At 39.7% G+C, this 144,179-nt stretch overlaps 4 protein-coding genes and 1 non-coding gene across 13 annotated transcripts in view; 1 reads left to right on the top strand and 4 right to left on the bottom strand.

Moving 5' to 3' along the window:
• LOC131242958 (protein COFACTOR ASSEMBLY OF COMPLEX C SUBUNIT B CCB3, chloroplastic) overlaps nucleotides 1-761 on the bottom strand; it is a 3,748-nt gene extending 2,987 nt beyond the window's left edge. The window contains exons 1-2 of the mRNA XM_058241958.1: nucleotides 493-761; nucleotides 267-343 (exon numbers count right to left, since the gene is read on the bottom strand). Coding sequence (XP_058097941.1) covers nucleotides 267-343; nucleotides 493-553 — 138 coding nt within the window. The 5' untranslated portion in view covers nucleotides 554-761. The remainder of the gene's footprint in view (nucleotides 1-266; nucleotides 344-492) is intronic.
• Nucleotides 762-36,092: 35,331 nt separating this feature from the next.
• On the bottom strand, nucleotides 36,093-36,165 carry TRNAF-GAA (transfer RNA phenylalanine (anticodon GAA)). Its single transcript has one exon. It is a non-coding gene; the product is annotated as a tRNA-Phe (tRNA).
• A 76-nt stretch (nucleotides 36,166-36,241) lies between these two features.
• LOC131242957 (large ribosomal RNA subunit accumulation protein YCED homolog 2, chloroplastic) lies at nucleotides 36,242-45,422 on the top strand. Of its 2 annotated transcripts, none has more exons than XM_058241955.1 (8): nucleotides 36,242-36,434; nucleotides 38,128-38,319; nucleotides 38,671-38,760; nucleotides 40,478-40,567; nucleotides 40,676-40,759; nucleotides 41,388-41,433; nucleotides 44,594-44,688; nucleotides 44,782-45,422. In XM_058241955.1, the coding sequence occupies exons 1-7, from the start codon at nucleotides 36,285-36,287 to the stop codon at nucleotides 44,662-44,664; spliced, it is 723 nt and encodes a 240-aa protein (XP_058097938.1). In that variant the 5' UTR covers nucleotides 36,242-36,284; the 3' UTR covers nucleotides 44,665-44,688; nucleotides 44,782-45,422. The 2 variants fall into 2 exon arrangements, with proteins under 2 accessions (XP_058097938.1, XP_058097939.1); XM_058241956.1 differs by having other exon boundaries at nucleotides 36,243-36,434; nucleotides 40,676-40,756.
• On the bottom strand, nucleotides 43,362-100,248 carry LOC131242956 (uncharacterized). 7 transcript variants are annotated; one of them, XR_009169776.1, is made up of 9 exons: nucleotides 99,947-100,248; nucleotides 97,804-98,226; nucleotides 97,359-97,439; nucleotides 96,856-97,253; nucleotides 76,414-78,034; nucleotides 73,513-73,610; nucleotides 60,427-60,568; nucleotides 49,402-50,256; nucleotides 43,362-46,006 (listed from the first exon to the last, which is right to left on the bottom strand). XR_009169776.1 is itself a non-coding variant. In XM_058241954.1 (8 exons), exons 1-8 carry the CDS (start codon nucleotides 100,122-100,124, stop codon nucleotides 49,580-49,582), a joined length of 3,618 nt encoding a protein of 1,205 aa, XP_058097937.1. In that variant the 5' UTR covers nucleotides 100,125-100,248; the 3' UTR covers nucleotides 49,273-49,579. The 7 variants fall into 7 exon arrangements, 1 of the variants encoding a protein (XP_058097937.1); XR_009169777.1 differs by having other exon boundaries at nucleotides 43,362-43,872; XR_009169778.1 differs by having other exon boundaries at nucleotides 43,362-43,866.
• A 2,550-nt stretch (nucleotides 100,249-102,798) lies between these two features.
• On the bottom strand, nucleotides 102,799-114,565 carry LOC131242955 (eukaryotic initiation factor 4A-3-like). 2 transcript variants are annotated; one of them, XR_009169775.1, is made up of 9 exons: nucleotides 114,027-114,565; nucleotides 110,291-110,531; nucleotides 110,094-110,174; nucleotides 109,570-109,677; nucleotides 109,357-109,476; nucleotides 106,992-107,159; nucleotides 105,376-105,540; nucleotides 104,236-104,322; nucleotides 103,089-103,184 (listed from the first exon to the last, which is right to left on the bottom strand). XR_009169775.1 is itself a non-coding variant. In XM_058241953.1 (8 exons), the coding sequence occupies exons 1-8, from the start codon at nucleotides 114,350-114,352 to the stop codon at nucleotides 103,071-103,073; spliced, it is 1,245 nt and encodes a 414-aa protein (XP_058097936.1). In that variant the 5' UTR covers nucleotides 114,353-114,562; the 3' UTR covers nucleotides 102,799-103,070. The 2 variants fall into 2 exon arrangements, 1 of the variants encoding a protein (XP_058097936.1); XM_058241953.1 differs by lacking the exon at nucleotides 105,376-105,540 and having other exon boundaries at nucleotides 102,799-103,184; nucleotides 114,027-114,562.
• Between the last annotated feature and the right edge of the window lie 29,614 nt (nucleotides 114,566-144,179).

Raw genomic sequence — 144,179 nt, 5'->3', positions numbered from 1 at the left:
GGACACCTGAGTTTTGGATGAGACTGATTTCTTGATTGTTCTTTGATCCTGGTGAGGCGCACCAGATGAACGGGTAGAATGGCATACAGAGTTCCCAAGGTGTGCGTCCGCACATGGTGGGCCCCACAGAAGTATGGCATTCTCAATTCACTTGGTTGAGAATGCAAAAACGCAGTATGCTTGAAAAATCATCGTCTCCACATGCAATGGCACATTTGTAAATATAAAGAAGACACATAAGGCACATCCAGTATCTACTTACTTACAAAGATTTGGAAGAAACTGGGAGACGACGATTTTAGGAGGTAGGAATTTCCAGGTCTGGAAACCAAAGGAGCAAGGCCTACCACCAAAGCAAACAGATAAGAGAGTAAAAAAGAAAAAAGAAGAAGAAGATGAAGATGAAGAAGGGTATTTTTGAAATATTGAAAGAAATGGGGATATACATGAAAAAAAAAAAAAAAAAACAAAACAAAACAAGAGAGAACTTACCTTGCGAGGTTTGGAGGCGATTGTAAGTCGCAGGGAAGATGGGGGAGTACTGAAATGCCATGTTTGAGAGAGAGAGAGAGAGAGAGAGAGAGAGGTTTTATGCTTCGCCTCGCAAGAATATCTGCCCTTAGCCGTTTGCAGCCTCGCTTCTTTGCTTACATGTTTTTTTTTTTTCTTTTTAATTTAAGTTTTTGGGAGCTGATACTGTGGATGCAGAAGAACCGTTATATGGTAGAACCATCTAATCCACAAGACACGTGGCAGGGCGATCAGGTTAAAACTAACTCCTATTAGTCGATCCTATCCATCCGAATCTGATATGTGGCCATTTAAGTGATGGTGAAAAACAAAAATAGTTAACGGTCAATATTCACAGTGGGTATAACTGTATTTTATTTTTGAAACTTCGGCTATGTGTCCCGATGCTCGCATATTCCTCCAGCTGGGACAATGAGACAATTAAAAGATCCGATCCATAAGGTGGGCCCCTCCACGGACCATGGATGTGTTCTCTCTCTCTCCAAAGATGACCATAAGCCCTGACCGTTCAACAAATGAACTTGAACAACTTTATCCATCCATAAATCAAATGGTTGGGATTCTTTTTGGAAAACTCATGACTTTCTCGTTGCCCAGTCAATGAGGGGGCTTGCCTCTCCGACTGTTCCATTCACCCAACTGGTGGACCCAGAAATCACTGATAGTCGTAGTATGAACAGCTCGATGCGGAGGCGCAGGAAAGACAGATGCAACCGTTGAAATTTTGTGCCGGATCAGGTGGTTCAAACATGTGAACATGCAAAGTAAACAAATCTAACAATAAGTCAATCCAAATTTTACGTGAAAAAATTCTTACATAAAAAATTACTATACAAAGCGACGAATAATGCACTGAAAGCAATATTACAAGATACTGTATATTTTACCGATTCGAATAACCCTCAAATCTCCTTTGAAACCCTAGTTATGCCCTTGAATCATTTAAATAAACTATAAAGCCCTAATTCTTTCCCTAATTTCGATTACACCCGGTATATATACTACCCAACCGGAATATAAAATAAATTGTTCATTTATGCTAAACTATGCACGCCTTTGATGGGTCATTCAATGCCATCGACAAACACTGAGGACCAGTTGATGACATCAAAGATCCTTCGATGCCATCGAGTCGTAACCTCCAAAATTGTCTAGCAATCAACTAGAATTTTTTTATTTTTCAGATTTTCTAAATGGTATCGAGCAGTCTGTTGATGGCATCGACAGACATTGTTATAAACAGATTTAAGATATTAGACAATAATCTCCACTAGATTTAAAAGACAACATTGACTGCTTACCATATATAGAATACTCACATATACTAAAATCAATGCTTTTAAAAACTGAAATTAAATAACGGTCAGAAAGTACCTTCATGCCCCGTTCACTCATGTGGCCTAGGCACGCATGCCACATACGTGTAGACGTAAAATCCGTTATAGTTATTGCAGCTTCACTCGATGAAGTGCTTTTGATCAACCTGTAGATGTTATTGTTCATTTGTGCCTTCATGACTATGAGTGCCCCATTCAAAAATTTAAGGACACGATCGAACTTAGTGAATCTACATTTCCCTTGGATTTAGATCTCGATAATGAAGATCTACTATTCCGCTCAAAATTCCCCCTCGTAACCAGTCATTCTGTAAAGGCACCTATGTCACCGCTTTTCTTTCTCATCGCCTTCGATTGAAGAGTTGATATAACGATTTCAACGTTAATGGTTGTCTTACTTGTGCACAAATAGTCTTTAAATGACTCATACGATTATAAAAGAGAATTTAACAGAATATATGCTTGATATTCATCTTTCATCGTCTCATCCACATCCAACAATTTACAAATGAGCCCATTGAAATTACCGATGTGGGCCTTAACGTCAAACCCGTCCATCATCTTCAGATTGAACAATTGTAGCTTCAGATACAAGTGATTCTTAATAGACTTCTTCGCATAGATGTTCTCTACTTTTGCCCATTAAAAGATAAGTTATCGATGTCATAGGGGGGTAAATAGGACTATACCAATTCCTAATAAAAACTTGCGGAAATAATATTTTTAATCGCATAAAGTATTGGAACCTTAATTTTAATTAATTCGTAGGACAACCTTCACCTATTATTTTAGGCACGATAACTTTATTTCACAATGTCCTTGAAATCAATCTTTCAAAATAGTAAAAGGTAGAGAATCAAATAAATTGATCAGCACAAATGCATAAGGAGTTATAGTGGTTCTATGTTTAACACACACCTACTCCACTCCCAAAATTACTACCCTCATAATTTTGGCTTTCTACTATATCAAAGTTTTCACAGGTTCACCTTAACAATCTCTTACAGTTCTTGTGATTTTCATGGGCTTACCATAATAAAATCCCCTTAGTGATTTTCATGGGCTAACCACCAATCAACCGAATGAGATTTTCGAGATATCTCAACAAATCCAAATGAAATAATAAAACAGTAACAATACTTATCTTCAGAAGATAGAGCGTCGATTTGAAAATACTTGATGAAATCGAGGCTTCAATCAATGCAACAATTTTTATTTTTATTTAGTGTCGATGAAACAGTGTATGCTCAACCAGAAAGGATCCAGGGATCTAATATATCTCAAAGAATATAAACCCTAACAACTGTGGATTCAATTCTCTATTTTCCAAGTAAAGTATATATTACTTTCTAATTGCATTTAAAACTAACTTGAGAAAGGGAATTGAATAAGCTAAAACAAAATAAGAATTACCACTCAAATATCTTTGGGAGGACCTGAGCTTCTCTCTTTGCTTGAGGAAGATTTATCAAACTTTTTCGTTATGAAAACAACGAGAGAATGTCTCTATTTATAGCCAAAGGATTTGAAACTCTGGTCAGCCTAAGAAAAGTTTCGGCTAGCTGAATTTCAACAATACTACTCCAACGGCTATCGGATTTCGCGGGATAAGATTTATCAAAAATTCGGCTGGCCTGAGCAAAAATTTAGCTGGCTGAATTAGCTATTAGGATGGGTGAATCCCCTTAAATTTTGAATTAATCCATTGCTAGAAACTAGACCTAAGACACCTTCAGGCTGGCCCAAGCCAAGTTTGGCTAGCTGAACCCAAAATTGGGCCGACTGAACTTGCAACAAAATTTTTCGTTTAATGTTGTTGAATACTTGGCCGAGGCTGAGGTTGGGTTGGCCGAACCAAATTAGGCTGGCCGAATTAGAGGTTGGGCTGGCCAAACATTAGTGAATTTACATTGTAAATTTTATACTTTAAGCATATAAAGCCATGTTTAAAAACCACTAACCTAAGGTCTTTTCTAAGGTCATTTTACCTGATGGTTGGCATACACAATGATCTTTTACTTGTAATCCTTCTGAGGCTTCTAGTCTTGTGATGTTAAGCCATTCTTCATGAAGTGTCGTAGAGGATTGAAATGTACTAAGATCTAACCATCTTTTGTTTACAAAATTTGACAACTACATCTAAAGGTTATGACTAAGTAAAAATTTAGTCAAATTTTCATACTATGCTCTAGGGGCTTGTTTCAAACTATACAGTGTCTTTTTTTAGATGGTATAAATGATCACATGGACTCAACCATCAACTTGAAGTTTTGAATCAAAATTTGCACACCTACTGCTCCCCCTGAGAAATATATTCAAGTTATTTTACAAATGCCATACATAAGATATATCCATGCATTAAAAAAATATAAAAAAATTCAATTGTAATATCTATGCATCATCAAATCATATAGCAAAATTTCCACCCTTTTTGTCATAAGTTGACAAAAGAAGTTGTAATTTAAATGAAGCAATTTCACATGAGTAGATGAATGAAGCATATCAACTAGGATAAACTGTTTAAGCAATAAAACATTATAAATACCAAGTGAAAAGAAGTCAAGTGTATCAAGTTGAGTCACACCAAACCATAAATAAAGTTATTACAGACCAAAATTAGGAACGTTATCATTCAGACTCAAAGGATGATGGAGCAGGCATCTCAAGATCGTTTATCTTCAAACTCCTACTAAATCGATGGAAGTACTTCTTTATGTGCTTCAAGTTCAATTTTTGAGTTTGAGATAGGGACTCCTGGGATACATGCAGAGCATCCATCCTTTGCTCCAAAGCTGATAATCTCTCATCAAAATGCGAGGGTTGGTAGTCTGAATCTGTTGTGTCTTCTGATTCCTCCAACTCATCAAAAATGTTATCCATGTTTATGTCGCCTTCTTGCCTTTCCTCCTGACTGCCACGTTGCTCAAGAAGAGGTGATAGTCGCATCATATTAAGATTGGAAGAATTAAAAGGTAATTCGGCTTCTGGTGCCTCAATCAACAGTATTTGGACACGAAATTGCAATGCAAGCGATGTCATAAGATGAGAGAATGGAAGGGAACCATACTTAGGACGCATGCAATAATGAATAATGGAATAACATATTAGAGAAGGAAGATAGATTCTAACACTAGTAGCGACAACGTGAAGAGTCCGAACCATAAAGGGAATATGATTGGTTTTATTCCCCGCTCTTGGATAAACATTTGAAATAAAAATCCTATGTACAACTCGATACATTAGGAGCATTTGGTAATCTGGGAGGGCATTACCTAACTTCCATTCAACATTAAAGTGACACAATTTATGTGTTATAGTTTGCCTTTCAGTAAGGGTCATTTTGTCAGTTAAATTGGCAAGAGGAATGCCATCTTCTGCAACAACAATTTCAGTCAATGCCGACACAATGGCGGATGTTATAGTCACAGTTTCTTTCTAAAATTTAATTTTAAAAAATAATTCATTGTTGGCAAAAACTTTAGAAATTAAAGCATAAATCCATTGCACAATGGATCGGTAAGCTGTCTTGCTCCATTGTAGAATTTTCTCCCATCCTACCTCAGCTAGGAGTTCAAAAATACCATATTTAGCAATAGGACTTAGATTTACAGAGCACTCTATTATGATACCCCTTGTTCTAAAGTCCCAAACATTTTGGTGTCATCCTCCAGTGGCCGTATGGACCGCACATCACATGGATCGGATCGGGATGAGGAACCATCTTGTACTTTGCGCACAATATGTTTGATTCTAGGTTCAATGATTTTGAATAAGAAAAAAATAATAGAGGAAGAACAACAAGATCAAAATTTTCAAGGAAAACCTACTAAAAGGGTTTCTAGATTCAAGAAAACCAACTCAAACAAGATGTAAGTGTAAATAGGAACTCAAATCTATAATAAAAATGATTAAAATGCACCTACTAAGGAGTATAGGAAGATGGGTTGGTGGAATAGAGCACTGGTGAGCCAAACGAGTAGAATTTGGGGAAAATGTGATTTTTCCTCCTTTTAAGGGAATCCACGCACTACTCAGCTAGCCGAATTCATGGTGTGGTCTATATAAAGGAGGGTCATAGGTAGAAAGAGACACTTTATTCTATTGTATTCATCTTTTGGGGTATTTCTTGGTGTGAGATTCCTTGTACATGTTGGAGAGAGTTTTGGATTCCTTAAAGATAAAGAAAAAACTATTAGCAGTTAAATAAATTATTAAATGAAACAAAAGCTAATATTATGCCTTAAATTAGAAATTTTAATACTGTCGAGCGGTTTATTTAATATCTGTAAACTGCTTTTCAGTTTTAATGTATTCCAGCATAATCATCTTTTCTTAAACCAACTCTCATATATAATGATATCTGATTTCAATGTGTTTAGTACGATAGTGTTGGATATGATTTTTTGATATATTAATAGCACTTGTGTTATTGTAATATAAATTCATTGTATTTTGAACTATGTCATAATTAGCTAGCGTTCGTTTCATCCACATAAACTAAGTATAAGCATTCCGTGTAGTGATATATTCCGCTTTTATAGTGGATAAGGATACTGAATTTTGTTTTTTGCTCATCTAAGAGACTAGACAGTTTTCACATCTCAACACAATCCACCACTAGTGGATTTTCTATCATCAATATTTCTTGGCTAGTCTGCATCAATGTATCCTACTATTTGAATAGACGTATCATGTGGATACCATAAACCCATATTAACAGTACTCGCAACATATCTAATTATCTGTTTGACATGGGATAAATGTGATTCCTTAGGATCAAATTGATATTTATCAAAATGCCGACACTAAAAGAAATATCAGGTCTACTAGCAGTCAAGTAAAGTAAGCTACCAATCATGCTATAATAGAGACAAGAATCAACACTTTTACCTGATTCATATTCTTTAAATAATCTGAGTGTTGTACCCATATGAGTATTGAAATCCCTACCTCTTTCGAAACTAAACCTGTTTACCAAGTTCAGTGAGTACTTTATCTGAGATATGAAAAATTCCGTATTCAAGCTGTTTAACTTAAGGTCATTTTACCTGATGGTTGGCATACACAATGATCTTTTACTTGTAATCCTTCTGAGGCTTCTAGTCTTGTGATGTTAAGCCATTCTTCATGAAGTGTCGTAGAGGATTGAAATGTACTAAGATCTAACCATCTTTTGTTTACAAAATTTGACAACTACATCTAAAGGTTATGACTAAGTAAAAATTTAGTCAAATTTTCATACTATGCTCTAGGGGCTTGTTTCAAACTATACAGTGTCTTTTTTTAGATGGTATAAATGATCAGGAAGTTTGGGATCTTCAAAGCCCTTTGGTTGTTCAACATAAACTTCCTCATTAAGGTCGTCGTTTAGAAAAGCACTTTTAACATCCATTTGGTATATTTAAAATTTTTTGTAATAAGCAACAAAAATAAATAATCTGATACATTGCAACTAGTGTAAAGGTTTCATCGTAGTCAATTCCTTATATTTGAGTATAACCTTGCACAACAAGTCGTGCTTTGCTTCTGATAATGTTTCCAAGTTCATTAGATTTATTTTTAAAATTCCACTTGGTTCCAATCACATGTTTATTAAATGGTCTAGAAACAAAATATCATATATCATTTCTTACAAACTGATTCAATTTATCTTACATAGCCATGATCCAACTTTCATCAGTTAGTGCCTCATTTATATTAGTCAATTCTATCTAGGAAGTGAAACAAGCATGATTGCAAATATTTTCTAATTGTCTTCTAGTTTGAACACTAGTATGAGGGTTACCAAGTATTTGATCAGTCGAATAGTCTTTTACTAACCTTAACTCAGTAATATCTGATTTAGTAGATGGTTCAGATTGATTAACCAAAATAATATCATTATCACCATCATCTTAGTCAAGTCTGGGAATGATCGGTTGATCATCAATTACAACATTTATTGATTCTTGAATCACCCTAATTATTTTATTTAAAACATGATATTCTTGACTGTTTAAAGCATATCCTAAAAATATTCTCTCATCGCTTTTTGCATCAAACTTACCCAAAATTTCTCGGTCATGTAAAATATAATATTTACTTCCAAAAGTATGAAAATAGTTCATGGTAGGCTTCTTCTCAAACCATAATTCATATGCTGTTTTATTTTTTGCTGCTTTAATATAAATATAGTTAATTATATAGCATGCAGTATTTATAACTTCAGCCCATAAGTATTTAGACAATTTCATACTATTTAGCATTACACTAGCCATTTCTTGTAAAACTCTATTTTTTTTTTTCTTTCAGTAACTCCATTTTGTTGAGGTGTTTTGGAGTTGAGAAATCATGTAATATACTATTGTCATTGCAGTATTTCTCAAAATTATTATTCTCAAATTCAGTTCCATGATCACTTCTTATTCTGGTCACGGACAATTCTTTTTTAGTCTGGATGCTTTTAATAAGTTTTTTTTGACTTCGTTAAGAGCATCCGACTTTTCTCTTAAGAAGGTTACCCATGGTATCTAGTGTAGTCATCGACTACAACTAGGAAGTATTTCTTTCCTCCTCCACTCTCCATTCTAGTAGATCCAACTAAATCCATGTGGAGAAGTTTAAGAGGTCTTGTAGCGGCTAAGAGTTCACTTTCTTATGACTACTCCTAATTTGCTTGCCTACTTGATAGACACCACATACTTTATTTTCTTTCTTTTTCAGTTTGGGTAAGCCACACAAGTGATCTCTTTTGCTCAATTTATATAAATCTCTATAGTTTACATGTTCAAGACGTTGATGCCATAATTCAGTCTCATCTGCTTGGACCATGTAACAGGAATGATTTGTTGAGTAAGAGTCACCAATGATAGAGCAATTTTCAAACGTTCTACGACCATTTAATATCATGTCCTTTATTATTCATTATATCCATGATCATAAAATTTCATACTATGATTATTATCACATATTTGAGATATGCTAATAAGATTATATTTTAAACCTTCAACATATAAAACATTTTCAAAGATAGGTAAGTTGGAAAGTTGTATATTACCTTTAACGATGATCTTCCAATTGCTATCATCTCCAAATGTAACTAAGCCGCCATTGATTTGGCTAATATTTGAGATAATGGCTTTATGACCTGTCATATGTCTAGAACATTCACTATCCAAGGATCATCTTGAATGACCACTTGTTTTGAAAGCTATACGGATAATAAGACACTTTACCTTTGAAACCCATTTCATGAAGGTTCTAAGCTTAGGAGGATAATTTTGGGAGTTAGGATATTTCTTGTTTCTGTTTACTCAATTCTAACCAAATTTAGATTTTAACAGTTCTTTAAACAAATCCACAATTTATCAGCAAAATAAATATTTTTATTATCCCTCTTTTGATATTTGTAGTTGTTGGCACATGTTAACATTAAAGGCTTTTTGAAAGGGTTTTGTATTTTTAAAGTTATTCTTTTTACAGTTTAACTTATTTAGAGTTCCTGCTTTAGAGTTCAAGGATTCTCCTGTTAAAAAGGTAGGAGCAAAATTCTTAATTTATATTAATATAGCCAAGTCTAGATTTGTCACCAATCCGGTGAGATGAAGTTATTAGTTTTTCAAATTTTTTGTCTCCATGGGTATATTTCCAAGTATCATTTGAACTCTGAAGTGAAGAAACTTCAATTTTCAATTTCTCATTTTCAGATTTAAGATTTTGTAATTTAGAAAATTTTCAATTTAAATCTAATTTTCAATTTTCAAAATAATCAGAAAATTGAGATTTTTCCAAAACAACATTTTCAAGTTCTAATTGTAATTCTACACATTTTTCTTTTTGAATTTTCAATTTAGCTGCAATCTTGGAACTTTCTTTGTAGAGGGCATCATATGCTTCTTGAAGATCGTCTTCATTTTCAAAGTTACTTCCAGGAGTTTCACAATCAGAGGTTTCACAATCATCTGAAAAAGTGATTCTGGCTATAGTTATAAAGGCATTGTTCTTTTACAATTTCCTAATCTGATTCGTCAGTTTCTGAATTAGTTTAGATTCTGATGATTCTTCCCAATTAGCAATCATGCATTTTCTTCTCGATTTATCCTTCTTATGACTTTTTGAAGCAAGATGCCCAAATTCAGAACAGTTGAAGCATTGAGTGTCTTTAGATTTAGATTTCTAATAGTTTGAGTTTCCTTTTCTTTTATCAAACAGTTTTTGAAAATAATTTCTTTTCTTATTTTTGAAAATTTTATAAAACTTCTTTGCCAACATAGTCATATCATCCTCATTTTCCTCATCATCTGAATTTATATCTAAAACCTTTAATTTAGATTTAGAGGAATTGAGGGCAATGGACTTGATCTTAAGAGCTTTGAAATTCAATTCATAAGTTTGAAGAGATCCAACTAACTCCTCAACCTTTATAATGTCGGTATCCCTCAATTCCTATATAACAGTAACTTTGGAATTAAACCTATCAAGAAGTGATCACAGTACTTTTGCACAAACCTTGCTTTCAAGGATGCTTTCACCAAGACCCCACATAGAATTAACTATGTCATTTAATTTCATATAGAAGTATATAAATGACTCATTTTCTTCTACACATATTTCCTCAAATTTGGTTATGAGGATTTAGATCTTTAGACCATTTCACAATATTGTTTCTTTCATGTGTCATTTCAAGCATATCCCAAGTTTGTTTTATTGATTCTTTTGAAATCATTTGGTAATAGGGCACAAGTTATAGCATTCAAGGCTTTAACATTTGCACTACTTTCACTTTTTTTGAGTAGTCATCTAAAAACTATTAGAATTTCTTTCATGGACGTGGTTCCATTCTCAGTTACTACTTCCATCATAGGAGAGATCCATTGAGTCACAATGGTTTGCCACACACTTTCATCAATGGATTTGAGGAAAATCCTTATCCTGACTTTCTAATAAGAATAGTTTGAAACATCAAAGGGAGGTGGCCTCGAAATGGATAAATTCTCAAAATTTGACATCTTTGAGGTAAATTCCAAAAATATCAACATTGCTCTGATACCACTTGAAAGATGAGCTATCGATGTCTTACCTCATATTGATTGGAGAGTTGTGGTCTGGGTGGTAAACCCGAATACGAATCAAGGGACACCAGTAAGGAGCCGCTTCGGCCGCCCCAAGCCTAGTGATTTAGTTGAGACCACGTTAAAATAAGGGTACCCTATCTTCCCCAATATGCTGAATGAATGGAACCTAATAACTACTCAACTAACATGCACATTCACCACATTACATTAGATATGACTCGTGATTTGGTGTTGGGCCGCCTATAAGGAAGTGTTGGCATATGCAAAATAGGCATTGAAGTCACTTGGGAGGGAGTGTTGTTTGGAAAGAGCATGCATCATGTTATATCTTCATATGTACATTTAATAAGAGTATTGAGGAAGTAATTGATTTCTTTTTTTATCATTACGTACGCTGATTAGATTGATAACGTACGTAACTTAGAACTAATGAAACCACTGAGTTAGCTACCCACTCCTACATGAGACGATGTTTTAAAATACCAACCAGACATTGTTGTTAACACAGGTTCTATCGAGGCATCTAGCGAGTAGACTTGGGTTAGCTTGCACCTTCATCATGATGCCTTGCGAGTGTCGGGCGAAGATGGAAGACCTTACTTTTATTTTAGTGTTATGCATGTATATGTTGGATTCCCCGACTAGGTGTATTCCATATGTTTATTTTGTTGTATGTTCATTGTGGTTTGTATAATTCTAATTTTAGGCGATCATCACTATTAGAATTGTATTTTTGACTATTAGTCATATATTTTTAAATTTTTCATTATCTTTACCTTGCTTAGATTTGCTAGGTTAAATTACGTTACTCTGATTATTCGTGTGTGGAATGAATGTGAATATGAACAAGGTCACATGTGTATTTCATTTGGTTCACACCTAGGAACTTGGGACCCGGGTCTCTTTACTCGGTGCCGATTTTCAAGGCATCACATAACCCAATCGATTTTCGGGATATCTCAACAAACCCAAATGAAATAATAAAATAATAACAATACTTATCTTTAAAAGACAGAGCATTGATTTGAAAATATTTGATGAAGTCGAGGCTTCGCTCAATGCAGCGATCTTCTTTCTTAGATGTTGATGAAACAATGTATGCTCAACCAGAAAGGATAAAAAAATATAATATATTTTAAAAAATATAAACCCTTGCAAATTCTATTCTTTATTTTTTAAGTAGAGTATAGATTATACTCTAATTGCATTTAAAACTAATTTGAGAAAGAGAATTGAATAAGCTAAAACAAAATAAGAATTATCACACAAATAGCTTTGGGAGGACCTAAATTTCTCTCTTTACTTGAGGAAGATTTATCAAACTTTTTCGTATGAAAAGGATAAAATTGGTGAAAAAGATAAAAATAAAATTAAAAAGAAGAGAGCAAGTGTAATTTGAATCATAAATTGGGAAAAAATAGGCAGAAGTTTTCTAGCCCGTCAACTTCTAATATCATGGCACACTTATTAAATGGACCACCTTTATCTTTCTGAAGCAGGAATTGTGAGATCCACATGATGAATGGCTTGGATATATCACCTCTTTGCCACCGGCATATGTGGTGACATGACAAAAGTCATGGTCTAGAGCCACATACGACCTTGTCAAATCACCAATATCAATAGGTTTCACTGTACAAACAAGGGTTTGTGTGAATAAGAAGTGTGTGTGTGTGTGTGTGTGTGTGTGTGTGTGTGTGTGTGTGTGTGTGTGTGTGTGTTAGTTTTTAAAGAAAAAATCATCTTAATAAGTAGGGTGTTGAGTACCTTAATATTTGCTTAGTGAGATAGAGGAGTACCGAGACTTGCGTGTTCCAGTGCGAACACCCGTGCGCGCGGCATAGTCTTGGTGTAAGGGCATGGGCATGTGAGGTAGTGTAACATCCTGAATTTCACTGTTTTGAATTTCCAAAATCCATCAATTTTTATTTTTTTAAATTTTATTTAATTAACCTAAATATTACTTAATAACCATTAGCACTCAATGTCGGTGTATACAGGGGTGGTACCGGTAAAGAGTCGCACCAGTCTAATTAATCAGCCGTAGAAAGCCAATGAATTCGGCCGATCACTTGAACATCGGGTGTAGTGTAACGTCCCGCCCACCCAGAGTGTCCTGGGCGTCCACGTAGGATTTGCCACGGGGACCGTTCGTTTAAGCCACTCGTAGTGAGATATCACAAATAAATTAGACCAAGATTATCCCAATTGAATAGATCAGATGGGTCCTGATAGAACTTGGTGTGGGCCTCCAAGCCGGATGGTCGTTTACACTTAGCGCCGTGCGGGCTATACCGTGACACGGGAAGGTCGAAAATTATAAAAATTTAGGGAAGCATAGATTTCACTGGGCTTGGAGACCATCGCGGACCATGGACCCAGTGGACACCCAGAAGTCGCACTTGCCGATGCGCCCCACCAATGCCAGAATTGGAATATGACACGGGTAAATAAAGCGAGATTTCAGCATTTCAGCCGTCAATTTCTTCCAAATTTACGGAAAGGTCTAATATATTTTTCTACGCCCGCTCACAAAATCAGGTCCCGATCGTGGCATGGTGACCGTTGATCGCGAATCGGACCCGTGCGACCTAACCCCATATCCGATCATCCCTAAATTTTGTATGGCCCTTCATCGGGATATGGAGCACCTATCCTATAAGTTTCATGGCCATAGGGCCACCGAACTGCCCCGATTCTCCAAACAAGCTCTAAACCGCTCGTTGGTGGGCCACTAGTTAAACTATAGAATAATGTCCGTCTCATTGGGCTTGACGTCCATCAAGGGATATTGAGTTGAGATTGCGAATCGGTCAACTTGAGCTAAAGGACGAGTGCATGAGAAGTGCAAATACCCTAAAGGAAGAAGCTGAAACTTAAGTGAATTGGGTCATCCACTCTTATGCAAAGTTGAGAGTTTCGGACCGTCGGTTTTCGACCAAACTTCACACGTGGAGTAAGGATATTTCCTTGCTCATATCCGTATAACCGCGGCCCTGATCGACCATCGGTGACCGTTGAACAGATTTCTAATCATATCTGTCAATCGGCACACCCAAATGGCGGACCGATCATATCTATACGTAGATCATCATTAATGCTAACTATTCTGCGGTGTATATTGACTTGTACACCCCATAGTGGGCCCTAAAGGCTAGAAAAACTCTTCCATACGGTTAGTATAGTAAAAACCCAACACTTGGGGCTATTTCCACAAAATCTGGCATTATAAAAGGGCTTCATTTGGGGCACCCTTCTCCCCATACGAAATTGCCTTAGAGAAGGAAGGAGAGAAAAGAGAGAAAGGGAGAAGAGGAAGAGGAGAAAGGAGGAGAAAGAGAGAGGAAGAAGAAAGGAAAAGGGTGTGCGGTAGGAGGTAAGGCCCAAGGAAGCTTGGGGCCTTAGAGAAATACATTTTCTTTCCCATATCCACAACTACAAGCCACTTCTATCCGAATGGGGAGGTAAGCACCCATCATTTTTTGTAATCTTTGGGTTTGAGTTGGCATGGATTTCTAACATGCAAATATGTGCTTTAGGGGTTCCGGCCGATCGACCCCAAATCCACCCTCCTGGGTCGTTTCTAAGATCTCAACGATCCATAGGTGCGGACTATTATCCTTAGGTGGCCTAACACCAATTATACCATGATTTTAATGATTTTGTTTATTTGGGATGTTGTATGGAAGAATCTAGAGGAACCTAGGAATGGTATGTTGTTGGATTGTATGGAATGACATGTTTATTTTTCTTTGATGTTAATCTTGCTTCTCTCATGATCTAGTGTATGGATGATTACATGCTCATGTTTGGTTGATTTCTTTTTCTCATATGTGTTGCTTCATATTGTGTATGATTCATTTGCTCTTATATATTTGATCTCTTGAGGTGTAGGAAGTGCTTAACTTCCTCACCAACCCACACCACACACATACACCTTATTCATGATATTAATAGTTTGCTTGCTAGAGAAATTTGAATTGTATGTTGAGCAACATGAGAACATGATGTTGAATATGCTTGATGTTACATTGGTAGTTGGCATGCTATGAGTCTCTATTCCTACCCTTGGGTTGGTCAGGAACATGAGGAGAGCGAAGGTGGTTCCGTTGGTAAGACCACCTTGAGGCTAAACCCATGGGTTTGGGCGAGTACGTGTGGGCGCCGTGGTTAGGCTACATGGGTCGCTTGTATCCGATGTCGTTCCGTCACATACTTGCTTGGGCTCGTGCGGTTTAGTCCACTGGCTGACCCACCTGGTTTGTTAACCTTGTTTGCTCACATATGTATGGAAACTGAAACACCCTACCACCGTTGTAGCCCATCGATATCGGATGAAATATTGATCTACAGTCTCGTGAGCCGGGCATGGTGGAATGGGACACTGTGTTCGAGCTGTCGGCTTACGCTGGGGTGACGCGCCTCCCCGTAGTGACCGCGAGCGATCCCACATTCAGCACCCCCCATATGCTTGAAGTCGGGGATGGAGGAAACCTGATGGGGTCAAGGATCACAGGGTCTCGGCCTTACACATTGGGAGGCCTTGGCCTCGCAACTAGTTCAGGACATTTGATATATGGGGTGTATCAAATTCCCAAATCTGCTGGATGAATGGACTTAACTAAGAACCCGGTTAACATCATCATTGCACGGCATTAGCTAGGTTGGCGACTCGGCAGTCGAGGTCGCTCTGAGGGAGTGTTGACATATGCGATCGTTAGACGGAGTCGCTCGAGAGAGAGTTGTGGTGAGGGCATACATCATATCATCCACCATGCATGTGCATTAATAAGATTAGTTAGGTATTTGTGAATGATTACTTTTCATTAAATTCCTATTATAACTGATGCTTGTTGCAACTTAAGACTAATAGCACCCACTGAGTTGATCACTCACTCCCACTCTGGGACGGTGTTTTAAAACACCAACCAGACCTGCTCGTAGATGCAGGAGATACAGATTACGTGGAGCCTGGTGATGCGAGTCTCGAGGAGGAGGACGAGTTCCCTTACTTCCAGTTGATGAGCGGGACCCCGTCGGATCAGTAGATGGGTCGTTGGATCACCGAGCAGCGGCTCAGCTTTATTCTTTTGGGCATGCCATTCTTTTTGTGATTTTGTTGGGCGTCACCTTGTGCGCCCGTTTGTATTCTTTTGGACATGTATATATAGGTATAGTTGATTTTCTTCCATTTCAGTAGACTTGTGTGGTTGTGCCTCGTGTTCCAGAAAATTTCAGAATGCGCATTTAGACTGGATTAATTGCATATTACTGAAAACCGATTAGAAGTGACCCCGGGAACTCGGGAGTCGAGCGTATGCACGACCCCTGATTTCTAGAGCGTTATAGTAGTGTAGATGTAAAGGTGCTAGCCCAATAGTCGAAACGACTAGCCACCGTTTCTAAACAACTAGCATGCAACTAGTCTCCCACATGCAAGGTTAGAAACTATAAAATAACGGCTAGTTTCACGCAATAGCCAGAAACAGTCAATTGGAATTATGACCCTGGACCAAAATGTCCAGCTACCCTAGCCTATATAAACTGAGCTTGGTTGGATCATTTCAATATCACAAAGTACTCAACTCACTTTCTCAGATGAACATGTAAAACTCCAAGTGTTCTCTGATCAAGCCAATAAGGTTCAATACGAACCTAAGCCGGCGAGTCCACAAGAACTAGACCAGTGTAGTGGTCTAAGCTAACAATTTTGTTTTTATCATTCTCTTCAAGTTAGGAATTTTCCTTTAAGTTTTTATCTGCCAACAAATTGTGTTTAAAGAGTTCCACTAGTGCTTTCTTCATGCTTACTGAACGCAAAATCACACACAGGTTCATCGTATCCTATAAGCTATTTGCCTACAACTTGTCAATACACTCAATTACTTTGAGAATGGTTAAATAATGCTTTAAAGACAATGTGATCACATATGCTTCAGCATGTCCTTAATATTTTTGGTTTATTTCCTTTTTTTTTTTTAATTTTTTTATTTTTATTTATATATATACAGTAATTATAAATCTGTAATTTAAGAATATCAAATTCTCAACACTCTTAAAGCGTTATTGTAATGAAACCAAATGCATATCCTCCATCAAACTAATGAATCAGGACTTGATTCATCTCGATTGGTTCGACAGAATCAAATTTACAAGATGGCAAGACAAGATAAATTTTCTCCTAACATCATTAAATATTTACTAGACCTTGGATCCTAATCTTCAGTCGCTGCCTGAAGCAACCGATGATGACACGCCTGAACAAATTATTGCAAGCAACAAACGAGCTGAAGATGAACTACTATATCGTGGTCATATATTTGTAAAAAAAAACTTTTAACGTTTTCAGTGCAAAATTGATTTTCTGTTTCCATCTATTAAAATTCTATCTAACAAACGGTTCAATTTTGGACATATTAAATAAGATGTCTACTGTTTCTAACAATTAAATATTTAGTTTCAAGATTGTTGAAAATAATATATTAAAAAACATTAGATAATATTTAGAAAAATAAAAAATTAAATAATAAATAAAGTAAGAAAAGATGCATAACCGGGGTCACTTTTCTTGAAACTAAATCTATAGAGCACGATTAGTGCGAGTGTACTCTAAGTCTTCACATAGACTTAGACTCGACTCATGCATGCATGTTTCTTAAATCCTATATCTTTAAGGACATTTTTTTTCTAGTGTGGTTCAAATGTCCTTATCATATTCATAAGAAACATAAATGTCGTATAATTCATTGTACAATGTATTTAGAATGTGATGTTTACAATTATTGATATCTTTAAATTTATTTTCGTTATTTAGATTAACTCTAAATGAATATAAAAGAATATATATTTAAAAAAAACACTTTTAATGTTTCCAGTGCAAAACTAATTTTCTATTTCCATATTTTGAAAATTTATCCAACGAACGGTTCAATTTTGGTTAATTTAATCGTAAAGTTGATTGTGATGGTGACCATGGAATACAATGGAGATTTGGTTATAACTTAGTTTTTAACCAGTTAGAGAAATAGTCAAATACTGGTTACAGAAATGAAAAGAAGAATAAAACTTTTTCATTTCCAAATATCAAATAAGAAAAGATGACTTATGTAACGCCCTGAAAATCGGGGGTCGAGTAAAAGTCCAACTCCCGAGTTTCAACGCATCACTTATGCAACATACTTTATGAAGTTTTTAATGGTGGGGATTCAATCATGACTGTTTCCTACGGTGTGCTCCACCTAGATTTGGGTCTCCATTTTTTAGATTATTCCCCAAACTGAGGTGTCAAAAACAGTTGGACCGTGTGGTTTAATTAGGCACATACATCACTGTGAACCCCACGGTCAGGGGTAGGGGTGTACATCAAGTCGAACCGAGTCGAGCTGGCCTCAGCTTGACTCGGCTCGAACACTGGCTGACCTCAGCTTGAACTCGGCTCGGCTCGGTCCTCGAGCTTGACTGGCCAGCTCGGCTCGGTTCGGTCAGCAGCTCGGGCCGAGTTCGAGCCAAGATCGAGCCGAGTTCACCATTGAGGCATTTCCACAAACACCTGAACTGCAACTTCAAAATCCCACTGTTTTACAAACAGAAGCATGAGTTTTACAGGTATTTTATCAAACACCTTCTAAGCAACATAAAAATCAAGAAAAACAAAGAGAAAAAGGGTATTTGTTTCATGTACATACCTTCCTTGCCACTAGCCAAATTTCGTTGAGTCATTTTATCAAATAGTTGGTGAGCAACATCAATGGCAAAGTAACCGAGTCACCGAACTGGTTCGATCTGAGTTCAATTTGAGCTGGATTCGATCCGAATTGAGCCGATCGAGGTGTGACTGAGTAACTCGACTTTAAATCGAATTTGTCTTCCTTGATAGTGTCCCAAGTGGAACAAGAATCTCGAATAGTTGGCCTCCAGGATATAACGATTATGACCTAGTCCCACTAGTGCGCTCGTTGTATACGGGCCTGAACTAGCGTAGAGAACTTAAACCTGAAATGAGTTGACGTAGCGGTAAACTTAGTTGATAAAATACCGAGCCAGAAAGAAATTGTTGATTTTTTTATTAATTAATTTGAAAAAGAAATTCTTTATATATACCATGATTAGGTGCTTAAAGCACCATCTCAAATGGGTTAGGTCCACTGGGTTTGAAAGCAACTAGTGCGACCACTCAAACAAACACGTCCCTGGTTTGAAATTCGTGCAAAACTGATAGGTGTGAGTATACTCGCAAAGTGCGGAACAAAAACCGTTAGCACGAGTGTACTCTCACTCCTCACATAGACCCGGACCCGGACTTAACCCGACCCGACCCAACATGATCTTTAAAGGTGCGGATGCGTGTGGTCAATGGCATAGGTTCGGGCTAATGACATAACCCTCCATTGGACCAAATTCACATGTCCCATGAATGAGGCTCAAGCCTCACGCAAAACTTTTCTTTTATATACTTGAGTTTTTCTTTGGTCCTTTCTATTATGGGACAAGAGAGCTATACAAAAAACAAAACACTTTTCAAAACAAGAAATAATGGAGAATTTTGAATTTTTGAAATACTTTATTTTAAAATCCTTTTAAAATACAATAGAACTAACATTTCATGGTATGGATTAGAGAATCATGGTCCCCACCATTACTAACAATAACCCGCATTAGCGGTACAAGGCGTCTGTCAGGAGATATGTAATTTTTCCTGGCCAAAATTTTCTACTTATGATTTATCCTCTCTCAAAATTTTTAAGAAATCTTCTCTTCCACTTATTTTTTTCATATTCTTCTCTTTCAACACATGTTCTGTAAGGAAACAAAGGACTCTCTCTCTCTCTCTCTCTCTCTCTCTCTCTCTCTCTCTCTCCCTCCCTCCCCCAAAACCCATATCCTTTTGAGCTCATACTAAGATCGTCTCATGTCCATCCAAGTCCGCATCACAATCAAGATCATGATGGTTTTCGCTAGCAAAAACCACTCTAGGTAATCTCTTCCACTTATTTTCTTTTCTTCTTGTCGACTATACTGCCTTGATACTATGATTAACGCCGGGGAATTCCGATAAAGAAATGCAGCAGATTTCTTCTTCTCCTTCTTCTTCAATTCCTTCAGCTGAGATTTTCTTTCTCTCAGGATTCGATTCTTGCTCTGTCATAAGCTCATGGAGCTTCTGACTCTTCGCCATCAATGGAAACTGAGAAAGGAGAATCCAAGAAATCCAAGGAATTAGGAATTATATATTCATATATAAAGATGTAAGCCCCGTATCCTAGACCGTACCGTTCCTTAGGCTTCCGCGGTCTTTCCGGTCGAATTTCGGCAACCTTCGACCCTTAACCGGTATTTGCGCGCGACCTGGATTCTCGTGCCGTCAACCCGAGTCGACTCAACCCAGGGCTTGTACCTTAGCGACCGCGTCGTCGCCGCGGTTCCGATGCCGCGACTCGCGCGCTGATGCGATGCTCTGGTTGGGAGTTGTGGGCCACCGTTCGGTGTGAGGAAATATCGCACGTGCGAATTCTGAGGGAATCTCTACAAGGTGTCACATCAATCAATCAATCCCATCAATCCCATCATGTCAAGTACATATCAACTTTCACCATTTCCCAAGCAACCCCCAAAGTCAAAAAGCTCTTACACAACCCATGCTTTTCTTACACCTTTTGCCAAAAAAGTCATAAAGTCTCTTACACCCCATCCCTCTCTCCCATCCATCACTCCATCACCCATCACTCCCTTTCTCTCTCTCTCTCCCTTACAAGTCTCTCTCTCATTTCATACTTTTCCAAGCAACAAAAATTCATACGTATGAGCCTCTCCCATTTCCTCCCAAGCTACATGTGTGGCCCACCTTTCCTACCCCTTCATCTTTCATCTCAACCATCCATTTCTCATCTTCTTCCATCAAAGAGAAGCACAAGGAGCTAAGGAAGCCAAGGGAGTAAGAAGATCAAGCGGTGGGTACTTTGATAGGGTAGTTTGTGATGTTTTTAAGACGGGCCAAGTGAGGCCAACCGATCAATGGTTTGGATCTCACTTTGGACCCTAAGATGTGGCCGATGGCCCACTTGGATCACCATGATCATTCCATGATGGGGCCATTCTCCATGGACCCCATCATGATGTTTATTTCCTTACATGCTTAGGGTCATCTAGACCGTTTATTTAAGTGGAGAAGGGATCTCCACCGTTGGATTTCAATTCCATGGACCCACTTGATGTATGATTTAGTGCAAGGGAGGGCCCATAGTGCCGGTGTCCCTCCATCACACGGTCTCACTCTCTATTTCTCTCCCTTTTATTTTATTTTATTTTTTTTTCTTTTTATTGTGATGATAATGAGGTTGTGTGGCCCACTTGAATGGACCCCACCATAAGGTATGTATTCCATCCAAACCATGTTCAAGTGGAGCCCACCTTTTATGTATGGTACACACAACACTCAAGCATGTGGTGGCCCACCTAAGCAGGGCCCACCTCACTTGTGCTAGCCCCAAACCGTCCAGCGTCTCTGGACGCTGGACAAAAGGAAAAATGCAAAAATCAGCTTGTTCCCAAGCTTTGGGGTGGCCCACTCATGTAGGCCCCACCTTGATGTATGTATTAAATCCATGCCATCCATTCCTTTCCTAAGATTGTTTTAGGCGTTGAGCCGGAAGATGGGACCAATCAAACTTCCAGGCAGGCCATAACATGGCAAACAGTGGGCTTACCATTGAAACCTTCCCTAAAACTATTATACCCCAAAATATGTCCAATATTGGACTTGTTTTGCTCCTGGTGAGCCATGGAAGAACATTGGATGGAGTAGATTGTCCAAATATGGACCCCACCTGCAAAATCCATGAAAAAACACAAAAATAAAAAAAAATAAAAAAACACAACACAGCAACAACGCTGCTGTGTCAGGGACGGCAGCAGGCGCTGCCTGCGCCCAGCGTCCGGGCGGATGGGCGACGTACAGCCACCCACGGCTGTAGCCGTGGGCCCCTCTCTGAAGTGGGCCCACCCCAAAAAAATCAGCCTGATCCAAGACTCAAGCGGCCCACACCGTATGAAACAGTGGGATTAAACATTTACCTTTGAAACCCTTTTTGGGTCCACAGAAGTCTTGGATCAAGGTGAAATTTGTTTTCACCCTTCATCTTGGTCTGCTTGACCTTATCAACGGTTTGGATGAAGCATAAACATTATGGTGGGCCCCACATGGAGCCCACAGTGATGCAAGAGTTTTATTCCCATCGTCCAGGGACGGTGGGGCTGCTGTGTACGCGTGCGTGCTTGTGGGTGCGTGTGTGTGTTGGTGTGTGTATATATATTTATATATATAATATTATATTATATATAATATTATATATACATATATATATGTTATATATATATATATTATATTATATATAATTTATTGATGGTGGGAGGCCCATTTCAGTTCACTTGTGGGCCATGATCGAGGCCCATTAAGATGTAATGGGGCCAATGGGTCGAGGCCCACTTGATGTACATATGGGGCCCAATTGGTGTGGCCCATTTGATACTCATAAGGCCCATGAGATTAGGCCCATTTAATGCATTCTAAGGCCCACGGGTTATGGCCCATTGCAATGCACATAAGGCCCATGGGTTGAGGCCCATTTAATGTGCATATGGGGCCCAATTGGTATGGCTCATTTGATACACATAAGACCCATGAGATTATGCCCATTTAATGCATTCTAAGGCCCACGGGTTATGGCCCATTGCAATGCACATAAGGCCCATTGGTGTGGCCCATTGTTGTGGCTCACTTGATGAACATGAGGCCCATATGATACGGCCCATTTGATGTATTGAAGGCCCAATGAGATATACCTAAGGTTCATTGCAATTTGCAGCCCCAACATGATTTATGTAATGACGTTTACGTCAGGGCTATGCCTTGGGAGCAATGGTGGTTTGACGTCCACATTTCAAGTATAGTATGGTTAAATGTCCGCATTATGACTTTCCCTAGGGCCCATTGTTAGGCTCGTACGTCTGATGTGTAGGCCGTCTAGGCCCATCTTTGTTAGGCACATCATCATCCATCCTATATAACATGTTTAGTTCCATGATTCATGATCATACGCATCATATGTATGCTTGATATGAGAAATGACTGATCATAGCATATGCCCTCGGGCAGATTGTTTAGGGGCTCTCGTACAGGGGGTGTTGCCTTACATGAGTGCACGATACGCGCAGGATTGCTGTATGACTGGATAGTGTGATTCATGCATTCGCATTGTATGATATGGATACTGTACGCCCTAGCCACATCAGGGCCGTAGCCTCCACAGACGTATCGTGGTTGGCAGGATTGGATACCGGAAATACTGTTCTACATGTGGTGCGATAGATATCCCTGGGTGAAAGTCCCTAAACCCTTATGGTACCAGGAGGTTGCTCTAAAGTCTAGACCGAGTGGATGCATGAGCGCTGAGTGCCGATTACCAGACGGTTGCGCTTTCCACTGTGTCGTGGTCGGTTGGAAGGGGGTGCGGCCTTACCCGCCCGAGAGTAGGGGCAATGCTAGGCTGAGTCTGACCAGCTCGAGGAATGGGTCCGCTATTGACGAGCCGAGCCCGATATTGGCAGGCGGATAGTGAGGTCTTTTCCACGCACCTTATTGCGCGCGATGGGGCGGCAATCTGGCTTGGAGTGTACTAGACCCCGGTGATATTCCAGATTTTGAGCTGTATTGATATGTGGACTTAGATGAGGATTTGCATGCTTGAGTTGCATTTCGCATTGCATGGCCTTGGTATGGCCGACATCATTCTTTGCACCGCATGGCCTTGGTACGGCTAATGGTATTCTTGGCATTCATCAGCATGTTCCGCATTACTCTGATACTGCATAACTGCATTACCACCTTAAGCATACACTTTCACCACCCTCTAAGCTTTCCATAAGCTTATGCACGATCGTTGCGTGCAGGTGACGTAGGATCGCAGCAGCGCTGAGGCTTGGGCGCGTAGCTGATCTCTTTTTGGAGCTTTTGGTCTATCATCATTGTATTTCCCTTATGCTCATTGTACTTGTAAAGTTTTTTATTATAGTGGAAATGTGATGGAGTTTTTGGTTGTTGTTTGTGGGTTATGCCTTTGGTTATGCTTATTACGAATCAAACTGATGTTGAAAATCCTCCTTGTAGCATCCCAGGATCGGAACCTGGCGAATGGGCGCTGGGAGCCGAGAATGGGGTTCTACGGAGGCTGTTGGGGCCGGATGCGGCGATCGGGAATTTTGTGAGCCCGGTTTCCGAGTTTGGGGCGTGACAGAGGTAAATGGTTTCCCTTTTCATCTTTTGTACAAATTAAGAACATTCTTGATTTCAAAACATTCCTTCGCATCCATCTCAATGAACTACTCATTTACCATCCATTTGAGTATATATGGCCAACTTTTCATCTATCCACTACATATGGGCCTTTGAAAAGTAGGCCCTACCTTGAATATAATTGGGCAAAAAGATCGAGACACATCTACTCTTGGTAGGCTTCACCATAGATCATGATGGTTTACTCAATTTCATGTGTGGCCCACCTAATGAATGGATTTACCTAATTTTTGTGTACAATGGTCGTCAAGGTGCACAATTTAGTAGTACATTGACCGGGGTTGTCAACAAGTGGGTGTGGTCTTGGGGTCAAGTCTTGAAGCCTAGGCCCACCCTTGATTACCCATAAGCCATAAGTCTAGTATTTTAGCCCAAGAACCGAAGCAAGCCGGACCGAAAGCTACCCGGTCCATTGAGAGCCCTATATAAATTGGTCCATGGCATCTAATGATGGACCACGACTCCCATGGCGCTTGTGATGTGGGATCCACATTCTAGAAAACTTGTGAGAGTTTGGGCTCCAATTGTAATTACATTACTTTCAAATTGGATATTATTTTAATAGTTATTTCATGGTTGAGCTAGATGGATCAGACCATCCATCTAGTGGTACCAATTGTCAATGGCCCACGATTAAAAACCCAAAATAATCAAATTATTCTAGCCATCACTTCTTTAAACCTCTTCCCTTACTCGAATATCCAGAGTACGGTGCACACTTCTAAAATAGTTGGTGATTGAGAGGACCCTGGGATCCGTTCTAGTATCCAATCTATTCGTCTCTATGCAAACGTACCGACCAACTTAATCAATACCTTTGAGTTGAGTAAACTCTGACACGCTGCGACACACTCATTATCAGAGACTTATTAGCAAGAAAAGAAGAAGATCGGCCACAAGGGAAGGGTCTCCGCCTCATTGAGGCCCTTCCCCTCATCACACAAGCAACACCACATTCCTTTTAACAGTCAGGTACGTTTGTCTATAAAATCAAATAAATAAAATACAACCCTTGTAAAAAAAAAAACACAATACAGAGCACTTTGAATTAGTGTGACCGAATCCAATCCAAATCGTTTGTAGGATAAGATGTACATACAAATTGACATGTGAGTCCCACTGTAATATTTTATTAATATCTAACTCTAAATTGACACATTAGTTTAAGTAAGCAATTGTGCATTTTATTAGTAAAAATTTTATTTGGCCCTAATCACCCCCTATAATACATAGCCTTCATTTTATAGCTCCGCCAGCTGTGGTATCCTACACCACGTGCAATTTCATAAGCTTCTTCCAGCAGACACCTTTTATGATACCTGCATTGTTGACATCTGAGTGGTGTTTTGAAACATCATCCTAGAGGAAGTGAGTGATCAAATCAGTATTATCATCTTCCCTAAGATTCCCAAACCATCAACACAATCAAGTATAGGTAATGGAATCACAAGAAAACAAGCATTTCCCAATCTAGTTGATTAGATGCATGCATGACATGAGATGTGAATACATGCCTCGAGGATAACCGATAGTAACATGGCTCGTCACCAATATTACTCGCAATGCAATCGAATCGACAGTGATACTAAGGATATCCACTTGTGTGGCATAACTACAATAGACAGTGGGACCGTGTAACACCTGCAAATGCCATGATATTCATGCTTTAACCAAACCTTTATTATCCCAATTACAAACAACCATATTAAGGAAGCTAGAATACCATGATTATACCAAGAGTCAACATAGAAAGATTATGTGGGTCATAACTCGTATCCCTTAATCTGATTTAGGGTTCGTCGCCCAAGATTCAATAAAGATCGTTGGTTAAGGCATCAGGCTCGTCCCCCAAGATCAAATATAAACGTTCAACCCCAATGTATGAGGCTTACCGCCCAAAAAATCAATTAGATGGTAAGGGCTCATCACCAAATCACAAATAAAAAGGATGGTTGGCTTGTCACCTCCATTGTTGCTCAAAGGTCACTATGGGGGGCTCGTCACCAAGGATAGGCTAATGGCTTGAGCATACATAGTACGACAATAATAGATGCTGAAGATGTAATGCAATATGCAAATTCTGATGAGCCACGAATACCATCAACCTCATCTAAGGCCATACAAGTGCAAAAACATAGTAACCCAAAAATGTTAAGTATTGTGGATGTAATGTAATATGCGGTGCGAATGAAATGACCATGCTGAAATGTGAAGTCGGGATGATAGTACGTAGTATCGCAGGCTACGGGGTCCACCACAAGGGACTTCTATCCAAATCAGTCCCATACCTAAATTTGGATAGTCCGACTCAATGTGATAAACTCCTGATCTCAGGTTAGTCGCGCGCCCAACCGAAATCCTGGCCATGCGAAGGTACACGTAACAAATAGTTACACACCATCAGACTGAGTGGATAGTGAATGAATGAATAAATGGATATGTAATTCTTGCTCAATATGTCCACATATTAGTACGGTTGCTCCCTAGAGAAATCAGGGTTTATTATACTTGACACCGATTGCCTCGTCCCTATGCACCGAGCGGAATAGACCTCACTATCCGCCTAACCGATAAGTCTGTCAATACCTACCGGCTTGTCGATAGTGGACCCATTTACGAGCCGGTCATACTCGGCCTAGCTTATAGCCCCCTCACTCGGGCGGATAAGGCCACACCCCCTCCCAACCGACCACGACACGGTGGGAGATGCGGCCTCGGTATTCGACACTCGGGCGCTCATATTCCACTCGGTCTAGACGTTGGAGCATCTCTTGGTACCAAGGAGGTTCTGGAATTTTCATCCAAGGACATCCTACGTGCCCATAGTGCTAGAACCAAGTATTTTCGGTGTCCCATTTAACCATCCACGATGTGCCTGTGGAGGCCACAGCTTTAATGTCGCTAGGGCGTACAATGATCAAGTCACATATATGCGAGATGCATGAGTCACACTATCCGGTCATGCAGCAATCCTGCGCGTACGGCGCGATAATATGGGCACTCCGTCTCAAAGGTCACTATGGGGGGCTCGTCACCAAGGATAGGCTAATGGCTTGAGCATATTGTCTCATACCACCATGCCTACCTCATGAGACTTTAGAAATTAGGATTGCAATGCACTCTAATGGTTATAAGTAGTGATTGTAATAAAAGAGAATCATGATATTCTAGATTCAATGAAGTGTTTGACAGCAAATGATCAATCACAAAACATATGAATCATCAACTCTAAACGGAACCTACTCGATGGACCAAGTGAACTTTGGTACAACCGATATTGGGTGCTAGGACAACCCATATAGTGTAGATTACTGTCAGTCAACCGTGTTCTGCCTTGGTCAACTCAATAAGTCTATGAAGGCACATCTAATTGGTAGGTAGTTCATCGAACAATATGGTTTCAGAGCTTGATTTACATTTCTCCATGAGTAGTTCATCACGCACATGGTCATAATCAAATACTTCTCTAATACATCATCACAATATGTCACTTAGTTATAAGCACCTAATCATCAATCAAAAGTAGGCACATGTCTATATTCCACAACAAATAGCATGGATGAACTTTTATTATCATAATTTCACTCAAAATAGGAATTCAATCAGGCATGTTATCAAATTAGCATAGATCAATATAGAGATTATATTAATGAAGTAGTTTTAACACAATTAATGTAGGCAATTACAATGTAACTAAGGCATCAGTAACTGTAGCCATCATGGCTAATAAATGGAAGCTTAAAAGGAATAGTCCTCACCTCCAACTTAGATTTTGAGTTGCTTTGACAGAACATCCCCTTCTAGTTCTAAATCCCAACTCTCAAACTCTCCATCTCTACTCTCAAATGCTTACTCTCCCTATCTTACTCTCAAAATACTTAGTGAAATTCGTATGAAGAGAGGGACTGGCCATAAAAGAGTATTTATAGGGAATTCTAGAGGTTTGGTTGTTCTAGAAATGTGGCTAAGGGCCTATCTTCACAAGCGGGTAGCTGATTTTATCTTTTGGGGCCCTCTTTGTAACAAAATGATTGATCCAAGCCATGAAATGGTTACCCTTGATGATGATTTGCATAATATTGCGCTCGCCTCGCATTTTAGTCACACCGATCGATGAATACGATTAATGAACCAATTCAACGGTGTTCGATTGTCGATCGAGAATATGGCTTTAAGAATATCCGTAGGATGGTGGTTAAAGTTGATGCCTGCAGTTTGATCATGAACTGACAATCAAAAGTTCTCAACATTGAATACTTCTAAAATATCATAACTAAATTCTCTATCTGGAAAGATCTTGGAAGCTTCCATTCTCTACCCAGGGTTCTTCTCACATTCTCATGTGCCTCACTTGTAGCCTAATGTTGTGTAATTTGGCCAACCATCTTGACCATCCAATCCACATAGGATAACAAGCCCACTAAGATGAGTGCTTTTGTACAACTTTGTGATCAACGGCCCCCCCAACGAGCGGTCTAGAGTTTGTTTGGTTAATCCAACTATTTCTAGGGTGATTTGAGGAGTAGGTTTCTTGCTTATGGTAGATATGGCCTGGATGACTTATGTTTATCATTTGGTCGCCACGCGGTTAGCAAAAATGACTATTTGGCACTATCCATTCTAAACTATTGATTCTTAAGCCACAAAGGTAGTTTGATCAATTTGGCTTATGGACATAAGATATTCAAGATTTAAATCATTCTTTATGTTGGTCTTAGAAGTATCTTCATTAAGATTTAGTTATTTTGATTAATCGCCGGTGGGTCCATTAGATCTTAGCCCTTGATTCATAGATCCCATGATTAGGCATAAGATCCAAGTGATCAAGTTGATTTGTTAGTTTCCTAGAAGTATTCAGTTGAATTTGTATAGTTCTTCCTGAGTTATCGTTAGTATTTTATACTTATTTATCCTAACTTTAATGGTAACACTAGAGGTGTACATGAGTCGATCCGAGTCGACTCAGCTCGGCCACTTGCCAACCCCAGCGCGAACTCGGCTCGGCTCGGTCCTCGAGCCTGACTAGCCAGCTCGGCTCAATTCGGTCAGTATCTCAGGCCAATTCGAGCCAAGTTCGAGCCAAGATCGAGTCGAGTTCGCTTTCGTGGCATTTTCACAAACACATTAATGCATCTCAAATTCTCACTGTTTGTAAAACAGTGGCATCGGTTTTTATAGGTATTTCATCAAACACCTCGTAGGCAACATGAAAATCAAGAAAAAGGGGTATTTGTTTCACATACGTACCTTCCTTACCACCAGCCGACACTTGGTTGGGTCATTTCATCAAATAGTTGGTTTGGATTTGGGCGAACGGGTTAGGGTTGGGTAAACGGGTTAGGATTTGGGCGCTGGCTGCTGGGGTTAAGGTTGGGCAAACGGGTAAGGGTTTTTTTTTTTAGTTTTAAAAAAAAACTATATATACTTGACTCAAAAATCGATCCGAGCCTAACCGAGTCAAGTCGAGCTCAATACCAAGTCAAGTCGAGTCGAGTCGAGCTAGGTCCAGCTTAGACTCGACTCGAAGTGTTTCGAGCTCATTAAAACTGGCTCGACTTGGCTCGAACGCAGTTTCAATTGAGTCGATTCAAGCTTTTCTAAATCGATCTGAGCAAGCTAATGAGCTAACGAGCTAACTCGACTCATGTACACCTCTAGGTAACACTCGTGCTTACTAAGATCGATTATGGTAAAATATGATGGGTGTTACAGTAGTGGTGGTGAATGTCGACTTTGAGGTTCGATCTAGCTAGCTCTTGTCAGGAGCTCAGTCGACCGTTCTGTCTCCGTTCACTCGGGTGAGTGGGGGCAGATCGGATATCACTAGTCTCAAGTCTCAAAATGAAAATCTTTACCGTTCTCTCAAAATCATTAATTGTGCTTTAGATTTCCCTACGATTTACTGCAGGTATCCTTCCATTTGATAAAAAACTGTAGCAAAGTTATAGAAGATTGACTGAAAAGATGAACCTTCTTCAACATCGACTACGGGTTCATAATGTTGACCCAAGTCTTGTTACTCTTTCATTGCATTAGCAGTAGAACTAGATCTTTTTATTATTATTATTTAGGTACCCAACTCCCGAGTTCCAATGCATCACTTATGCAACATATATAATGATGATTTGATGTTGTTCATGTTAGTGCATAAAACATGAATGAGATTAAGCTAAATCAGTGAATCATACTCCAGGGACAGTTGAATTTACGCCAGTAGAAGACTATGATAAGTAGATAATATATATACCATTGTAGGTCCCCAAAGTATGAACACATTGCTAGGTTAAATAGTTACAAGCATTGTTTCAAAATATAAAATGTTCAAAAAGTGATGTTCCACTACAGGTATAAGCCCTGACGCCCCGTCTATCAGAACGGTCTATGTAAACCCACGTCGACAAAGTCTGCCTCCACCTCATCAGTCGGGTCTCCATCTGCAGTTAAGACAGGGTCTGGTTGGTGTGTACAACATCGTCCTGTAACGTGAGAATGAGTGATCAACTCAGTGAAACAATAAAGCAAAGGTTAACATGTTATCAATTCAGTCAAGCAGTAATGATAACGCAATACAAGCAAACATCCCTAAGTACCGTGATTAATGCAATGATGATATGAAATAATGATGCCTTCGCCTGTGCTCCCTTAGCGACTTCATCTTACGATCGCGCATGAAACACTTCTTCAGTGCTTGACCTAGTACGCCAAACGCACACGTAATGCGGTGCATGAGCGTGATTACCAAGTTCTTATTAGTCCTTTTCATACAACAGGATTGGGAAGCTAAGGTACGTCCCTTATATCAATTCTCAAACAATGATCCATTCTAAGGTCGCCAATCCTAGTAAATCTCATACGATGTTACGGTCCTAACTTGCTGCAAAGTGCTCGTCACCTTATCAGTGCAGGCCTAGTGTACTCCTGTTGCTACGTAAGGGCTCGTCGCCTCTACACAGTCTTAGTGTACGCTCGAGGTCACTACAAAGGGCTCGTCACCTTATCAGTGTAGGCCGACAGCTCGAATACAGTGTCCCATACCACCGTATTCGGCTCACGAGTTTGGGTTGCTCACTGGTCACTATGGGGAGGCTCGTCACCCCAGCATAGGCTGACAGCTCGACCACGGTGTCCCATACCACCATACTCGGCTCATGAGTCTTAGCGGATCGAGGTACCAAGGTTAAAGGGATTCTTCCACTGGTGAGTTTGGTACCTTAGATTTAAGCAGTAGCGTCCATACATGGTGAACATACATCGGGTCAATTGGGTTACTTGACGAGCTCAACTGGTATGAGTGCACCTCGAATTGATCGACATGAAGTGAACAAGCACTCCGTGTGGCCTAACCACTGTCGACAACCGAAGTACGGCTCGGACTCATCGAACACGTCCTGCGTGGCGAAACAACCTTAGCCACCAAAACAAAGCCTGTTACCGATTGCCTGGACTATACTATAGTCCCAAACACATTCGGATATGAGAAATATGTACATATGACAATCATACAGCATTTAACAATCAATGCAAACATGGAAAGCATTAAAATGTATAATAAAACACATATAACATGCCATTCTACATATACGTATTTTACACAAGCCATGCTATTTAGATTACAACAACTTGAAGGAATTTATGCATATAACTACGATAGTTGGGAATCCTATCCCAACAACCCTATTAAGTACAATTCATCTAAATACTTCACATACAGTCATTGTGCCATACACTTATACTGCACATATCAACATACACAACATATGTTGAGTATAACATATATGTGGACAAATCCTCGCAACAAGGAGTTGTCACGCACATAACAATTCATGTATTTGCATTTCATAGACATGGCTGACACAAATCATAATTCCATGTCCATTCAGACATTTCAACAACACATAGACTACACACTTTAACATACATGTATGAGACTAGTTAGAACATATATCCTAGTAAGCCCTTTTACAAAGGAGTTGCCACATACACAACGAGCATATATTCATGGTTAATAATCATTGTAAGCATAGATCCAAATTCCATATTCATTCAATCATATCAACAAACACATGAAATACACTATATTCAACATAATTCATATATGTGTGTAAAGAGCGGGAAACGTCGTATTTAAGCATGTGATAGCAATCAAGTCAGTTACAAATCGTTACTAACATTGAAAGCCTTGAAAATCATAACCTGAACGTTTATAGTCCGCACCTTTCGCCGTAAACAAGTATCGAACTCAGTTTGTATACCGAGTCTTTGTATACGACACAACGGCAACCTACAGTATGAAATAGGTTAGCTATTTCATCACTTACACGATTTGAAACCCTAAAACAGGTTAGGGCTAGGTTTTTCTCACCTAAGAATGGAATCGGAATCGCTCGTGTAGCGATACAAGAATTGTGGTTAAGCACGTGGAGCGTTAGGGAAAGATCTCAGCACCTAACTCCCACTCTCACTCATTTCTCATCCCTTTCTCCTTCTCTTTTCTCTCTCTTTTCTTCCTAGGGTTTAGAAATTCGTATGTGGTGAGAGAGAAGTGGGTTTAGGCCTTTATATAGGCCCAGGTCTGATGGAAATGGCCCTAGGGCCAAGGTATACTTAGGTTATATCCAAAGGGCGTATGTTTCAGCCCAACAGAGTATCGGTGTGCTCAGAGCAACCGGATTTAGGGATGGATTCTAGATTTTAGGGTAATGTAGCGTCGATGATTCCTGCACGGTTTGGGTCTTGCGGATCATATTTAAAGTGATTAGTGCTAATTTCATAAGTACTCTAGTTTAGCACTTGCTAATATTAATCTAATTTCTAAAGGTTTTAGTCGGGTGATTTCTGCCCGAGGTGGTACTCGGGTCTTTGCATTAGCAGTAGAACTAGATCTTTTTATTATTATTATTTAGGAGCCATGTTATTATATTGAGAAATAAAAATAGCTTATTGGGTTCCATCGGATGTTATATATTTGTGCAATTCAATCAAACACAAGGTCATAGGGGTGATCGAGGGCTTGTTCAGATTTCGTGTGTGGTAAAGAAGTTTGGGCGTGACAAAGTCATACTCAACTTAATATTTAATTGAACACTGGTGACCCCCGTGCTGAAAAGAACTACGTTGGACCAGATTCGAAAATCCTACTATCGAGTCAACTACCAATTGTGATAAACGATCAAGCGATTTGCGAAAGGGTGGGGGTTAGTCATCTCTGATGGATTCTTTTTACCTTATGTCTTAGGACTTGTTCTTTCACCTGTAATTACAATTTATGTTTCTTAAAGGAATAAAGATAAACACATAATTTTTTTGTTTTTTAAAAAGGCTAAAATAATGTCAATTTTATTAATATTTTGAATGGAGCTGATCACAATTGATAAAGTAAAAATAAATAGAAAAAAAAGAAGAAGATAAATACCTAATTCATCTGTGGGAATAGACGACTTAGTTGGATGATCAGCAAGATGCGATCAGAAAGATGATCACCCAAGTAAGGACTCACTTAATTGGGATAGTATGACTTAGGATTGCAGATGTTTAATCTAATCATACGGTACTGTAGCAATGACACCGGACAATAGCAATCTATGTTAAGATTAGGCTAAGCAAAGCTATGCTATGATAAACGTAAAGACAAATGTAAACGAGAGATAGATTATGTTTAGCGTGGACTTGAGCTCTTCATCACATGTTCCTTTTATAAGTTGTTGAGGCAGTAAAACTCTTGTTGGGTTTCCTTATTGATCATGTATCCTTTGCATTTATGGCACATTCTGAATAGGAAGATCCATGTGAATTTGAAACCGTTGGTTTTTAGATTTCTACTTTTATGTAGATGCTCTCCTATTAGACCCTACCACATCTAGATTTGCGGTCAATGGGGGAACCTCTTCAATTGATCTCAAACCTCAAATCAATTAGACCATTCATGCATCTAAATGACCCAATCATTGTTTTCCATCCTTCTATGATCCAAGTCGCTTTTGATTGTCGAACTAGTGGGATTGGATCTACTAAATCCTGATCTCCCGATATCTTGATTCAATCGATGCACGGATATGGATAAAATCCTTCATCGAGTTCTCCTATTCTTTTAACTCCGATTGTTCTACAGTCAGGGACTCGATCTGTTGGTGTCCGCACTCTCTTAATTTAGGTCCATATTACGACCAATATACTTGAATATCCAATATCAATCTGATCTTTAAATATTTAAAACATTTGTGATCACCACAAACCTTTCGAAAAAAACTTATAATTTAGAAGGATTGTAAGAGATGGATTTACAAGTGTATCATACCCAAATCTATAGTAGGGTTCTGTCCATGGGTTTTTATAAATGTGTGGAACACATTTTCTTATTAATTGACTTGTTAATCATGTTTACATGACATGGGATGTTTCCCTATCCTTAATGCATACTTATAATTATGTGCTGCACATTAATAATGAAATTCATGTAGCATAATGCCCAGTGAAGAAATAAAAGTATTTTCCAGTGGGAGGATTTTTCGAGTAACCATAGTAATGACACGTGGCAACTTGTCGTTCATCTCATTCATGGACGTCTGCGTAGAAAATGGGTGTAAACATAGATAAGTGACCGGTAAGTTTTGCCTGTGTCCGGACTCAGAAATGTCGAGGCGTATCGTCCCATTGGATTCCACTTGCTGAGATGATCTGATAATTTGAACCGTCAATTTATGAAGTTGAATGAGGGCAACTGAAAGTGTTCTTTTAAATGTTGAATCGTTAGTGATGGTTAAACCGTTCATCCTAAATTTCTTATGATGAACGAAAATAGAAGGTGGACCGTTCGGATCATCGGACCATCTCAGCACGTGAGCCCCAGTCGGACAACGCCAGCTGGTGATCCCTAGTCATGCGACGGAGAGAACTCTAATTTTTTGTCACTTCTACAAACGTTAGAAGATCTGGACCATCAATCTATTCGGTCTACCCTGGATGCGCCATTGTGGTTCTGAAGATCCAGACCATTGAGTGTTGACGACCGTTGGATTGACTTTTGGACTTTTTCCTAGCCATTCTTTCTGGGAGTCCTGAATAGTTGGGCCCAACAAATGAACAATCCAGATCCTGAACGCGTGTGCTAAGTAGCAGTCTAGCAGATTGGAAGGTGGATCAGGCCATCACAAGATCCTACCCATATGATCGGTGGACCATGGTTCCATTGCTACACCGATCATCCCATCCTGCCCATCTGATCAGTGGCTAGAGACGTGTATTGGACCCTTTATCTATTGGGTGATACGCCAAGCCACGTGGGTCAAAGATCCAGAACCGCACTAGTCAGACGATCCTGACCATCCAGTAGATGGCGTTCAGCCACACTGATCAGATAATGCTAACCATCCATTAGGCGGGCTTCAAATGTAATAGAAAATCCAATAAGAAAGTTTGGAAAAACACTCTGATCAGATGATCCTAACCATCCAATAGGCGGCCTTCGAATATCAGATAAAAGTACTGCAAAATACAAAAAATAATAAATAAAAAGAAAAAGAAAAAGAAAACAACCATTAAGATGTAATAGAAAATAAAAAGAACAAGGACAAAAACTAAATACAGCCCTTCAATGTAAGGTTTTAAAAAAGAAGATAAAATACGAAAATATATAATAAAAAAACTAATGTTACAAAACGGCGTTGATCAAATGATCCTAACCGTCCAGTAGATGGCTTTCAAATTTAGTAAGCTAAAATACTAAAGATAAAAATAAAAATGGCGTTGATAAAATGATCCTAACCGTCCAGTAGTTGGCTTTCAAATTTAGTAAGCTAAAACAGAAAAAATAAAAAATAAAAAAAATGCGGTGAGCGTGGATCGAACACGCGACCTTCAGATCTTCAGTCTGACGCTCTCCCAACTGAGCTATCCCCGCATGGATGATAATATCTTTTAATTAAATATTATAAAGTAATTTTAATCTTCATTGTAGATAAGATTTTTAGTGGCGGACATATCATCTCTTCAGAGGCTCGTCTTCTACTCTATAGAGAAATGGAAAAGGCATGCTATTCCTCCGTCTCAAGATTCATTCACCACCGTCAGATTCCCTCCTCTCCTAATAAACCAAAAGCCTTTGCAATTCCATTTCTTCCTTCAACTTCCAAAATCGAAGCTTCTTCAAGAAAAGATGACTTCTCTCTGGTAAATAACATTCTCTTTTCTTCTTTCTTTTCCTTTTTAGAATGTTTTTCCCTCCTTCCCCAGCATTTAAAAAACGGTGGTGACTCATTCACCGTGCAAATGGAAATAGATGTAGGCAATCTGGACCGTCCAAATCGCTGACCAGTTCTGGATGGAGCAGATCCACATATCACACTGAGCAGTATCTGATTTTTCCCGTCGAAGTTTGACGGCTTGCTGTAATCATTTGCTTGATGGCACAAATGGCATGGTTGGGATGGTTTGATAGTGTGATTTTTTACCCATGCTCTAGCCATACGATTTGGATGGTCCGGATTGCTCTATCCATATTGCGCCACACGATTTGGATGGTGTGGATGAGCCATCACCACCACTGTAGCCTGTCCACCTGGTACATTTTTCTTGCTGATAATGCTGCACAGAGGCATGCCCACATGGTGCACGTGACTGAGATCCAAGCCGCTCATCATGCAATTGTACGAGAAAAATGGAGGGTTAGAAAATAGGCCACGTTGTGCATTCCAAATACACATGCGGCCCAACTGATGAATGAATTGGCCTCCCCTGTTTTGGGGGCTAGGATACTTGGCATGCTAGAGTGGTACTGGTGAACAGCTTGGATCTCACACGTGTAGAATTTTAGCACGTGTGCATGCGTGACTGTAGCCAATTCATCTTTAGGCCGCCTTGGATGGATCACACCCAAAATGTCACAATGGGTGACCCTAAGATGATTTTGACCATTGAAATCTTGGAGCAGAACCTTTTTCTAACCGTTTATTATTAGGAGTCCTATTTATGAATAGGATTTTCCAACTAGTGCCATGTTTTGGATATATGCCATCCATAATAGGACCCATCAGATGAACGGTCCAGTTCCAATGTATGTGTTTCCCATATGCAAGATTGAGTGAAGGATTACTGGATTTTTTAAAATTTTTTATTTGTTTCAAATTAAGATGTCTCGTACGTGACGTGAGTGATAGAAAAACATATCGATTAAAGATGGGCTAAATGCATGATAACCTTGACGTGCACACAGTTTCATTTGGACTTAGCAGCGTCCACACCACTTAATCTAGACCGTCCATAAGGTATAATGATCTATTTATGGGCGGCTTTGAAAAAATCATACTGATCCAATGGTCCAAACCATTTAATTGTTCGTAAATGAATGCCACATGTGAGGAGAATATCTCACTTAAATGGCAGCCATAGTCTATGAGTTCGTTCTGCCTATGTTGCCTCTCAGGATTGCCAGAGATGGTCTGATGATTGTAACCATCCATCTTCTCTATTTCACCGTAACTGAGATGTGTTAATAATCACGAATTTAAGGAGCAGCTTCAACTTTGATTTTTGGAGTTGAATGTGAGGAATTGAAATTGCTCCTGTATAATCTACAAAAGGCGGGCCATATGGAATACCATCTAAAACGTGAATGGTTCTGATGCCATCTAAGAATGTGGAAATGTGCGTACATACAACCTTCATGGGTTTTTAACTGCATTTGGTTGTCCACCTAATATCAGGATTCCATGAATAAAATCATATTGGAATGCAAGCTTATCATGCAAGTATGCCAGCGTTTTAAAGTGTGTATGTAGCATTCATGCTGATGCTGCACTACAAGTGAAGCAAGATCTTCACGTCTGATTTCAAAATTGCATGAATTTTCTCATTTCCTTTCCAGTATACAAAGAAGAACACACGAAAGAGGCCGAGAACTCCCCGCCGTCTGATTACCATCTCAACGTCCGATGGGAAATGGCATGGACAGTGGACATACGATTACATTTTCTCACTCCGCGAGCTGCAGGTGGCCGATTTGGCGGAGGATGGACAGAAAGACGCGGAGGTTTCCATTAGCCTATCCATAGACAAGGTAGCAAATAGTTGAGGATGAGCTCTGTGGGGCCCACCGTGGTGTGTGTGGGACATCCAATCCCATTCGCCAAATGCATCTCCAGTGGTGAGCCATGGGCCCAAAAATCAGGCCAATCCATGAGTTGGGTGGGTCACTCCACAGGGAATAGTGGAGAGTAGATGTTCACCCATTAAAACCTTCCTGTTGGGACCTACTGAGATGTGGTGCACCTACTGTGAGTAGACCTAACTGGATGAAGGCACATTCCAAAACTAAGATGGGCCCCTTCAAATGATTTTAGATGTTTAAGCCATAATTTCACTTGGATGTAGTTACTTTGAAATGCTTTTTATTCTATTTTTTCCCCAGCATGCTGGCTTTGGTTTCTCTGTTGATGGGAGAATCATCACATCATTTACTAGAAAATGCTGTAATTGCTCTGCATCCTACTGCAGAGAGGTATTTCTTAGATCTCTTTCTTTTCGACTTAATTTATGCTCTCTCTCTCTCTCTCTCTCTCTCTCTCACACACACACACACACACACACACACACACACAACGGTTTTGGGCTGGGCCAAGGTCTGACAAGACAGGCCCACGCCTGGCCCGCAATGATTATGAATGACCATGGTCAGAGTCTAGCCCAAGCCTGGCCACCCTCTTTTGTGCAAGATCTAAGTTGTTAATTAGTCATGCAGATTTTTCTATTGTATTTAAAAAGTTCATTTGAAACATTAAACACCGGGCTAAGTCATATTTAAGCTGGGCTAATGGACTCTTGGACACAACCAAAGCCCACCTTTAATAAACGGGCTTTAACTTTAGGCCCATTCCAGCCCTCAGGCTTAATATTTCAGCCCAAGGCCAATCCAAATCGGACCAACCTGACCCAATGACACCCCTATCTGGAGATATGTACATGTATTGTTTATAGGATGCCACCATTGCCCACCGGCCTGACAAGTTTAAGAGACATCTGACCAACACATCCGATGCAGATTCAGTGGATCACGGATTGTTACTGTGGGATCCACTTTGAAGTTTTTAATGGTGGGTGTTCAATCACCAATGTTTCCAGTGGTGTGGTCTACCTGAGATTTGCATCTGCTTCACTTTTGGGCTTATGTCCTAAAATAAGCTAGCAAAATGGATATAAAACGAATACACTGACTGGGTTGTTCCAGCTGCCCTAAAACGAGCTGGCAAACGGATGTACGGCTTGGATATAAAACACATATATTACAGTGGGCACCAGAGTCACAGATTCATCGACCATGGTTAGAGCTGGGCATCGGTCGGACCGAGTTAGGGCTAACTCGACTCGATCTGACTCAATACCGAGTCCAACATGCCTGACTCGATCCGAGTCAAGTCTGGCTTGGACTGATCCAAACCAAGTCCGATCCGGTCAAAAGTACCGAGTCGGATTGGGAGATGAGGGAGGAAGAGACCGAGAGAGTGGAGAGGAGAGAGAGGAGGAGGAGGAGGAGGGTGATGGTGGTGGCCTGGTGGTTGGTTGCCGGGCTTGGAAGATGAGGAGGATGAGGGAGGGAGAGAGAGAGACCGGCCTTGGAAGATGAGGAGGATAAGGGAGGGAGAGAGATTTTGGGATCGGGTCGGGGTAGGGTGTGGCGGGTAGGGTTAGGGAGTCGGGTTTCGGATCAAGTCGGGTCTAACCAGATCGAGTTTCGGGTCGAGTCGGGTTGAGTTACTAGGTAACTCGAACTCGACTCAGTTTGAGTTCAAATTGGGCGAAGCCTACTCGGTTTGTATCGACTACCCATTCGGTTCAGGTCGAGTTGGATCAGAATGAGTCAGACGAGTCAAGTTAGCCGGATCGAGTCGTCCGGTGCCCACCTCTAACCGTGGTGTTCCCTTGATCCATGGAAAGCCGGCTGCACACGTAACATGGTCCCAATTGCAAAGATGAATTTATGCAAAAGATTAGGAAAATAAGAAGAAAAATGAGGTGTTCCATTCATTAGACGCATGTGTCCCAGCTGAGGCAATCATCCTCATTTTCTCTTACGTTCATCTTTGTGGTAGGGCCCACCTTGTGCACTTGGCAGATGTCACAAATACATGACTAGTTAGCGCTTGTGTTGCATGGAAAGGTGCTCGTGTATCGATTTTTCAAGAACTGACCATCACAACCATTTCCTTGTTATGTTTCAGATCGACACGACCTTTGACGTTTGGGTTCTACCATCAAGCAAGGACAACCGTGAACTTCAGCTGCCTGAAATTGGTGGCGATGATCCATCATTAAGTCCCTAACCCATCTCTCTCTCTCTCTCTCTCTCTCTCTCTCTCTCTCTCTCTCTCAGAGAAACTCAATGGTTATCAATGTTAACGTCGATGTGCGTTTTTCAGGTCATCTATGTGAAACCTGGGTCTGAAGCTGATCTAGATTCGCTAATCCAAGACACGATTCGACTTGCCATCTCCGTGAAGGCAGTAAATCTTTATTTTTATTTTTTTTCATTTTTGCAAAATTTTCCCTCAGCATTATGCAATGTGTAGAGGTGGGCACAGGACGACCCAATCTGGCTAACTCTACTCATCCGACTCGATCCGATCCGACTCGACCCAAACTGAATGGGTGAGTCAATCCGAACCGAGTAAGCTTCGCCCAATCCGAACTCAAACCAAGTCGAGTTTGAGTTACCTAGTAACTCGACTTGAAACTCGATCCAGTTAGACTCAATCCAACTCTCTAACCGTACTTTGACTTGATCCCAACCTCTCTCTCTCCCTCCCTCATCCTCCTCTTCCAATCCCGGCAAACACCCATCATCATCACCCTCCTACTCTCTCCTCTCCTCTCCACTCCCTCCCTCCCTCATCTCTGAATCTGACTCGGTACTTCTGACCAGATTGGACTCGGTCCAGATCAGTTCGGGCCACACCGAACTCGGATCGAGTCAGGCATGCTGGACTCGGTATCGAGTTTGGGTCAAGCCTATTTCAAAATCGGATCGAGTTGAGTCAGCCCTAACTCGGTCCGACCCGACTCGATGCCCAGCTCTAGCAATGTGCAATGATATGAAAGCAGTAGTACGCTAATACAGTGTCCGTTTTTCAGGATACTTGCTCAGAGTCATGCGAGAAATCTCCACCCAGTTGGCACTGTATGTGTTGAATTCTTCTACTCTTCAAGCAAGCACACGTGCATGGAAAATCAATCCTTATGGTGGCACCCCATGTGGGAGTTAAATACAATGGTGGATTTCCACCAGCGGACTGCATGCTATAGGGGCTGTTCGGGGTGAGGGATTTGGAGTTCGTGGATTTTCCAAATCCACATTCCTATAAATCATGGGTTTGGGGCAAAATAGAAGAAGAAGAAAAGAGATCGACTCTAAAATCCACAAAATGAGAGACTATTAAAAACAATAAAAGTTTCTCCGTTGCAATAAATGGTCACAAAAATCCAAGGATTTGTAGCTTGGATTCCAAAGAGTTGATTTTGAGATTAATCATATCCAAATCCAATGCAAACCAATGAATTTGACAAGTTCATGGATTTATCAGTTTCATCTCCCTCGCCCCAAACAGGCCCTGAAAATGCTTATGACATGGCGCCCGAAGTAGTAACCAGAGGATGCTGGTTACACTCCCTCAAATCTCTCAAACAGTGAAAATCAGGGGACAGCATTTTGGAACAAAGTTTCTACCATAATTCCAAGCCAGTTAGTTATATGATAGGTTGGCACCCATATTTCAATGATCCAAACTGATGATCTAACGAGATATATAGCTGATGGTGGCTGTCTCAGAAACCTTCAAGACTGAATGTCCTAAGCTTGGCCCACAGCAAGTAAAGGAGATGACCCACATCCGAAGGAGAAGATTTGAATGATAAGAGGCTATCCCCATTTGCAGTAAGGCCCGCCATATAAAATATCTGAATCGTTAAAACATTATCACTAGTCGAACGTCTATGGTTAAGACATCCTGTAAAGATATGTCGATGAGCTGTAGCAAGATCTTGTTTTCCTATCTTGCAACTCATTATCGTCAACATGCATCCCCTTTAAAAAAAATTGAAAAAAAAAAAGAAAAAGAAAAGAAGAAGAATAATTTATTGATAAAAGGTCAAGGCCAAAAAATACAGGAACCCAGGACCAAAAGAAAATTACAAAGCTATCTGGAAAATGGCTTCTTGACCCTTCCTATTCCTAAAACAACAATCATTTCTTTCAAAACGCATCAACCAAATTCCTACTAATAGACATTCGTCAAACCTTTTTTTTAAAACCTTCCCTACACCGTGCCACATCAAAAAGAAACTATCAGCATTACCCATGCTACTCCAAATAGATTGAAGAACCACTCCCACATCTTGTCGTTAGAGTCCATGTTCTGAGATAGCTCAGCGATTTGAACAATCCATGTTCTCATTACTACCACACCATGATATTATGACCATGCTTAAATGATCATCCGAATCTTTGATTCTTGGATTCGAATGCGAGTCATTAGGAAATTACTTTTCTGTGTTTCAAATTCATCTACATTTTTTTAAATATTCTTTTTCTTTTCTTTTCTTTTCTTTTTTACGCCACCACACCATGATATTATGATCATGCTTAAATGATGATCCAGATCTTTGATTCTTGGATTCGAATGCGAGTCATTAGGAATTTACTTTTCAGTGTTTCAAATTCATCTACATTTTTTTAAATACTCTTTTCTTTTCTTTTATTTTCTTTTTTACGCCCACACACTAGCACATACACACCCCACATGGGCACTCGAACCCATGACCTCAGTGTTGGAATGCACTCTTGTCTACCACTGAGCCATGGGTTGGATCCCCAATTTCAAATTTCAACTACACAAGAAATTATAAGATGGAGTAAGAATAAAAGGGAGGGAGACATATAGGTCTATATGTATAGTATTCTAGGATTCTTTTCTTAATTAAGAATAATTGGGTTTTTATAAATGTCCTTGTAAATACTATTTGGAGATGAGGTTGGAACAAAAAGTGTTGCTTTGGGAAATATTACTCCCTAAAAGAAATCAACCGTGTATGCAAAAATTTCTCCTCCTATTCTTTTTTTCCTTTTTATCCATCCCATGTCACACAATCATCTGTATGGTATATGTTTCTTAAGATAGCTCATGTAGCATAAAATCCAAAACATGAACAGCTCCAATCATTGTACCATCTCAGTCTATGCCCCAAATGGAGCAAAACATGCAGGATCCTCATTCTCGCTATGACTCTATATAGCAAATCAAACATTCTTAAGTAGCTTCTGCTTTGAGAAGGGAGAGAATTTCACCTGATTTTTCAGGGGTGCAAGAGGTTGAGGAAGCGTAACTAGCATCCTCCAATTACCACATCATCAGCACAATGCAATTCAACAGCGGAGACCTGCCCCCATACTGTAGCTATGATATGAGGCACCCATGTCCCATCAAACCCACATTGTTACATATACATACATGTATGTCAGAATGTATGTGCAAGAGGTTGAGGAAGCGTAACTAGCATCCTCCAGTTACCACGTCATCAGCACAATGCAATTCAACAGCGGAGACCTGCCCCCATACTGTAGCTATGATACGAGGCACCCATATCCCATCAAACCCACATTGTTACATATACATACATGTGTGTCAGAATGCATGCATAGGCATATGAACGAATGCGCACATGTGAGAATGAATATGCATGCATTGTTGATGCCCGCATGTATGTGTATGTGCACATCGAGTGCTTATGAATGCAGCTAATCATGTGAAAATGCATGCACGTATATATGCATATGCATTACGACTTTTGCCATTCATGACTCAAAACCAGTAGTCTTTCCCTTTATGGCAAGCACGTCCCTATATGCATGCTGGCATGTGCGGGTAATGTGTGCATGTAAGCAGGTGTGTGTAGATGCAGTTAAGTAGGCTTGCACACTACATAGATGAGTACATGCATGAACACATGCATATGTGCATGCCTATCAGTAAGCGTGTGCAAGCCAACATACCAATGTGTGCATACATGTAGGTACCTCATTATCTAAGCTTCACAAATATCCATGTAGTTGAGTATGTATTCACATGTGTATTAATCTACCTGGTAACTGTAACTAAACACACAGAATCGCATGCACATATGCAAATGTAAATTGTAGATGGATACATATGGTGAAAGCATATTCATGGGTTCATTCACGCAAGTTGACAAGTGAATGTATGTAGATTTGCATGTGCACTGGATTGCAGAATTCAGAAATTTTGCTCAAGATAAATATTTGGTTTATGCATGTATGTTTGCAGATATTGGTGGAAAGGAAGCTTATGTTGATAAGAGGTGGTCTAGACTAATGGAGTTAAGGAATGTGATCTAGAACAAGCATGTTATCAATTACAAAGTATACATACCTATTCTTGTAACATACCCACATGGACCAAAAGATATCTTTTTTATTTATTTATTTTTAATGGTAATAATGATTTTATTACAGACCAAACAAAAGAGCTACACGCCCAGTGGAATGCAAGTCAGATGATGAGAAATTACTCGGGACCGAAGAGGGTAGACACCGCCCCAGGAGCCACTCCTCTCTACTACATGGCCAGCACCCATTCTACTGTCTTCCCGTTTGCTCTTTGGAAAAACCGCTTCCAGAGAATCTGATTTTTTTTGTCAAAAGGTCTGCTCCCATGTTTGGGCAGCTATGAGCCAACAGAGCTCAACCATCAGAAGAGTAGGCCAAAGGTTCCATATTTGAGATTGAGGAAAGGGAAGGAGGACAATGGGAGAGGGAGGTGGAAGTCACAGTTCTAAGATCTTTATTTGCACATGACGCCTTGTACTGAAGTTTGATGGGTTTCAAGTAAAGCTTAAGAAGGGCAAGAGTGAGAGCAGACAAAAACATCCTCCGCTATCTAGACATAGTTGTACGGGAAATGGTATTTACAACTGACTGCTTTCACATAGAAAGAGGGTTGTGGCCATGAAAATAATTATATTGCCTGTTTGCATAACATGACCAAATAGATTGCAATCACTGACAATTTGCGACGGTATGCAGACATCTAGTCACTATCGACGTGTATACACCTTCAAAAACTTTTCAGTAATTGCAAACAGCGCCTTCAGTCATATCTCAATACATCTAGACAATTATTTATTTATTTTTGAATATTAACAATTTCATTAAAAATAGAGCAAGGCCAAAACAGCCACAAAAAAAATTACAAGACGGCCCAAGATACAGATGATAGGGGACAGTCATCAAGGGTCTTAACATTTGAGGCCTAATCCATTAGATCCAATTTTATCCTGCTTCGAAACTTAGTATAATTACAGAAACACTGGTTATTCCTATCCCCATAAGGCCCAAATGCCTATCAATAGGACAGTCGCCATAGCATTCTCCCTCTCTTTCCCAATTCTGCCCCCATGCCAGGATAGAAAGAGGCCCTTAGTAGATTCCGGCATCACTCACGACATACTGAAAATCTCCAAAAATCTATCCCAGAGCTCACTAGCAAAGGGATAGTGAATAAAGAGGCAGTCAACTGACTCCTCAATCTGCATACACAACATGTAGACATCGGTGATCAACATCTTCCTCTTCCGAAGATTATCAACTGTGGCCCTTATCCCATCCTGGAGATGTCCCAACGATCAAGTTGTAGGAGGAGCCGACTGAGGACCGACTGAAACCAACACATCTCTAACACCTGAAGAAGGACAATTACCATCTGGCTGCTCCAGCAAACTAATGAACTCAGCATCTCCCCCTTCTAGCAAGTTCCTCCAACTTGAAGGGGACCATACCACCCCATTATCAAAATTAATAGCACTGAGCGATGGTGATGTTCACTTTCGGGAAAATCTAGATAGTTATTAGTTGCACTTCATTAAGAGGGAAGTTAATGTGCATTATAAAAAGAACGGGTGTAAATAATCTCCCAGCTTTCATTTATTGACCTAGATCATCCATTCATTCCATACCACTATTGACAGGCCATGATGCACAAAACACATCAAGTGATCCTAACCATCCAATCAATAGCATGGAAAATGGACAGTCAACATCAAGTAAAGAAAAAACAGGGAGCATCATCATCTTGAAACATCTATTCAATAGACTCAGGACCCAATGTGGATGGTTCATGATTTCCAAATAAGCATGTTGGGATCGTCCAATCAACATGATTTTGCCTCATGGCTTGCCTATAGAGACAGACATGAATGGACAGTCCAGATCATTAATTGGATGTCCCATGTATCTTCTGAAAAGCTTTACAATATAAATAAATACATGTATGGGTGTGTAGCGGTAAATGAATGGATAATCCAGATTGATGACTGTCCCGTGTCAATTTAAAAGCTCTGGGGGCATTGGCAACTTCCCCACAAAGGTGGGAGATGTGTAGTGGATTCCGTGATGGTACTTTTGTGCAAATGGTTGACCATACGTGGCACATGTGTATGATTATCCGAATTTGCCATCTCACAGGATATAAGGATTTCAATGTTCCTCTGGCTTTTCTAGTCTTAACTAAATTTGTAAAAGGGCTTGTTAGCTTAAAGCACTTGGACATAATCCAACAGATCACAACAAAGTCCATGTTACATGGAAAAATGCACCTAGCAAACTGTAACTAAATTGATGTAATGTTTTTTGGTAAAATAAAAATAATCGTCACAATCTCGTAATTAAACAAGCAAATTTTTGCATTCCCCATCTAACTAGTTCTACTTCTAATTGGATGGTGTTGGCCGGCAACAACGCTACAAAATGACTTCTAAATAACATGATTAAAGGATTACATGACACAGTGGGTGTTTTTACAAAATCACCCCTGTGAGTTTTCATAGAAAAAAAATTTAACATGAGACTCATGTAACGGTATTTTGTATGTAACAAGAGCCGACATGAGAAGATATAGAATGGTTTTGCCGATCATACCCAAGGAGCTGAAAATTAACATACCCTATTTCTGAATTCTAATTGCAACAAAAAATCAATCTCTATTTCACTTGCATTTATTTTCTTCAACCCCTTCACATCCTAAACTTTCACTATTGTTTACCCCATCTTCACCAAGTTGTGCCTAATTAACCAATTTTAACTTAAAATAATTATAATACTTGTCGGGTAATACCTTAAAATTTGTTTGTTAAACATCTTAAAGTATAAGGCACGGTATTTTACTCAACCCCTCAATAATATATGATTATTTAGCAGCACACCAAATAATGTAATGTACTTGACTACGACAGATCTGGTTTCACGATTGGAGAAAAACTTTGATACTCTGGCAGATTGTGATAGATGATATGCAGGTACTTAGAAATTACCTAGAAATTGCATTCATGGCAAACAATTAGGTCAAGTTAAATTGTCCAAGTTATAGTTTAGATGCAACATGAACCAAAAGTTGCTCTTAATTAATGATCTGACTATTGGATTGGTGGACATTTATTTGAAGGTTGAAAATGAAAAACATCCAATGGTCCTATTTCAACAAACAAGTATCCATGAATCAGAGATCATGATTGTTCAGCCAATCTGATTTTGGGACTGTGACTCAGAGACAGTGGTTCCACAATTAGTCAGTTTAACTCGATTTTAATATATGCCACATGTACAATTTCTGAGGCCTGTGTATCATGTGTCATATGCTGCCTGAGTATATCATGTAACTCCCCTATATATGACACGAGAAGCTTTTGGATGTTTTTGCCCCAGCAATTAGTTTGGAAAGTCTGGATATTCAAAGGATATAAGAAGAACTTTTATTAAAGTTAGGGGTATTTCAGGAAAATGAAAATGTGGCTGCTGTCCAACAGACAGCTCAGATTTCAATGGCAAAAGTTAGCCAACGGCTAAAGTTTTACCCGCAACAAGCCCCTCTCCACCCTCCGACTTTCTCTTCCCATTCCCAAAATGCTGTGTGACTTTCCATATGGATACGGAGGCATTACTTTCAATAATATGGACAAAACGACTTCATATAGATGAGATCCACCCTATGAATCGGGCGCACCACCCCGTGTTTGGACCAAAATAAGTCCGATTTTGAGGTGGGCCACACCATGGGAAACAGTCAATATGGTAAGTCCCACCATTAAAATAGTCCAAATTGCATTTGGGGTCCACCATGGTGTGTATATCCCATTGATGCAGGACAATTAACCACTTGCTCTAAAAGCTCGAACTGATAGAGCATGGCAAATTAATCCCTTTATCTCATAGCCCAGGCCCCACATCCATATGTTCAGTCCTCGGCCGAACCCTCCTTGTGGGCCCCAAATCACATGGGTTCCACCTCACACAAGCCACCCGCTTCACACGGACTGCTCAACCCGAGTGTGCCCCCGCATCCCATAGGCCACCCCACTCAAGCCCGGTGTGAAAATGCCCCTGCATTACCCATTCAATCCACTCATTTGACATTCCAGGCCAGGATTAATGGATTCCCCAAAAATCAGGATATCCCAATATTCATGTTGGCCAAACCATGTGGACTTAAAGGTTTTGGGAATGATTTTACAGCATTCCCACTTGTGAGGCCTGTGTAAGTCTTGGATTTCACTGAATTTTTGGATCCATGATGAGAATGTGACAGCCCATCTGCTGGACAGGGTGGATCTGATGAACATGTCCAGCTGAGCGATTAGTTAGCAGTCAGGCCCTCCATGTTCCCACACAATTCAGGCTATCGCAGTCCCGATTTCTCTCTTCCTTCTTCTCACCATGTGTGTTGCACATGCCACATCCTTAGTGTGCCTAAATTGCAAATGTTAGTTATCATGCCTGAGAACCTAATGAAAGCCCATGAAAGAATGTGATATAATCATGTAAGCCTCACCATTAGTATGATATTTAAACTTCTTCACTTACAAGTCAAAGAATCTTAAGAGTATCTACTACTCACTTAGAATTTTTATTTATTTATTTATTTATTTTTTAAGGAACAAAAGAAGCAAAGAAATATCTAGCAACTCAGTGTCTTTCCCATACAATAGAAAACAGTTAAAATTTTTCTGTAATCTACACTTCTCAAGCTGATAATTTAGAAGTAGACATCTTACAATACATATCAAATGAGAAACAAACTCTAACCTCTTTGTTGTGATCTCCTTTGGTAATCCGCCGCCTTTAATAATTCCTGTTGAAGCTTCAATGCTCAATTTACTGAATAACATGTAATGCAGTATGGGTTGCTATGAAGAATGCAAGGAGAGAAATCGATCTGGTTTTTCCCTGAATCTACCAATAAATGCAATTGGCAGAGAAGGTGTCAAATTTCTGGCCAATATATCTGGTCCACCCGGTAATGATCGACGAGCCATGATCCTTCCGCTAGCTCAGCAGAGAGTTGGTCCCAACCCCAACCTGAGTAACCCAAGAAAAACCAAAAATCAACAGCAGATCGGTTCATTGACTTGATCCCTTCAATCACTTCACTAGTAGCTAACTGATCACCATAGTAAAAACTTGGAAAGATTTCCAAGTATCCTGCTTCATTAGCTCTTCGAGTGAAGCTAACAAGGGGCATGCCAGGCGCTATGACTGGCCCTCCAAAGGACAGACGGGCCTGTTTTAGTGGCGCAAACTCCTCCTCTAGATCTGGCAGCACATCCCACTTGATGCGCTTATTGATAATCAGACCCTGAAAGCCCTCATTTTGATCTGCCTTCACAATAATAACTTTGGATTTATCAAATGGAGATGCATTAAGAAGCTTGTCAGTGGCAGTAAGAACAGATCCAATGCCCACATGTTGGCTCCCCTCCTGAAAGCCATCTGATGTATGCAATCTGATTGAATGGTGTTTATCTCTTTGTTTTGGAGTACTGTTCAGTAGAACTTCATGGTAATCCCCCTTCACTGCAGTTGTCTCATGGATGGAACTAGAAGATGCATCATGCAATTCATCCATGTTCCCACCTCCTCGTGTTCCAGTCCATAAAATACCTACAAAATCCAGCAGCAAATGAGGTTGTCTTTTTATTTATTTATTTATTTATTTAAATCAATAGAAGAGGTAAGAATCGTTCTCTATAGATAGCAAAAGGATTCAAGAAAAAGGAAAAATAAACAAAACATCATACAGTCAGAAATCATAGCGTCATCAGAGAAGGGTAATTTGATGAATAAAATTACCAATAACAACAATGACACTCCAATTTTCCAAAAAAAAATAAAAATTGTCCCATATGACATACACCTTAGACAAGTCTTTTCTTACTACCTCCGCCCATCTCCTTTTGGGCCATCACCTTGCCCTTTTAAAGCCTTCAACTTGCACCACCTAACTCCTAATCGGCACATTTCTTGGTCTCCGTTGCACATAACAAAAGCATCTAAGTCTACTTTCCCTCGTCTTATTAACTATTGGTGCTACTCCTAAGTTCTATCAAATGCATTCATTTCTAGTTCTATCCTTCCTCATCTTGCCACTCATCCATCTCAGCATCCTCATTTCAGCTACACTCTTCTTATGAACATGTTGTTCCTTGACTACTCAACATTATATCCCATAAAGCATGGTTGGTCTACAACTATCCTATAAAATTACCCCTTTAGTTTGAGTGGTACACAATGATCACATAAACCTCCCAAGGCACATCCCCATTTCTTCCTCAAAACTTGGATTCTATAGCAACATCATTCTCAATCTCTCCATTCATGAATCATTGAGGGAAGATATAGAAAGTGATCATTTTCTAAGGCACTCCTCCATAACATGTAGTTACTAAAATTGCACCCCGTATACTCTATTTTAGCCTGACTAATTTTTAATTCTTTAGATTCTAAGGCACTCCTCCATAACTCTAGCTCTCTGTTTACCCCCTTCTCTTATCAATCAAAACTATGTCATTTGCAAACAACAAGTCATGGGATCTCTTCCTACAAATGGCACGTTAATACGTCCATAAACAATAAAAAGGTATGAGCTCAATGCCAAGCTCTGGTGCAAGCCTGCGGTAATTGGAAACTCACTTGTCATGGTGCTCACAATTGTTGCCACTACCCCCATACACATTCTTAATCATGTCAACATATCCTCTACAAAATCCTCTTTTCCTAACACCCACTAGGTTTACTCTCTAGGGACCCTACCATATGCTTTCTCTAAGTCAACAAAGACCATGTGGAGATCCTTCAACCTCTCCATATTTCTCCATCTATTGCCCAAGTAGGAAAATAATTTTAGTGGTAGACCTCCCTGGCATGAAACCAAACTAATTTTCTTATATATTCATCTTATACCTTAGTCTTTGCTCAATCATTCTCTCCCATAGTTTCATAGTATGGCTCATAAGTTTAATTCCATGATAGTTAATGTAGCCATGTCTCCTTTATTCTTATAAATAGGTAACACAGTACTCTTCCTTCGTCTAACATTTTCTTCAATCTTACAATCTTGTTGAAAAACTTAGTCAACCAAAATAACTCAGTATCTCCCATTCACTTCCAAATCTCTATTGGTGTACCATTTGGTCTAAGGGCCTTTCTTGTTTTCATCTTTCTCTATTGGTATAGCATTTGGTCCGAGGGTCAACCAAAATAACTCAGTATCTCCCATTCACTTCCAAAATAACTCAGTATTCATGGTTTCTAACGTCATTTTAGTTTATGGTTCCCTCCCTACTCTTAAAGTGGTTATCATTTAACAAATACTGAAAATAGCTTCTTGACCTTTCATTGATCTCAGTGTCCTTGACTAAGACCTTCTTGTCATCGCTCTTAAATCATCTAACATGGTCTAGGTTTCCACCCTTCGTCTCTCTCATTTTTGCAATTTTGAAGACATCTTTATCACCTTTCCTTGTCCCCAAATCTATTGTAAAGATCATCACAAGCTGTAAGCGGTGTTTTAAACAGCTATGCTATGCAGCGTGTAACCTATACTATGTAGCATAGCTTAGCCTTAACGCTACATAGCTCATGAAAATAACTCTAAATTGCACCAACTATCATGAAGTTTTGTTAAATTTCATTATTAATCAGTCTAATTTGGTGCAGAATATCACAAAATTGGTGCAACCAAGCCAACGTTGATTAAAAATCTAGAAGTAGCACGTGGCTTATGCTACACGCTATGTAGTTTATGCCTCACACTTCAAAGGGGTGAACAAAACGCCACACACTATTCATTGTTTAAAATATTAGCCTTAAGTTTAGCCTCACTACTTTCTTAGTGATCCTTTTAGCATTTCTATATTGTTCAAAGTATTCATTGCATCTAGTCTCTTATCATGCTTTGAAACATGAACATTTCTCACTAATAACTTTTTATACATTCCACCACTAGGGTTCCTTATACGTGTGGTTTTTCTCTAAATACTCCTAAAACATCTTTTGCCACTTTCCTAATGCACTCAACATCTCATTCCACATAACGTTAACTTCTTTGACATTCCACTTTCCTTCTTCCATCAAGTTATAATTGAATAACCTTCTCCTTTTAAATTCCATCACCTTGTTTTTGGACACTTATTCATTTCCCTCCCTTTCTTCTATCTCTTAATGTAAACATCCATAACTATTAACCTATGTCGCACACAAATGCTCTCCCAATATAACCTTGCAATCCTTACATATTGATATTTAAAGTCCTTTTAAATTCCATCACCTTGTTCTTTAATCCCGATATTCCTTCTCCAATTTTGTCAAATCGTATATGCTATCGTATGTAACCAGCATATTGCTATGTTTTTTTTTTTTTTTTTTTTTTTTTTTTGAAGAAATTAAAAAAAAAATTTGAAAAAAAATTTGAAAAAAAATCTAAAAAATTAGGAAAACATGCCTAATTACTACAAGTGATTGGATTGGATTGGATTCTTCTACCTATTTCATTGTAGTTTGAGTGTTTGATACTATTAGACCATCTATAAATTAAGTTATATATTTAATTATTTATATAAAATTTAACAAAGCAATATGCGATCGCATATGGAGTATGCCATCGCATACTCGCATATGCAATTGCATACTTATCGCACAAAAAAGTATGCCATCGCCACTTCTGGAAAAAAAAATAAAAATGGCATATGCAATCGCATATTTGCATATACGATTGCACGTGACAACAATGTTTCACTCCCTTTCTTCCATCTCTTAATGCAAACATCTATAACTATTAACTTAGGTTGCGCGCGTGCAGAAATGGTCTCCAAGCATAACCTTGCAGTCCTTAATATTAATCTTTATATCTTCCTATGTACAAAGAAATCTATTTGGCTTGTATATTATCCACTTTAAAAGTTATCCAATGTTCTTCTCTCTTTGCAAAGATTATATGCCATAGCGAAATAAAAAATAGCATTTCCCATCATTTATTCTCCCAAAACCAAAGTGTTCCATAATGTTAATGGTGGTCGTAACGGCCACCATTGTTACTGTTATGATACGGGCCATAACGGCCCTCGTACCGGCTTTTCTTCTTTTTCTTTTTTTTTTTTAATAAGGAAAAAGGAAAAAAAAAAAAAAAACTGTTACAAGACCATTACGGGGACGTTAGGGTCATTACAACCTATTTTTTCTATAATGGGCGTAACCCATAACGCGTACCAATAACACTATAAGTTGCAATTTTTCCAAGCAACGACGATATATTGCCTTGTATCGCCACTGTATCAATATTTAAAAATATCACAAGAGTATCGAGAATATAAATTCTAGAAGTATCGATGATATTATTGCTGATACAAGTCAACTTTCCATCCAGTGACAACGTCTGTGGGTTATGCCAAGAAATTCGAAATTGAAAAAAAAAAAAAAAAAAAAAGAGGATAAAATTAAAATATTTTGGAACTTTTTCTAGATCTAGGGGGGATGGAATTTTAACACCTCTTCTTTATTTCTTGTGGATCAAATCTCCCATTTAGGGGAGAAATCGTGAATAGGAAGCTCAGTGGGCTAAAATCAAGAAGGTACAAAATATTATGATATAATGGGTTTTTTCTTTTATTTTTCCATGGATTTCACTTTAAGCCTAAATTTTAACAAGATGATGGGGGGTGGCTAAAGGTATAAAATATTGTAATATAGTGTTTTTTCTCATGGATTTCACTTCAAGCATACACTTCAAGCATAGAGTGGCCTAATTTATAAATTCAAGTTGATCACTCGATTTTTTGAAAATTTTCTTTTAATTATTTATATTTTCGAAATTTTTAAAAAAAAAAAAAAACAATTTCAACCTTTTATTTTAGATTTTTGTTTTGTTTTAATGGTTTTTTTTAAAAAATAAAAATAAAAATTTATGGTCCATATTTATGATTAATGGGACAAAGATTGCATGGTGTGGCACACACCACCGACCTCGGTGGCGTTTGTAGAGGAAAGCGTCAATCCTCAAGCCCTGACTTGTACGAACAAGAGAATGAAATGGTGTTTCTCATAGTTAACAGCCGGGTAGGTCCTTGGCCCTAAATCGTAAGAGAAGAGAGATCATTTCTCCCTCTTTCATTCTCTACCTCCCATCTACGCTAAACACGCTTGCTAGATCTCGTTCACTACCTCTCAGCTACCCACACTCTCTCTCACTGGTCCTTGTGGTCGTCTCTCTCCCTCTCAGCCACCTGATCAACGCCTCAACAATTGAGATCTCTCTCTCTCTCATATTATGAGATCCCAGTAATTCAAAGTAAACTATCCAAATTTTTATGCATAGCTTAATGAGTGAGAGAGAGAGAGAGAGAGAGAGAGAGACAGAGAGAGAGTAATTCAAAGCAAACTATGCAAAATTTTTATGCATAATTCAATATGTGAGAGAGAGAGAACCTGATTGTTGAGGAGGTTGTTGATTAGGTGGTTGAGAGAGAGAGAGAGAGAGAGAGAGAGAGAGAGAGAGAGAGAGAGAGCTTGATTGTTGAGGAGGTTGTTGATCAGGCAACTGAGGAGGAGAGAGAAAGAGACAGAGAGAGAGAGAGAGAACTTGATTGTTGAGGAGGTTGTTGATCAGGCAACTGAGGGGAGAGAGAGAGAGAGAGAGAGAGAGAGAGAGAGAGAGAGAGAGAGAGAGAGAGAGAGAACTTGATTGTTGAGGAGGTTGTTGATCAGGCAACTGAGGGAGAGAGAGAGAGATGACAATGAGAACCAACGAGAGAGAGCATGGGTAGCTGAGAAGGAGAGAATGAGATCTAGCAAGTGTGGTCAACACAAATGGGAGGTAAAGAATGAAAGCAGGAGAAATGACCTCTTTCCCCTCTTACAATTTAGGGTCGAGGACCTACCTAGTCATTAACGGTGAGAAACATCGTTTCATTCTCTCATTCGTACAAGTCGGGGCTTAAGGACTGCCGCTTTCCTCGACGAACACCATGTACACACACCACTGAGGTTAATGGTGTGTGCCACACCACGCAAACTGTATCCGATCAATGAGTGACATTTGTTGGTGGAAAATCAGTTTTTTAAAATATTTAAAAATTTGATTATTTGAAAATTTCCATTTGAATATTTTTTTAATGGATGCATGGTTGTATGATGAGTTGCATGTATGTTCGTATTTGTATGCATGATGGTTGGTTGGTTGCATGGATCAATGGATGGATAATGCATGTGTATGCATGCATGCATACATGCATGGATGGATCATGCGTGTGTGTGTGTGTATCTGTCTCATTGTATGTATATGTCTATGCATGTATGGATGGATCGTGCATGTCTGTGTGTGTCTACGTGTCATTGTATCATTTGTATGTATGTACTTGTGTATGAATGCAAGGATGGTTGGATTGATGGTCACACATGTATCTATGTATGCATATATGCATGGATGGTTAGGCATGTATGTATGCATGCATGGATGGATGGTCAGGCATGTATGTATGCATGGATAGGTATGAGGGATGACTAGATAGGTATGTTTTTTAGTTCTTTTGGTTTTTCAACATCTTAGTTATTGTTTGGTACTTGCATTTGTATCATATGAACTCATTTGGTTAATGTTGCACTAATTTTTTTACGAGAACACATACTTTAAGCCCATATTTAATGGAAACTTATTACATATGGTTCTTTTTTGCATTTTTTTTTAATTCCTAAATATGTAAATATGTGTCTTTTAGCATCTCCTGAAGTTTCATTGAAAAACTCCACTGCTTTCCCCACTTTTCCTGAGTCAACAATACATTTCCTGGCATTCGCAATATCAATACATGCTTCAATATCCTTGGTCAATGATACATGTAACGATACCAATACACCAAACATTTCTTCCAACAGAGGTTTTATCAATATCCTTTAAAAGTTTATCTACCACTATCCTTACCCTATTTCTATTGTTGTCCTTTCCAATACTCCAAAGTTTATATCCATCAATTTCTTAAGTTTTGGCCTCTTTCCATTTGGTCTCTAATGCAGGCCATGTTAACTCTCCTCGTTTTATCATATCAACTAACTCCACACTCCTGCCTATTAATGCTCCTATATTCCATGTGGCAAGATGAATACTATTCTCCTAAACTAACTTCTCTACCCGTGCATGTCTAGAATGCTGTGAGAACCCTTGCTTACTTCTCACAACAACTAAGTGTTGTGGTGGTGCGTTGCTTCTAGGGGACACCCTAGCCAATCCTCATCCATTTCTCACTGCATTTGGGTTTCGATGCAACGTGTCACTCACAGAGAAAGCCATCACATGAGTTTGGAATGCCATATGACCAAGTATTTACAAAATAAAATATTTTTCAGATTATGATATAACTGTATGAACATGATGACATACTAGTTTTGCATGGTTTCCATCACCAATAAAACTGAGTTGCAGTCTCAGATAAAAAGACAATCTGGATGCATTGACAAACCAGCATCTTTTGCTGCAGGTTTAAAATTTGGGTAATCGACACCATTTCAAAGACGGGTTTGTGCTCGTAACATGTCATTTCACAAACCCATCAGTCATCACTACTCATTGGATGTTGCAACGAACATAATTTTTCAACAGATGAACAATAAGATGGCCAACCAACACTATTAGGAAGCATTATATGAAAGAGTGCCACACTGGAAAGATGTGTTAGTGAACATTGTGAGATGATTGGACACAAGGATCCTGGCCAAGATCTTCTCAAGGCCTCCTCTTATGATGATAAGTGGAAGGTGAAGCCAACAGTGAACAGGTGGAAGTAAGCACAGTTTTGAATATTAGATACATTGCAGACTGTATCGGCCACAAGTAAGCACGGTTTTGAATATTAGATACATTGCAGACTGTATCGGCCACCGCCGTCACGCAATACTGCAGCGAACTAGTCTGATTCAAAAAAAGAAAAGAGAAAAGAAAAGAAAAGGGCCATATGAGCCCATATGAGCCAACACAGTGATAAAAGCCCTCTTTTGAATTTGTTTTTCCATATTTTCCCACATTATGTTCTCACTTCTTCATTTGACCACTCACAAAGCTTAGAGACTCATTTTAGACTATATCTAATTCTATTTAGAGGATTAAAACACAAGCTCTGACTGGAGAAGTGAAATCGACCATTTCAGGAAAAATGGAAGCTGTGAAACATCACATTTTTCCCTTTTTTTCCATCCTGTTGTTGTATTCCAATGTAGTGGGCCCGAATGCACCAAATGGTGCTTGACTGTGTTCCATTATGACCTATTTTGTTGACTTTCGGCAGGTCAAGCCAATAGACATCATTCTTAATAAAGAATGGCATGACAACCATTTAATATATGATAAAATCCAAAGAAAAAGAAAAGAAAAGAAAAAAAAAAGACCACCACCCTCTCGAAGGAGTAAGTCATTAAGAAGGTCCAAGTAGGATAGGATGTTCTGTCAAATGTAACTAAAGGGAGAGATTCTGACAAGCAAGGGCAACAAATGGTTCCAAAAAGTAGATTGGGTATAGAAGGGCTTGCTAACATGGGCAAAGTAGCAAGATAAAGAAGGAACTAAAAATTTCATTCCATTGGAGAGGAACTAAAAACTCATTCTGCTCATATCCTTCTGGAATCTATTCATGAGTTGGTTTTGGGACCACTCTTGGAAAGATGTAGAATCCTTTGAAGAATGCTCCCTCTTGAGCTTTGTTGGGAGATATGGAAAGAAAGCAATGACCACAATCTCAATGAGGTATAGTCTCTGTCTGGAAGGATTTTTGAGCGCATGAAAAGCAATATGATTAGATGGTTGCTCATTAAGTGGTTGGGAGGTAGTGATCTATTCAAAGAAAAGTAAAGCCCTCATGGAAGGTAAACCTTTACAGATCTTCTGTCAGCAACCTGGGAAGTTGTGGGGTGGGGGTAATGGAGATGAAAGAGTCACCTGTATGTTTCGGCCCCTCATTCCCTGTGGTTGAGCAGAAGCATGTCAAGCCAAACCCAAGGCCTTTAGAGAAGCAATTAGATGTTTTTCCATGAATTTCCCCGGAAAGGTGGTCACAAAAAGAGATCCTTGAGATGTCATTTCCTACGGTGAAGTGCAAAATTGAGGCCTTGGAATTTGACCTCAGGGTCCGGGCCATTGCTTAAAGGTTAAGCATTTTGTTTAGCCATGTGGGTAAAGAAGCAAATGCCATTAACTTTTCAAACAAAACAAAACAAAACAAAACAAAAAAGTAAAGAGGCAAATGTGATTGCAGATGTATTAGCAAAGTAAGGTTTTCGCCATGGGGCTATTTGTATTTGGGATTTGCTTCTCTCTTTAGTCTTTAATAATGGTTATTTATCAAAAATAAAAAATAAAAAAATCAAGCTGCTATTAAGATTAATAAAATCAAGCTGGACTTAGAATTGTCAACTTGGTTATCTCCTGTAGTGACTTAACTCAGTTCAACGGTGCAGCTCAATTTGCTCATCTTTGGCAGCAGGATCTGCTCAACTTCATTAACAAGTTAAGCTTGTCATGCATCAGAGCACTACTGAAGATAATGGGAAAGCCTTTATACATCTTAACAACCAAAAGGTAGCTTCATATCAAGGATATTACTCCCTAGAGGAAACTAGTTCCGAGAGAAAGTTTTCAATATCTCCTTTGGACAATGAATATAATCATATTACTGGATAAGATACTTGGGGTTGTTTGGATTTTGGCAAAGTTGTGTCCCGACTAATAGTCATGGACAACCATACATGTCCATGGTTTGTCAACCCCCTTGTGAACAAGAAGAAATGCACTTTTGGACAAGGAGTCTTGGATATGTGACTCTTGGACCATGATTGGGTGTCTCTAGTGGACAGGTGGAACTACTTGCCAATGACACTTTATAGTTTTGGTGCATGAGGATCCTATTTATTTGTGCAAATGTGTGACATGTTTGAATGTGCCACGTGTGCGCTGTCCGAGTTCAAGCATCACACACATGTGCATGTGCCACCATAATCTTCAGGCTCTAAAAAATGTGGCACATGTCAATGTGCACGAGTCAAATGTGAACATGTAAGTGCAAGCATGCCACCAACCAATCTTTAATTTCCCACATGTGCCACAATCCATCTTGTCTGTGACCCAACGGAGTGTTTGGCAAACAAGAGATGGAGCAACTAGTCAGCAATAGCATGTCTGTGACCAGCTAGCCTTGACAGCATCCCATGGATTGCTAGCCACCCATAAATTTGCCCAAATCCAAACAGGCCCTTATAGTTCTTAGTTGCCAGAGACAGCAAAGTAGGATTAGGAGTGCAGGAAATAGAGAATACGTAGTGTTATGTCCCGAAGCATCTGGGAATAGAGAGATTATGAAGCAGGTGTGGCATCCTAACTAGAAGACTAATTGAAATATACTACGTAGTTTGTTACTTGGTTGACCTCAATTACCATACGTAACCCACTTCGAAGCTGGCAGCGGGTAAACTTCAAAAAAGAGGGCAGACAACCATTCATTCCAGATGAAAAATCAGAAAACTACCTGACAAGGTGAGGCAAAAAGCTTGAAAAATGTTTTTTAATTTCTGGAACTATTCCTCAAGTTTTTCTTCAACTTCCTAACACATGGATGTAACTGCATTAAGGACTGATTTCACCATAAACCAGCTTAATGGTTGAAACAATGCCAGTGCCAATTAAAACAAGATTGCACAAGAACAAACAATCCAAAAATACTCATTCAAAAACACTCATTCCTGAAAATGACAGAGTACCAGTCAAAAGGCCTAAGGAAGTCAACGGATCCAAGAAGTTACCTTTGTTTTGACTGAGATGGTGAGAATTGGTTCCATGAGCTGCTATAAACTCAATGATTTTAGCTACTGAGATATCTCCCTGATAAGATACAGCATCCTTCTTCTCTGCTGGAAATAGCATCAGTGCTGGATAAAGTTCTCTCTGTACATTTTGAATGTTGCAGAAAGTTAACACAATAAGCAACCAAATGTAACAAAATGAACAGTTCTAAATGAATAGTCACGTCATAGTTCAACAGTTGCAACCAACAATGGGTGAGTCAAGAGAGAGATGCATGGCTCAAGGCATGAGTTTAAGATTAACAGTCCTATTGAACTGTCCTACAACTAGCTGGTTAGTGTAGCATCTCAAAGCTATTATATTTAGCTACTTGAAAAGACCCGTATATTTTATTAAGCCTTTTGGATATTTTGGAAGTATTAGGTGGGTAGGATGGCAAATAGGCTGGGCTGGCACAGCCTGGACTGAGCCCAGCGAAGTTTGGGCCAAATCTTGAGGCTAGTAGGTTCAATCTGAACCTGAGTTTAGGCCCAATAACTGATTGGGCTGGACCTGGGCTTGCATCTGACTAAAGGCCTGAAAAGTGAGCCCTGCCTGCCCTGACTTAGCTGGCAATGGTGGGCTAAGCATTTGGATGGTGGACCTGGTCTGGTCTGGCCTGATCCTGACGTAGGCTGCGCCGGTCCTGGACTTGGGTCCTTGGCTGATGGGCTGGACTTAGTTATCCTTCAGCCAGGCCCAACCCAGCCTACTTGCCACCCTACATGTAGGCCACCAGTTTTCACACATTCAGGTTACACAGTTAGCTTTTCTAAGCTACATCAGACACTGTGATGTATTCCACTTCAGCATCAAAGTAACCATACCATGGGCCTTATTGTTTATTTATTTTTATTTTTTTGAAAGATGAGAATATTATTAAGAAAAAAGAAAGGCTACAAAAAAAAAAGAAAGAAAAAAGAAAAAGAACTATACAGGGGAAACACCTAAAAGAAAGAAAATTACAGCAACCAGACCCAAGTCTAGCAAAAACCCATGGGAATAGAAGCTAAGGAGCCCAGTCTCTAAAGAGAACAAGAAACCCTGAGAACACCCCCGCCGAGGACACACTCCTTAAATACCACAGCCCTAAGCCTTTAAGCAAGCACTTTAGAAAGAATTTTGTAGGGCCCGCCTATGACAGTGATAGGGTGCAAATCTTTAATATTTTGGGCTACTTCGATTTTGGGAATTAGAGCTAGAAAAGTGCTGCCCAACTCAGATGACAATCTGTTGTGATCGGATAATTCCATAACAAAAGCCTGTAAATCTATCTTAACAATTTCCCAAAACAATTGGAGGCAATAGGATAGCCGTCTGTGCCGGCCGGGAGCTTAATTCCTCCCCAATCCCCATACCATTTCTTTAATTTCTTCAAGATCTATGGGCCTTTCAAGGAGCATAGCTTCTTCTTCCGAAATCGATCTAAAGGGTAAATCATCAATCCTGGGACAACCCACATCATCAACAGTTTGTAACTCATCATCAACATTAAGGGAGGAGATGGAATTTATCTGCGCACGATCGTTAGCGATGTTGTGGAAGAATTTCTTACTACGATCTCCCTCATTCAACCAAGTAGCTCAAGACCACTGACACCATTTTATCTCCTCTTTCAATCTAACACAGTAATCAAAGGAGAGTCGAGATCTCACAGCATTGTCCTCGGATAATAAACTGGCCTCCTGAATATCGATTTCTTCAATGGCTTCGAGCAAGGAGGACATTTCTGTTTTCCTCATTCCAAAAACCTCCTGATGCCACAATTTGAGTTTGTATTTCAGCATCTGGAGTTTTTGAACAAAATGAAACCAGGGCGCCCCTCAATCTTGAAGGAGGCCCACCAATCAAAGATCAAATCCCTAAAACCTTCCACCTCCAACCAAGCCAATTAGAATCTAAATGGTTTTGGCCCCCAATTAAGTTCATCAAACTCTAACAACACAGGACAATGGTCAAAGATCGGTCTTGGCATGCATCTCTGGCGAGCAAACAAGAAATGTTGAATAAAATTTGGTGATACTAGAAACCTATCAAGAAGGGACATCACCGAGGGGGTTATGCCATTGGACCAAGTAAATTTAACACTACCCATTAGCAAATCTAGTATTCCGTGTTTCCTCACCCAATTCGCAAAGCCCTTCATGGAAGACGTGATACTCGACCCATTGGATCGTTCATATGAAGTGGATCACATTGAAATCTTCTCCAACCACCCAAGGAAGATTCCATCTATCAATGACAGAAGAGAGCTCATCCCAAAAAGAGGATTGAAGAGAAGATCTAGATGGGTCATAAATACCAAAGAAGATCCATAAAAACCTTGATATGGATTCACGAAGTAGGACGCTTATGGAAAAAAGACTCATCCAACTATCTTCCATCGATCTGCTAGAGGAATCCCACATAAGTAGGATATGAGTTAATTATACCTCTGTCGATTGAATGCAACTTGGTTTCCTGCAAGACTATGACCTTAGCCTTTGATCGCATGCACGTTTCCTTGACCTGGGACCATTTATGGGGACAGCCCAGCCCCTAATGTTCCATGAGAGGATCTTCATTGAGAAACTTTAACAACCCCTCTGCCCTTCCTCTCCTTACAGGATAGCTTCCAGTAATCCCGTTGGTGCAACACCCAGGTTCTGGAGCTCCCTATACAACTACATATGTCTCGGTGATCCCGAGTGAGATACCCCTTTGACAGTCACTCTCAATCCCCATTTTGCTACCAACTTGAATAGGGCTCTGTAATCTTCATCTCGGTCACCAAAGACAACTCCTAAGAGTCTTCCAACATGGCCGGCCGCTTCTCTCACCCATTGTTTCTTTTAATTGCCTCAACCAAGCCTTCCACCAAAATCGAGGGTGAAGGCAAGTCCTCCTACACCACCATAGGATTATCCAAAGCAAAGGAAGTCATGAGAGGGGAGATTTCCAAAGCTATTTCCAAGTTCTCTTGGTCTGAGTCAAAGGCACCTCTATTAGAATCGTTTACGATTGGAACCAAGGCTTTAAGAACCCACAGGCTCACAAGGATGGGAGGGAAAACATCATCGACAGAATGGACCGGAGGCGAGGAGGACGTTGAGCAATCAGTGAGGGAGTTTCCAATGAAGCCTGATTGCACCAGAGTCTTAATAGCAAGCGGAGGTGAAAGTTCTAGTGGGTCACCTTCATCTTCGCTTAACTCTAATACCTGCAATCGATTTCCACACATAAGAGGGCCTATACAAGGATCTCTTAATTTCCTATCCACCCTCTTGCAAACCAAACTTACAACTATTTCTCACCAAAAGCTCCTATCTTCGTCCCCAAGCGCCACAACCATTTATCGAGAAGAGCTACATTCTTGCTTCCCAAGTCCCGATTTATTAAATAGTGTACAGTCAAAATTGAATCACTCCAAAACATTTTCAGAACTTTCATGTTAAACAACAAAGCTCAAGCAACCCAATCAAGTATCGATTATTACAATCAGCGACACCATTTTATTGTGGATGTGTGTCCACATGAGGTTTCATGAATAATGCCATGAGATGAGATATATAAATTAGATTTATGAGATACATATTTCCTAGCATTATCTAAATATAGAATACACACATCAACATTGAATTGCGTTTGCACTTCCATATGAAATTCTTTAAAGCAGGAAACACTTGAGAGTGATCTTGCATTAAATATAACCAGGTCATGCGAGAATAATCATCCACAAAAACAATAAGGTACTTAGGTCAAATAAACTAGTACTACAAGTTGTGGACCTCACACATAAGAATGTACTAAAATGAAAGGACTATAACTCTGTTTATCTACACGAAGCGAAAACGAGACGCTATGATGCTTGCTTAATTCGCGAACTTCGCAATCTAACTCAAATACATTAAGATAAAGATAAAATAAGATTCATTAAACTACTCAATGAAAGGTAAACAAGCATGCAATGCCACTGATGAGGTGAGACAACTGTCCACAGTACAGCTCTAATTATTTTATTGTCAAGATAATAAAGAATATTTGCTTCATGTCCTCCACCAATCATCCTCTCCATCTTTCGATTCTCAAATTTACAATAGAATAATAGAATGTTACAGAACAGTTAAGGATCAAATAAGCTTACTTACTAATAATAGATTCAATAGGAGATTTAAGAATATGACACTGATGTCAGTGGAAGAGATGGTGTAAGATAAGCAATACCCAACCCACACACATGAGTTGAGGTACCATCAACTAATGTTACAAAGGAAATGGGAGTAAACTTGTCTAACTAAGACAAGACGTTATACTTATTATATGATTGTAGCTCCAAAATCAATAACCCAGGGAACATTTTCAGAAGGCGCAAGACGTCTTGATCAAGCAAGAGTAACAGTGGAAAAGGAAGCATGGTTGGAACAATCTTTTAGCACCTTGGCATATTCATCTATGGACAACATAACTATATCATCTGTCATACTTAATTCGGAATCAACTGAGATGGGCTTGACTACATAATCCTTGGAACCGTCATCAAAAGATCGAACTTAACTTGCTCAAGTTGGCTTGCCAGTGAGGTCCCAACACGTATCAACCATGTGGTTAGAAAGCCCACAATGAGAGCACTCCGAATTTCCATGACCACGACTGCCACCAATCTCTACTCCATGACCTCCCCAAGTATTCCTACCACCGAAGTGACCCCAACCTGAATCTCTACCCCCAAATCATCCACCACGACTTCTTCCATCTCCCCTACCAAAGGAAGAAGTAAATGTTGACCAATTAAATGAAGATAAACTTCAAGAATTTACACAAACAGCATGTTGAACATGAGCAAACACCTTTGTAGTAGATGGAAGGTTCAAACTCATGACAAAGACCGTGGTACACCAAAATGGTTACATAATAACCATAATAGTAATGGCGGTAACTGTTCCGTGTTATGGCGCCAACACAGACATAACAAAAAAAAAAAAAAAGAGGACCCATAACGGCCCTATAATGCCCCCATAACAAGGACGAAATAGATTTTTTTCAAAATAATAAAAAATGCAGTAACGTCATTACAGTCGTATCGTAACAGTCACGGTGGAAACTGTTACACCCACTGTGGCCGTTATGGGACACATTGACAAAGACCAAAAAGGTATTTGGTGACACGGAATTCCTCTCATTGCCGTGTCGTGGTCTTATAATTAGTGAACAAGGACTAATATATACATTTAGTTCTTCCCGCATACCCTGCAACACCATAATACTCACACTCTTATCCCTTTGTTGAAGTACAAAGATGTTTTGAAGCAACTAGTAAATACGGATCAAATTCTTCTCATCTGAATAAATCTCTTTTAAAATTTTCCAAACTTCTTTTATTGCTTTAAAGAAGATAACATTTGCACTAATAGGTGATTTTATATTATTCCATAAAAGATCCAAAATCCAAGCATCTTCTGCTACCCAATCTTCATAATCTTTTGAACTTTCATCAGGCTCAAGGAATGTTAGATGCTTCGATTTCCTTCTTCATGTAAGAAATACTTCCACAAATGTCACCCACTATAACGAATTTGCACCATTAGGTTTGGTCGATGTAATTTGAAGATTCATCAACTTGGATAAGGGAAGAAGACTACTCTTAGCATATTTCTTTTTTCTTTTTCTTTTTTTGAACAGTAATGATTTTATTGCAAAAAGGCTAAAAGCCTACATATTTACAAGAAAAAAGAAATGAGGAATTGAACTATAAATCTGCCCAACTTTGAGAGAACTGATCCGCCCCAAGTGCCTTTGATTCAAATGCCCCAAGGTATTCTATATCAGTAACGGTGGCTGTAACGGTCACCATCATTACCGATACGAGGGCGTAACGACTGCTACAACCCCTATAACAGTTGAAAATTTTCTTTTGCCCAAAAAATTCTGAAAAAATATCTAGAAAAATCATAATAATGTAAATATTCCAAATATGCATTCTTTTTTGTTTTGAACATGTTTATGGTAGTGTAATGGTCCACTCTTTGGTGAGAGTGTTGTATTGGGTTGTCTAGTGAATTTGTGAACATGATCATATGTCTCTAATGTTTGCACATCACAATCAAGCACTGAACTAGAAATCAACATTTACTTCTTGAAAACATTAGAAGAAGAAAAAAAAGGGCATAAATAACACTTCTCCAATTTTTTGAAAAATTGGCCCTTGGAGCTTCTATTCGCTCAAATCACTTCCACCTACAGTTTTAATCTTAAAATCTATAGTAAGAGTGGTCGAAATCTGTTGTGAAATGATCTAGGAGAGTTTTTGGAGTAAGAAAACTGAAAAAATGAGGAGAAAATTGATTTAAATAGAAAGGAAAAAAAAAAAAAGTGGTCGTTTTTCGACCGTTACCGAGGTAACGGTCGTTATGCCCTGTAATGGCCTTTACGGCTACCGTATAGGCCTATATGGTCCCAAAACACCAACTGCCCCATTTCACCCCTGTATCGCGTAACAATCATGGCCGTTACCTATACGTATCGGCCTTTATGAGCGTATAATAACAGATACAAAACACCTTGTAAGGCCCGTTCCAAAACCCATTCTTTTGCCATATTGCACACCTTCAAATAGGATTTTCTCCAATTTCTAAAGAGCGATTATTCCTTTCTAACCATAGAGCCGATATTCCAACTAGAAGATAGAGGTGCCATAATTTTTTTCCCAATCTTCCCAATACCCCCACCATGCCAGGATAAAAAGAAGCTCTCAATTGAGCCCAGCATGACCCACTAAATACCGAACTTGTCCAAAACCCCCTCCCACATCTTCTTCGCAAAATCGCATTGGATGAAAAGATGATTCATCAATTCTTCATGATGATAGCACACAAGACATATATTCAGAAGGATCATCCCTTTCTTGCATAAGTTATCCACACATCCATATTTAAGGAAATATGAGATCAAACAACAAGGGAAGAACCTGAACTCACCAAACACTTGCATTAAGAAAGCATGCATCAATGATCACCCCCACATACGTACAGACCAATTGATGACGAATACGAGGGATCCTTCACTTTCATTCATGATCTCTACACCCATACTTGATCTCTAAATCTGACCATTCACAAAGCCCACTCTAAACCATCAAAATGGTTGCATGCGAAAGCAGGCCTCAAACATGATCACAAGGCACAACTACACAATCCACCATATGTTGGTTGAACAACGAATGAAGAAGATTTGCATAGATAGGCCCCAAATGACTTTGGGTTTCACCTTGTGGAGAAGAAAGAGGAAGAGCCGAAGAGGAGAAAAAGTGAAAGAAAAGGGAAAGGAATGCGATACCAAATCTTTTAACGCTTTGATACCATGTTCCTTTAGTTAGATTGGGAGCAGGGTATCCCAAATCGGTTACGTATCGGCCGTAACGGCCGATACGTAACGGTAACGGTGGGACCCGTTACGCGATACGGGGTCGAAACGGCCGTTATGGAATTCTGTGACCGTAACGGCCGTAACAGCTGTTACGGGCCCTGGAAAAAAAAAAAAAACCTCACCTTTTTTTTCCTTTCTTTTCTTCTTCTTCTTCTTCTTCTTCTTCTTCTCGAGCAGCTGCGGCTGCGGCTTCCTCTTCTTCTTCTTCTTCTTCTTCCTCTCTCTCACACTCTCTCTCTGTCTCTCTCTCAATCTCTTCTTTCCCGTTTCCCTCTTTTTTTCTTTTCTTTCTTTCCCTCTTTTTTTCTTTTCGTTTCCCTCTCTCTCCGTTTTTTTTTTATTTGCCGCAGCTGACTGCGGTACGTGTCACGCAAAGACGAGCGCTGACACTCCTCGAGCTCCGAGTTGTACGAACGGTTCAAAGGAGATCAAAGTTATATGGGCTCCACGGTGATGTATTTATTACATCTACACCGTTCACCTATTTTCAGAGATCATTTTAGAGCACCAGCCAAAAAATGAATTATATCCAGAGATCATCTGGACCACACCAAAAATAGCAGCAGGGATAATGATTTTCACGGTTAAATAAATTTTAGGGCGCACGTAACGTTTATTTTCCATCCAATCATATCAGACCCGAGTGGGCCTCACCATAATGTATATATTTTATCCATATCATCCATCCATTTTGCAACGTCATTTTAAGTCAGGATTCAAAAAATTAATAATATCCAAATCTCAGGTGGACCACACCATAGGAAATAGTGGTTATAGAATGCTCACCATTAAAAATTTCCTAAAGTCCACTGTAATGTTTATTTTCAATCTAACCTGTTAATTGGGTCACATTGACGTGGATGAAGGGAAAACACCCATGTCAGCTTGATCTAAAACTTTTCTAGCCCTCAATAAATTTTTAATGGTGAACGTTTAATTATTATTGTTTCTTACGGTGCAATCCACCCGAGCTTTGGATGTGCCTCATTTTTGGGCTCATGCCCTAAAATTATTTGGCAAAATGGATGAATGGTGTAGATATAACACATTCATCACGGGTGAGGCCCAAAAAACTTTGACACGTGTGCTGCACTTTACATCCGAATCCCTCCTAATTCAAACCTTAAAAAATTGTACACGAGACATATTAACTTGAAATTTGACAATTAAATTATGGACTGCAATTGCTAACTCACAATGCCAAAATCAAATTATTTGAATAGTTTTAATTGTTAATTTGTGAACTTTTATTTTTTAAAATAGGGCCTTTTGATTTTTTATTTTTATTTTTATGATTCACTATCCAATAAATGTCCACCAATTTATAAGTGGGATAATGACAATAAATGGCATGAATTTGAGGCTGATTTGGAGAATAAATTGGTCCTCCAAGTCAGCCCCAAATTGGCAACGCCATCTACCTGAATTTAATTTTATTTTTTTAAAGAACTATTGGGAGAAATGATATCAAGATGTTAAGTATATAAATTACATATTTAAAAAATTAAATATATGAATTTTGTAGTCAAATTCAAGTTACCTGGTTAAAAAATTAATCAGACAGTCCGATACAACTTCTCACCAAAGAGTGGACCGTTACACCACCATAAACATGTTCCAATTTATAAATGAATGCATATTTGGAATGCTTAGAATATTCTGGATTTAATCCATATTTTTTTGGCCAAAAAAAAAAAAAATTGCGCCGTTACGGACCGTTACGCCCCCGTATCGCCGTTACACCCCCGTATCCGTATCGGTTTCTGAGGGCACCGTTACGCCAACCAATACCGATACAGGACACCTTGATTGGGAGGGAGAGAGAGGGAGAATGTGAGAAGAAGAGAGGAGGAGGAGGAGGAGGAGGAGGAGGGGAGAGAGAGAGAGAGAGAGAGAGAGAGAGAGCTTAGAAGTGGGTAACATCCCTAACCGCTTTAAGTTATTCCATACCCAAAACCTATATACATGAACTCTATGCCAACACATTACCTAAAGAACTAAACAAAAGGAATAATGAAATGAAGCAATTAAAATCATAATCTTCCCATGAAGTGGGCCACACGTGTGATCATCACCATCCATCATGGTCCGTCAACAAAGGGAATCAGGATAACTTGGCAAGATCCATAACTTTAATGATGTCCAAAACTGATTGCAAGAATAAAATGCCTTGTTGTTATGAAATATTGATCTTATGATTGTAAATTTAAAATCATACGATCAACCCTCAGGATATACAGTGCTCCTCCAGTCTTCATTCTATATAAGTGGGACATGGTTCCGTGATCTAGGGTCAATCCTGCTCAAAAAATTTACTCGACAGGGCAATCCTAACCCTTCAATTGCTGGCCTGCAAATAGAGGGTAACACAAGAATATGGTCTACATTCATCTAGAAAGGACCAAAGGTTTGGTGGATAGGATCTTACAATCTGGGAGTCTTAGAGCATGATCTATGATCACTGACTAAACCATGGGCATAGCACTAAATACAAGAATATGGTTTACATTAAACTGGAAATGACCGAAGACTAGAGGGCTAGGATCTTCTATTCATGGAAAGTTGTGGCATGATTTACCTAGGGTGGGGCCCATCAGATCAACATTTTCGATTAAAGAAACATGGGCACACCACTTGTGCAAACTGAAGACCAAAGAATACCATGCATAGGTAGGATTGAAGAATATATAATTCCCCTCTCCATACAACTAAAAACGAAAAAAGAAGAAAGGTCATTTGAGTTATGTAGCTAAGTTAATTTTAGCATTCTAAACTGATTATTATTTATTTTTTTTAGGTGAAATTTTATCAGGCCAACAGCAAAAGAGAAAACAAAGGAAATGAAAAAGTAAAAAAATGAACCTAAACTAACAAAAGAAAAAATATAATACAATAACAACAGCCCCCAAGCTACGAGAAAACCCAGAAAAAGGCCCTAAGATGCTCTAAACAACACGTCTCAGGGGCCCCAGTCCTGAAATAAAAGGATCGCGCTTTTTAAGGGGTGTACACGAACCGAGCTAGCTCAGTCAACTTGCTCGACTTGGCTCGAAAAAGCTTGAATCGGCTCGGTTCAAAGCTAAGTTCGATCCGAATCGAGCTGGTTTTTAAAGCTCGAAAATGAGTTCGAGCCGAGTTCGAGCTGGCCCCAGCTCGACTAGACTCGGTTCAATATATAGCTCGAACCCGGCTCAACTCAGATCGACTCGAGAATTCTCTGATGTTGCTCACCAAGTGTTTGATGAAATGACTCAACGAAGTGTCAGCTGGTGGCAAGGAAGGTATGTTTCATCAAACAAATCCCCTTTTTTCTTGATTTTGATGTTGCTTACAAGGTGTTTGATGAAATACCTATAAAACTGCTGCTAGTGTTTTAAATTCAGTGAAAATTTGAAGGTGCAGTCCATGTGTTTGTGAAAATGCTGCATAGGCAAACTCGGCTCGATCTTGGCTCGAACTCAGCTCAAATTGGCCCGAGCTACTGACCAAACCAAGCTGAGCTGGCCAGTCAGGCTCGAGGACTGAGCCGAGCCGAGTTCGAGCTGAGGTCAGCTAGTGACCGAGTTGAGGCCAACTCGACTCAGTTTGACTCGATGTACACCCCTACTCTTTTCAAACACGCCTAAAGCCGAAAGACTCCTATTGCGAAAACCCCGATTGTTTCCCTCCACAAATAGCCCAGAAAGCTGCAAGAAGGATTAACTTCTATCTCTTTCTACCTAGCGTCACTCCATTTGCTGCTAGATGAGCAGGAAATCACCCACGGAAGCAGGCACGGCCCATGAGACATTGCCTAGAGAGAGCACCCCAGACCAAATGATTGTTGTGAAAGAACAATGAAGAAGGCGTTGATCAATGGTCTCTGCATCTTGGTCGTGTAAGAAGCACATATTCATAAGGACCATTCCCCACTTTCGAAGGTTGTTAATAGTGAGAACACAACCTCTTACAACAAACCATGAGAAAGCCATAATTTTTGGAGGAGCGCCATATGACCATGGGAAACTGGATGGACTAGATGTTCCAGGATCACCAGCTTGTAGAGTAACTCATAGAAGGATCGAACTAAGAAGGTACCCAACACTTTTGGCTTCCACACCATAGAGTCATCCTTGTCTGAAGAGATATAGGTTCCCTGCAAGCGAAACAGTGAGTTTTTTTTTTTTTTTTTTACACACACACACACACCCCACACACGCACGCTGTGGGATTTCACCACCGTGGGTATTCGAACCCTTGACCTGGTGTTGAAACTCCTGGGAGTCTACCAACTGAATAAGAGTAAGGACCTTGAGAAGCATAGGGCCACTGGGATGTTGACATCTGTGCAAACAAAGGCCAGGTCCAGTAACTCATATATAAGAGGCTACTCCCCCAGCCAAGGGTCCAACCAAAAACTCATTATTTTTCCATTACCCACCAAAAATCCCAAGCCTTGGGAGATAGAAGAAACCACCTGATTTATGAGTAGGCTGAAAAAAGACATACAACCTTGGCAAGAATGACGTTCGGCGGAATATGACTCATGTTCCTTTAGGTTTTCCGTGGGTGGCGTAGCTACCGAGAACTAGGGATCTCCACAAGGCTAACACCTCTTTAGAAAACCTCCACACCCGCTTGCCCAAAAGCGCTGAATTAACCAAATCCAGGCCCTTAATACCCTCTCCTCCTTGCAAATAGGGAGTGCAATCCTCCTTCCAGTTCAGTAGGGGGAATTTTCTTGAAGAAACCCTCTGCCAAAGGAAATCTGTATGCAATTTATTAATTCTGGCAATAACGAATTTCAGGCATTGGAAGATAGACATTTGGTACACAAGGAGGTTAGCTAAAGAGTCCTTAATTAAGGTTAGTCAGCCAGCAAGAGAAAGGAGGCTACTCTTCCAAGAGGAGAGCTTCCTCTCCATTCTTCCAAGAACTCAATACCAGAGGTATATTGGAGGCTTTCCCACACAAAGAAGAAGACCCAAGTAAAAGGTGGGGAAGGATCCGACACTATATCCAAACACAGTCGCTAAAAAAGATGTATCTTCTGAAGAAAGGTGAATGTTGGATAATTCACACTTGGATTTATTAACATTCAACCTTGATATAGTCTCAAACCAACAGATTGCCATGCTAAGGAAGTCTACCATATAGTCTCCTGCTTCACAAAACAGGAGAGTATCATCGGCAAACTGAAGATGAGATATACAGAAAGGAAAGTTATCAACCAAGAAACCATTGAACAAACCTACTTCGTGGCCACAGAGCAACATTCTGCTTAACACTTCATAAACCAGGATGAATAGAAAAGGGGACAGGGGATCACCCTGAAGAAGGGCCCTTGTAGATTTAAAAAACCCAAAAAGAGATCCATTGATCAAGATGGATAATCAGGTTGAAGAGGTGCACGAACAGATCCATTAGCCAATAATAATATTCAATACTAAACTGTCTACTTCTGCTCATATTTCCAGCTAGGAAACTGTGTACTGTCTACTTTTCACTAACATTTGTAGTAAGTAAATTGTGTATTTGTGAATCCCTGCTTGTGTCACACGCACACATGCACGCAATGCAAATATTTATAAATTAATAGTTAGTTCAATAAAAAATAACTGGATCTAATATTTCGTATTATTAAATGCAAAGTCTACAGTAGTTACCTGACCCATTGATTTCAGTAGTGCACTGCAATCATTCAATGTGCAGTCCATAAAGAAAATTAGCGGCAGCTCATTAAGCATAACATCATCCACATTATCTGTCACATCACATATCCAACAAATGGTCAACAAACATAAATTGATTTCTTCATCATAGCCTTCCCCAGATACTTGGGGTTGGCTTAACAAACATAAATTGATTTATTTGACAAAAATCAGTCTAAAAAATGCTTGCTTCTTTTAACGTACAAAAATGCTTCATTTCAAGGAATACCAGTGAATAATATTATGGGCAAGCAGTTGCATAATTCACATATAAAGATTTAGCAATGCAACAAAACCCAAAAATCAATTATATTAGTAAATGTTGTCCGAAGAAATACACACACACACACACACAAAAAAGAAAAAAAAAAAAAAGGAAAAAAAGAAAAAGAAGAAATCCATGTCTGCAAATCATTCTGTGTATACCACTCAAACTGAAAAGGAAATTTTATAGGATGGCTGTAAGACCAGCAATGCTCTGTGGGAGAGAATGTTGGGCAGTCGAGGAACAACATGGACATACAATGTGTGTAGCTGAAATGAGGATGTGGAGATGGACAAGTGGCTAGACAAGGATAAAATTAGAAATGAACGCATTCAAAGGGAATTTAGGAGTAGCACCAATAGGTAACAAGAAGAGGGAAACTAGACTTCGACGATTTGGTCATGTGCAACAGAGACTAAGAACTGCACCAGTAAGATAGAATGAGTTCATACAAGTTCAAGGCTCTAAAACGCCAAGGGGAAGGCCCAAAAGGACATGGTGGAGGTAGTAAGAAAAAATTTGATATGTTCTAACGGAAGTTATGGCCCTTGGTAAGTGGAATGGTAGAAACTCATATAGCCAATCCCAAATAGTTAGGATAAGGCTTTGATGATGATGAATAATGATATAGATGATACAAGGTATATGAATAATAATACTGAAGAAAATAATACCCAGTAATAGGTGCTAAGAACTATAAGCTAACAGTTCAGACAAACAAGCCCATGGACTGTGATGGGTATAAATACACCTCTATACTTGCAATGCTGATCCTGGAGTATGAAACTGGGCCAACTGTCAGGCGAAGAGAGACTGAATGGCGGATCTTCAAGAAAAGGGGATTGGGAATATCCAAATAGGTAAAGGTGTTGGTTATCAAGGTCTTTTGAGGGCAAAGGAATAAAATGAATGGCCTTCAAGAGGAAGTGAGTCAGTACAGGAAGCTTACACGGTTCAATTCATGACTAAGCACTTTCCTCTTCATTAGCAACATAGCCAAGATGCAAACAACATGCAGCTTTAGGATGTAGAATCCTATAGTTTTCACATCCCAGTCAGTCAAAGCATCCTTTGCACATGGCAGCTCTAATATGATAGAGCGCACCATCTCTTTTAACAACACTGTATGTCATGTTTTCTAGTCTCTTACATTCACAGACTTCTAAAATGCATAGTTCACAGCATTTCTTTATGAGCTTCTTATAACATTTTTTCTGATGCAAATCTAAATGTGGAAAGTTGATGTCATGAAGAACATTATTTCCACTGGCTACTGTCATTTCAAGTGCATGCAGGTACTTTCCTCTGCCTCTCAATCTAAACATATCACACACTCCAAAAAGTTTTTACGTGACACATGGCATGGCCAATCATTGATTCGGATAGTCCATCCAATCAAACCAATGGTGGCAAGCCATGGTGCAAAGATCACGCCAATTGGATTATCATAACCCCTCGAATGCAGCCCACCTGTTTAGTTACTCCACATGAGATGAACATACCAGCCCATATAAACAAAACAAAAGCACCACTACACTAGAATCATAAATTATAACTCCACGGCATGTCCATTAAATAAACTCAACTTACCTTAATAGGATAGGATGAGATCTTTCATCATTAAAGAAATGGTTTTCAATTGATACCTAGGATGGCCAATCATCAATCCCGACTGTTCGTTCATTCGTACCATTTGGGGAAGCCCATGGTTCAAAAATCATGCCAATCAGATGATCTTAACCATCCAATCATAAATATGGACAGTCAAGATCAAGCAGAGACAAAATAGGTCAAATCATCATCTTGAAACATCTATCCAATAGGCCCCACCATGGATTACTTGCAACTCCCAAAGAAGCACTTTGGTTTTAGGATTATGGCTCGTAAAAAACTAACAGCGTTAACAAAATGGCAAATGTTAAAAGGGTCATGATCATCCGATCACCCTGATCTTTGTACCATGGCCTGCCCTAAGGGTATGGATGAAGTGGCAATTTGGATTGATGATTGGCTGTCCCATGTGCCAATTTAAGATTTTGGGGACGTAGCTAACGTCCCCGTTGAGAGAGAGAGAGAGAGAGAGAGAGAGAGAGATTTGCTAAGCCCTGAAGCATCCACAAGAGATACCATCGACAAGCCACAAGATGTGCCAGCATGGCCAACAGGTGCAATCGTCAAGCCATCCATCAAGTGGGACTCATCAGAAATGTTCTCACCCAAAAATAAATCTTGTCCATTTTGAAGGCAGGCCAGGATGTTAGAAACATTTGGACAGATAAACTTTCAGCCAAGTTGTAAATTTGTTTCATAAATTGCTGCCCATCTGATGAGTGGACCGACCTGATTCTTGGGTGACATGATCTACAAACTGGTACCCCCTCTGATAAATGGATTAGATCTCATACCAATGTGCCATGCTGGCACATGTGTGGAGTGTTTCTATCTCTCTCACTGTGTGTGTGTCACACAATCAACATTCATTGATGAACACTAGCCATAAATCATGTGTGACAAAGATTGTTGCTCCTAATAACTTCATTGTTTGAAAGAGTACAATGAAATGAATTGAATTGAACAACAAAACTTCGTACCTCGAATAAAGGTGGATTGCCTACTGTTTGATTCACTCTTCAACACATTCACATAACCCTTAAACGCTCGATATACTTCACGAACTACCAGTTCCATTCGTTGGCAAAATCCGCACCAAGTATTGCTAAAAAGCACCAAAACATCCTTCTTCCAGGCAGGGGCAAAATTTTGAGTGTCAGAACATGATACTGCATATCCTCCATTGCATTGGTCACCTAGAACCAACTCCGAAAACATCTTTACTGTTACTCGAGGGATTGAGTCAGCCTCACGGAAATCCAGATTTACAAATGGTGGCCGAGGGGTCTCCCTTGGACTACCAGGAAAAGGTTCTGATCGTTGGTAGGGAGGAAGACTTCCATTCAGAAATCCATCAACAAAATGCACTAGAGAAGAATGGCTAAACACTGTCTTTTCAGGAAAGACGAAATGTCGTTGCAAAACTGGATCAAGTATTACTGCTGATGGAATCTTTGAGTCTGCAGTCAACATCCTAAGCAATCGGTACCCACCATCAGAAAAGAAAAAGGAACCCTTGAAACCTTGATGCTCACTTTGATAATCCTCCATTTTGTCCCCTCTTGTTGAACTATCCTCCTTTGCCACATTTCCTATTATAGCTGTACCCGAGCAATCACCACTGCAAGTCAACTCTATTTCATTGGAAGACATGTCATTCAAGCCACCTTCTGCATGCAAGCCATGATCTTCATGAATGTGTTCGTCATGATAATGCTCCACATGTGGGTCCTGCTCCAAGGGAAAAGGCTGTTTGGCATGGTGCATTGATGGTCCCACATCCTTCTCTTTACAGCTATGGTTGTCACTAATGCCCATATTCTCAACAGTATCATGTTCACCTTTCTTAACCTCTTGAGTTGATTCTGTGGTAATTAGTGGTGCATTTTCTTCAAGTTGAGCTGTAGTTTCTTGGTTATCCTGAAGAGAAGTTTCCACCTCAATGACTTCAGGCTGTTCCCCATGCTCGACCAAAGGTATACTATTCAATAAATTATTGTCCTTCAAGTCAATGCTATTTTCAACAACATATTTTATGGGCTGTTCAGATATTTGAGACTCTGGATTTTCAGATTGATCATTTCCCTCTCGCAATGGCAACGCATCTACTATTTTCACCTTAAAATCATCAGACAGAAGCTGGAAACCGGCTTCCCTTGCCAAAACACTTATCTTTTCTTCCTTGATATGAAACAGAGGATTCTTCTGCTGAAGCAGGTATGCCAAAACGTCACGAACAGAGTTTCCCTGTGCATTACCGGTTCCACCATCATCAATAATATAAGCCATCTGATCCTTGAATTTCACCAACCTGGTTGCTGGTGAGAGTTTCATTGTCGCAAGGCCAGAAGGGTCTGAAATAGCTTTACTCCTCATCCCAGGGAAAGTTTGTGATGAGAACCCCTCAGTATTAATGCTGTCTTGTTCTGTTATCATCTGGTTAGAAAACTGATTTTCCCAGGCTAATTCCCTAAAATCTTCAAGAGCTGATTTGCTTGTTCTTCTTATCTTCGATGATTCTGATGATCTATCCACAAAAAGAACAATCGATGGTCTGTTTGCTGGTAATGCAGGCTCAAGACCGTCTCCCTCGCCTTCAAGCTACAGCAGAAGAAAGGAGAAGTCATTGAATCAAGATGGCAAAGAACAGTCATACCAGAAGGCATACTATATAAGAATGCAATTTTAAAACTGGGAGTAGCTAAAACAAAAGGTTTCTTTTTCTTTTCTTCCTTCTTTTTTTTTTTTTTTGAATGGCTAAAAGCAGAAGAAAAAAAAAAAGAAGATCAAATAGGATAGCCACTAACAACAAAGGCCAACAATGTAAGTCAAATTGTTAGGGTGCAAAATGTAGAGAGTTTCATGGCCAATAGCAGGCCATATACACAATTTCCAAACCTTAGTTGCATGAACCATCTACTCAGGTGCAACAGTTCAAATCATGCTTCAGACTCACACTCCCACTCCCACTTACGCTTTGGACAAGGCTACAGTTACATCTGGACCTTCCTCACTTATTAGGATGTATTGGCACAAATACCTTGGAAGAATTACATGATCCAAGATTTGAAGATATGCATAGTATCGATCCAAGTGCTCCAGTCTTTGGCTATCTTTACGGTTGAATGAGATCATTACTGTATTTCTTTCTCAACCGTTTATTTGCAAACCATCAATCAAAGAGTCAGGATATCCTATCAAGGAAAGTGTGAGGCATTAACATCCAATGGGGCTAATTATATCAATGGTGTAGACTATTGAACAATGGTCACAAACAGAAGATGGAGGACACCGTGTGTTTCCTCGCATCAAGGATCATATAGTTCCTCCGCTTTGGCACACGGATACTGAAATAAATCATGCAGATAATTCGAATACCTAGCAATGCTCATCAAATGTATTGCTTGGTATGACACATGCAACCCACATGGAGAAAGGAAGAGAGACATCGGGAGAGATATCATGCAATTGGGAGGGAAAGGCTGCAGGCCGCAAGCGGATAAAAATAGGGATGGTGCTACACGTGTGGGTCATGCTGCATAGAAAGAGGGTGTAGCTGCAGAGAGAGAGAGGGAGTGCGGGCTACACGCAGAGAAAGAAGACGGGTGCGATGAGAGGAGACGGTATGGGTGATGCGGACATCAGACCATTCAAAGTATATCAATGCAGGATGCGTGCATTACCCGTGTCAATGTGGTTAGATGACGGGTACGGGTCGAGTCTGTAGAGGTTGAAGACCTTACACATGTGCTCGTAGCGTATGTAAGTTGCATTAAGGAGATATTTTGACCGTTGGATTGCAAGGATGGTGTGATCAGATTGTTGGATCGCCGCAGCCCACTTCATTGCACTATCATCGGGCATCTTGGATTAAAATTTATTTATAAACATTTTATTTCTTTGAGTTTTAAGACAATGCGTAAACAATTTTTTTGGTAGATTTCTTTCTTCTTTTTTAACTTATTTTTAGCAAGGGTATTTTGATTATTTAATGTAATTCCGAAATTATAAGGGTGTTTTGCCCTAAACCTCAAGGAGAATGCCATGTAATGTTTATGGAAAAAAAAAAAAGAAAAAAAAGATAGCTATTGCTTCTTCAATGTCAGATGATTCCGTCTTCGACTTTCAGTGATTGGAAGAGAGCATAAGGCCCAGGGAAGTGATTTCTCATCTTCTCCTCTCTCATTCTTTCTTTTCTCAAGGTATTCTCTTCTTTAAACCTCTTTTCTTCCTTTTCTTCTAAATTCTCTATATCTAGAAGCCGATCCCTTTTCTTTTCAATCCAAATTATTGGATCTTGAAAGATCTTCATCCCCACATAGACATATTTTGGTGTTCTTCAAATCCCATCAACCAAGGCCCTATATTTGAACTATAATTAAACAACCATCAATTTTTCTAAATTTTTCAGATTTCCCAATCTCGAAAATTCCTATTTCCTGGATTAGAAATTCCATTTGCACCGTCAGACGGACCTATTGCAAGACGGAAGTTCTATCTTTCACCAGATCCGACTAAATTTAGATTTTAAGGTTCAATACAATGTGTTTGTGATGGATGGCCATGATCATTGCTTAATTTTCCTTAGTTCCTTCTTGTTTTATAATGTATAATACTGAATTTTTATTGTTAATGGTTGTATAAATATGTCACTTTTAAATACCGCATTCATTTAGGGTTGGATTAGGCTGTCCTACACCAATTTTTGGTATTGGATATTAGGATCTTGCAATGGGTCGTCTTAGATTGAGTTATCAAGGGTCTAGATTTTTATTTTTCCAGGATTTCATGCATAGCATATAGATCTATATCTAAAATTTTCATATTTGCATCATATTTAGAGTCTAGATCTGAAATTTTCATATTTACATCATACTAAGAGTCTAGATCTGAAAATTTCCACATTTGCATCATTCTAAATGTTAGGATCCTCAGTGTCCATAGTCTTGTGACAAAACAGTCTCCTAGAGTCGTGTTTTAGGAAACCTAAGTTGAGTCTTATAGTGTATGCCCACTTGGGCTGGTAGGGAGTTTGGCCTACACCCGATCTTAAACATGGAGCAGTTGACTGAGATAATGAATACGATCAACCAACGTTTGGCCGCCATTGAGGCGCAATCTAGGAACACGAATACCCATATGGATCAGATAGAAGCGTCCCTAAGAGAAATCTCTGACATTGGAGGGGATGATCAATCTCAAGTAGGAGTAGTCGAGGAACGGGTAAGAAATCGTGGCAAAGGTCGTGGAGCACATGGCTAATAGGTAGACCATTAAGGGGCGGTAAATCCACAGCTCGCAGTCGAGTATTAAGACCGTTACGATGCCGATGAAAGGATCTTAAAGAGTGTCAAAGCAGATGCTCCTAGTTTTGATGGGTGCCTTGACCGAAAGACATTCCTTGATTGGTTAGCAGACATGTACTATTATTTCGAATGGTATGAGATGTCTGAGAACCGATAAGTGCAGTTTGCAAAGATAAAGCTTGTGGATCAAGCTAAATTGTTTTAGACAAATACGGAGCATAGGATCAAGAGATCAGGAGGTGTCCAGGTCGCACATTGGGTAGAGATGGAGCTATTAAAGGAAAAATATCTTCCTCTCTCTTACTTTCAAAAGCTCTTAAATCAGTGGCAAGCATTACGCTAAGGACCTATGTTGGTTGCAGATTACATCGCAAAATTTGAGTACATGATGCAGTGTTATATTCAAGAGGATTCCTTAGTGACACTGCGCGTTTCAAGATGGGTCTTCGCATGGATTTGCAGCGTGAGCTTATGACCCGTGCAGTGAGTGACTTGGATCAGGCATACCAAGTTATACAGGAGTTAGAGCATTATCTAAAGTCTCTTATCACGAGACGCTTTGAGTCCTGAGACCTAATGTTCGATGTGGTTTTCGAGGAAAACCTAATGTTGGAAGTCGACCTAGGGCGTAGGCTAGTACACCGCCTAAGCCTAAGGATGATAAGGGCAAAGGTGTCCTTAGTGCCAATCCTGACAATGGTAGTCACTTGAGATATTATTAGTGCGGAGGTACAGGTCATTTCACATAGCAGTGCACGAAAAAGACTCGCAGGAAAGCCTTAGTCATAGGCGAGTCAAATGAAAATGCAGATGACGTGGGTGATTATGAAGTTGAGGAATATCACCCAGATATAGGTGTTAGTGATTATGAAGAAGAAGAACTAGAGGCTACACCACTAGCCGTAGTTAGATGTGCTTTAGCGCAAGTCAAGGAGAGTGATGATTGGCGCAAAAGCACAATTTTCTACACATTTATCAAGAGCAGTGACAAAAATTGTGAAGTCATCGTAGATGATGGTAGTTGCACCAACGTGATCTCAGCTAACACTGTCACTCGTTTGGGTTTGAAGCCCGTCCCACACCCTCAACTCTACAAGGTTTCTTGGGTTGACACGTCTTCTATGCCCATATCCCAACAGTGTTTAGTCCCCGTCTAGATCGGTTCATATAAAGAAATATTGTGGTATGATGTTTTGACTATAGATGTAGGCCACATCATTCTAAGGAGGCCGTGGTTATACAAAAGAGATGTCACAATTTTTGGTCGCTCGAATGTGTGTACATTCACGCATGAGGGCAAGAAAATTAAGATTAATCCGTAGTCATCTAAGAGCCCCACGGACAAGACTAGGGATGTGAAAACGAGTAAGTCAAGGAAAGAAGAAAGGAAATCCAATCTGAAGTCTCTGCATATCATAAATGCAAAAGAGTTTGAGAAATAGACTGAGGATGATTCGACGGTGTACGCCCAAATGGATAGAGAAGTTACATCCGAGGTTCATGTAGAGTTACCCGCTGAGGTGACCCAGGTTCTAAAGGAGTGCAATGATGTATTCCTTGAAGATTTATCAGATGAGTTTCCACCTATGCAGAACATCCAGCATGCCATTGATCTCGTCCCAGGGTCTACTTTACCGAACCCTCCTCATTACATGATGAACCCTACAGAGCATGCAGAGTTGAAGAGGTGAGTAAATGAGCTCTTGCGAAAGGAAAGCATGAGTCCCTGTGCAGTACCAGCGCTATTAATGCCTAAGGGCCTGTTTGGATTCGCGTATTAAGGTGTATTGTATTGTATCCGGGTACTGTTCATGTATACGTTGGATGGTTTTCAGAATACATCCAAATCAACATGCCATTAATCAATGTTTGGATAGGAGGTATTGTTCGGGTAAGTAAACAATTTCTTATATAGATCAATGTTCGGATACGACGTATTAGGCCTGCATATTGTACAATCGTACAACATACAATAGCATTTGTACTGATGGAAAATCTGATAGAAAAATTTGAACCGTCCATTGCATCTAGGAGGCAAATCCTACCAAACCCATGCCGTCCATAAGCATCCATGCACACACAAGCGGTCACAGCACAGGTGAAAGCAACACTACGATTGATTTTGGTGTGGTCCACCCAAGACGCGGATTCAATTCACATTTGGACTTATGGCGTAACTCGATCCTGCAAAACCAATAAATGACCCTGATCCATCGTAAGATGATCGTGAGTGGACCCCACCGACTACAACAGGGAGACTGACACCGTTTATTCCGCAAACGACAGAGAAACCGAAAGCAATCCACTTCCAGAATGATTGGACCTCCGATCTTGAGGCCCATAACACACCAACAAGGAAATCCCAACCATCCAACGAAACTATCTTGAAAGACGAGTGACCATATCGAAACCTGCCATTGATGTGCACCACCTTCCTCATCAGGAAGATGACTACCCAAGAAGACCGCGCGGCTTCCATAGGCTAATCTTAGTCGTCCACTGATAGGCCTGTCCAAAACCGACCTTGGCCATCAAAAAAGAAGGGAGAAGGGATGGTGGAATGTGTCCAAACGGCCTTCCGCACTCCCGCTAACGCAGCCGTGTAACAAAAGACGTGTTCCGCATGGAAAATACGCTCGAACAATCTGGAGGTTTTGGAACAACATAAAACCCCATGTCCGACCACTCGAAAATGCAAACAAGGAAAGAAAAGAGAGAGAAACGAGAGAGAGAAAGAGAAAGAAACTCTCTGCATTTCTCAGAATCCTCTCACACGCGAATACAGTGCATTGAATAGAGAGTACTGATGGCAACAGAGCCGTTTGACAATCCTCTACCGTCGCTTCGAATTTTTGGATAGAGGATGTATTCGGGCACATGGTTTTCCATGCATCTCAACTCCAAACCAAACACCGTAAATGTCAAATCAAGCCCTCTAATACCATACAATGCAGTCTAATACGCAAATCCAAACAAGCCCTAAGAAAGAAAGTATGCGGTGGATGTGTGTGGACAGTAAGGCCATTAATAAGATCACAATCAAGTATCAGTTTCCGTTACTGAAGCTTGATGATATGTTAGACATAAGGCCAGGTCCACCATTTTTTCCAAGATGTACCTCAAGAGCGGGTATCACCAGATACGCATATGCCCAGGAGATGAGTGGAAGACAACCTTCAAGATGAAAGATGGGTTGTACGAGTGGTTGGTCATGCTCTTTGGCTTGACTAATGCACCCAATACTTTTATGCGTGTGATAACCCAGGTTTTGAGACCCTTCTTGGGGAAGTTCTTAGTGGTTTATTTTGATGGCATACTCATGTATAATACCACTAAAGAGCTGCATCTCGACCAATTGAGGTAGCTATATAGTATCCTTAGGGCAGAGAGGTTATGTGCGAACCTTAAGAAATGTTCGTTCATGTCTGATAGGGTTGTCTTCTTAGAATTCATAATGTTGTCTGTTGGGATACGAGTAGATCCAAAAAAAGTCAAGGCCATAGTTAACTGGCCTGAACCGCAAAACATACATGATGTGAGAGACTTTCATGGCTTAGCAACATTTTATCGTCAGTTCATTCGAGGATTTAGCACTATTATGCCTCCTATTACTGATTGCATTAAAAAGGGGGAGTTCATATGGTTTAAGGCCGCAGCAAAGCCTTTCAAAGATATTAAGGGCAAGATGATAGAGGCTCCCGTCATGCGTCTTCCATATTTTTCTAAAGTCTTTAAAGTAGCGTATGATGCTTCAGGCGTAGGTATAGGAGGAGTACTAAGCCAAGAGGGTCATTCAATTGCCTATTTCAGTGAGAAACTGAATGAGGCAAAACAAAAGTATTCCACCTTTGACAAAGAATTTTATGTGATAGTGCAGTCGCGACGTCATTGGCGCCATTATCTTCTACTGCAAGAATTTGTCTTGTTTTCTGATCACAAGGCTTTGAGATATTTGAATTCCCGAAAGAAGCTCAACCCAAGGCATGCCAAGTGGGTAGCGTTTCTTCAGGAATATTCATTTGTCCTAATACATAAAGCCGGTATCGAGAACAAAACAACCGATGCCCTTTGTAGGAGAGTGACATTGCTCAACTCCTTAATTGTAGAAGAAGTTGGGTTTTGAGTAATTAAAATACGAGTATCCCATATATCCAGATTTTGGGAGAATATACATGTCACTCTTAAGTGACCAGCATAGTCCGGGTGAGTTCGTGCTCAAAGATGGCTTCCTTTTCAAAGGAGACCGACTTTGTATTTCCCGCACTTCCTTCCAAGATTTCCTTATTTGGGAGCTTCATGCTGGAGATATAGCTGGCTATTTTGGTCGAGAGAAGACCATCGTCCTAGTGGAGGATAGATTTTATTGGCCAAGTCTCAAGCAAGATATAGCCAAAATTTTAGGGCAATGTCGAACATAACAACTGGCAAAACAAAAGAAGCAGAATACTGGATTGTATATGCCATTGCCAGTGCCACATGCATCGTGGCAAGACATCAATATGGATTTGGTTCTTAGGCTTCCCAACACAATTAAAAAGCATAATTCCATTTTTGTGGTCGTGGACTGTTTATCCAAAATGGTCCACTTTCTCCCGTGTTTGAAAACCTCAGATGCATCTTTCTTTAAGGGGGTGGTTCGATTACATGGTTTGCCTAGGACCATAGCGTCTGACGGGGATGTTCGATTTACTAGTTATTTTTGGAAGACATCATAGCACATGATGGACACGAGACTCCAGTTCTCGTCTGCCTACCATCCTCAAACTGATGACCAAACTGAGGTTGTGAATCGAAGTCTCGGAAATCTACTACGATGTTTAGTGGGTGAACACATTAAAACTTGGGACTTAGTCTTACCTATCGCCGAGTTTGCATATAACAGTTTTGTTAACAGGTTTACGGGTATGAGTCCATTCGAGATTGTTAATAGTTACAAACCTAGACTTACAAACCTAGACTCTCGGAGTCAACCCATAAATGTGTTACCTATGTCAGTCACCCAGAGGCTCTCGGAGTCAGCCGATGCATTTTCCCATCACATTCATGAGTTGCATGCAAAGATTAAGGGGTAGATAAACGTTAGTAATGAACAATACAAAATTTCAGCTGACTTACATTGTAGAATTTAAGAGTTTAATGAGGGTGATTATGTAATGGCTATGATGAGGCTAGAACAGTTCACACAAGGTACCGTTAAGAAGTTACAAGCACATGGTGCTTGACCATTTAAGATTCTGAAAAAAGATTGGATCCAACGCATATGTGATAGATCTTCCACCTCGCATGGGGATTAGTTCAACATTCAATGTAGAGGATATAATGCCTTTTTCAAGCCATCCCATAGACCCTAATTTTATTCCAAACCATTGGCCAATTTCTAAATTTTCTTCCCGACCTACACCACCTATGCCCATTATGCCTGAGAAAATAGAAGAAATTGAAGGAATTGTGGATGAGCAAATTGTTTCCACTCGAGAAAGTGGATTTCAGAGGTACTTGGTGAAGTGGAAGAACGGACCATCATCCGATTGTACATGGTTGACGGAAGCGGAGTTGCAGAGGCTAGATCCAGATTTGTTAGAAATGCACATGAGTTTTATCTCGCCGGAGTCGAGCTCTTTTCAGCCAAGCAGAGTTGATACGGTGATGCGGACATCAGTGGTGCACCCTTCAGAGTGTACCAGAGAGGGAGGCGTCGCTGACAGAGTACCGGAGCGGAAGAGTTGATGTGGATGGACGTTGGGTCCATCGGACCCATTTTCTAACGCGCTACGAGTGCAGGAGCGGCATGACCGCACCCTGACCATAGATGCATGGATCGGATTTCACACCCTACCACACATGTGTTTTAGTTTTAGGCATTTTTGTTCTTTTCTCTTATTTCAGGGGCTTTATTGCACTTTCTTTATTTTTTTCGTCTCTTTTGTTATTTTTCTTGTTTTCATGGCCTTTAGTGTACTTTTATTTTTTCAATAGCTTATATATACGTTCTGAGAAATCCTATTTTCATTATTATTGAATGAATAGAAATTCGTCTATTTTCTTTCTCTTCATTTAAGAGATTAGGGTTTCAGGATTGACCCTTGGGTGTTGAGGATTCCACCCTGATTTCAGGTTTCCTTCTTTCTAGATCTTCAAGGTGCAGAAAAAGGTAAGAATCACCCTCCTTTTCTTTTAACGACAAAAGGACCTGTACTTTCTTCATCTCAAACCCTTCATTCTTCACCCCTTTCGTTCCTCTCTGGATCTCCTTTCTAGTTCGAACGGAAAAGAGGGATGGTTAGTCAGTAGAATCAGATCCAAACTTGACTGTGGACTGACTTATGCTAGATCTGGGATATCCTCATATCCCTACGTCCTCCCTTTTTACTGTTTACATGATTTTATGCTAAGGGGCATGATCCTAACGGAATGACATCATCTTTGTGTTGAAATTTACCTAATCTCTTCGATTGGAAACGGTTAGTTGATTCATGTATTTACTTGAACAATCTTTAACCTGATTATACATGCATTTAAGATTAGGTTATCGCATGTCCCTGCATCAAATTTGGTCTCGGAGACCAGTTTTAGCGTAGCTCGACCCGCGTGACCGGCTCTGCATAGGGGATATTTTGTTGAGTTTAGTTAACCCTTTTTCCTAAGTTTTGTTAAGTCCCCATATAGATTTAGGCCATATAAGGTAGTTGTATTGCATTAGTATCATCGTCTTTACCCTTTCTCGCACATAGATCTAGGACCATTCACTCGTCATTCATGGTTTATGCCCACACGCACTAGTCGTGAGTTCGGTCTCCATTACACCATGGACTCCAATTAGCAGTTTCGAACCATGAGGGATGATATCGCGCAGCAGTTTGCGCATCAGGATGGTAGGTTCAAGCATTTAGAGGAGAGAGTTGTGTGTCTAGAGGCTAGTATTCCAACCGCCACTATATGTGGAACCCAGGCGACCCCCGACACTGGGGTTGTCGATCAGTCCCAAGTTGTGGGCCTTGATCCGCCTAGGGATGGTTTGGGCATAGACCAGGCCTGTGGGCCTGGCAACAGTTACGACGGGGTATATCCATTACCACCCACACACAATCGTGATCCTGTTCTTCCCGCCCAATTGGAGGACCATGATAGGGTGCGTCGTCAGCACCCCCAGAGATATCATGAGCACGAGGACCCTGTTTCTAGGGTCATGAAGGACATCTAGGTTGACGCCCCCAATTTTGATGGGAGATTGGACCCCAAAGTTTTTTCTGACTGGTTAGCAGACATGAACCACTTCTTTGAGTGACACGGTCTGCCAGACCCACAACGAGTCGAGTTCGCCAAGATGAAATTGGTGGGCCAAGCAAAACTATATTGGGGGAATGTGGAGCGTCACTGTGAGCGATCAGGAGAGGGGCCAGTTCTCTTTTGGATTGAGATGAAAGAGTTATTGCGAGAGAAGTATGTTCCCCTTTCTTACGGGCAGAGGCTGTTGGATCAATGACACATTTTGCACCAAGGATCCATGACAGTGATAGAATACATCACCAAGTTCGATGAATATATGATGATGTGCGATGTGGATGAGGACCCTGCTGTGGTTCTCTCCTGTTTCCGTATGGGCCTCAAGCGTAAGCTTCAGCGGGAGCTCACGCTTAACATGGTCACCAATCTGGATGATTTACAGTCCTTGAGATGATTTACATTCGTGGCCCATTCTATGATAAATTGTTTAACTCTCCGAGCTAAGGACTCCACCGATTTGGATTCGTTTCTGAAGGTTCTTCCATTTCTTTCTTCCCAAACAGCCCACCAAACAACCAAGAGGGCTATTCTTCAGATTGGGGTATTTTGTTTGTCAAGACTAACCCCATGCCACGCCTTTAATAAAAGACCTATTGAGTTCGGAAACGTCCATTTGAGGTCGAATGGGCTGAATATAAGAGGCCAGATTTGGTTTATAAAGGAACAACGAATAAACAAGTGGTCAACCGTCTCTTCATTCGCCATGCAACAAAGACAAATGTTTGGGAGAATCATCCCCCTTTTCCTCAAATTGTCTATTGTGGGGACCTTTTTCTTTCCTACCAGCCATCCAAAGAACGCTATTTTGGGAGGGACGTTGTAGCTCCATATCTGATTTGTCATAATTTCTTTTGAATTGGGGGGGGGGGGGGGGGGGGTTGTTTTCCAGACATTTGAAAAATGATTTTACCGAGAATTCGCCTGATTTATCAGTCTTCCAAACTATTCTATCTTCACCCAAATGATTCGGTTTGCTTTTGGAAATACAATCTAGGATGGCTACATACTCAGCAATCTCCCAATATTCGGGCATACAAATAATCGTGTACTTAGCATGAGGGAAAGAAGCTTGTCTTGAGCCTGCTCTCTCCAAATCGTTAACATGAGCGAAAGATGTTGCATCCCCAGGCGGTCCTAAGAGTCAAAGGGCACCTTAGTTGAAGTCTCTCCATATCATAGATGCTAAGGAGTTTGAGAGAGAGACCAAGGCGGGAATTATGGTGTACGGCGTACTGGCTAGGGCGAGTATACTTGAGGTTGCTATGGGGATACCCCAGGAGGCTCGTCCGGTCCTAGAGGAGTTTCGGGATGTCTTCCCTGAGGACTTTCCAGATGAGCTTCCACCGATGTGAGACATTCAGCATGCGATAGATCTCGTCTCAAGGGCGACCCTACCAAACCTCCCTCACTACAGAATGAACCCCACCGAGCATGTCGAGTTGAAGAGGCAGGTAAATGAATTGCTTAAAAAGGAATTCATTCGTGAGAGTCTGAGCTTGTGCGCCATGCCCGCGCTTCTTACGCCCAAGAAATAGGGCACGTGGCGCATGTGTTGATAGAAGAGTCATAAACAAGATTACTATCAAGTATCGGTTTCCCATCCCGAGGCTTGATGACATCCTTGACATGATGGCCACCTCTACTATATTTTCGAAAATTGACCTCAAGAGTGGTTATCACCAAATTCATGTTCGCTCTGGAGATGAATGGAAAACTGCCTTCAAAACGAAGGACGGGTTGTACGAGTGGCTGGTTATGCCCTTCGGGTTAATCAATGCCCAAGTACGTTTATGAGGGTGATGACCTAGGTATTGCGACCCTTTATGGGCAAGTTTTTAGTTGTGTACTTCGATGATATCCTCATCTATAGTACGTCCCCTAGCCAGCACATCGAGCAATTAAGGCAGGTCTGCAATGCCTTGCGCACAGAAAAGCTTTATGCGAACCTCAAGAAGTGTTCCTTCTTGACCTCCCGTGTTATCTTCCTGGGGTTCATTGTATCGTCAGAGAGCATGTTTGCAGACACTGAGAAAGTCAAGGCCATTGTCAATTGGCCTGAGCCGCATACCATACACGACGTGCGAAGCTTTCATGGCCTAACTACGTTCTATTGGCGGTTCATCCGTGGATTTAGCTCGATTATGGCTCCCATCACAGATTGCATACGAAAAGGGAAGTTTCGATGGACTAAAGTCGCAGAATGAGATTTCTCGAAAATTAAAAAGAAGATGACGAAAGCGCCAGTCATGCATCTACCTGACTTTACCAAAGCCTTTGAGGTAGCGTGTAACGCGTCAGAAATTTCCATAGGCGAAGTGTTAAGCCAAGATGGACATCATAAGTCCTTTTTTAGTGAGAAGCTGAACGAGGCTAAACAACGCTACGCCACTTATGACAAGGAGTTCTACACGGTTGTGCAATCATTGCGCTATTGGCGGCATTATTTATTACCGCAAGAATTCGCCCTATTCTCTGATCATGAGGCCTTGAAATATTTCTGCTCTCAAAAGAAGTTGAGCACTAGGCATGCCAAGTGGGCACAATTTCTTCAAGAGTACACATTTGTGCTTAAGCACAAGGCTAGAAAAGATAATAAGGTTGCAGACGTGCCTAGCCGTCGTATCATGACACTGCGGTCCATGAGTATTGAAATTATAGGCTTTGAGCATCTCAAGGGTGAGTACTCAAACTGTCCTGATTTTGGAACCATTTATGCGTCATTATCTAGTAACCCGCCCTCGAGGAGTGCGGAGTTCATCCTTACAGATGGATATCTTTTTAGAGGGGACAAGCTCTGTATCCCACGAACATCCCTCCGTGATTTTCTAGTTTGGGAGTTACATGCTGGAGGGATGGTAGGTCACTTTGGTCGAGATAAAATAGTTGCCCTTGTGACTGATCGTTTCTATTGGCCTAATCTCTAGCGAGATGTGGCTAAGATTGTAGGGCAGTGTCAGACATGTCAACTGGTGAAATAGAGGAAGCAAAATACAGGTTTATATACTCCTTTACCAGTTCCACATGCCCCGTGGCAAGATGTCAGTATAGACTTCGTGCTTAGACTTCCCAAGACTATTCATAAGCACAACTCCATACTTGTGGTTGTTGATCGATTTTCTAAGATGGCCCATTTTCTACCCTGTTATAAGACCTTAGATGCCTCCCACGTTGCTAAGTTATTCTTTCAGGAGGTTGTGCAACTTCATGAAGTACTTAGATCCATCGTGTTTGACAGAGATACTAGGTTCACTAGTTATTTTTGAAAGACTCTCTGGCATCTTTTGAGTACGAGGCTCCAGTTTTCTCCAACATATCATCCCTAGTTAGATGGTCAAACAGAGGTAATGAACCGTAGCATAGAGAATTTGTTAAGATGTCTGGTTGGAGACCACCACAGGACCTGGGACACTGTTCTTCCCACAACAGAGTTTGCGTATAATTCTTCAGTGAACACGTCCATAGAAATGAGCCCATTTGAAATTGTTTCAAGTCTTAGACCCCGAGCCCCCCTAGATTTGATCCCCATGGCTACCCCACAGCGTCCTTCAGAGTTAGGAGAGTCCTTCGCCCAGCATATACATGCATTGCATAGTGCGATCAGGAGGAAGATTAATTCAAGTAATGAACATTATAAACTTTCTACTGACAATCACAGAAGATCTAGGGAATTTCAACAAGAGATGACGTCATGGTTCGTATTAGGTCTGATCGGTTTCCACCTGGATCCATGAAGAAGCTTCATGCCCGTAGCATAGGCCCACATAAAATTGTGAAAAGGGTTGGGGTCTAATGCTTATGTTGTTGATATCCCTACTACCATGGGCATCAATTCCACATTTAATGTGGAAGATCTAGTTCCCTTTCACGAGCCATTATCTCTATCCACTGGTTCCCCTATTTCTTCCAAGACCCCCTATATATGGACCTTGGCCAGAGCCTGATCTTCCTGTACCCATCTTACCTTCTCTTCTACCTGTACCGAGAAGAGACGAGATAGAGGAAATTTTGGACTCCGAAGTGGTTTCCAGCCGCTCCGGGGGTTTCCAGAAATTCCTAGTCAAATGGAGGAACAAACCCATTATAGATAACTCTTGGATAACAGAGGCAGAGCTGCAACGCATCAACCCCAATTTGCTTAAGAGATACAGGAGTTCACTTCCACCAGTGGCGAATTCTTCCTACTTGGGGAGAATTGATGCGGATATCAATGGTGCACCCTTTAGAGTGTACCAAAGGAGAAGGCGCTGCCGACAGAGTACCGCAGCGGAGGAGTTGATGTGAATAGACGCTAGGTCCAGCGGACCTATTTTCTAACACGCTACGAGTGCAGGAGCAGCATGACCGCACCCTGACCATAGATGCATGGGTCGGATTTCACACCCTACCACACGGGTGTTTTAGTTTTAGGCGTTTTTGTTCTTTTTCCTTATTTCAGGGGCTTTATTGTACTTTCTTCAATTTTTTGTCTCTTTTGTTATTTTTCTTGTTTTCGGGGGCTTTAGTGCACTTTTACTTTTTCCACAGCTTATATATAAGTTGTGATAAACCCTATTTTCATTATTATTGAATTAATAGAAATTCGTCTATTTTCTTCCTTTTTATTGAAGATATTAGGGTTTCAAGATTGGCCCTTGGGTGTCGAGGATTCCACTTCGATTTCAGGTTTCCTTCTTTCTAGATCCTTGAGGTGCAGGAAAAGGTAAGAATCACCCTCCTCTTCTTTTGACGACAAAAGGACCTGTACTTTCATCTCGAACCCATTCTTCACCCATTTTGTTCCTCTCTGGATATCCCTTTTCTAGTTCAAACGGAAAAGAATGATGGTTAGTCAGTAGAATCAAATCCAAACTTGACTATGGACTGACTTATGCTAGATCTGGGATATCCTCATATCCCTAGGTCCTCTCTTTTTACTGTTTACACGATTTTATGCGAAGGGGCATGATCATGACGGAATGACCTCATCTTTGTGTTGAAATTTATATAATCCCTTTGCTTGGAAACGGTTAGTTGATTCGTGTATTTACTTGAACAATCTTTAACATGATTATACATGCATCTAAGATTAGGTCATCGCATGTCCCTGCATCATACAGATATCAAACCATTTAAATTATATCAACGCAAGAGCGTGCGTTACCCATGTCAATGTGGTGAGATGACGAGTACGAGTCGGGTCTCTAGAGGTTAAAGACCTTACACATGTGTTCGTGACGTGTGTAAGTTGCTTGAAGGAGATATTTGGACCATTGGAGTGCGATGATGGTGTAATCAAACCGTTGAATCATCGCGGCCCACCTTCATTACGCTATCATCAGGGCCCATTGGGCATCTTGGATTTGAATTTATTTTATGAACATTTTAGTTTTTTGAGTTTTGAGACTGTGCACACAATTTTTGTGCGGATTTCTTTTTTAAACTTTTTTAGTAGGGGTATTTTGGTCATTTAATGTAATTCCTAATTTATTAAGGTGTTTTGCCCTAAACCTCAAGGGGAATGTTATGTTATGTTTATGAAAAAAAGAGAGTTCTTGCTTCTTCAAGGTCGGATGATTCCATCTTCGACTTCCAATGATAGGAAGAGGGCGTGAGGCTCAGGGAAGTGATTTCCCATCTTCTCCTTCTATCTCATTCTTTCTTTTTTCTCCAGGTATTCTCTCCTTTAAACCTCTTTTCTTCATTTTTCTTCTAAATTCTCTAGGTCTAGAAGTCGATCCCTTTTCTTTTCAATCCAAATCATTAAATATTGGAACATCTTGACCCCCACATATACATATTTTTTCTTCAAATCCCATCACCCAAGGCCCTATATTTGAACTATAATCAAATAACCATCAAATTTTCAGATTTCCCGATCCAAAAAACTCCTATTTTCTGGATTAGAAAATCCACTTGCATCGTCAGATGGGCCTATTGCAAGACGGAAGTCCTATCTTTCACTGGATCTGACTAAATTCAAATTTTTAAGTTCAAAACAACGTGTTTGTGATGGATGGCCATGATCATTGCTGAATTTTCCTAAGTTCCTTCTTGGTTTATGATGTATAATGCTGAATTTTATTGTTAATGCTTGCATAAATCTCCCCTTTTAAATACAGCATTCATTTAGGGTTGGATTAGGCCGTCCATACAACCTACACCATTTGTTGATAAGCATGTAGAAACTAGTGTTTTAAATAGCTACGCTATGTAGCATTTAGCTTGATAGCGTAGCTATTTTGATCACTTCTCTTCAGGTGTTTGAAATGAAATTTCGAATTTGAGGGAGAAATCACAGCTCATAATTGAAACAGACCAGAACTCCAAGCTGAGAAAAAGATAAGAATAATTCTAGGGGGAAATATCTCTTCCTAGGATAATTTCGATCACTTCTCTTCAGGTGTTTGAAATGAAATTTCAAATTTGTGGAAGAAATCACAACTCATTATTGAAATAGATCAGAACTCCAAGGTAAGAAAAAGATAAGAACGATTCTAAAATTTTAAACATGCTAGCATAGATTGCAAAACAGAATGGAAATCCAAGGTGAGAAAAAAGGTAAGAACAATTCTAAGATTTTAGACATGCTAGCATGGATTGCACTAGACATACATGCCTATGCATATGATTCTCATGCATTGACATGGATTTGGGGCGAAAAGGTAAATTTTGGGTGGTGAAAAATGGAGGAAATCTTAATCATGTTTCCATTGTTATTCGTAGGGCGAAATCTTTTATAGCCGAGTGGGCTTCCTGCATTTCTATTTTGAAAGATTGTCTAGCTTTTTGCTTGAAAGGGTTGTAAGCTTTTGGATGCCAGCGCCCTCTTGATAAAATTTCCTTCTATCTTTAAAAAAAATGGAGGAAATTGCAAAAATCCTATTTTTGTCCACTTTTACACCTTAAAATGAGATTGCAAGCATGGAAATTTGATACATTCATGAGTAGTGGCCAACCTATCAATTGGCCACAAGTTTCCTTTTTCGAAAAATTATTTTTTAATTATTTAAAAAAATAATAATCATCATCTAAGCCTTGTCCCAAAATTAATTAGGGTTGGTTGCATGAATCTTGTTCCACCATTCCGCAATTTTTATTTAAAAATAAAATTGCTGACTGCAATTAGTTGAGATAACGCTTAGAAGATTTTTATTTTTTTTTAAGAGATAACTGAATTTTATCATAATGCACCGCAAAAGGCAGGAAAAGAATACAACACAGTACTAACACTCAAAAAGAGAAGAAAAGGAAGTAACTTTAGCTGCATTAACATGAGGAGCCCAACCCATTACAAGACCTTTAACTATACTTATCACCCCATCCACTGAGGACCTCTCATTTTTGAAACACCGCTCATTCCGCTCCTTCCAAATAGCCCAAAAAAGTGCCAAAATGAGAAGATAAGGCTTAAATGATGATGATATAAAATTTAAAAACATGTTTATTTTGAAAATAGATGATAATTGTTGATTGATATGTAAATTTTATTTATTCATGAATTTTGTCTAATCTATCAATTGACCACAAATTTCCCTTTTTTTGAAAATTACTTTAAAAAATATAAGAAAAAATGCTTGTTCTTAAAGAAATAATTAAGTTGTTTCACAACTTATTTTCTACATGGATGGATGAATGGATGATTTATGTACGTGTGGATGTATGCATGGATGATGTATGTACAGAGTTGGCTGGATGAATGGATGGACATATGTATCTGTATGAATGGATGATGGATGGATGGACGGATCATTGTTGTCTCTAACTAGAAAAACTTTTAAATGATGTTCATAACTAGATCGTTGCACTGCTTGTCTGAAAGTGTATGGTTTAGGCCCCTACAAAATGGCAACCTATTATGTGTAGTTGTTTTTTATAATATTTTGAATCCTCTTCTAACATCTCCAGAAGTTTCATTGAAAATTCCACCATTTTTTCAATGTCTCTCAAACAGCAATATTTTACCATGTATTTGCAATATAAACAATATCTATAAGTTTTTACGCATTCCAAGTCATCAATAACTATAATCGTACTAATACCTAAGCACATGCTAAAATAAAACTCTCGAAGCACTAGCAATGCAAGGGCATTCTCACACCAGGCTTGAGTGGGATGGCCTGTGGGATCCGGAGGCACACTCGAGGTGGGCGATTCGTGTGAGGCAGCCAGGCAGGTGACTCATGTGAGGCAAGCAAGACCCATGTGATGTGGGGCCCCCGGGGGGGGGGTTCGGCCAAGGACCTAACCCATGAGAAGTGGGGCTTGAGTCATGAGATAAAGGGATTGATTTGTCAGGCTCTATCAGTTCGAGCTTTTAGAGCAAGTGGTTAGTTGTCCTGCGTCAAAGTGGTATCAGAGCAGTAAGTCTCGTGTTTGAAACTCCTCACCAGGGGTGATTAATGTGGGGGCATTCTCACACCAAGCTCGAGGGTGGGAGGACCGTGTGAGGTGGGTGACTCGTGTGAGGCGAGACCCATGTGGTGTGGGGCCCACGAGGGGGTTCGGCTGAGGACCTAACCCATGGGAAAGTGAGGCCTGAGCTATGAGATAAAGGGATTGATTCACCACATTCTATCAGTTCGAGCTTTTAGATCAAGTGGTTAGTTGTCCTGCGTCAACAAGTCCTTAGACAATGCCCAAAAGAAGGGGGGGAAAGACATGCATCAAGAAGATCATGCATGCACTTCCATTATTGAAAACATTTTGGGCAGAGGAGATTCTAGGCAACATAGTTTGAACCAACATAGCACAAAATATTATAGCATAAATATGCATAACCATATTCCATGTTTAAATTGAAAGCTTAACTGTATTGGAGGAGATGAGCTCTGTGAGCAAGAATGGTGAGCTTACCTCTGTGACAAGGGGATGGTGCATCAGCATGGCATTCTTAAGGTCATCTCTTTCTTTGAGTATCTTTGAACAATTAGGGCATCCAATGAACTGGAGCATGAGCAACCATGTATCTGGTTCTCTGATACCCAGAAATGATAGCAAAGATCTTTCAGAAACCAGACCAAACCTTTGCCTTTCAGGAGGCAGGAAATACTCTCTTGCAATTGTTGAAAAGTTTGAGAAGAAAGATTCAAATCGCTGAAACTCTTCAAATGTACAAGACATCCCCATACCAACTCTATTTTCAACTCTGAGTGAAGCATTTTGATTTGCAAACATAATGTCTCCAAGCCATGGAATTCCGCCAAGCCCAGTTTCAACCCCACAGATCGGCTCTTCATTTTGTAAACCCTGTGCTTGAGTCAAAAGAAAATCCGGATCAGGATTTTTTATTATGTGCTGCATTCTCTTCTATTTCTGTTCTACAATCAACCTGAGTGTGATGTGCATATAGAAATTACCAGCCACCTTCTGGTTTTCTTTCCTGCTGATTGGAACTGTTCTACTTGCTTCTCCATTGAAATTTTCTCCAAAGATGCTTTCTGCAGTACAAAGCTCCAGTGAGTATCTCATAGGAACAAAATAACCATGAGAAAATATTTTGCATGTCACCAACAACATTGTTGATGGAATTAGATAAATCAAACATAAGGTAGACTGACAATTAAGCATGTCAACAACGAGAGGCATGCCTCACTCAGTTGTTTCTTCATATCATCAACCCATACATTTGGTTTTTTCCAGTCATGGAGCTTCAGCATTTTGCACTCTATTCAGTTTATACCTTATGGTTATCAAAACAATTTGAAGTTTTGATGTGAACCGAATAATAACTAAGAACTGAGGAGGTGGAATATATGTTGGGTCAGATTGGGTTAAGAAAATTTGTTGGCTGAGGTGACCCACCGTTCTGTGATGCATCTCTTACATGCAAAACACGTTCTCTTCCATCATCTTTACTTTTCTGCAACAGTCTTGGTGTCCAGCCACAAAATTCTAGGAGAAGTACAGCTTTATCTGTTGAACGAAGAAATGCTTTCAGATCTTCAGGGGTGTTTAGATGTTTCAGAGGGAGTTCTTCAGATTGAAGTGACATGAGATGATAAGCTGAGGATAGAATATTCCGTGCCCGAAGTCTCCCTTGATACTTATATGCCGTGGTGTGATGATAACAAAATATTGTTATTCCCTCAGTAGCACCAAGGACATCAGCTAGCATCTTCTCAGCATTTCTATATACAACCATTAGTCTTAGATGGTTGAGTTTCTCTCGTTTGGAAGCAGCCTGATGTGCGACATCCTTCATAAGAGATCGAGACTCACCAGACCCTGCAAATTGATAAAAGCATTTATCAGAACTAAACCCGAGAATTTACTAAAGAAAATAGTACAAGAAACTGTCGTCTGTAATTGATTAACATGCCGAGTTCCACACAATACATAAAAATGGATAAGCCCTTCTAGAAGAACTGATTTTCAGCATAAAACATTTTAAATTGCACAAAACAGTCAGAAGAACTCAATCGTTCAAGTCTTAAATGTTTGAACAAAACTGTTAAAAAAGAAAAAAGTTCAATGCTTGAAAATATATATCAGATTCTATGTTTGAAATAGAATCATGCATGGCATTCAGGCAATGTCATCCCATGGTGCAAAGCAACATGAATGATGTGGTAATTATAACTTGGGGCACACTCCAATGGAACCAGGCAGATGCGGGGCCCAGTGATGTGTTCACAGAATCGAACCTGTCCATCAGATGCTTCACCTCTATATATATATATATATAGAGAGAGAGAGAGAGAGAGAGAGAGAGAGAGAACCAGCCCCCACTAATCAGCCTGATCCAAAACTAAGGTGGGCCATACCACATGGAATATGCTGACAGGAAACAGCTTTAATAAGAGTCGGGGGCCTGCCGTGTTGTATATATAGAAGCCAGTCTGTTCAGACACTTCATCCAGGCCAGAAGAAGCATCGGTCCAAAAATCAGGATGCTTTACCATTCAGGTGTGCCCCCTCCCAGCTCATTTCCTTTGTTGTAGCCTACTTCAATTATGGATCTGGATAAGTATTAAGCCTTAGGGGTTTGTTAAGGTGATGCATCTGATGGACAGGTTGGATTTCATGAACACATCACTGGGCCCCACATCTGGTGGGACCACCATATGCTATAGTGGTATCGGAACCACAGGATCGCCCCATTATCAATAATGCAGATATAACCGACAATATCGATAATATTGGCCAATATTTCAGTATTTTCAGGTCAGCCAATATTTCGTGATATTTCAAACATTGCAAGATATAGGCTAAGGTCCTTCAGTATAAATGAATTGTATGGGCGATGATATTGATATTATGACACAAGTTGCATCCACTATATGATGCAACAGACCAGTGGTCTGGATTCGGAAGCATGGGCCCCACTTGTTATGTATACTGCACAAAGCCTCCATTCATGTATCCTATAATGAGGAATTATCATATGATAAGTGACCGGCATCTGTTTTCAGTTCTAACATGTCAAGCTCATGGTTTGGTAATCCAGACCATTGGCCAGTTTCCTCTCACCATGTGTGGACTACACATCAAACATCTCAATACAACAATCTTCACCTTTCAATTCGTGGCCTACAGACAGACAGACAGAAAGATACAACAAGGTCTATTTAACTGAAAAAAGATCTAACATTGGTCCCTGCGGTCATCCAATCTGAGAGATTTTTGGGCATTCTCCATCCACAGTGGGACGCAACAGACCAATGTTCAGGATTACCAAACCATGGGGCCCAGTCCCTATATATACCGAAGAACAATGTATCCTCTTACACTTCTTCCTTGTGCATGAAACCCCGCCACTACTTACACCCATAGTGTCTACCTTTAACAATACAACAGGACAGAACTCTACTATTGTCTTTACAAAAAACGTAGAAAAGGGTGTATTTATCACTCCGAATGGGTGTTGATATCAATTCCCTAATTATAACCATAGCAAGCAAGATTATCATCTATTGAGAGAGAGAGAGAGAGATGAGACACGAACAAGGAACAGTGACGACGAGCAGGATGTGAGGGTGGATTCGGATCTGAGAAGAGAAGTTCTTCTTCGTGAGGATCTCCCATTCCAAGCTGCCGCCGCTGCGATTCTCTTTCGGATCGACAAGACCTTCTACATGAAAGAGGAGAAAAAAGAGGGAAAAGATTGAGATCTTCAACCCCATGGAGCGAACTAGCTTTGGGGCTGAATCAACAGAGAGTTTTAACTAGAAAAGGCCTCCCTCACAATCGCAGCTATATTCGCTTTTGAAGAGGCGGGCTCTACGACTACAACGCCTCTCCTGCTCCGTCCAAGCAAGGGAAAGAGACAAGAAGCCGGAAGCGGATTGCGTGCTGAGTAACTTAATTAGTACGCTTTACCGTACTGAGTAAACTCGGTTGGGCCCACCGTAAAAATGTACGTAGCTTATCCACGCCGTCCATCCGTTTTTGTTTTTTTTTTTTTTCAGCTTATTTCAGGGGTTGTGTCCAAATTTGAGGCATATCCAAAGCTCAAGAGGACCTACCGCAGGACACGGTGGGGATGATGATGCCTACCATTTAAACCCTTTTAAGCCTACGATTATGTTTATTTGTCGTCCAACTTGATCATAACGTCACGAAGGGATGAATGAAAGGGAAAACACAAATATCAGCCTGATCCAAAACCTCTGTCGCTCCCATTAAGATTTCAACGGTGGATGTTCAAGTCACACTCTCATGTGTAGAACACTTGAGCTTTGGATATACTTCGATTTTGATGTCCTACCTAAAATAAACTCGTAAAACAGATGGACGGGGTGGATAAGACACATGACTAATGGTAAGCCCACAGAATTTACTCAATACGCTATGGCGTACCGAATTACCATATGCCAGTACGCAATCCAATTTCCAAGAAGCCTACGTAATTACGGAGCTTCCACGAGTTACATATTTTAGAGACTAAAATACCCTTCTGGGTAAAATTATGTCCCGGGTAGTTTAATCCGGGATAGCCTATCCTTGAACTGTATCCTGCATGTTGTTTCTCAGACACATTCGGACATTGGAACATTTTCACATGTGTGAGGCAGTGCAGGGCATATCGGCTGCTTGTAAAGTTATGGCGGCACGTGTAAAGTGCTTAAAGATAGACCACGGCACATGTAACACGTGAGACATTCAACAGGTTACATGTTACACGTGCAGGACAGTAGATGTTATCAGTTGCATGTGAATAAAACATTTTAAACTGGGGTGCAGCTCAATAAATGATGTAGTGTGATTTGACTGCGCCATACTACAGAGAAAATTGGAGAGAATTTCCCACCGTTGAAATCTTCCTAATCTCCGTCTCGATATTTATATGCCATCCAAATAAACTGAAAACACAAAAACTTACCTGACACGAGACTTTTGTCGCTATACGAATGTTACTGTATCTCCCCTATTTCCTCTCATGCGGCCCACTTGAGTTTTGGATCCACCTGATTTTTAGTCTCATGTCCTAAATTGACCTGAAAAATTAGATGGACGGGTTGGATTTTTCAAAAAGATTATGGTAGGCCCCATCCAGCATCCCAGGCAATTCCTTTGCAACATGTGGGGGGAACATGTGTGTATATGTGGCACCTGTTTGGTTCTAATTGCCCCCACCGTGAAAGTTAGATTCGTCAAAAATCAAGCCGATCCGAGCATGATGGACCTAACAAATGAATTTTGAAGTTATTTGTGTCCATCCATCGTTTCTTATGCTGCGGCCCACTTAATAATTGTATAAGCATGTTTATACACATCATAGGTTGAATGGTATATACGTAACATGGCGAGCTATCTAACAAAACCCGTTTAACAACCATCTATTGACACTTGGGCCACCCAACTTTCCTCTTGGTGACCTTGCTTGACAAAGTTGGATGTCACACATGCACCGGTGAAGGCCCTACCATCACAATTTGGAGAATAAACTGAACCGCTCCTTTATATCTTCACTTTTTGAAACAGGCCATCCTCTGTTTTGGAAGCGGAGCATGTAAGGTCCAGTCCAAGGACTGCATACAAACTGACTTTAGGACACTCAACTGGATGGATGCCCCTGTGTTAAGACCTAGCCCAAGCTGGATTAGTTTCATGGGCCATCCCATCTACTTTATAAATGGATCGCATAACCAATTGAGACCGTCCAATCATATGATCCATCCGCAACCCAAAACTTACTCTGACATCTTTATTGCATGAGATGTCCTTCAGGTATGCCATCCCATGTTTGAGGTAGATCCAAAAACATCAAGCCCATCCAAAACTGAGCAAGGCCTTACCATAGGGAACGGTATTCATGCATAAAACCTCTCACTTCCATGGTGTGACCCAGATGCGATTCGGAATATCATGATTATAAAGCATCCCGTCATCCTATTGAGTCCGTAGGATAAGTAGATAGGATGGCATATAAAAATCATGATGGCCCCACACTCAACTAATGGTGGCGTTCCCATCCCAACTCTTCCTTACGGTATGGGCAACCTGAGTTCTAGATCGGCTTGGGTAAAAGGGTGAAAATGAGGCAACACACCTGATAAACAGGTGGATGTTGCACGTAATCCACAAGCAGTAGGCACACACCTGTTTGCCTACACAAGTCAGGCTAGTGTAGGCCATGCTCACCGTGCAAGGTTATATAATTTCAACTGTGAATCATTGTGATTTTCAAGCCACCACTCCATAGTGGAAAACACTAGCAGGTTGACTGGATGACACAAGGGGAGCATCATCTCACAAAAATCAAATTTCCACCTGCTATTCAAACAGGACCCCCCAAAAAATGGAATCCATGTCTCATAAAAATCAGTTTTCCAGCTACTATTCAAACAAGACCCCAAAAATGGAATCCACAGTTGTGGGAATCCATCATTGGATAATCACTATGCTCTTTTCCTTTTGTTTTACACACCAGAGAAAGATATTAGTACAACCAAAACCATCAACCTGGCTAAAGCATCAAATCAAAAGCCCAATTCTGTTCTTGCCTATCTCCATCACCAAATTCACAAACCCCTAGTCAATAAAAGCACAAAAAAGACAAGCCTTCCACACTATCCATGGCAGTAAATAGGAGCCAGGCCCTTGTTTAATTGCAAACCAGCTGGATCTCATATCAGGTCAGCCACGTTCATAGGCATCTCATCAATTTGAGTGCTGTAATACTGCTCTATGTCCCTTAGAATCCTAATGTCATCACTCCGCACAAAGTTAATAGCCACACCCTGCAACCATGTTATCAAACATTAGATTTGGGCTATCTGCAGAAACAGAACAGACAGGATCATGTCGGGGCCCCTCTTCAGATGTAACCAAATTTTCTGTGTGGTATCCGAACTTTGTCTCATCATCTAACTGTGAGGTGTGACTGTTTGATCAGACCATAAAAAGAGGTGATCCCAAATGGCTGGGACTAGGCTTTGATGATGATATAGATAAGAGTTGATCCAATGCCTCTGGAGGCATGGGAGTCTGAACCGCTTCTCAATGTCATCGCCAAACATGGACAAGATCAGAACTGTTCATTTATTTGTCCAAAAATGAATTGGCCAGACAAAGATCACACTGTTCGGATCACCCTCCCCCAGTAATAGGTAGGGCTCAAATGTACACTAAAAGATAAGAACAGTTATAGTCACGTTCGGTGAAAAAAGGTTCATCTATTAGATGATTGGGGTTTTCTTATCAAGGATTGGGCAATCTTTTATTAGTAGCCAATCAACTGCAGAGCCTCACGAAACATGGTTTCAATCAAACATTTTCGCCATAATTACGATGAAAACATCTTCACCAAATCATTTTCAGGCCCCACTGTGATGTACTGGTGACATCCAATTCGACATCAGATGTGTTGCCCCTCGTGTGGGCCCAAAATCATGCCAACTTGTGACTCAAGAACAAGGAAATGGTTGGGGGGATGCCCACCCTTGATTTCACAGAGGAACCACCATGTTGTGTACATGCCATCCAACACATTCAACTGAAGTGCACCGGACGAAGGGAATCCAAGACCAGCATGGTGTTTTGACAATCCAGGTGCACCCCATTGGAGATAAATGGGGGGCATCCCCCCAAAATGTTTCCAACCTTGCAGCCCACCTCTCAGACTTATCTTTGGGCCCCTGGCCAAATAAGCCAGGACACACATCTAATGGACAGGTTGGATGTTGTGGGAACCACAGAATATTACACACGCGCAAGCACACAGGTGCACGCACGCAAACAGAGAGAGAGAGAGAGAGAGAGAGAGAGAGAGAGAGAGAGAGAGGAAAACACCTTGCGCCCAAAACGGCCAGAGCGACCTATACGGTGGATGTAAAGCTCTCGGTTGTTTGGAAGGTCATAATTGATCACCAACGAAACCTGAAGCAGCAGGAACAAGGGAAGCACATTATCAGAAATGGGTGATGGCAAAGACACATAAAACTGAAATGGAAGTTTTGCTCAAGGCTATCAAACAAATAGCCTAGTTTGCATATGATGCAATCAGTGTTCGAAGTATCGGTATCGCTACAAGTTTCGCTGGCCAAGGATATGGAAACAATATCGATATCGCTGATAACCAGAAATGCGGGGAAACATGGGGAAAACGGTGGAATTTTCAGCGAAACTTCAAGAGTTGCTAAAATGTACATATTTGCATATTTGGAAATAAAAAAATTGCAAAAAGAATGCATACATAATAAGTTTCCATTTATCTAATAGGGCCTTAAAAGCATGTGTTGTTGTAAGAAATCAGTCCAACTATCCCATCCAGCCTATTTAACCATCCAACATTCCATCCAAGCATCCATTAATATCGCAAAATATCAACAACACATGATATTTCATCCAAAAATCATCAACAATTGGAAAGGAAATGAAAGATTGTGGTCTCAATATCATGCATGTTACGATATCGATAATATCGAGATATTATCAATATTATCAATAAGAAATTGAACACTACATACAACCATGTGCCCATGAAAAAAATATGAAATAAATTTTTTTCTAATAAACAAAATTTTGATGATATCTACACGTTGGCGATATTATTGAAATATCGTCGATACACTTATGATACAAGCATAACCTAGAATTTACATAGTCGAAAATATTGGCGATACATTAGCGATATTGATGCATTGGCAAGACAAGCGGCACCTAGAATTTACATAGTTGAAAATATTGACGATTACATTAGTGATATTGATCCGTTGGCGATACTTAGCAATACATTGCTAATACCTGGAATTTCTGATACTATCAACGTTATCAATATTGCTACCAGTGTTATCGGTATCGCTGAGCTGGAGATAAAGATAATATCAGAGATATTTCGATAATATTGGAGATAATTCGAACACTGGATGCAATGCATAAGTGGAAAATAAAAAATAAAAAAGCGCCTGCTGAGAATTGGGTTCTCTTCACTTCTCCTAGCAGTTTATGTAGCATCATAAAGCAGGCCAAAACTACATCATGATCCCAGCCACAGACAGGTAAAATGGCCACAGTCAATGTTCTTCCCGCCCTGCTGAATATGCACAGCTATTTCTTCCATATTGTCAAAGACCACATCTCTCACGAGCTGACTACCTGAATAGCAGCAATGGCAATAATGCCAAAGGCAAAAACAGCATCAACACCTAAACGTCCATATTGGAACAACAAAAAGAGACATGCTGAAAGGAAATGTGCAAAGGTCGCAATTTGGTCATTTCAAAAGAAAATCATATATTGAGAATTTTATCCATCAGAGGATCAAGTTCACAACTGCCGGATACCACCCAAATCTGGATGGTTATATGATTTTAGCAGCCTAATGAAAAATAATCTGCAATTTGGGTTGTAACTTCCTTCGTGCAGTTTGGATCATGGTTCTGAATATCGGTATCAGGGGCCGTATCAGCCCGCCCAAAAAATGATCCGATAAGGGCGTCGCGTATCGGTATTGGCCCATATCAGACCATGTCGGCCCATATTGGTTGATTTTTTAAGCCAAAGAATTATGGAAAATATCAGCCAAAACAAAACACACACACACACACACACACACAGAGAGAGAGAGAGAGAGAGAGAGAGAGAGAGAGAGAGAGAGAGAGAGAGAGAGAGAGAGAGAGAGAGAGAGAGAGAGATATTCAAAAATCCATCTTTTTTTTTCTTTTTCTTTTTTTTTGTATTTTAGACATGCATATAGTAGTGTATATAATAGTTGAAAAGAATGTTGTCCGTCAGTTTAATTTGTCGAAAGTCAACTAAATGAATCCTAATTGAACACATATCAAGCAGGATTTGGTGAATTAAGGCCCATTACATTGAAATACAATAAAAAGTGAAAACACAAGAATCCATCTTTCTTTCTTTCTTTTGTATTTTGGACATGCATATAATGGTATATCAAACAATTTTTCATAAGAATGTTGTCTATCAGTTTGACCTATTGAAAGTCGACCAAATGAGTCCTAATTGAACCCAAATCAAGCACAATTCGGTGAATTAAGGCCTATGACATTGACATACAACAGAAAGAGATGAAAAAGAAGGTGAATTAGGGCCTATTACATTACCCTTCTTTCTTATTTTTCGCATAATCCTCCATGGTTTAAATGAAAAACAAAGGGGAAACATTATTGAAATTTGGAAAGGAAACAAATAAAAAAATTAATTGGGTCTTTATGGGTGTATCAGCCAATATCAGTCCATATCTTACATGTATCGATGCCGATACACCTCGTATCGGTCGATACGGCCCTCTTTTAAGGCTAAGCCGATTCAGTCCCGTATCACATATTGTATCAGGCCAATACGGATACAATACAGCCATACCAGCCAATGGCCCGATACTATTCCGATATTGAAAACTATGGTTTGTATACTCTTTCACCAAAATCCAAGCAATAATATATATATATATATATATAGAGAGAGAGAGAGAGAGAGAGAGAGAGAGATGGCAACTCATTAAGAAACCATGGGTTCATCAAATATTGAATTCCAAGGCAGGAAACAAGAAGCAACCAAATGGTCCAAAGAATTAAAATTCTTACCTGCTGAACATCAAGCCCCCGTGCCCACACATCTGTTGTTATGAGGACACGGGTTGTTCCCGAACGGAACTCTGCCATTATTGCATCTCGCTCCTTCTGAGGCATGTCACCATGCATTGACGAGACTGTAAAGTTACAGCTACGCATTTTTTCAGTCAACCAGTCCACCTGCCCAAAGTACACAACTAAGTTAACGGTTTTGAGTTAATATAATGAAGACTCAAGGTCAAGGGATGTTCTGTTCATATGTACCATGGAATATGAACAGCCCCGAACATGTATTTGAAGATCATCGTGTTCCAGGCACAACGGTTTTACCTGTGGGCTTCACTACTTTTATACATCTACATAATGAAGCCGGTAGCTGTGCATAGTGGAAGGGTGTAGAAAGTTCTGGAGTAAGCTAAAAATTGTAGCAGTGTTCAGAAATCTCTAGAAGATTGTAGAGTTCTCTAGTAAATTTTGTAGCTAGATATATGCAGAACGGTCTAGAATCATGGTGTGCTGTAAAGGCCGTTACGTAAAGGTAACGGTGGCAACCGTTACACATTATGGGGTCGTAAAGGTTGTAACGGCAGTAACGAATAAAATGACCCGTAAAGGCCATTACAGCCCCTGTAACGGCCCGTTATGTCCCTTGTAAAGGCTGTAATGGCCTCGTAACGGCCTGTTACGGGGCCGATATAGGTTTTTCGGGTTTTTTTCAATAGAAAAGAGAGAGAGAGAGAGACTGTAACGGCCGTTACAGCCCATATCATAAAGGTAACAATGGTGGCCGTTACGGCCACCATTACTGTTACGGAATACCTTGTCTAGAATGTAACTGGACCATCGGATGAATGCCAAGTGGCATAGTCCTGAGCACACCTCATTTGGGACTCACTCAGAATTGCAATATTACCAATGCAATATAAGTGCTTACCCACTCACTCAAGTTTTCTAAGCATCCCAACCAACTTCTAATGCATAGCTTCATATTACACGCAAATATAACAAAGTTTACTTGAGCTGCCTCAAAGTGTTACATGGTGACACATGCATGAGGGCAAACAAATTAGCAAATCCATGACAGTCAACATTTCTGGGTAGGGTTGCAACTTGGATTCTGGTCAACCCAACCCGAGTTGGGTTGGGTTAGGTCAGGTTGTCAAGATCCTCTAGTTGGGTTCAGGTTGGAAATGCGAACCTGATTTGAATTCAAGCTGAGCAAATTAGGGTCGGGTTAGGTCGGGTTGGGAATAATCACGTATTTGGGTTGAGTTGAGTTGAGCATAGAGGACTTTGGGTTTGGGTTCAGGTTGGACTCCGGATCAGGTCAGGTTACAGGTTGGGTCCCCTTGAGGTCAGGTTGAGCAACTCCAGGTTGGGTTTGGATTGAACAAATTTGGGTTGTGTTAGGTCAGGTCGGGAATAAATACGTATTTGGGTCAGGTTGAGTATAGAGGACTTTGGGTTGGACTCTAAGTTGGGTCGAGTTGCAAGTTGGGTCCTCTTGAGGTCAGGTTGGGCTTGCATTAACCCTCAACCCAACCCAACCCACTCGAGTTGCACCCCTATGTCGGGGAAGGGGACTCGTTAGGTCAAGTTAGGAATAATCACGTATTTGGGTCGGGTTGAGTCGAGCATATAGGACTTTGGGTTTGGGTTCAGGTTGGGCACTTACGGTTGGACTCCGGCTCAGGTCAGGTTGCAGGTGGGGTCCCCTTGAGGTCATGTTGAGCAACTCCGGGTTGGGTTTGGATTGAGCAAATTTGGGTTGTGTTAGGTCAGGTCGGGAATAATCACGTATTTGGGTCGGGTTGAGCATAGAGGACTTTGGGTTGGGCACCTTGGGTTAGACTCCAAGTTTGGTCGAGTCGCAGGTTGGGTCCTCTTGAGGTCAGGTAGGGCTTGGGTTGACCCTCCACCCAACCCACTCGAGTTGCACCCCTATGTCGGGGAAGGGGACTCGTTTGGTGTCTCCTTTAAACTCTGGATGGTAAACACTCCTGCCCACAAGAACCAACCCAAAATAAATGAGATGCCAACGAGCATCATCCCATTCTCATTCTATGTGGCAGAAGTGATCCTGTCCACATTTTGAAGTACATCCAAACTACATCTAAGCAATTGAACAAGCCTGAAATGAAATATGGATTATTATTTTTTAAAGACCTGACTAGAAAATAATAGTTTTCTTTCTTAAATTCCAACAAAGAACCCCAAACACTCAAGTGACTTTGCTCAAGAACTCCGATCTCCATGGACAGTGATTAACAGAGGAAACCAAATCAACCAAGTTCAAAAACCAGTTTTATCAGTTATACATTGAAACAAGACTGGAGTGGCATGCAAATGAAACAGCAAGGGAGGAGATGAAAGTCACCTTTCTCTTTGTGTTGCAGAAAATAACGGCTTGTGTGATTGTAAGGGTATCATAGAGATCACAGAGAGTATCGAATTTCCACTCTTCTCTTTCGACAGCAACAAAGAACTGTTTGATGCCCTGCAATGTGAAAAGACAAGAGAGAGAGAGAGGGATCATATATAGACCTGTTCTGGTGGGCATAGTTGAGAGAAACCAATAAATTACACTTACTTCCAAGGTCAATTCATCACGCTTAACAAGTATCCTAACAGGATCTGTCATAAACTTGTTTGTCATCTCCAAAATTTCATGAGGCAAGGTTGCAGATATCAATATGACCTACAAAAGCAATCCATATATTTTCAAACTGGCTGTACAGCAACACTGACTGCATATCATGCTTCCTTTTCTGGAGAAGCAGCGGTAAAAATGTGTGACAGATTTTTGGGTGTGTGTGTGTGTGTGTGGGGGGGGGGGGGGGGGGGGGGTGTTTTCAGCAACGATGAGGTAGGTACCACTTGGATATATCCTAAATTGCAGGAAAAGTGGCCACCCCATGTGAACGGACAAATATCCATTTCTTGTGAGTTCGGAGCAACTTCAATTTCAGATGTGGATCAGGGCAGAAATCAAGCCCTCATGAAGGAACATGGGTACTTCCAGGGATATGTAACAAGATTATCTTTCATGGACTTATCAGCAATGAAGCCAATGAACAACACCAGCTAGATAAGTTGGAGTATGCTGAGGCATACCTGAAGCTCAGGTGGAAGATATCTGTAAACATCATATATCTGATCCTTGAATCCTCGGCTCAACATCTCATCAGATTCATCCTGTTCCAATATCACAAAGTCAGACCAAGAAAGACCAGCTCAAAATATAAATGTCGAATTTTTCTTTTACCAACAAAAGAAATTTCGAATGTTAGCAAGATAAGTTATGAACTAACGAGGACTAGTAGTTTGATAGCTCTGGTACGTAAAGTTCTTCTCTTGATCATGTCACAGACTCTGCCGGGCGTTCCAGACACCACATGAACTCCATATTCCAGCTTCCTTATATCCTCTCCTATACTCTTGCCTCCAATGCATGCGTAGGCTTGTATATTTATGTAGTCGCCAATAGCCAAAATTACTTTCTCAGTTTGTGAGGCGAGTTCTCTTGTGGGAGACACAATTAATGCCTGCACCCTGCAAAAGATGGTCACACAATAGATAAAAAGCTGGGACCCGTAGATGTGCCATGTGGTCAATGAGATTCAACTTGTACCACATGCTGGCAAGGATACCATGGAACGAGTGGGAGAATGAGGAGGAATAAGAAAAATAGGGACAATAGAAAATTATATTTTTTGCCATTTATAAAATCATGGGTATATTCATCAGTTTGTTAAGAGCATCAGCAAGTTTTTGTAACCTGTTTGAACTTTGAATGGATACAAAATCCATGTTCGAAGCTAAAATCATTGATATGTTTTCGGGTTATACCAATAAGGTATATCTTTTAATTGTCTACTGAGAAAACTGCCTCGGTCAAAGTCGTAATAGTTTTCAAATTGAAGACGATTAATGGTATATGTTTGTGATAGTACAGATTCAAGCATGCACACATACCAACAAACAAAGGCCAGAACTTCCCTTGAACCAACAAACATTTAAAGAACCACAAAATACTATAATCCACATCAATGTCCTGAACATTGAAATAGGATTGTAAGATCAAGTGGTGATCAAAATTCAATAGCAAATCTAATTGTAGGTATTACTCGAATGACTAACACCCCATCTCATCTCTCAAGAAAACTAAAACCCCACCTCCAATTCTTGATCTTCAAGCCTCATCGCAAGCCTCCCAATTGGCAACGTTTAATGGTAGATTCATTCTAAAGAAACTAAATTTTCTAATTTTTCAGCCTAAACAATAGAAACTACTTTTCTAGATATTCAACCAAGCAATATTCCTGGGCATAAAATACTCCAAATGGAAAAAGAATAAAATGAAAATTGGCGACAGCAAAAATCATTCCAAAATTTGAACCTGGGAACCCTTTCTAAAGCCAAAATAAATACATTAAGAGCTAGTTTGACACCATTCTATCTCTCCAAAAAAAAAAAAAAAAGTTCACCACCATTCTGAAAATACTTGTGACTCGTCCATCTCACATGGGCCATTTTTTTCTTTTTTTCTTTTTTTTTTTTTTGAAAGATGACAAAAAAATTATTAGGAAACTCGCAAAAGCAAGAAAAGAATGATAGCTATCGAGCAAAGGTGAGTGGATGGTTGTTTATCCTTCAAAAAAAAGGTGAGTGGATGGTTATATGTATAGTACCCAGACATCGATACTCCGTGGAACATTGTTGATGAAGCATATCTCTTAAACCACACTGATCAAGCAATCCAAACTATCCAATTGATGGCTATCAAATGGATAGTTAAACTAAAATGGGAGTGGTCAAAAGTCCATCAGATGGGGTGTTCTTGTTGCATTCATTCTTTAAGGTATTGGAAGAAGATCCTAGCTTCGTTTCCTTTCCAATTGTGCATATTTGGTCCACGATGATTCTTCATCATCATCGTCATCGTTGTCATCATATAAACCTCATCCTAGCCAACTGGAGTCAACTTCATGAATTTGTTCCACCATTCCACTCTATTATGGACCATATCCTCAATAAAACAATAAGTCTCAAGTCTTTTCTTACCTCCACCCATGTCTTTTGTGGCCTTTCCCTTGCCCTTTTAGAACCTTCAATTTGAACCAACTCTTTCGAAGTCTGGTGGGTCATTCCTATTTTAGGGAGGATCTTCTTGGATGTTGGACCAGTGGTGGGTTGGCACCCAATGCCACCATCCTATGGAAAATGGCCTTTTACAAGCTGACTTGTGGTTGTTAAGGTTAGAGAATGGGGAAAACACCAAATGCCTTGAAGATCTTTTAGAAGGCTCGCAATCTAATATTAGATTGGAGTAGAACAAAAAGAAAATATTTTGAGATATCATCGCAGCTTCTCAAATCAAATTGGTTGGAGGCCTCCCAATTTGTTCCAGGGGATCTTAAAGCAAGAGCTAGATGGGAAGTGTCCTAGAGGGTTGGATTAAACTAAATTTCAATAAGATCTCTCTAGGTAACCCCGGCCCTATGGGCATTGGTTAGCTTTTTATGAACCATGCAATCCTCTGTCTCCCAGCCATTTTAATGTTGCGGAGGCAGCAACTTTGCTTCTAGGTGCTAGAAGTGCTCAAGACCATAGTCTCTGGCCCCTTATCATTGAAGCAATTTCTTCTAATGTTGTTATGTGGGTAAAATCTAGTCTTCATGGGTGGGAAGTGGCAAACCTTAGGGCATGTTTGGTAGACACCTAAAAATGAGTTCACTCATTCTCGTTGACTGTAATCATGTATTAGAGATTATATTTCTTTTGGCTAAGGATTAAAAATAATCTTGATAACCAACAATCATGATCTCTAATACATAATCCTTCAAAAGAAAAATGATCTATAATACATTATTATGACTAACAAAAATGAGATGAATTCATTTCTCTGTGTCTGCCAAACAGGCCATTATGGAAGAATCTGACGACATTTGCAAAAACCATATCATATACTCTCACACCAGTGGAGAGGCAAAGTGAGAATCCCAAAGAAATGATCTTCTTAGTGGGGTTGTTGCCCGACTTGGGGTTGCTGGTTGTTGCTTCTTGGTGATGTTTGTGCAGGTCAGTAGGCTGGCCTGTTGTATGCTGTTTTACTTTTTCTTTCAATAAAATTTCAAAGCCATCCATAAAAAATAAATCAGATGGTTACTATCATCTTCTCGATCTAAGTTTGGAGGGTTATGCTCCATTCATAATTTTGGTTGGCAATTTGGTCGGTCCGGATTGTCGTCCAACTATGCTACACAAAGGGTTGAATAGTCACCACCATTTTAAAAATGGTAGTGAACTGTCACAAGAGTCTAGCCCATACATCAATATCAAACAGCATAATATCACTGTAATGTAATTAACATCGCAAGCTATAGCATTGTTGACATCTATGAGTCAAACACCTGAATCTATTCACATCTATCTGGTTCAATGCCATTATGCATCGAACCACACTCCTAAAGGTAGTTTAGTAAATGGGAGGTTTCGTTGGGCCCTGATTTTGACATAAAGCTCCTGCAGTTCAGTTGATTCAGTTGCCAATCTGATCAGCCCTACCATGGAGGACTTTAAAAAAAAAAAACCATACTAGAAGGTCATAGCCATGTTTGGCATTGTTGTTGATGTTTTTTTTTATTTTAAATTTTTAGTTTGTTTTGTTCCTGGCTATCTACTTATGAGCCACCAATCCAAGTTTCAGGATCATCCCATCCAGGAGATTTCTGAGCCACCGTCCATACACAGCAGGGCCCATTAGGTCAGAGATCCCGATCAACCGGCCATGGGCCCCAGTTGCACGAAACCAAGGCCCGATGATACTATGCACATCACATAACATTGGGATCATACTACACACATCACAGAACATTCAGATGATGATCATCTAACAAGAGAGAGAGCACATCGAAAAGATTCAAAGATTCATAATTCACATCCAAACCGCAACACCAGGATTTGCAATCGGCGCCCAGACAAGGAAAATTGAAAAATCCAAAAATAATGGAGAGAGAGAAAGAGAGGGAGGGAGGGGGATCGTACTCTCGGGTAGCAGTATCGACCATCTGGCAGACAGTGAGGGCGATCATGGAAGTCTTGCCGGTCCCAGACTGGGCCTGGGCGATGACATCCCTGCCGTTGATGATGGGCATCACGGCCCGCTGCTGAATCGCAGAAGGTTTCTCGAATCCGTAGGCGTAGATGCCGCGGAGGAGATCGTCTCGGATCCCCATCTGGTCGAAGCTGCTGACAACCTCAACCCCAGGGCTCGTCTCGAACACCAAGTTGTCATCGTCCGCCGCGCCGCTACGACCCGGTCCGTTCCGGTTCCGCGGGACCACCGACGCTGAGGCAGTTGCAGCTGCCATGTTATCGTACTCACTGAGAGAGAGAGAGAGAGAGAGAGAGCGAAACCCTTGGTTCGTTTCTTCCAAACGGGAGGGAGCTTGGATGGGAGATGTCGCGCGGGATATCGAAACGAAGCACTAGCTGTAGTTGATCTTTTATGGACGAACATGCCCTTAGATAGGAATTTATATGGCGGTCATGCTGTTTATCGGACCACCTGTATGTATCCGAGGAATGTCGCTCGGCAGGGGCGCGGATGGCGTAAGGCGGGGTTACAGCTTAGTAGGTGACTGTGGGGCCCACATCGACGCAGGTTTGTATATCCAAACCATCCTTTGGGCAGGGGCGCGGATGGCGTGAGGCGGGGGTGACAGCTCAGTAGGTGACTGTGGGGCCCACATCGACGTAGGTTTGTATATCCACGCCATCCTTCTTTTATATATATATATATATATATATATATATATATATATATATATGGTCCCAAAAATAAGGTGATCTAAATCTCAGGTGAACCTATTGATGTCCGGAGGAGAGTGTGGTTACCTTAGCATATGGGATATTTACTCTTTTCTTTTCAGTGGTTGCCTCGTCCGAAATCTTTTTAAAAAAATGAATAAATGACGTGATATTTAACAAGAGTCGCCGTTAATTTATTATTACGATTCTATAGTTGGTTAGATCTCATAAAAAAGCTTAAATTGAGAACCCAAAGATTCCTAACCCTAAGATAACTCGTAAGTTTGCGCTCCAGAAATTCTGAATAAGAGACAGCAGTTACAGAGGAAGAAGGTATTAGGCACCCACTCTACCCATATGGACGTACTATCTTTACTTCACAAGATCTGACTAATTTTTTAAGAATACGAGTAGCTCTCACGTGCTATAAATATAATGCGATGCATAAAATGTAAAACAGTGTTGTTGTAAAGGTGTTTGATCAATCTGAATTTCTGATGGGCAAAATCAGACTATATCGGCACGCCGCAGAGCATACATTCAAAATGATGAAATGCAGGATGCGAAGGATGCTTGATGATATATATATATATATATATATATATATATATATATGTTTATGGTAAAACAACGGCCAACCAGCTAAGGTTTCTAGTAGACCTGCTGCGATTATATCGACAGGTCTCAAAGCATATGCCGCCAGTCAAATATAGTGAAAACGATGGGATGTAATATATATGCTAAAACGACGGCTAATTGGTTAAAATTTCTGATAGACAAGATCCGATTATATTGGCAAGCCATAGAGCATACGCCTGCCAGTCAGATGCGATGAAAACGAAGCAAATACACTATGATACTTAGGTATACGAGGAGCAGGGGGTTGAGAGGAGAATGAATGTTGCACAATGCTAATGCGTTGGTTCGATGAAACGGACAAAGGTTTGGATAATATGACGAACAGTTGTGTCGCTGTAACATCCCGGATCCCGAAACCCGAGTACACTACTCGTTCTCCGAAAACCCGAGTGTTAACCTTTAGAGATGGCTCAAATTTCATGTACATTTTTTTCTTTTCTTTATTAGAGTTAGTAATCTGGTGGAATAGAAATAAATCAAGTATAAGAGGGAGTCCAAATATACATAACTAAATTGTAAGTGGTTGCCCGAAAGCTTATACAAACCAATGTACTAAGTCTTTACAAAACATAAAAATATAAATTTAGCATAAAAGAAATCTACAATCTAGAGTCGCAAGGTCAAAAAATGCGCATTGGCTATGTCTCCCACACACGGAATCTGGTTTGACAGCGTCAATGACTATCGTAATGAGGTATAACCCTTAAGATTTATCAAAGCATCAAGATATTAAGCATAGTTTATCAGGAATCCATAATGAATATTTCGCTATAGCCATCATAATAATGACGTAGTCCATCAAATGCGCAAACATAAAATAGATTTCACAATGGTATTGTTGTTTAAATGCATGAATGCATGCACATGCTGACAGACCTGGGGATGCCCATCCAGCTGGCAAAAGGTCGTCTACGGAGAACTAGCCACCCGAAAAAATACTTGAGGTACGTCCAAGGGATACTAGTCACCTGGAAAAGGCCATGCAACAATGACACCCAAGGTGAACTAACCTCCAGGAAGAGTACTTTATGATACACCCAAGGAGAACTAGGCACCCAGAATAGTTTATGCAAAAAGGATAACCCATGGCAGTTGAATGCACGTGCTGAAAACTTAATATTACTAGGTAAAATATTCTTTGGTACAACCTGTAGTGACCTAAGAAAACCCCGCGTCTTATATCGACCATTCGATAAAGTCCGCATGCCATGAGATGCATGATTAGTCCCAACCATTATTATTCTAATTGCATGCAGTTAATTTATGAAAACTTAGAGCCTGTTTGGATTGACGTATAGTATTGTTTTGTATTACTCTTCTGTACGGACATAGTATTCATGCCACTGTAGTTCATATCCGTACATATAGTCATTAATAAACAGACTGTTTGGTTTATAGTTAATTTGGATATGTATATAATACGGATTTGTAAGTCGCTGTTTGGGAAATGAATATCATTAGCTATGGTGAACGGCTTGTAACCGTATGAAGCCTGACAACCCTGACCATGAAGTGAACGATCACATGCTACCATTCTTCATTCATCTCTATTCAAAATCTATTCTCGAAATGTTAATAAAACACGTTGAATTGGATTAAAACTTATCCCATATGGAAAAAGATGCAGGAAACCATGAGTGAAGGTGGGTAGATGGGTTACCCACTATCCAGTGGAAAATCCTCACCGCCAACCACATTACGACATAGCCATATCATCTTTTTCTAAATCTTGGTATCATTAAAAGTATGAAATCAACAACATACTAAAATTAGGATACGTGCATTATGTAGAAAATATCTGACAAAGTTTTGAGAAAATATAAGTTTGAAAAGTCTACAGGTCTACAATAAACTCCATCAACAAAACTACCGAGAGACATCTCCAACCACTAGTTCACTGCGTCCCTCAACTGGCGTTACGTATCATCTCTTCCTTATGATATGATAGCTGAAACAATCCAACTAACTACTATATATGTAAGCAACACCTTGATGACAAACCTAAAGAAAGCATTCATCATCCTTGACGAATCAAAATCTCCATCCACGTTGGACCTCGAGGCTTTGGAAGCATGCACCCCATCTTGGTCTTCTTCAACAATAGCCGAAGGATGATCTTGACCAACTCCAGACTTGAGTCTCCTGAAAGTCATTCTTGCCGAAATACCAAGACCCTGTTGTTAATTGCAGGGATGTTGCCAGATGATGAATTCTTTATCCATCAGTAGATAAGTTATGTGGATTTCTGAAATACTCTATTAAATTTTGGGATAGAATTTAAACATCCCTTTAATCTTCCTAAATTATGAAACTTTTTCCATACCTGAAAATTTTCCCATGTTGTCGCAGCCTCATCGTATGACTTATACGATTTGTGTTTACATCCACTATAGCGATCTACTTGTGCTCTAGCATCCTCCCACCTTTTATATAGGCCAGGAACTCTGCCTACAAACACCACATAATATTTTCTCATTCTTACCTGGAAAATAGATCAATACAAGACCTACATTATATTTAGTGACTATAGGATTGCCACATCTAGCATTTACATTTACTGATAGCAAATAAAAGAAAATTGGAACAGAAGTTAACAAAGATAAAAAGGAAATTATTCTAACAATATACATTCGTAGTCTCACCTCATCAATATGTTCCAATCATTCCCAAAGTGACATTCAATATCATGAGATCATGGAATCTGATCTTCTCTATTGTGACTAGAATTATATCTACACTATTTAAGTGGAGTATGCTTCATACAAGTTCAACGATCAGCAGATGGAATTAAGGATCAGATGATAAAACAGTTATTAAGCAACATATAACATCATAAGCTTAACATGAATTCTATATAGCACCCTGGAGTGATATCATATGATGAAGATTCAAACAGTCACAACGTCAGACCAATCAAATAACTACAACTTTTGAGTTGTATCAGACGTCTGTGCATCAGTTTCAAGCGCTAATACCTTGATGTACCTGCAATAATTCAACAAATTAAATTGTATCAGATGTGTGTGCATCAGTTTCAGATGCTGATACCCTGTTGTACTTGTAATAATTCAACAAATAACAAGGATAGTTAAACTAGATAAGAGAGAAAGCAGAACACAAGCAACATATATGCGAATGGTGCGACCATCAGCATAAATAGTATCCAGAACAACCTTAAACGATAGCAATAGGTACTCATGAAGCACCCAAAATATCCCATCCAAACCACTTTAAAATTTATACCATGAAAAAAGAAGAAGAGTTGAGTTGTTTAAAAGTCTCATAATTGTGCATCCAAGGCAGTGACATTCAGACAGGGCCAGTGCGGTCGAGGAGTTTCTGTAGCCACTCCTTCCTCTTCTCATGCCGCATTTTCATGAAGAAATCAACACTTACAATATCATCCTATAACACCCGAGTAGCTCAAAGTTGGTCCTCATGGCTGAGACCATCAACCTCCTCTAGTATGCCCAACATCTTTTAGAGTCGGCTCATACTCTTGCCATGTGTCATAGTAATGTTTAGGGTCTTTACTGCATCAGCCATTTTGCCCATCTTATTACCAATGTGGTTACTCAGCTTATCCCTTCTTTGTCAGGTCATGTCACTAGTGGTGCTTTGACTGTTTCTAAACCCCCTCAAGGTCTTCATAGGGCCTTTGTTAACCCTCTTTGACCGCTGGTGAACCCTCATTGAAACAACAGGCCGAACCACTGTCGTAGTCTTCCTCATTGTCGGAGGAAAGATGAATACTTTCAGAACCATCTTCATCAGACTCATCATCGACCGAAAAGTGGTGACGAGTATGTGGTACTAGCAAATGAGCCATAGGCGTAATCATTCCCAAACATAAATGCTAGGTCATTATATCTATTAATATGCTTCCCACGTACTCTTTCAACTTATGGGTGAGACTGCAAAATCGGAGATTTTGGTTAGCACAACAGTAAGGAGCATCACCTTTGCGATACATGATAAACCAGATACAAGTTGAAGGAAATCGGAAGAGTAATATACAGACTATTACTTACCGGAATGTACCCATCCCACACATCGTCTGAAGCCACCGCCATTTTTTCATCCAGGTCCCATCCAAACCCACTCGCATTCAGTATGTCCTTGACTTCCCAATAGAATCTTTTTAATGTACGGATACAGTTAGAAATATATTTATTCTCTAACTCAATTCCCAACATATCAAAGATTTCTGTGATTATTGCCTTATAAGCTTCCAGCTTGAAACCAATGTCACTCTTTTGACTAAGATTAACATGCTTAACTAACGCATCAACCAATGCATAATTCATTGGATCACTCTACTGAATGCGCATTATTTTCATACTATTTGTAATCCTTCTAGTGCAATTAGTTGAATGCACTAGTGATGAAGCTTTTGATGGTGTCGAGCTTTTCTTACTTGGGGTACTAAATAACGTACTTGGTGATGTCATAGTCTTGTTAAGTGAGCTTATACACCTTGTAGGGGACGCAGTCTCATTCTTATCTCTTGAAGCCTTGTAAGAGCTCCGAAAGAAATTTATTATACCTACGCAGTAATAACAGTCAATGGAAATGGCATTTGGCAAACCAACGTACGAAAATAATTTGAGGATTAGATTATTCAAAACATTAAATTATATGGTCTAAAATATATTATGACTTAAATTCTGGCATATAATGAAATCCATGCAAAGGGTTTATAGTTAAAGTAAACAAACATCCCAAGACGAAAATATTGTTGTTTAAAAATCTGATGTTACATAAAATACTCAATACTGAAAATTAAAAAAAATAAATTAACGTCGCTGTCGAGTATAAGGAATACTGTCATTCCACATCCTCTCCACTATCTCATCCATCTTTTTCACCTATTCCTCTCTAGCGCGGTCTGCCACGTGAGATAATTGGCGATCTTCTTCAACATTTGTGACCTTTATAGGAGATGGTGAAATGTCCTCAGAACTGTCTCCATTATCCTCAACTGCTTCAGTAAATCCATCTTTACCACAAACACGGATGAAGTTGTGTACGACACAACAAGCTATAACAATCTTTGCTTGAATTATAAACTTGAACTATGGTACTATACATAGTATAGGAAAATGGCCTTTTAAGAGACTGAAACAACATTCAATAATATTTTACAATTGGACATAACGATAATTGAAGAATTCTTTCATATTAGCAGGCTTACTTCGTGTATGATATTCATTTAAATGATATCGTACACCTCAATAAGATGTTATAAAGCCAGGAGAATGCGTATATCCCGCATCCACGACATAATATTTTACTACACAAAACAATATATGAATATTAAGTATATGAACAATTCACATGCTACATATTATGAAGTAACAACAATAATCAGACTTTACCATGAGGGACAAGGAAACAATCAGGGCGACGGCTTAAAGCGTTTTACAAAATACGAGCATCAGAGGCAGAACCATCCCAACTCGATAGCACATATATGAATTTCATATTGCCATTATATTCTAGGACAGAAAACCTTTTCAATTTTGAAAAGTTGCACTTGCTTCTTTTGGCAAATAGGCTGATATGTGCGTGCCATCGAGTGCCCTTATGCAATCTTACAAGCAACATTCATCTGACTTTTAGGTTGGTAGTTAATAATCAGTAATTACTTGGCATCATAAATATGAATTTTTATAATGTAATACCTGAAAATAGGGGCTCCACATTAGATTATCAAATATCTCTTTTGAGGTATGTAATCTAGGGAACTTCACATATTTCGGATAAAGACCAATTACATCATCAAGGACTTTATTGAAGTGTCAACTCACGGTCCCCCCAAATCTTGAAAACCGATGACCAATGACACAGTTTCACACGTTGTGGCCAATAGTATGTAGGAACATCACGACTTATTCTTCTAAATTGTATCTCCTTATATCAGAATGTAAATTTCTATCTCTTAATAAAACACATAACTTGAAGAACTTATCCCGACCCATTCTTAACTGTGCTAGACAGTTAACATCGCTCTTCTTTATTATTCCATTTATGAATCTATCACTCTACATGACCATCTCGAGACAACGCCTTGATATAATAACGGCGATAATATTCAGCAATTCTCATAACACATACAGACGTGGCAATTGTAGTTAATGCAGCCGCTATTTCTTTTTTATTCCAATCACTACTGGATGACTGCTCTCAACTAGAGTCACCACTATGAGACCCCATTGGACAAATGAGGAACTAACCTATTAATCTTTATAGTTATTTTCTATTAAGTGGTGCAAATGACATCATAATCCCAAATGTACAGCAAGGCAAGAAAATACAATCAAGGCTTTTATAAATTACATTATATGATTCTTAACATGATTGACATAAAATAATAGATGTATGTACGAAGAACATTTCAAAGTGACAAAGTCAGACATAGCATATGATACAACCGATAATAGTCGAATCATTATTAAGAGGCATTTATGACTAATATAGTATAAATATTCCTTGGTTTGAAAGAAGAGCATATTAGTAATATCTTCAAGCTTTTAAGATAGGCTCAACGTTAAATTACGCACCCATGAAGGGTGATTTCAAGAAAATTGTTAATTAGTATCAGGATCAGCACCTATGTGAGACTTATCTGCACTAGTGGCCTACAATCAGACCTCATTATTAAAGATATAAAAGTATAATATGGAAGTTTAGAATGGACATAATACAGGAGTCATTTTACAATACATGGTAAAGCTAAGAAACGATATGAAAGTCTTTCAAACATCCACATAAATACTGAAGATTCATGAAAACATAAAATACAACCACAACAAACCATGATTTTATCACGCGTAATATGCTAGTTTTCATAAGAAGGATGATGCTTTCAAACTCATGGAAACTTGAAAATGGAGTATTACCTCCAGTGTGAAGGAGCAGTTGTAAAATCAAACCATAAATATTTTTTTCAGAAAAGCGATTAATATGGAAGACGAAGGCGAGTCATAGATTTCTTTTATAGCCATTTTCGAAATGGTTCTAACAATCTATAGAGATCATTTATCCCACTCTGGGTGACATGCACAGGTCATGTCCCAGGTGTCTGGAGGTGATTCCATCCCCCGGATACACTGCGGATACGCAGAGTTGTCAATAAGATACACCTGCAAAGAAAATCGCTACTCGAGTGTATTGCATGAGATCCCATCTTCGTAGGGTATATGAGAAAGTTGATGGCTACTTCCCTATGATATTCATCCAGTGGGTGGAGTTGTTTCCTGGAGTATTCAGATGTAAAGAGAAGGTACATAGAGGAGATAAAATCCACTCATGTAAAAGATGGATACTGTCACCATGAATCCAGCGATAACGTTTTAAATCCAAACTACAAAGGAAACAATACTGGCTACTTGGCTTTTCTGAATATTTCAGAACAAGTTCTAATGGGCGAATAAAGGATGGAATAATGCAAGCTTCACATAGAGTCTAAGGATATGACGTCTTTGTCATTGTCGAGGAGGAAGATGTAAACACGGTTGTGAACATCTCAGATCTGATGGTAGAAGGACGATCTTTACTGTCACAGTCCGTGAGGACGAAGAGATGAGTTGAAGGAGGGAGTAACTATGAAAAATGACCACAGAACCATCTGCGGTTAGAGATGTTTTTTTTTTTTCACTCTGGCGGTGCAGTGCAATGAAAGCATTGCACCGCTCGATGCTCTGTGTACTAACAGCGGAGACGCGTGTAGCTGTAAAAGTGGTTCGATGGCGTACTCGAGAGGGACGTGGACGACAGATTTGAATTTTATTTGAAACATACGAAATGTAATATTTTTTTATTATAAAATAATCCTATATGATCTGGGTCGTTAATCCAAACACGCCCTTAAAGGCCACTATAAGGGTTCGTCACTCAGTATAGGCCAACAACTCGGCATAATATCCCATATCACCATTTTCAACTCAGGAGAATCTAACAAATATGATGTTTTAAAGGTGATCTCTTCAACTTGTGGCCAATCGTTCTTCAATAAGTGGAACTTACCATCGGAAGGTTGTACGAATAAAATCCATCAAAGCCACATATGGTGATTATTCCATAAAAGCCATGTAGGGACAAAAGTTCCACAAGATGGTAAGTCCACAACAAAGGATTTCCATTTAATCTAATAGATAAAATGGCCACTAGTTCGAAGATCTCCAGAAACAACATCAAGTTATCACAAGTAGTGAAACAAGTCACGTACAATCTTAATAGCACTTACACATATAAAAGGTTCATCTTAACCTATAACATAGGTATTTGAGATCCATAGCGTACTCATATATTTGAATTTAAGTCAAATTATCATTTATGTGCAAATAATTACTTATTTAGAGACCACATTTATAATCATTTCTACTTAATGCTATATTAAGCAATTAATTAATAAAAGTGAATGAAGATAAATGAACAAGGCTAATTATCATGATGTAGCAAAGCTTGAAGGGTGATCCTCACCTCTCAAGTCGAATTTACTTGCTTATCTTGCATCCTAAGCATGACAATTGGGGAAATTATATTTCCTCACTTGAGTTGGTTTCTAAAGTAACTCAGTACCTATTTCAAAATCTAAGGAGGCATTTGGGAATCAACATTTCCTACATTTCAAATAAGGATCTAGATTAGCTTTTCTCAACCCAAAACAAGATTTAATTCTAAAATTCATGAGGTCAGAACTTACCAAACTTGATTATTGGCTCTGCGACTCGGCTTAAGTGAGTCACATGATCTTCAGTCCTTCTCCTTTCTTTCCTTTCTTCTTCCTTTCATTCCTTTTTCTTTTTTCTTCTTTAATTTCTTCCTCAGCCGTGAACTTCCAGCATGGTCTGGACCCGACCAGATAATGAGTTAGAGACCTGACTCTGTTTTAAATCGAGTCGACTCAATGACTTGCCTTTCTTCCTCTTCAATACTATCTTCCTTCTTTCTTCATGTCCTCTCATCTTCTTCTTTCCAGCCAACAAACCAAGGTCAGTAAAATGTTAGCATCCTCCTGACTGAGTCAACTCAGTTCGAGTAGCAAAACTGGTAGCGACTGACTCTCTCCCCCCCCCCCCCCCCCCTCTCTCCCTGCTTTCTCTTCTTTCTCCATCTTTTCTACTTCTCTTCTCTGCCCAAACGGTCTGCACCAGACCCAAATTTAAACCAAATTCAAGACTCATAAACCCAACTCCCTTGAGTGAACTCGATAGCGAGTCGATGCAAATCGACGCCTCTCTCTTCTTCTACTTGTTTGGGCAGTCTGAAAAAGGGTTGAATGACCAAGACTCACCCTGAACTTGAACAACACCTCTCTCCATGCATGCACATACATGCATATAAACACACATGCATGATCCATCCATCTATATATGTGTGCATGCATGCACACACATGGATCCATCCATCCATCCATGCATGCATACATATACATACATACTAACATGCATTTCATCACACAACCATGCACCCATAAAAAATTTTAATGGATATTTTTTAGTAAACATATTTTTAATGGTATCGATACAATGGTGATATTATTGAAATATCGCTGATACATTGGTGATTTTATTGAAATATTGTTGATACATTGGTTATACAAGCGACACTTTGAATTTACACAGTTGAAGATATTGGTGATACAAGCGACACCTAGAATTAACACAGTCGAAAATATTAGTGATACTTAGCAATATATCACTTATACCTGGAATTTTTTATACTACTAGTGTTATTGGTGTCATTAAGCTGGAGATGTAGATAATATCGGGGATATTATCAATAACATGAGGGATACTCCGAACAATGGTTCAGCTAGGTTCTCTATTTTGATAAGCAGGGTGAGTTAGTGACTATCTCCATACCTCTTTGTGGTAGAAGCGAACATGTTTAGCAAAATGTTAGAAAGGGGAACTTTGGTGTTTCTAGTTCTTCAAAGTCGAGAAGGCAACTTTTCATATAACGCATCTTTAGTTCACACTTCACAGATGATGCTCTTCTTTTCTTTTCTTTTTTTTGACATAGAGATAGAACAAGTGGACATACACGAGGAAGGGATGAAGAGGTGAAATTCTCGAAATCAAGTTATCAACTGTTGAAGTTGAAGTCTTGAGCTAGGATATTTGGGTTTAAAATTGGTATTCTTTCTTCATCTTATCTGGACCTTGAGCTATGCATTGATAAGAAGGTAAATCATTTGTGGGATAAGGTGATTAAAAGAACTGAAAGCAAGTTTCTGAATTAGAAGGGTAGGCATTGAAATTGCTTGGATTGTCTACCATTTGCATGGGTCCAGCCAAGTGGGTCCAATTGTATAGACTACAAGAGATGCAATATCATAAGTAACTAGTTTATATGGTGAGATGTGAAAATACCAATTGTGTGTGCTTTAAATGCCTAGCATACAATCTATTTCATACATTCATATACTCAAATTATTTATAAGCATAAATAAAACTATAACAACAAAAATAATTACAAATGCAAGGAAGTATAACAGTTTGACTACTTACGTACTCCACTCCCAATGGACGCACTCTTCTTGAGTTTACCAAATTTCACTATCTTAGGAGTTTTCAATAAGTTCACCTCTAACCTTTACAAATGTACACTCATTCCAGAGGCCTACACAAGGTTTTACAAAAGCCCATCAAAGGCCTACACAAGGAGTTCACAAACGTACACTCCCGTCGGATGCCTAAACAAGGACTTCACAAACGTACACTCACGTCGGATGCCTACACAAGGACTTCCACACATACACTCTTGTCGGAGGACTTATTTAAGTTTGTGTTACAAATTCTATACTCAATCCTACACAAGGAAAGAGTATATTAGCTTTAAATTAACAACCTTGTCGGATTGAGCCCCGTTGATGTGCCTTCTTGAGATGCGTCTTTGCTTATCTTGTGATCCCCTAATCTTTGAACTAGATTTTCTTTTGCTTCCGTGAATCGGCTACCGGCAATGATCTTCCAATGAGATGCCAAGGTATGGGAGTTGGGTTAAATCTCCTACAACTAATGATTTTAGTTAGTTTCTAGAAGGGATTTACCTAGAGTATTATAGAGAATGTTTAAATAAGGATTTACCTATAAGATTGGTGTTTAATCTTTAAAAAATTGAAGGCATTAAGTGCATCTTCATAAAGGAGGTTGGAATCCTCATTGGAGTGATAAATCACAATGAAGATGACTTAAATACTTAAGTTTAGAGCCTAGAATAGTTGGAAAAGAGTTACAAGCATAGAAACTTCTAACATACTAAAAACCCATCGATTTGCTTAAGGATCGAATGCCCATTGTATAGAAGAAAAGTTTGCAACGGCTAGTTCAACGGCACCGTCGATAGGATCAAATAAACCTTCAATAGGATCGAAGATCCTTCGATAGGATCAAACTTGACTTCGGTCCGATCGAGAAAATCCAGAGATCTGCAATTTGGTTACTTGACTGTTTCATCAATTCTGTCAAGGAGATCTTCGATCGTATCGAGTCCTATTGATAGCCTATCGATGGGGTTTGGATCCACTCGAAAACTGTTGTTTTGGATTATGAGTTTACAACAATGTAGCACCTCTAAAGCCTATCTAATTATGATCAAATTAAGATCCTAAGGCTATGGGATGATCAAATAAAGGTTTACCTATTAGGGAAAAGATCATTAAGAGGCCAACTTAATACGATCGAAGATCTCCTTGACAGAATTGATGAAACAGTCAAGTAACCAAACTGCAGATCTCTAGATTTTCTTGAAAACTGTTGTTTTAGATTTTGAGTTTACAACAGCATAGCACCTCTAAAGCCTATCTAATTATGATCAAATTAAGATCCTAAGGCTATGGGATGATCGAATAAAGGTTTACCTATTAGTGAAAAGGTCATTAAGAGGCTAAGGATGTTTTGGACCTAAAAGGTGTTTAGGGTTGGGGTCACCAAGGCACCTCAATTTACTTATTTCTTCACTCCTTGATGCTCCGAGTCTTCATGCACCTTTGGTCTTTAGCTTCCAACGGCTCAACCAACTCACTGACATACTAACACACGTGATTGAAAAACAATCACACTAACAGGTATTTCTCTTTAGAGTACAGAATCACTTTGACTAAGGCAGCGCTGTCTAACATATCATTGTATTTCATGTTGACATTCCAATGTCCAACTTTAGTTGTTAACAGCTTTGGCAAGAATTCATTGTGACTTCCTCTGGGAGGAGCAGTAGGAAGCATTCCACCTTTAATAGTGGAATGAAGTGTGTAAACTGGATAGCAAGCGTGGGACAAATGTGTGAGAGTTGAAATCTATGAATTTAGATCTTTTTTGGCAAATGACAATGGAGGTTTTGGATGGAAGGAGGGAGATTTATGGAAGCAGGTGACTCCTTAAAAAATGGAGTGGGTTGGTGGTTCACAAAGGAACCATCACTGTATAGTGCTTCAGTGGTCTGAAAGACCATATTCAAGATGGTAGGAAGCTTTAATGAAGTATAGGACTTTCCTAGGGAGACAATTCATGTTTCTGCTTTTGGGAGGGTACTTGGCGAAGTGACCGACCTCTTTCCCCTATGTTCCCTAGATTGGCAAGCTTGGCACTGGAACTGGGAATTAATTTCTCTTATTGCTTTTCTAATTCGCGAGGTCAAATTATTTGAACTTCTCACTATAGAAATTTGACAGAGTTGGATGATATGATTTGTTTGTTGAACCTCCTCTAAAGCCATATTCTCTCAAATACGAACGAGACAATTGGATGGGAGAAATCCAGGAGGTTTCTCTTTAATCATTTTATGTGGTAATTTGCTCCATCGAGCCAAGCGAATTGGTGGTTCAAATAGAATTCATAGGGTCATTCGTGGGGCCCCCAAGGATAATGGCGTTTGCTTGGTTGATAGGTAGAAGTAGAAAAGACACATGATTATCCCTAACGTCTGTCTTATGGGTTTTCTTGATGTGGAGTCCATAGACTATTTCTTCTTGCATTGTTTTTCTGCCAAAGTAGTTTAAGAATGCTTTTTTGATGTCTCCCAATCCAGCCGGGGGATGCCAGCTTTGAACACATCATTCTTATTTTGGCATGGGGGTGGAGTTGGACAGAAAGGGTGAAACCCTATGTTCCCTCTCCCTTCTTTATTGTTCACTCTCCGATGAGGTGTTGTTCAAGAGAGAGAAGCTGGATATCTCTCTACCTCTTATTTTAATAAAATATCGCTACCTTCATTGTATTTAATCTATACACACATCAATTAATTGAAAACTAAAGGAGATTTTTAATAAATGCTTTTGCATATATTTGTATTCAATCCTCTATACAAAACATGTGGAACAATACGGACATTTGGTATAATAAACAGAGGACTAATCATCCATAACCAGTTGTACGTGTTGGGGAAACGGCGGAATCACACAGAGATGAATCTAGGATAGCAATCCAAAAGCACTAAGCAAAAAAGGTAGGAGAACACAACAATTTAACGTGGAAAACCCTTTCGAAAAAAAAACTATGGCACAAAGCGACATATATTCACTATGAAAGCAGAAATTACAAAGAGAGAAGGCTACCCAATTCGAACAACCTCAAATCTCACCCTTGCTACACACAAATCCTGCAATTTTACAGTTTTGCAAAAAAATCTACGCAGAATCTGATTAAATTTAAGACGTCAAATACGACAATCTCCACCATGTCCTCAATCTTCAAACCTGTAGCTCTTTATCCTCTTCTCTTATCTCTGCCCGCATTAAAGCTTTATCAATGCTTCTCGTGCACACTCCATCTTCCTTTTATGCCACGCCAAGCCTAGAGAAGTTGCATATAAGGCCCGTGTACTAGTTCGTACCATTCCTTAGACTCCCGCGATCCTCCCCGTCGAATTCCAGTAACCCGCGACCTATAATCGGCATTTGTGCATGACCATAAGTCGCATTCCGTAGATCTGAGTCGACTCGACCCGAGACTTATATCATTGCAACCGTGCCATCGTTGCAGTTCCAACGCTGCGTCTTGTGCACCGATGTGATACTCAGGCCAGGAGTTATGGGCCTGCATTTATTTCGAGAAAACGCTGCCCATTACGAATCCTGAGAGAATCTTTATCCAAACATCACATCAATCAATCAATCACAAGTCAAGTACAACTCATACCTAGCACATCCCTCTCTTACTAATAAGGCATGACACCCATCTCTCTCTCACCCAAAAGTCAACACAACCCATACCTCTCATGTCATTTTTCTTACACACCCATCCCTCTCTCCTTACCTCTCCCATCTTTCACTCCATCTCATTCCATTCTCTATCATTTTTCCCAGCAACCAAGAGAGAAAAAGACTAAGGTGAGAAAAGAAAAAGAACCTAAGATCATGACCCACTTCCTACCACCAAATCTCACCATCCAACCCTTCAATCTGCATCATCCTCCATCAAAGAAGAAGCCAAGGAGCTAAGGAAGCCATAAAACTAAGAAGAAGTGGAATCGGTGGGTGATTTGTAGGTTAGATTGTGTTTTTGATGATGAGCCAAGTGAGGCCTACCGATTGATGGTATGGATCTCACTTTGGACCCTAGGTGTGGCCGATGGCCCACTATGATTCTTATGATCATCCCATGATGGGGCCATTCTCCATAGACCCCATCATGATGTTTATTTTTTCATTGTCAAAAGGTTATCTAGACCTTGCATTTTTGGTGGAAAGGGATCTCCACCGTTGATCTTTTTATGATTTAGGGCCCACATGATTTGAGACCCATTTTGATGTATGTATTGTATTTGCATGGCCCACCTAGGAAGGGCTCTGTCTCTCTCTCTCTCTCTCTCTCTCTCTCTCTCTCTTTCCCCATCTTATAGCCCACCAAGAATGTATGTATGTTACCCATGCTGTCCACCCAATTGGGATGCCCCCACTGTCCAAGCGGGACCCACCTTGCTGTCCATCTTGCTATCCACTTCGGACCAGCCTAGACGAAAGGGAAAACACTAATATCAGCTTGGTCGTGGGACCCACCTGCTGCACATGTGCATCTCACCCACACCATCCATCCGTTGCTGGACGTGGGGCCACCCTGATGACGTACCCTCATCCAAGGTCGTCCGTCCGCTGGACATCCAATGCTCCTAAACGAGTGAAAAATAAATATCAGCTTGATACAAGCTGGTAGGCCACACGTGTGGACCCACCAGATGTATGCGTTGCATCCCTGCCATACACCGTCTAGTCATGGACGGTGGATCCTACTTTGATATGTGTGTTTTATCCCTGCAGTCCAGATGTCCTGGATGGTGGGGCCTGCTATGATTTATGTGTTTATTCCAAATCGTCCATCTGTGTGCACCCCACATGATGTAGGTGTTCTAATCACACCATACGCCCATGTTGCTGGACTGATGGGCCACACGCATGGACCCCACCTTGATGCATGTATTCTATCCCCACCGTCCAAACCAGTAAAGGATGGTGGGGCCTTCTGTGATGTATGTGGTAATCCACACCATCCGGACATTACAGGAGAATGAGATAGATCTAAATTTCAAGTTGGACCCACCACGTGTACGTGGGACCCACCCTGATATGTGTTATATCCACTGTCCATCTGTGGATGGACAGTGGAACCCACCAACTATATAGTTGCTGTTTTGACGTCAGCATGTTCTATGGGTCTGATGACGAGGTATGTGTTATATACTAGACCGTCTGTCCTTTTTTTAAGTGTGGGACCCACCCCACACGTGCTGCATGTGTGGGGGTGGGGTCCACCTTGATGTATGTATTCTTTATCCACACCGTCCATATCGGGACGGTGCCATGTGGGCCGACCATTGATGTATGTGCTGGATATCCCAGCCGTCCTCTGTTTGTGGGATGTGGGACCCACCCCACACATGCTGCACGTGTGGGGGTGGGGCCCCCCTTGATATATATGTATTCTATATTCACAGTCTGTCCTCTAGATGGTGGTGCTAGACCCACCATGTCGTGCATGTTTCATCTATGCCGTCCTCTTGTGTGGCCTACCGTGATGTATGATGTACCCCCCATGCTATATGCATTGTATACCCTAGCTGTCCATCTGGTAGGGCCCATATGGATTGTGTAGGCCTACCTGCTGCTTGTGTAGGGCCCACCTTGAGATGTATGTTGTTCATGGCTGCCCATCCATCTTGGTTGAACCATGGGCTGCCTCATGAAGCCTATTTTGTGATATATATGAGGCCCACATGGTGAGGCCTAATATGATGTTTGTATGGCCAATATGTGCACCCAATATGATGTTTGTATGACCCATATTTATGGCCCAATATGATATTTGTGTGGCCCATATGTGCGGCCCATTGTCATGTAAGAGAGGCCCATATGATGAGGCCCCAAGTGATGAATATGAGGCCTTTGAATGAGGCCCAATGTGATGTATTTGTGGCCCATCTAGTGAGGCCCATTATGATGTATATGAGGCCTATTATGTTATATATGAGGCTCATGTGTGAGGCCCAATGTGATGTATATAAGGCCCATATGATGAGGCCCATTGAGAAGTATATTAGGCCCTTGTGTGAGGCCCATCGTGATGGTATAAGGCCCATTATATGTATGAGGACCATTATATATGTGAGGCCCAATTGTGATGTGTAAAGCCCACCATGATGTATGTATTATATTCACACCATTCATCCATTTCTCTAAGGTCGTGGGCCCCATTGCCTTGAGAGTATGCCCACCATGGGGCTGCCTTATGAGACCTATCATGATGTATGTGTTGCAAACACAATGTCCATCCATTTTTTCGATTTGTATAAGAGTCGTGGGCCCCGTAGAGAGTTAGATTCAAATCCCAAGTGGACCACACACTAGGAGACAATAGTGGTTAAATGTCCATCGTTGAAATCCTCCATAAGGCCCGTTGTTAAGCCCATTACATTGGGAGCAATGATGGTTAAATGTCCACGTTGTAATCTCCCTAAGGCCCATTGTTAGGCCCATTCTCATCTCCTCTTATTGGGCTTACCCCAAACCGTTGGGCCCTCATTGATGATTTTATTACCCACCTTCCCTGATTAGGCTATCCCAAACCTTTAGGCCCCCATTGATGATACCCATCTCACCCTACTGGGCAAACCCAAATCTTTGGGGCCCCATTGATGCTAGTGATACCCATCTTTCCCTTAATTAGGCTACCCCAATCTGTTGGGCCTTCATTTGATGATGGTGGTTTCCATCATACCTTGTAGGATTCTCCAAACCTTAAAGCCCACCTTGTGTTAACACCAGGCCTTCCATAGGAAGTGTGGCCCATTTAGATACTTATGCTTGCCCAAGTTTAATAACCATACCTAAGGTCCACTTAAGTGTTGGGCGGGCTACCCAATCTGCTTGGAAGGACACGTAGTCCTAAATGTATGGACCCCACCAAGCCACCTTGTGTACGCATCAGGCTCCCCGTAGGAAAGCCCAACTTATTACATGATAGAGAGGGTGAGGAAGCCCACTTATTGTACATAATTCACCCTCTTAACTCACCTTGTGGTACACCCACTTGACTCGCCCTATGAGACATATCTTATCCTTGTATCCAGTTGTTAGGACTTCGGTGTCACGTATATATCATTCACACCATCCATTTATGTAATGACCTGAAAAATTTCGTGCTAAGACCCAAGTACTAACTCTATTTTCCTTAGAAGTTATTTGTGGGTTAATTAGCGCTAAACTCGATTGCTTGTGAAATTAGCATCAATCACTTTAAATTTGATCTGCAGGACTCAAAACCTGTAGAATCGTTAGCGCTATGTTACTCTGAAATCTGGGATTCAAAGCTAAATCCAGTTGCTCTTGAAAATTTTTAGAAGCTTTGGATCGGACCTGGACCGCGCATCGAAAGTCCGATAGCGATGATCTTAGATAGTTATGGTCACCAGGTTGGACTTGACCATCACCTAAAAAATTAAGTCCAGATGATGTCCTGGGTCGATTTGATTGAGTCCGGAGTGAAGAGTGTGAGAACGATGAGAAATTAAATATGATTTTATGAAATCTGAATCGTGTCGCTTGCGCGACGATTTTAAGCAATCTGACCGTTGGATTCTGACCTAATTTCACCCTCGGATCAGGGAAGATGGCCCAGACATGTCATAATGCTTGTGGACTTGATCGAGTTTCGGTGATCGTTGAATTGAGAGTGGTCCGCCACGGCTGATCTGTAAATCCGATCGGTACGAAAACTCAGCCTGACCTACATCCATGGTCAGTGAGCTTAAGTCCGACCGCACGTAGAAAAAGGACCACCGAAAGTGCTCCGTTGGATCGAGAGAGGCCTGATTTGGTTATAACCTGAGTATACCTTGGCCCTAGGGCTATTTTCATCAATGTTAGGCCTATATAAAGACCTTAAAACCCTCACTCTCTTTTCCATACGAATTTCCTAACCCTAGCTAAGAAAGAGAGAGGAAAAGAGAGAGAAAGTGAGAGAGAAGTTGGTGAATCATCTTAGGATTCTTTCCTGTTACTCTACATCCTTAAACTATCACTTTTGAATCGTTATTTCGGCGATTCTAAGTTCCTTCTTGGGTAAGTTAATCTAACCCTAATCTGTTTTAGAGCTTAGAAGAGTCTATATGTTGATGTAGCTCATTTCTATTCTTGCCTTAGGTTATCTAGTCGCCGTTGACGAAGACATATCATCTGAATCAGTTCGGTGTGCTTTTTCTGGTTTAAGGTGCAGACTATATTCGTATAGGTTATGGTTTTCAAGGCTTTCAATGTTAGTTAATAGTTTATTCTTGTTATGGGTGCAATTTCACATGCCAAATGCTATGTTTATTTTACGTTCCTGATATGTATGTGTTATATTGAGATTTGTGTATTCTATGTATATGTAGGAAGTATCGTATACGTATAAAATATGAACACGTGCTTGCCATGATTATTTGTCGTGTACTTGTGCTAGTTGTATGTGTGTTAACTCCTTGGCAAAAGGAATTGTCCAAATGCGTGTATTCCAACATACGTCATGTATGTTGACCTATGTAGTCTAAGTGTTTGTAGAAATGTCTGAATGGTCTAAAGTGTAACATATTATCCTATTTGTGGGCGTTGAGAAGCGATTCTCAACTCTCCTATTAGTGTGTATGATTTCCTGCATGCAAGTCATATGCTTTGTTGTTTAACTTCAAGTATTACTTATGTGTAAATTCTGGTTAAGTTGATATTCTTCAAATGCTCACATACTGTCTGATTTGAATTGTTGTTCCATTACTATTTTAAGTATTGATATGAATATCTGTTGTAATGGAATGTGTTTGGGACTATGAAATAGTCCAGGAAATCGGTAATCGGCCTTGAGTTTGTGGTTGAAGTTGCTTTCGCCACGAAAGACGTGATTTGACGAACCCGAGTCGTATTAGAGTTGTCAGCAGTGGTTTGGCCACATGGAGTATTTGCGCACTCTATGTCGATCAACCTAACGTGTACTCGTGCTAGTTGAGTTCGTCAAGTAACCCGATTGTTCGATGTATGTTAACCATGTATGGACGTTATTGCTTGAATCTAGGGTACCAAATTTATCGATGAAATCCCGTTAACCGTTGTACCTTGATCCGCTAAGACTCATGAGCCAGACGTGGTGGTATGGGACACCGTGGTCGATCTGTCGGCCTACGCTGGGGTGACGAGCCTCCCCATAGTGACCAGTGAGCACACCAAACTCGTGAGCTGATTATGGTGGTATGGGACACTATATTCGTGCTGTCGGCCTACATTGATTGGTGACGAACCCTTTGTAGTGACCTCGAGCATACCTGGATACTGTATTAAGGCGACGAGCCTTAGAGTAGTAACGAAGGTATGATAGGTGTGCATTGATTGGTGACGAGCCCTTTGCAGTGACCTAAAACCATATGATCGTATGAGATGCCTAGGACTGATGACCCTAGAATGGATCACTGTATGAAAATTGATATGAGGAAGGTACCTTAGCTTCCCAATCTTGCTGTATGAAATGGACTAATAACAACTTGGTAATCATGTTCATGCATCGCATTTGCATGTGCGTGGAAGTCGTTGGCACTGCGGGAGGTTGTCATGCGTAACGTGAGATGAAGACGCTGAGGGAGTAAGGCGAGGGCATGCATCATTTATACATACATCCTTTCACTAATAAGAGTAATTAGGACATGTTTGATTGTTCTGCTTTATCATTACTGCTTGATTGATTTGATATCATGTTAACTTTTGCGGTATTGTTCCACTGAGTTGATCACTCACTCCCACGTTCTGGGGCGGTGTAGTACACACCAACTAGACTCTGTCTTAGATGCAGATATTGACGCGACCTCTGAGGCAGAGCAGGAGTTTGAGGATGAGGAGGCCGCTTTTTCTTTTATGCTGTTCTCAGGCGGGTTCTTGTGAGCCATGTCCTGATGTGAGGGGGATTCTGGGTTATTGTAATAGATGATGTCATTTAATACTTGTACTTTTGATAGCAACACTTGTAAGTATGACCTGACATGTATACGTATCTCAGGGACTTGCACATGTACACATATGTTTCTATAAGTCTTCCGCTTGCGTCTTTCATTTATCCCTGAATTATGTTTGCAGTTTGGCTTAATCTATCCCATGTTTTATGTACTCTTACAGACAACATACATCCATCATTAAATATGTTGTATAAGTGATGTTTTGAAACTCGAGAGCTGAGTTATGCTCGACCCCCGAATTTCAGGGCGTGACAATTTACTTCTTTGGGACAAGTGTGAGGCCTATCCTTGAAGTTAGTACACCATCACCTCTTACCGTAAATGAAAGAATATGTGGTACCAGATTTAGTATATCCACTGTGTAGAGCCTATCTCGATGTATGGGTTAGATCCGTCGTCCTTTCAGTGGACCCCGTCTTGGGATATATGATATATTAGTACCCAGGAGGCTAATGTTAATCTAATGTAGGACATACCACTTGGACTCCTATAGTTGTATAAGGAGCATGTCGTTTAGCGCCTACTCTTTTTTTTTGTGATATACGGTTAAAGCCGATTATTGTTTATATCTGATAATCATGCTAGTGTACATAGTCTAGTAGGACACACTGAGAACATGCTTAGTATTATATCATGACACATATCATATGTATCATTTGTATGCTTGTTGTAAGGAATGTTTGATCATAGCATTACCATTGGGCTGAGATATTTAGGTGACTCCTTGCGAGACAGAGTTGCCCGACATGAGCGCGCGGTATGCATAGGTTTGATGCATGACCGAATGGTATGACTCATGTATCTCACATTTTGTGATATGACCACTATTCACCCTAGTGACATTAGGGCTGTGGCCTCCACGAAAATGTCATGGATGGATAGATGGGACACCGAAAATGTTTGGTTCGAGCATCTAGGCACGTTAGTTGTCCCTGCGTGAAAGTCCCTAAACCTCTGTGGCCAAGAGATGCTTCAACGTCTAGATCGAGTGTGTCACGCCCCAAAATTCAAGTACAAAGTGTGCACCCTCAGACCTGAGTTTCGGCACATGACACGTACACTGAGTGTACTAATTTCATTTAATTATACAATTATTCATCTACCTAGAAGTTCTACCGTAAATCTACATTCCATTCATACTCGACAACATCTCAAAAAAATAAAAAACGATCATATATTTCAATAATCAATCATAAACATAATTAAGGACCCTCCCATTTGGGGTCTTATGAGTGAAATAAGTATGTCCAACAACTTTAAAGAATTGATTAACAATCTAAGAAAACCAAATATAATTAAAGTAAAAATATTCTGATTAGTCTGAGGTAGCAACTTCTTCCTCTGTCAAGTAGGGTCACGTATTCCTTAAGTCCTTTCCGGCTCGACCATGTATTCCTGTTCTTGAGCCACCAGCTCACTCTCATTCACATTTGTACGATTTTTCCATCAATAAAAAAGATAAGCTGGCCAGGCTTAGTGAGAATGCAATGTACCAATGCATCAAGTGAGAATCCGTTCACTTGCTTGAGTTGGAAACCCATCAACCCGCATCTGCCCCTTGGCAGGTTTCTACCATCTGGTAGGCATAGGTAAGTCCCGCTTCTACTCCTTGAGTAGGCTTCCACTAGTATAGTGGGCTTCTGGTAACGATTCTACCAGGATATACCATCCAGGGAGGTCCCCTAGGATACCAGCACGTGTTGTGCATACAATTGATAGATGTACAACAGGAGTATCTCCCAAAGATAAAGGAGAGTCTATCTTGAATAGGGAGGAAAAATAGGTAGTTTCCGTTTCAAACTTTGTTTGTGTTGGATAAAAATAAATTTTAGAAAATTGTTTCAAAAGAATTCTTTCATACATACATGTGCCTTTCAATTAATGACATTCACTAACATGTTATGAGAAATCCACTCTGCCCATTTTCTTTGCCTTGTCATGTTAATATGTGGGTCCAAAAATGAAGTATAACTAGTACTCGAGTGGCCCGCTTGATTATAAACCTTGAGTAAGAAGAACTATCATTGAAACTTCTCTCCTTACTATTATTATTATTATTATTATTTTATATTTTATTTTTTACCATTGTACTTTACACATGTGTGTGCACACGTGTGGAGGATGGAAACATTAGGTGATGTGTGTGGATGAAACAGTGGATCCGTTTCTTACTATAAATGTTCTCCCCATTGTTTTTCTCCGTTATTATACATAAACCGGATGTTTATCTTCCTTTGTGTTTTATTTTATTTTTAGATGTGAGACCTACAATGATGTGGACCAAAATTCACTCTATTCATCAATTTTGTTATATTATGTTGGGCCATTGGCCCGAATATAAGATAGATTTGAATTTTAAGTAGGCCACCTACCACATGGTGTGGATGACACGTAGAGGGTGGTTTCCAATTTTTTTAAAAAACAACTCAAGTCTCTCTGTACTTGGAGAGCCGTGAGAGAATGACCCTCTCAGGTCCTCATTTTTCACATAAAACTTTGGTCTTGCATAACTTTTAATTGTACAGTCCAAATAAGGTGAAATTTTAGTATGATCCTTTATTTTGAGTGATCTATAAATAGAATAAATTTGGAACTTGATCTCTTAAGGATGACTGAAATGCCTATTTAATGGCTCAGGCCTATTTATAACTCAAAACAATATTCAACGACATCCTATGTAAAAATTAACCGATAGTTTTGATGTATACCCTATGATCTCTCTAATGAATGGTTCATTTAGGCATTTGGATGGCCCAGTTGGTAGATCAGACAATGATGGATGATCAATTGATAGTCTAAATTTTAAATAAGTAGATGGTTAAAATGTTAATCATATTTATTGGTTATTGTACAACCATTTTTGTAAATGGATACGTACAAAGTAGTTTTTGGATGCGATCTATGTTAGAAATGTATACTGTTAGATTTAAGTTATTGGTTCACAGGTGTAAAATGCATAGATCATAATTTTGACAGTAAATTTAGTATATTCATAATTGACAAATAAGATGAACGGATCAGAATGTTAATTTGACGTGTGTATGAGTGGATATGAAGATCTAGTAATTACTTTACTTTGATCAAGTGGTCCAAATTTAAAGCGGTCGGTTAGATATCCTCATCTAGTGATGAATAGTTGATTTAATAGTTGGTTTGATGAACGAGTGAGAATACTAAGGTATTCAGGAGTTTGTCCTATTAATCAACCATTGAAAAATACTCCTTATGGTTAGATTCAAGTTAAACTACATAAGTATTAATGGATCTACAAGCATAGAGTTAAACAAGTATAATCATACATCCTTATGTATACGTAAACTCGCACCCAAAATTTTGGGTTGTTACATTCTACCCCCCTTAAAATAAGATCTTGTCCTCAAGATTTGAAATATAGTATAAAAAAAATAATTTCTGGTCACATTGATGTTATCAGTAGTTTTAGACACGGGATTATTTTATAAGAAAATTTTTTTTCAAGTATGGGACCAACATTCATCTAATAAGAGATTTTAAAATTTAGTAGAGATTATGGTTTTTTTTATAAATAAATTATTTCAAAAAATTTTTAATTTAATGAAAGTAAATTATCATAATGAAGAACTATGTCAGTTAAATCGACATGCATTTCTTTGGGTATATTGATTATCGACGCTGTTTCTATCACATTTTCTTGTACCTTAAGATTTCAGATTATGTTCATTTTTTTTAGAAGATCCTATTATAAGTTTACTGTCTCTGTGAAATTTTACCTTATTTAGCTAATTATAAATATTTTAAAAAATTTCTTACCGTCAGATCTGACTAAAACAAATAAATTCAGGATAAAATATATTAACTCCCTAAATTAGTACAGTTAATATCAAATTCAGATTTTTTTTTTGCTAAATATTTTCTTTTCATTAGCATAGACTTATTATTATTATTATTATTATAGACCTACAAGTAGGCTTTTGAATCACCTATATCAAAATTTTTATTTATAATTACAGTGTCTACTGCTATCCATTTCTGTCCAGCAGGACTTTAGGGAATTTAATGTTTTAATTTAACTTTACGGTTCAAATAATATTAAATCATAGTACATAGAAACATCCTAATGCAGTTTTGTGTGTGTATGTGTGTGTGTGTGTGTGTGTGTGTGTGTGTGTGTGTATAGTAATTCATCAATGAGCAGGGAATCCTTTTTTTTTCCTACATTCTCCATAATACAAAATATTCAAATATAAAATCCTAAGTGTATAATTTCTAATTAAAGGGGATCTACCAATTATGTATGTATATGAGAGTATAACCTACAGGTCACAATAAGTTTAAAACGAGTCTCTCTCTAATACCATTCTGTCACGCCCTGAAATTCGAGTACAGAGTGTGCACCCTCAGACCCTAGTTTCAGCACATGACACGTACACTGAGTGTGCTAATTTCATTCAATTATACAATTATTCATATACCTAGTAGCTCTATTGTAGATCTACATTCCATTCATACTCGACAACATCTAAAAAAAATAAAAAACGATCATTTATTCCAATAATCAATCATAAACATAACTAAGGACCCTCCCATTCAGGGTCTTATGAGTGAATTAAGTATGTCCAACAACTTTAAAGAATTGGTTAACAATCTAAGAAAACCAAATATAATTAAAGTAAAAATATCATGATTAGTCTAAGGCAGCAACTTCTTCCTCTGTCAAGTAGGGTCACGTGTTCCTTAAGTCCTTTCCGGCTCGACTATGTATTCCTGTTCTTGAACCACCAGCTCACTCTCATTCACATCTGTATGGTTTTTCCATCAATAAAAAGGATAAGCTGGCCAGGCCTAGTGAGAATTCCCGACATGGTTCTTTACATCAAATTATAATAGAATACCAATAATCATACATAATATAAATTTTTAAAAAAATGCAAATGCAATGCATCAATGCATCAAGTGGGAATCCATTCACTTGCTTGAGTTGGAAACCCATCAACCCTCATCTACCCCTTGGCAGGCTTCTACCATCTGATAGGCATAGGCAAGTCCTGCATCTACTCCTTGAATAGGCTTCCACTAGTATAGTGGGCTTCTGATAACGATTTTACCAGGATAGACCAGCCAAGGAGGTCCCCCAGGAATCCAACACGTGTTGTGCATATAATTGATAGATGTACCATATAATCATGAATCATGTATTGCATAGGTTATTTTGATTATCACATTTGAATTAACATAGTCTAATACATTAATCAAATCATATCATTATTAATACCGAAATCACACAGTCATTTAAATCAACTAAAAGTATATGTCAATTAAATCATGACAATTAAATCAGGATAATAATACAATACATCAAACAATTCATATATTTTAACTTGATGGATGAGAAACACATCGGGATCACTCACCTTGATGTCGTGGAGATGATTTCGTAAACCAACAGTTTGAGTTGAATTAGCACTTCCTAAAATCACATAAATAAGAATTTTCTTTAATCCCACGATTACACATAATGAATAAAATGTAGATTTATTATTTATCATTTATTCAGATCGATATTGCCCATCCAATGGTCTGATCACTCTAAAATTTGAAGCCTTGATATATCTTAGCCTTAGAAATCATATGGTCAACATGGATCTAATCTAATTAAACTAGGTGATCCCACACCAATCTCCATAGCAAGAGATTTCGCCTAAGATTTACTATTTTTATCATATGTATCAATAGGCCGATATGATGAACGTGTGGTCAATCCAAGTCGTTCATTGCATAGATCTTAAAGAATAATTCTAAATTATGAGAAAATAAAATAAAAAAATTCATCACTAACTTGTATCAAAGGTGACTTAAAGTTTCTTCATTTCTCTCTTGTCTTTCCGCTAAGAAGCATTTTGAAAAGGGGAGGTTTTTAAAAAGCTTCGGATCCAATTCTAGAAGTTTCATTAACAACCAAAGATATGGCATGGATTTGATGATATTGAGTGGTTAGGACTCAACTCTTCCAAGTACGATTCCAAGTTCTCGCTCGAAACAACTCATCAACTAGAAAACATACGTAAAGACTGCCTAAGGATGTATTTTGATTTAATTAGGGTCCAGAGATGATGGAGAACATTCCATATGAACGGTTGAGATTTGATGGATGAGTTTAACTAAATAGACAGTTATAATTAACTAATGAATGACTCAGATTAAACAACAGGAGTATCTCCCAAAGATAAAGGAGAGTCTATCTTGAATAGGGAGGGAAAACAGGTAGTTTTTGTTTCAAACTTTGTTTGTGTTGGATAAAAATAAATTTTAGGGAATTATTTTAAAAGAATTCTTTCATACATACATGTGCCTTTTAATTGATGACATTCACTAACGTGTTATGAGAAATCCACTCCGCCAATTTTCTTTGCCTTGTCATGTTAATATGTGGGTCCAAAAATGAAGTATAACTAGTACTCGAGTGGCCCGCTTGATTATAAACCGTGAGCAAGAAGAACTATCATTGAAACTTCTCACCTTACTATTGTTATTATTATTATTATTATTCATTTTATTTTATTTTTTACCATCGTACTTTACACATGTGTGTGTACACGTGTGGAGGATGGAAATATTAGGTGACATGTGTGGATGAAACGGTGGATCCGTTTCCTACTATTAATGTTCTCCCCATTTTTTCTTCGTTATTATACAAAAACTAGATGTTTATCTTCCTTTGTGTTTTATTTTTATTTTTAGATGTGAGACCTACAACAATGTGGACTAAAATCCACTCCATTTATCAATTTTGTTATATTATGTTAGCGCATTGGCTCGAATTAAGATAGATTTGAATTTTTAGTAGGCCACATACCAAATGGTGTGGATGACATGTAGAGGGTGGTTTCCAATTTTTTTTTTTTTTTTAAAACAACTCAAGACTCTCTTACTTGGAGAGCCGTGAGAGAATGACCCTCTCACGTCCTCATTTTTCACATAAAACTTTGGTCTTGCATAACTTTTAATTGTACCATCTAAATAAGGTGAAATTTTAGTATGGTCCTTCATTTTATATGATTTATAAACAGAATAAATTTGGAACTTGATCTCTTAAGGATGACTGAGATGCCTATTTAATGGCTTAGGCTTATTTGTAACTCAAACAATGTTTAACGACATCTTATGTAAAAATTAACCGATAGTTTTGATGTATACCCTATGATCTCCCTAATGAATGGTTCAGTTAGACATTTGGATGGCCCAGTTGGCAGATCGGACTGTGATGGATGATCAATTGATGGTCGAAATTTTAAATAAGTATTTGGTTAAAATGTTAATCATATTTCTGGGTTATTGTACGTCCATTTTTGCAAATAGATACGTATAAAGTAGTTTTTAGATGCGATCTATGTTAGAAATGTATACTGTTAGATTCAAGTTGTTGGTTCATAGGTGTAAAATGCATATATCATGATTTTGACTGTAAATTAAGCATATTCATAATTGACAAATAAGATGAACGGATCAGAATGTTAATTTGACGTGTGTACGAGTGGATATGAAGATCTAGTAGTTACTTTACTTTGATCAAGTGGTCCAAATTTAAAGTGGTCGGTTAGATATCTTCATCTAGTGGAAAATAGTTGATTTAATGGTTGGTTTGATGAACGGGTGAGAATACTAAGGTATTCAGGGGTTTGTCCTATTAATCAACCGTTAAAAAATGCTCCCTATGGTTAGATTCAAGTTAAACTAAATAAGTATTAATGGATCTATAAGTGTAGGTTGAACAAGTATAATCATACATCCTTATGTATAGGTAAACTCAAACTTAAAATTTCAGGTTGTTACAGAGTGGATACATGAGCGCATGAGGGCCGTATTCGCCTAAGTGTCGTGGTCGGTTGGAAGTGGGTATGGCCTTATTCGCCCAAGTGAGGGGGCTAAAAGCTAAGCTAAGTTTAACTAGTTTATGAATGGGTCTGCTACCGATGAGCTAGTCTGATATTGGTAGGCGGGTAGTGAGGTCTCTTTCACTCACTTGGTTGAACGGGTAAGGAGGCAGCAGCTAGTGTAGAGTGTACCAGACCTCGATGATGATCCTAGAGATGTAGGGTACTGATATGTGGACTTACTGAGTAGGAGTTGTATACTCAGCATCTCATTCATTTATTCATTCACTATCCACTCGGGCTGGTGGTGCGCAACTAGAACATTATGTGTACCCTCGCAATGGACACGATTTTGGTTGGGTATGTGACTAACTTGAGATCAGGAGTTTACCACATTGTGTCTAACTATCCAAATTAGGTATGGGCCAGT

Source organism: Magnolia sinica, chromosome 4, assembly GCF_029962835.1.
Source record: "Magnolia sinica isolate HGM2019 chromosome 4, MsV1, whole genome shotgun sequence".
NCBI classification, from domain to species: Eukaryota; Viridiplantae; Streptophyta; class Magnoliopsida; order Magnoliales; family Magnoliaceae; genus Magnolia; species Magnolia sinica.
This window is presented reverse-complemented; position numbering and strand designations above follow the sequence as displayed.

Excerpts from the sequence above, each read along its gene's own strand:
- LOC131242957 (XM_058241955.1), top strand. The coding sequence starts at position 36,285 with ATGGAAAAGGCATGCTATTCCTCCGTCTCAAGATTCATTCACCACCGT. Across the intron at positions 38,761-40,477 it reads CTGCATCCTACTGCAGAGAG|ATCGACACGACCTTTGACGT; the intron begins GTATTTCTTAGA and ends GTTATGTTTCAG. Across the intron at positions 40,760-41,387 it reads TTGCCATCTCCGTGAAGGCA|GATACTTGCTCAGAGTCATG; the intron begins GTAAATCTTTAT and ends TCCGTTTTTCAG.
- LOC131242956 (XM_058241954.1), bottom strand. The coding sequence starts at position 100,124 with ATGGGGTTGAAGATCTCAATCTTTTCCCTCTTTTTTCTCCTCTTTCAT. Across the intron at positions 78,035-96,855 it reads ACCATCCCCTTGTCACAGAG|CTTGAAGGCGAGGGAGACGG; the intron begins GTAAGCTCACCA and ends CTTCTGCTGTAG. Across the intron at positions 50,257-60,426 it reads CCATCTCAGTCAAAACAAAG|GTATTTTATGGACTGGAACA; the intron begins GTAACTTCTTGG and ends TGGATTTTGTAG.
- LOC131242955 (XM_058241953.1), bottom strand. The coding sequence starts at position 114,352 with ATGGCAGCTGCAACTGCCTCAGCGTCGGTGGTCCCGCGGAACCGGAAC. Across the intron at positions 109,678-110,093 it reads ATCTTCCACCTGAGCTTCAG|GTCATATTGATATCTGCAAC; the intron begins GTATGCCTCAGC and ends TTGCTTTTGTAG. Across the intron at positions 109,477-109,569 it reads GTGATGAATTGACCTTGGAA|GGCATCAAACAGTTCTTTGT; the intron begins GTAAGTGTAATT and ends TTCACATTGCAG.